At 45.6% G+C, this 143,976-nt stretch overlaps 3 protein-coding genes across 3 annotated transcripts; all 3 read right to left on the bottom strand.

Annotated features, from left to right (window-relative positions):
* Window positions 1-54,331: 54,331 nt before the first annotated feature.
* On the bottom strand, window positions 54,332-88,843 carry LOC146019691 (acetylcholine receptor subunit alpha-1-B-like). The gene is made up of 9 exons (XM_083152170.1): window positions 88,801-88,843; window positions 82,314-82,459; window positions 82,182-82,226; window positions 71,461-71,570; window positions 67,673-67,868; window positions 66,933-67,170; window positions 66,027-66,250; window positions 62,171-62,410; window positions 54,332-54,463 (listed from the first exon to the last, which is right to left on the bottom strand). The coding sequence occupies exons 1-9, from the start codon at window positions 88,841-88,843 to the stop codon at window positions 54,332-54,334; spliced, it is 1,374 nt and encodes a 457-aa protein (XP_083008296.1).
* Window positions 88,844-98,724: 9,881 nt separating this feature from the next.
* Window positions 98,725-120,485, bottom strand: LOC146019690 (acetylcholine receptor subunit alpha-1-B). Its single transcript, XM_083152169.1, has 9 exons — window positions 120,443-120,485; window positions 116,868-117,013; window positions 116,733-116,777; window positions 112,362-112,471; window positions 109,263-109,458; window positions 108,534-108,771; window positions 107,701-107,924; window positions 99,405-99,644; window positions 98,725-98,856 (listed from the first exon to the last, which is right to left on the bottom strand). The coding sequence occupies exons 1-9, from the start codon at window positions 120,483-120,485 to the stop codon at window positions 98,725-98,727; spliced, it is 1,374 nt and encodes a 457-aa protein (XP_083008295.1).
* Window positions 120,486-129,221: 8,736 nt separating this feature from the next.
* On the bottom strand, window positions 129,222-143,672 carry LOC146021326 (acetylcholine receptor subunit alpha-1-A-like). The gene is made up of 8 exons (XM_083155119.1): window positions 143,427-143,672; window positions 141,347-141,391; window positions 139,043-139,152; window positions 137,252-137,447; window positions 136,741-136,978; window positions 134,356-134,579; window positions 131,379-131,618; window positions 129,222-129,563 (listed from the first exon to the last, which is right to left on the bottom strand). The coding sequence occupies exons 1-8, from the start codon at window positions 143,670-143,672 to the stop codon at window positions 129,432-129,434; spliced, it is 1,431 nt and encodes a 476-aa protein (XP_083011245.1). The 3' UTR covers window positions 129,222-129,431.
* Between the last annotated feature and the right edge of the window lie 304 nt (window positions 143,673-143,976).

Here is a 143,976-nt window from a genome sequence, read left to right as displayed (position 1 = left end):
ATACCCCCACTTTCCACGTCAGCGTGGAGTTGATGTTATACAGTGTGGCGAGCGCAGCGAGCCATCGAGCCCAAAGCATGGCGAGCGCAGCGAGCCCCGCAAGGGGACGCGGAATACATGTAAAGTAATACGCGTCCCCTCGCAGGGCTCGCTGCGCTCGCCAGGCTTCGGGCTCGGTGGCTCGCTGCGCTCACCACACTATATAAAATCAGCTCCACACCGACGTGGATAGTGGGGGTATGAAAAGGTCGGAGGACGCGTACCACCGCCCCTCGCGGCCTCGCTGCGCTCGCCACGCTTTGGGTTCACGTTCATACTGGGGGTGGCGTGGAGGTGCATTTAACATTGTAAGCACCCATTAGGGTGCTTAAAAACACCCATTAGGGCAGGCATGTCCAATGTTGGCCCTCCAGATGTTGTGAAACTACACATCCCAGCATGCTTTGTCACAGTTTTGATATTAGAGAATGCTAAAACTATTACAAAGCATGCTGGGATGTGTAGTTTCACAACATCTGGAGGGCCAACGTTGGACATGCCTGCATTAGGGTGCTTATACAATTTAAAATCGTATAGGGGCTTTCATCGCATCGCATCGCTGTGCATCGGGTGTATGGCATGCGATGGCATGCGATGCAATGAAAAATCGTGCTCTGGTATGCAATGGGCGCCGTGATAATACACAAGTACCCAGGGCTATTTTTCAGCAGGCTCCAGCAGGAACTGACACCCTTATTCTAGTTCACTCTTTCTGACAAAATACTTCTTAGATGAACAAAACTATGGGCCTTATTCTGGTCTGTGCGGACGGAGCCGAATATGCGGGCAGGACCGTGCGTCCTAAACCCCGCCTTTCGTAAGGATCGCTCACTCAGTCCGAATGCGGTAAGAAGCTGTCCGAACGGACCGCAAGTGTATTTCTCATGAATACACCTCCTCCATCTCAGGGAACCTCCCCCATCATTCGATGGTCGCAGACCATCGAATGCAGGACCGAGTGGTCAGGCAGCTCCCGCAACCTCAGACCACACGGGCATTTCTCCGTGCAAAAGCAGGGATCTGGGCGGGCAGCTGACATCCGGCAATGTCATATGTCCGCCCCCTGCACGTGCGTCACAACCGCATTACCATACGTACGCCCAGCGTTTTCATGGGAACATCCATGAAACGCGGGGCGTATGCATATGTTAATGAGCCCAAACAGCCCTTCACGCCCCTCTCCACCCCCTGTTCATAGTGTACACATTTCATGCGGAATTTGGACGTGCGTCCCGTTCGCACATGCGCAGAGACGCCTCTGCACATGCGCAGACTCTAAACATCGGCGGACCGACCGCACGCGGACATTACTGCACCAACCAGAATAAGGACCTATGTGCACTGCAGGTGAGGCAGGTGTTACTTGTGCAGAGAGAATTAGATTTGGGTGGGGTTTTACTTCAAAATGAGATCTATATTGCAGTGTAAAAATAAAGCAGCCAGTATTTACCCAGCACAGAAACAAAATGACTAACCCAAATCTAATTCTCTTTGCACAAGTAACACCTGCCTTACCTGCAGTGCACATGGTTTTGTCCATCTAAGAAGTATTTTGTCTGAAAGAGTGAACTAGAACAAGGGCCTCAGTTCCTGCTGGAGCCTGCTGAAAATTAGCCCTGTGTATGTATATATATATATATATATATATATATATATATATATAAATAAATAAATATATATATATATATATATACACACACCACATGAAAATCCTGTGTTTGTCCCTCTGTAGGAGACCTCACAGGCGTTGCCTCTGATTAAAAACCCTCCCATGATGAGGCCGCTGCTGCTGCTGTCTTCCATGGGCCTCAGAACCATGGGGCTTATTTTGGTTTACTCTTTTCGACAAATTCCTTCTTAGACAAAACCATGTGCACTGCAGGTGGGGCAGGTGTTACTTGTGCAGAGAGAATTAGATTTGGGTGGGGTTTGTACTTCAAAGTGAGATATATATTGCAGTGTAAAAGTAAGGCAGACATTATTTACCCTGCACAGAAACAAAATAACTCACCCAAATCTAATTCTCTCTGCACATTTTACACCTGCCCCCCCTGCAGTGCACATGGTTTTGTCCATCTAAGAAGGATTTTGTCAGAAAGAGTGAACTAGAATAAGGCCCCATGTGATGAACTCCATCAATCAGAGCTCAGCACAAGCTTCTCAGCCTCTGACCTCTTGTGCAAAGTCTCATGGGTCAACTCCTAGTAATGCACAGCACACTTGTGCAGTCAGCCTGCCTTGGCTCCCGATGCTCAGCACCATTAATCATTGTCATATTGGCAGAAAGGTGAAGCTGTAGCACAAAACCTTTATCTAAAAAAAAAATCTATATTTTTTTTTAAATACATGCTGACCATAGGGGTACTGACCCCCTGAGGCCCCCGCCCTAATCCGGCCCTGCTCTGATGATTATGATGTAGAAATCTAAACAAACAAAAATAACACATTTCTAAATAAAGTGATCATATATAAATAGTATATAAACCCAATCATACGATACGTAATTCGGCTAGAGTTTTTACCTAGCTTGTACAGAGGTTTCCACAATTATACAGACTTATATGGTTGGCATCATTTCATTTCAGCAGGATCTTATGGACTGTGGCCTGAAACTAATAAGAGCCGTCACCTGTATGTGAACCATCTTGATGCTGTACCCGCATGTGTTTTAGATTCAGATGAACTGACGCGTGCTAATTGACAGCACTAACTTGCCCATAATTAATGCACGCACCTAATTTTATAATCCTTTGTGTAATCATGTATAATAACATTCATTTGTACACAGGAGACAATGAAAACAAACTAAAACCAAAGTGGAATCTGATTCACAGGAGATAATGATTTGTACAGAATGTTTAAATAAGAATATATTATACGATAACATGGTAAAGGATTATGAATGAAAATAGTGTTTAGGTTCAGAAAGGACTATCGGGAAACGAAACAGAGAAACCCTGTGTGCTGTCTTATATCATGGAAAATCCCTCGTCCTAGTCAGCTACTGAGCATTGTGTTCTACTGTGTAATGTAAACTGTGCTGCTGCTGCTGTTGCTGCTATATCAGGATGTTTGACGTGCCGATAGCTGCTCCCTTCCCGGTTGTTCCTACACTACATTTTATTGTAATGATATTTTATATATATATATATATATATATATATATATATATATATATATACATATATATATATATATATATATATATACATATATATATATATATATATATATATATGTATTCTGGGAAGAAAGAGGGAACAGGGGGGCGCCCAATAGTGCAATATCGTTTTATTTAAAAAAAACACAAATATAAAAAAACACAAGTGGTCACTCTATGTACAAAACTCGTACCGAGTTATACGTCTGGAGTGGACTGGTTACCACTAGATTCAACAATATTTCCACTGTCAAGTTCAGCATACACAATGTCACCGCTACAGAGTGGTTGTAACTCACGGGACCTCTGCAAGGCAGAACGGGGATAATTGCCGGCGTCTCCGGCTGCTGCAGGCTGGCGTTGGTTGCTGGAAGCGTGTGCTGGTTGCCAGGGGCTTGGATCACGTCACGTTGGCCACGGCCACGCCCCTACGCGTTTCGTCAGAGACTTCGTCAGTGGGGTGAACCTGATTCTGATAACGGTATACGAACTGACGGTATCACAACTGCCGCTCTGTCATCTGGCATCCAGTTGCATACTAATTGGCAGCATGGATATAACACTTCAGGAAGATTACTGTATACTAGATTATAGTTAGCAGTGATGGGGTTAATAGTGGAAACCAGTTGTTCTCAAACTCTGTCCTCAAGACCCTACACAGGGCCAGATTAACAATGGGATGGATGGAGCTCCAGGCCCCACAAAAAAAAAGTATTACACTTGCATTTCTGTTGTACTCATCTATGCAATGGTTGCACTTTTATATATTTAGGGAGGCACGGGGGGCTTATGGTTTGCGTGTGTTTTACATGCCACCACAACACCTGCACCATAATCATGACATCAGAGGAGATGCCCACAATGGAATTTAAACAGCCACCATCCCAATGGTAAGGATGCTGGGGTGTCATATCATAAAGCCAGGGGTAAAGGTTTGGGCACTGGGGAGACTTATGGTTGAGGGGTGGGAAGGTTAGTTTTAGGCTGAAGATAAGGAGGGTTAGGGTGGTAAGTGGAGAGGGTCAGTACACTTACCTAGCCCTTGTCAGTATTCTGTTGAGCGGAATTATGCTGTTGGTCTTCTGACTGCTGCCATCCCAACCACGGTCACTCTTCCTGGATCCTCCACTACTGTGAGATAATACTGAGTGGAGTTTATACTTAAACATAACTCCCAACTGTCCCCCCCTGCGTGCGTTCGCATTAAGGATGCCCAGCGGGTTTTCTGGGCGCACCCACTGTTTTCATGGGCACGCCCGGGAAATGCTGGGCATCCCCATGTGCCAGTCCCCTGTCTGCCCCTCTGTATGAACGCCTCGGTGACTGATAGTTGCTGAAGGCGTTCGTACAGCGGCCCTGTACATGCATATATATTCGTTTATACACATGCACAGAGCCTCACCATCGGTCCCCGGGGCAAATACGCTGGGAAACTATCCTTACAGAATCAGGGCCTTTAGCTGTTACATAGTAATAATGAATAGGCTGGTGACAATCACTCCAACATCATAAATTTGGAAATTTTCCTCCAGAAATGGTGCGCCCGCCCCTGCCATGATGCTTTGTAAACCTATGTACCTTATTGTAAATCTAGGAATATATGCTCAAAACAAGGCATGTGCCACTGCTAAAAATGTCATTTTGTGCCACACTGATCATTTCACACTTTTGTAAATTTCTCTCCTATGCTCTACTACCCGTACAAACATTTTCACAAGCTCAGTGTCATCTGCGGCTATAGCGGAACAACAGAAAGATAACAGGAAACCAGTCTGCAGAAAAAGGAAATAGTTTTATTGCTACTGTAAGTAAAGTGAAAAGGCAATGTTCTGCCAACATATCTAAGGCTACAAATGTAACAGCTTATAATGGGTTAAACACGTTACTTTATCACATATAAATAATGTATGCTACTGTATAAATGATAGTGATAATAGATTCTGGCACAGTGGCCCTTATTCTGATTGAGTCGGATGGCTCCGAATGCGAATGGACGGCCGATGGTTGGTGTTTGCGCATGTGCGGAGGCGTATCTGCGCATGTGTGAACGCCTCACACGTATGAACACGGTGTGAGATCCGTGCAGAAAATTATCGTACGGAACCATCCGAGCAGGGGGTGGAGAGGGGCGTGGAGAGGGGCGTGACGGGCTGTTTGGGCTCATTACCATATGCGTTCCCATGAAAACGCTGGGGGCGTACATATGGTAATCCGGCCGTGACGCAAGTGGGGGGGGCAGACAGCTGACATAGCCGGATGCCAGCTGCCCGCCCAGATCCCTGCTTTCACACGGAGAAATGTCCGAGTGGTCTGGAGCACTCGGTTCTGCCTGACCACTCGGCCCATCATTCGATGGTCGGCGACCATCGAATGATGGTGGAGGTTCCCACAGATGGAGGAGGTGTTCACATGAAAAATCCACTCGCGGTCCGTTCGCTCGGCATCTTAACGCATTCGGATGGTGTGAGCGATCCGTACGGAAGGCGGGGCTAAGAACATTCAGTTCCTGTCCGAAAATACGCATCCGTCCGATCAACTAGAATAAGGGCCAGTGTGTCAGTGTGAGACAGCTTTAGCTTATTGCTTTATTCAGCACACGGAGTGGAATAAACTGCTGAAGACTGCAGCCAGCATACCATAGAATGGGAACTAGATATAAATACTATCTAATATTACTACAGTGTGTGAACCGCTCCTATAGAGCCAGATGTGCTACGCCTTGGAGAGAGATAAAGTACCAGCCAATCAGCTCCTTTCATTTTTCAAACACAGCCTGTATCATGGCAGCTGATTGGATGGTACTTTATCACTGGCCAATTTATCACTTTGTAAGGCTAAGTACAGCTCTCCCAGAATAATCAGATAGGACTGTTACTGGGGAAGTATGAAATCTTCTGCTGTATTTCCTTCCTTTACAGCAACTCTATTTATCTGTGTGTGTGTGTGTGTGTGTGTGTTTGTGTGCGTAAATGTGTGGTGTGTGTGTGTGTGTGTGTGGTGTGTGTGTGTGTGTGTGTATGTATGTATGTATGTATATGTGTGTGTATATGCCCACACACACACACAATGACACAAATGCACTGTGCATTTTTAATTGTATACAATACAATGAATCATAGTTACCTACCCTCCTGCATTCTGCAGGAGACTCCCTGAAATAGCAGCAATCTCCCTCTCTCCCTCATTACTCTAGCAATCTCCCTCATGTCACCTAGCCCACATTACACTGTTACATTTTTTTGGGAAAAAGGAATGAGAGACAGATACATTTACATTGAATCATCAGCGCCATTTCCCAGCACTTTACCAAGTATAGTAGCTCTTACTAACTGCTTTGCGAGTCATCTACATTTGGATATAAGTCATTTTACTAGATTCCTCTCAGATGTAGCAGTACACACCCACGCTGCTAGGTGCCACGTTCACAATCTCTTTTCACAATCTCTCCATATATGGAACTAGACACGCCCTTTGGGTGGAGCATGACACGCCCCCTCAATGGGGCAATGTGCAAAATTCTGTTACCAACTACAATCTCCCTGAAACTCATTTTCAAAAGTAGGCAAGTATGCAATGAATGTTACTAGGGAAGTTTGAATTGCTGTATCTCCTTCCTCTATCTATCTATCTATCTATCTATCTGTCTGTCTGTCTGTCTGTCTGTCTGTCTGTCTGTCTGTCTGTCTGTCTTGAAATAGGTGTTGCAGAGGTTTGACTCTCCCTTAAACAAATAAATAACTGCAGCCAATGCCCTATGTGTGTGTATACAGATGGCGCCCCTCCCTCTCTTCTTTTCCCGGCGCTCACCAGAACGTTCCCGCTGGCGACTGGTAACACGCCTGGCTACTGGCGGGGGCTGGTGATAGAATCGCCAGCCCCTGCAAAGACAAGAGGGGCTCCATTTGTACATATCATATATACAGCTTAATCACGAAAAAAAGAGATCAAAAATCTCAGAGAGCGCAATCAGATTTAGTTTTTATTATCCAATAAAAATAAAATAATGAACATATGAATACTCTATAAAACTTTAGCAATTAACACAATTCAATATAAAAAATAAAATCAGAGCACTGATTACCACCTTAATAATGCAGAATCAATTTCAATACACCTTAAATGGTTTTGTGTATTGAAATACTTAAGCAGTTTGTGGCAGGTCACGTTCTCGTATCAGGTAGCCGTGAAACCACAGTCCAAAAGCACCAAAATTGTATTATAGTATTAAAATGATAGTATTATAATAGAGATGTGGCTAAAAGGGAACTTCCACTCACGATACAATGGGTGCCGGATGGCTGACAGACAGTCAGGATTCCGACAGTCATTACACAGACGTCGGAATCCCGACTGTTAAAACCCTGACACTCGGGGTCCCGACGGCCACTGGCTATTCTACCTCATGGGGGTCCACGACCCCCATAGAGGGAGAATAGAAAAGGTGGAGAGCGTAGTGAGCCACTGTGCCCGCATCGTGGCTTTGTTGTGCTCCCCCCCCCCGCTGTCTGACTCTGGGCAGTCGGGATCCTGACGTCGGGCTAAGGACTGTTGGGATCCCGACTGTCGAGCTCCTATATCACACAATACAATACAATTGCCCCCTCTGATGCAAAGGCTGGCCAGCACGATCTGTGATCACTGTTGGGGTCAAGTTACCAGACAGAGCCACCGCGTTCACCTCTTAACTGTGGAACCCCGATAATCGCACAGATGGTAAGTGGCATCGGGAAAGATGTCTGTGGCCGTGGCTCAATGTCCTCTCCTGCAAATCTCTGTGCAATGATAAACACGCTTTGTGGTTGGATCAGATGTTTTGCAGACTGGACAATCAATCAACAATCCCAACAGCTGAGTAGGTTGAAAGTTCAGTGGCTCACTGAGAGTTCGTATCGGTTGTACCTGACGCTGCTCCTGGGAATGTTGTGCTTTGGGTTTGAACAAAGGATAAAGGTGCTCGAAGGTTGGATAATTACGTATCAATACCCCAAATAGTCCTTAATGCATTTCTCCGCACTGTAACATGGGCGATTTCGTAAGAAGGTGTTTGTGGGTCAAATGGCTCCTGTTTTTAACAGGTACTACAGCCAATAAGGTATTGACGGTCATTAGTGTACACAGGTGTCATAATCGTTGCACCTGGTCGATTGCGGGAGGTCTTCAGATCGACTGGGAACATTTGTTAAAACTTAAATAAATCACAGAATAAACAAACAGAATATCACCATTCTTATTAACCCCTTCCTGACACAGCCAGTTTTTGCCTTCCTGACAGAGCCCTTTTTTTCAAATCTGACATGTATCACTTAAGTGGGGATAACTTTTTTTTGCTTTTACTTATCCCAGTGATTTTGAGATTGTTTTCTCGTGACACATTGTACTTCAAGTTAGTGGTAAATTTGGGTCGATACAGTCTGTGTTTTTTTGTGAAAAATACCAAAATGTCGTAAAAAAATGGAAAATTTAGCAATTTGCAAAATGTTAAATTTTCTGCTTGTGAGACAAATAATCATACCACTCAAAATAGTTAATAACTAACATAGACCATATGTCTACTTAATGTTTCCATCATTATTTCAACTTCCTTTTAAATTTTTTGGACACTAGGAGGCTTAAAATATGAATAGCAAATTCTCAAATTTTCAAGAAAATTTCAAACACTGATTTTTTTAGGGACCAGTTCAGTTTTGATGAGACTTTGAGGGACTTGTATGTGAGACACCCCCATAAATGATGCCATTTCAAAAACTGCACCCCTCACAGTATTCAAAACAGCATTTTGGAAGTTTGTTAACCCTTTAGGTGTTTCACAGGAATTAAAACAAAGTGTAGGTGAAATTTCAAAATTTCATTTTTTTTGCAGATTTGCAATTTTAATACATTTTTCTAAGGAACACAGTACATTTTACTAGAGAAATGTGACTAAAAATTGATTCCCCCAATTCTTTTGTTTTCATAAATATCCTATATGTGGCCCTAGTGTGCACGTTGACCAAACCACAGGCTTCATAATAGAAGGAGCACCTACTTGATTTTGGAGCCTCCTTTTTATGAGATTATTTTTTAGGCACCATGTAGGTTTCTAGGCACCATAAGATGCTGAAAGTTAGGAACCCCCCCACAAGTGACCCCATTTTGCAAACTACACCCCTCAGGGAATTCATCTAGGGGTATAATGTACATTTCAAACCCCCAGGGGTTTCACCAATTGTGGTACAACTGGGCAGTGAAAATGAAAAATTAAATTTTTTACACAAAAATGCAGTTCTGGCTCAAAATTTTTCATTTTCACAAGGAATGAAGGAGACAACGCACCCCAAAATCTGTGCCCCAATTTCTCCCGAGTACGGCAATGCCTCACATGTGACCAAAAAATACCATTTGGGTGCATGGCAGGACTCAGAAGGGAAGGAGTGATTTTTGTATTTTGCAGCTCAGATTCTGGTGGAATTTTGGTGGGTGCTATGTCGCATTAGCAAGACCCCCAAAGCACCAATACAGTGGAAGCCCCCCACAAGTGACCCCATTTTGCAAACTACACCCCTCAGGGAATTCATCTAGGGGTATAGTGTACATTTCAAACCCCCAGGGGTTTCACCAATTTTGATACAACTGGGCTGTGCAAATGAAAAATTACATTTTTTTACACAAAAATGCAGTTCTGGCTCAAAATTTTTCATTTTCATAAGGTATGAAGGAGAAAAAGCACCCCAAAATCTGTGCCCCAATTTCTCCCGAGTATGGCAATGCCTCACATGTGACCAAAAAATACCATTTGGGTGCATGGCAGGACTCAGAAGGGATGGAGTGATTTTTGGATTTTGCAGCTCAGATTCTGGTGGAATTTTGGTGGGTGCTATGTCGCATTAGCAAGACCCCCAAAGCACCAATACAGTGGAAGCCCCCCACAAGTGACCCCATTTTGCAAACTACACCCCTCAGGGAATTCATCTAGGGGTATAGTGTACATTTCAAACCCCCAGGGGTTTCACCAATTTTGATACAACTGGGCTGTGCAAATGAAAAATTACATTTTTTTACACAAAAATGCAGTTCTGGCTCAAAATTTTTCATTTTCATAAGGTATGAAGGAGAAAAGCACCCCAAAATCTGTGCCGCAATTTCTCCCGAGTATGGCAATGCCTCACATGTGACCAAAAAATACCATTTGGGTGCATGGCAGGACTCAGAAGGGAAGGAGTGATTTTTGGATTTTGCAGCTCAGATTCTGGTGGAATTTTGGTGGGTGCTATGTCGCATTAGCAAGACCCCCGAAGCACCAATACAGTGGAAGCCCCCCACAAGTGACCCCATTTTGCAAACTACACCCCTCAGGGAATTCATCTAGGGGTATAATGTACATTTCAAACCCCCAGGGGTTTCACCAATTGTGGTACAACTGGGCAGTGAAAATGAAAAATTAAATTTTTTACACAAAAATGCAGTTCTGGCTCAAAATTTTTCATTTTCACAAGGAATGAAGGAGACAAAGCACCCCAAAATCTGTGCCCCAATTTGTCCCGAGTACGGCAATGCCTCACATGGGACCAAAAAATACCATTTGGGTGCATGGCAGGACTCAGAAGGGAAGGAGTGATTTTTGTATTTTGCAGCTCAGATTCTGGTGGAATTTTGGTGGGTGCTATGTCGCATTAGCAAGACCCCCAAAGCACCAATACAGTGGAAGCCCCCCACAAGTGACCCCATTTTGCAAACTACACCCCTCAGGGAATTCATCTAGGGGTATAGTGTACATTTCAAACCCCCAGGGGTTTCACCAATTTTGATACAACTGGGCTGTGCAAATGAAAAATTACATTTTTTTACACAAAAATGCAGTTCTGGCTCAAAATTTTTCATTTTCATAAGGTATGAAGGAGAAAAAGCACCCCAAAATCTGTGCCCCAATTTCTCCCGAGTATGGCAATGCCTCACATGTGACCAAAAAATACCATTTGGGTGCATGGCAGGACTCAGAAGGGAAGGAGTGATTTTTGGATTTTGCAGCTCAGATTCTGGTGGAATTTTGGTGGGTGCTATGTCGCATTAGCAAGACCCCCGAAGCACCAATACAGTGGAAGCCCCCCACAAGTGACCCCATTTTGCAAACTACACCCCTCAGGGAATTCATCTAGGGGTATAATGTACATTTCAAACCCCCAGGGGTTTCACCAATTGTGGTACAACTGGGCAGTGAAAATGAAAAATTAAATTTTTTACACAAAAATGCAGTTCTGGCTCAAAATTTTTCATTTTCACAAGGAATGAAGGAGACAAAGCACCCCAAAATCTGTGCCCCAATTTGTCCCGAGTACGGCAATGCTTCATGTGTGACCAAAAAATGGCAGGACTCAGAAGGGAAGGAGTGATATTTGGATTTTGCAGCACAGATTCTGGTGGAATGTTGGTGGGTGCTATGTCGCATTAGCAAGACCCCCAAAGCACCAATACAGTGGAACCCCCCCACAAGTGACCCCATTTTGCAAACTACACCCCTCAGGGAATTCATCTAGGGGTATAGTGTACATTTCAAACCCCCAGGGGTTTCACCAATTTTGATACAACTGGGCTGTGCAAATGAAAAATTACATTTTTTTACACAAAAATGCAGTTCTGGCTCAAAATTTTTCATTTACATAAGGTATGAAGGAGAAAAAGCACCCCAAAATCTGTGCCCCAATTTCTCCCGAGTACGGCAATGCCTCACATGTGACCAAAAAATACCATTTGGGTGCATGGCAGGACTCAGAAGGGAAGGAGTGATTTTTGGATTTTGCGGCTCAGATTCTGGTGGAATGAATGGTGGGTGCTATGTGGCATTAGCAAGACCCCCGAAGCACGGTGAAATGATGAACCTAATAATCCATAGATGTGTGGTATATTTTAAAACACTCCTTTATACATAGGCCGGGTTTGTCGGGGCAAGTGTCACACTGGAAAATAGTTTGCTTTCTTATTCCCTTTTTATAGCAAACTTTGCACCTTTTTTGTGTCCTGCCCTTTTTTCCAGTGGAGGGGATTTCATCAGGAAAATGCTGCCCTGGTACAATACGGGGGCCAGTACTAGAAGTACTGGGGCCCTCTGCCTGCTGGTTCCCAAATATTAGGCCCTTTATGACTTCCTCTTGAAAGTGCATAAATGTCCCCCTCTGGCTGGTAGAACCGAATAGCACGTAAGCGTTATACAGTGCCATCTGGATGATATACACGGCCAGCTTCTTGTACCAGATTTTTGTTTTCCGCAGGGCACTGTACGGCTTCAGTACCTGATCTGAAAGATCCACTCCGCCCATGTACCTATTGTAATCTAGGATACAATTAGGTTTTGAGGTGTGGGTACTGGTACCTCGTACAGGGATGGAGGTGGTACTGTCTCCATGAATTGTTGTCAGTATAAGGACATCCCTCTTGTCCTTATATTTGACCAACAACATATTTTCGGTGCATATTCCCCTGCTTTCACCCCTTCTCATTACTTGGGCAATGTGCGTTTTTGGGAGGCCTCTTTGGTTCTTACGCACAGTACCGCAAGCTGCTGTACCTCTTGAACCAAGGGCCTTAAACAGGGGGATGCTAGTGTAAAAGTTATCCACATAGAGGTGATAACCTTTATCCAGGAAGGGGTGCACTAAATCCCAGACAATTTTTCCACTAACACCTACGAGGGAGGGGGGGCATTCTGGCGGTTCAATTCTTGAATCCTTCCCTTCATATACCCTAAACCTGTGGGTGTACCCTGAGGTGCTTTCACACAGCTTATACATTTTTTATGCCATACCTTGCCCTCTTACTGGGAAGGTACTGGCGGAATTTAACCCTTCCTTTAAAATGTATAAGGGACTCGTCAATACAAATAAATTTTTCAGGGATGTACATCTCTGCAAATTTGGCACTGAAATGATCAATGACCGGCCTGACTTTGAATAGCCGGTCAAAGGTGGGATCATCTCTGGGTGGGCACAGTGTATTATCGGTGTAATGTAAAAATTTAAGGATTATCTCAAAACGAGCCCGAGTCATGGCCATACGGTAAAATGGGGTGCTGTACAGAACATCTGTACTCCAATATTGCCTAATTTCTGGCTTTTTTACTATGCCCATATGTAACACCAGACCCCAAAACGTCATCATCTCTACTGCATCTACAGGGGTCCACCTAGCAAATGATGACGTGGGGTTTTGAGCAATAAACTGCTGGGCATATAAATTAGTTTGGTCCACCATTAAATTTATAAAATCATCAGAGAAAAATAATTTGAAAAAGTCAATTTCTCTGAGACCTGCTGAATCAAATTGGATTCCTGGGATGGCCAAAAACTCAGGAACCTGGGGCTCAAAATTGTCTGGTGGTGGGGTCCATACGGGATCAATCATTTGGGGGGGGGGTCTCAGCTGCTCTACGGGGGCGTCTTTGAGGGGGTCCCTCATCAGCAGAGGAGGAAGAGGAGTTTAAGGCGAATCCTTCAAATTCCCCGCTTGCATCACTGGCTGTGTCAAGGTCAGAGTCAGAGGCAAGCATGGCATATGCCTCCTCCGCTGAATACATTCTTCTGGATGACTGGGATGACATTTGGGATGACATTTGGGATGCCATTTTTATTTTTGTGTTTCTGTAAGTGTAATGTTTCAACACGTGTATAGTGTAGGGGGGGTACAAACTTTATTTCAACACGGGGGGTATGTAGTGTGTAGTGTGTATGTAGTGCAGAAAAATAAAATACTTTATACAGGAATTTGATTCCAATAAAAAAAAAAAAAAAATTGAAGGGGTTAAAAAAAAAAAAAAAAGGTCCTGCGCCAAAAATTGAGCACAGATGTTGGTCAGTAACGTCCGACACTGAACAGCGCTCAAAGGCAACAGGACACCCACAAAAACAACGTGGGTGTAAAAACAAAAAACTGCAGAAAAAAAATGATATCAACCTGTGCCAAAAATGCTGTTCAGTGATTGTACGTCACTGATCAGCGGCCACAGGACACCCACACAAGCAACGTGGGTGTAAAAACAAAACCCCACTGCACTCTCCAAAAAAAAAAAAAACTGCAGATCAGTGATGCAGTGATGCACCACTGATTAGCAGTGAGAGGCAGCAGACACACAACCTGACAGGGTATATATATAAAAAAAAAACCTGGACCCCCAAAAAGTTGCTGATTAATTAATTTAAACTGACCAGCACAAAAGGGGGGGCAGCAGGAGGGGCAGCAGTCAGTTGCACACGCAGCACAACCTTTGCTGCAACTGACAGGTATATATATTAAAAAAAAAACTCTGCACCCCCAAAAAGTTGCTGATCACCTCAGATATAGTGATCAGCACAAAAGGGGGTGCAGCAGACACAAAATATAGCACTCTCTATCACTCTCTATCACTCTCTATCACTCTCTGTCACTATCTGTCCCTATCTCTCACGATCTGTGACTCTATGACACTGCAGCAGCAGCACACACACAGAAGTCACAAGATCACAAGATCCAGGAAGTATCCAGCTGCTGGCAGCACACTACCAGCGGTGATCAGCGGTGATCAGGTAAGTTTCAGGCAAGGATCAGGTATGTATCACGACAGATTGGCACGGTGACCGCTCTGCACGCAATTCCAGACCGGAATGGCGTCTGCAGCGCAGTCACCGTTAGTTGAAATCACGCGCCTTGGCTGTGATTGGTCCGTGGGTCCCACGGACCAATCACAGCCTTGGGGGCAGGTGGGGTGAGGTGTCGTCATCACCGATGACCCCCTCATGCCCCCTGACGCCCGGCGGTGATTGACACCTGTGTTACCGAGCGTCTGATTCGCCGGTAACACAGGAAAACGCTGTGAATGGCTGTTCACACTGAACAGCCAATCACAGCGATCGCCGACGGGGGGGGGGGGGGGGGGGGGGGGGGGCGGCATCGCAGCCCCCCCTGGGCATGCAGGGACATGTCTGCTGTCAGGGACAGCAGACATCGTCCCTCTGTCCCCGCGTCTATAGACGCGGGGACAGTTTAAAGCCATGACGTACATGTACGTCATGTGTCGGGAAGTACATCCCGGCCATGACGTACATGTACGTCAAATGTCGGGAAGGGGTTAAAACAATTAGGGGGAAATTTACTAAGATGAATTCGTAAAAAATTGTTGTATTCGTATGCAGAAATACACCTATTTTTTACACAGTCATATTTTCGGGATTTACTATCCCGAAAATACGGCAATACGTACACCTATGGATGGGACATTCCTATTTGTATTTACAAATACGAAGGTCTACACCATCGATAGGATACGACAGGAATCACCATTCAAAAGAATGGTGACTCCTGATTTACTAAGCGGCCGTATTGAAAATACGGCCGCTAATTGGTGTGAAACTGCCACGAATATACGGCAGGAAAATACACTTTATTTTCCTGTCGTATTTGGCTTTAGCCTGTATGGATCAGTCAGATCAATAAATAAAACAGCGTGGGGTCCCCTCCACAGCCGTAGCCAGCACCAGGCTGACAGAGCAGGGGCCGGTAATTAAAAATCAGGGAACCCGACAAATAGGGGTTTCCCGATTTTTAACAACCAGCCCCAGGCTCCAGGTCCGGGTCTGGTTCCCAAAATACGGGGGACAAAATGAGTAGGGGTCCCCCGTATTTTAAGAACCAGCTCCAGGCCAAACCAGCCAGCAGGGTAATGCCACAGCCGGGGGACACTTATTATATAAGGTCCCGCGGCCAAAACATCACCCTACTGACCAGTCAGCCTGGCCAGGTGCCCTGGGGGAGTCCCGCCCCCTGCTCCAACTGCCACCTGAGATGCTGAGAAGCTGCATGGTGCAGACGGTCAGTGACACTCTCCTGGGATATAACCAAATTCTAGGAGAACCTACTGGAGCTGACAAACAGCTTCCGCTTCAGGCTAACAAGGTACAAAATGTTACATTTCCTATATCTGAGATTGTACATGTCACTTATTTCACAAAATCAGCCGCTATAACTCTGTGTCTCAGTGTACTGCGGTTAGGTAACTTTACTATCATGTTCTCATGAAAGGGATTAACAGAAACATACAAACACCTCAGCATAAATAACTTGATTTTCAAAAAGCAGTAATTGAATGAAACCAATCAGCAATTACAGCCTAATCTCCAGGAAGGTTTGGGAGACTCACTCATGTTGGGGCTCTCTCTCAAAAATCAAACTTCTGGCAATTATCTATAATGTAGTTGGTTTACAATATGATTACCATAGCACCTGCAGCTATAGGACACTTGAACACATAGCCCCGCCCCCTGCCATAACTGCCCCCTGAGATGCTGGGTGCTGGCCTGGTGCAGGCCAATGGTTACACTCTACTGGGAGGAGGTAGAAAATAAAAGGATTTTATATCAGAAAGGTGTTTGTTACTGAGGATATTTCTGCCAATTATTTATAAGTTATGATTGGCTTACAACATGATTACCATGGCAACTGCAGTCCTATGATATTTGAACACATAGTCCCGCCCCCTGCCCCAACTGCCACCTGAGATGCTGAGTAGCTGGATGGTGCAGACAGTCGGTGACACTCTCCTGGGATATAACCAAATTCTAGGAAAACCTACTGGAGAGATGACAAACAGCTTCCGCTTCAGGCTAACAAGGTACAAAATGTTACATTACAGTGCTGCAAATTAAGGATCTGTCAACTCCAAGATTAAACTCTAATATCATCCGCATATCAATAATTTACCTTTATTTAAAACTAGTATGCCCGCTTGAAGCAAAAGCTGCGAAAGCTAGTCTGCTACCTTGTGATTGCCTCTGTGTTTCTGTATGTGTGATTGCCTCTGTGTTTCTGTATGTGTGATTGCCTCTGTGTCTGTATGTGTGATTGCCTATGTGTTTCTGTATGCGTGATTGCCGCTGTTTCTGTATGTGAGAAAAAGATGTAGTTTCACTCACTGCCAGTAGATGGCAGTGTTTCAGTTACACGTAGACACTATGGGGGAAATTTACTAAAGGGAATTTGTAAAAAAATAGGTGTATTTGTATCCAGAAATACACTTATTTTTGACATTTACTATCCCGTAAATACGGCAATTCGTATTCGTATTGATGTGCTATTAATAAGAATATGAATTTTCAGGATAGTAAATGTCAAAAATAAGTGTATTTCTGTATACAAATAACCTATTTTTTACAAATTTCCTTTAGTAAATTTCCCCCTATATACAGTATATATATATATATATAGATAGCAAGAAACAAAGTGCGCCCAAAAGCACAAATAGTGACAATCAAATCACTGTTCAACAGTTTTAATGCAAAACAATTATTTTAAAATTACAATAAAACCCTTTTTTCATCTGTGCGGAGTCATTAATTCAATTTCGGTCAAGTATAAGGAAACCCAACGCGTTTCGTCGTTAAAACGACTTCCTCAGGGGTAACTATCCGTAGGCAACTTAACCTTGGATAAAGGTGTTTATTTCCAGATGTAATAGGACTTTCATTTAGACTCAGTATAAAAAGTGTGGGAGTGGATCCTTTGGAGATCTCAATCCTGATGCATGACTGCATCTAAAACATAGTCATTTTCCATATAGAACCCCTTTTTTTTAGAGAACAGGGGAAAAAAGGGGAATGTCCTGAAGGGATTCAGACAAATTCCTATTATAGCAACAGGTTCCTCAAATAACTGTGCTTAGCAGTCATATATTGGACCAAACTGGAGTTTAGTCCAATATATAACTGCTAAGCACTGCTATTTGTATTTTTTTTACTACCGACCGATTCTTTAATCCATTTTAGATCTCTATATTATCAGGTGACACATCTGGGATCACGTGGAAGATTTGCACAGCCAGAAAACAAATGGTAAGACCAGGGCAGCCGAGAGGAATGCCGGGCCCCGGTAAAATTTCGGGGACGTGGCCTAAGTGTGGGGGTGGGGCACCTCCCACACTTAGGCCACGCCCCCAAAATGTTTAAAGGAGGGTGAAAAATCCTCTAAAATCTGTAATCTCAGTAGCAGCACACACCTATAGCATGTGCTGTGGTGACAGCAGGCTCAGTATGACCTCTCACGCTGTCAGTGAGACACTCATGCTGAGCCTGCTGTCAGCACAGCACATGCTGTAGAAGTCTGTGCTGCTGTTGCTACCCGGGAGGGACGGAGGGGGAAGGGAGGGGTCAGACCAGGGCCCCTCCAGCAAGCCTGGGCCCGGGTAATTAGTACCCGCTCCCCCCCCCTCTCGACTGCCCTGGGTAAGACTGCAGTTAACATGCGACCTATTGCAAAAGAATTCAGATTTGCTGATAGGAAGCCCCAAAAGACGGTAAGTGCATTTTGGCTAATTACATTTTTTTGGTATTCTTCCTGTGCTTCCTTTAACCCCTTCCCGACATTTGACGTACATTTACGTCATGGTCGGGAAGCACTTCCCGACACATGGCGTAAATGTACGTCATGGATTTAAACTGTCACCGCGTCTATAGACGCGGTGACAGTTTCAACATGTCTGCTGTCCCTGACAGCAGACATGTCCGTGCATGCCCAGGGGGGGCTGCGATGCCGCCCCCCCGTCGGCGATCGCTGTGATTGGCTGTTCAGTGTGAACAGCCATTCACAGCGTTTTCCTGTGTCACCGGCGAATAACGTTCGCCGGTGACACGGGATCGGAGGTGATTGGTGCTGTAAAGTACAGCACCAATCACCGCGGGGTGTAAGGGTGACGGACCAATCACAGCCATGGAGGGGGGTTTAAACTAACGGTGACTGCACTGCAGACGCCATTCCGGTCTGGAATAGCGTGCAGTGCGGTCACCGTGCCCACCTGCCGCCATATACTGACCAGAACCTTGCTCCATACTTACCTGATCACTGCTTCATCACTGCTTGATCACTGCTTGATCTGTGCTTGTAGTGTGCTGGATGCTTCCTGGATCCTGTTGCTACTTGTGCCTTCCTGTGCTGTGAAATTGTGCTGCTGCAGTGTAATAGCTAGATAGAGAGATAGATAGAGAGAGATAGAGAGATAGAGAGAGATAGAGAGAGATAGAGAGAGAGATAGTGTCAGAGAGTGCTATATTTTGTGCTGCTGCAGTGTGATATAGTTATAGATAGAGAGAGAGAGATAGAGAGATAGAGAGAGATAGAGAAAGAGATAGATAGAGAGGCCTAGTGACAGAGTGCTATATTTTGTGCTGCTGCAGTGTGATAGTTATAGAGAGATAGAGAGAGATAGAGAGAGAGAGAGATAGAGAGAGATAGTGACAGATTGTGCTATATATTTTTTTATATAACTGACTGCTGCCCCCTCCTTTTGTGCTGATCAGTATAAATTAACTGATCAGCAACTTTTTGGGGGCGCAGGTTTTTTTTTATATATAGATATACCTGTCAGTGCTGCTGCTGCAGTGTCATAGAGTGATAGATAGTGAGAGATAGAGAGATAGAGAGAGATAGTGACAGAGAGTGATAGAGAGTGCTAAATTTTGTGTCTGCTGCCCCCGCCTTTTGTGCTGATCACTATATCTGAGGTGATCAGCAACTTTTTTGGGGGTACAGAGGTTTTTTTTTTTTTATATATACCTGTCAGTTGCACTGTCAGTTGCACCAAAGGTTGTGCACCTGCTGCACCTCACTGGTAATCAGTGTCGCATCACTGATCACCTTTTTTTTTTTTGTGAGTGCTGTGGGGTCTTTTTTTAATTTTTTTTTTACACACACTGTGATTTTGTGGGTGTCCTGTGGCCACTGTGCACTGATCAGTGACGTACATCACTGATCAGCTTTTTCGGCACAGGGTTGATCTATTTTTTTTTTTTTTTTGATCAAATTCCTGTTGCCTTTGAGCGCTGTTCAGTGACAGACGTTACTGACCAACATCTGTGCTCAATTTTTGGCGCAGGACCTTTTTTTTTTTTTTTTTTTAACCCCTTCAATTTTTTATTTTTAACCCCTTCATTTTTTTTTTTTTTTATTGGTATAAAGTATTTTTTTTTTTTCTGCACTACATACACACTACACACTACATACCCCCCGGGTTGAAATAAAGTTTGTACCCCCCCCTACACTCTACACGTGTTGAAACATTTCACTACCAGTAACACAAAAATAAAAATGGCATCCCAAATGTCCTCCCAAATGTCCTCCCAAATGTCCTCCCAGTCATCCAGGAGAATGTATTCAGTGGAGGAGGCATATGCCATGCTTGCCTCTGACTCTGACACAGCCAGTGATGCAAGCGGGGAATTTGAAGGATTCGTCTTAAGCTCCTCTTCCTCCTCTGGTGATGAGGGACCCCCTCAAAGACGCCCCCGTAGAGCAGCTGAGACCCCCCCCCCAACAATTGATCTCGTATGGACCCCACCACCAGACAATTTTGAGCCCCAGGTTCCTGAGTTTTTGGCCATGCCAGGAATCCAATTTGATTCCACAGGTCTCAGAGAAATTGACTTTTTCAAATTATTTTTCTCTGATGATTTTATAAATTTAATGGTGGACCAAACTAATTTATATGCCCAGCAGTTTATTGCTCAAAACCCCACGTCATCATTTGCTAGGTGGACCCCTGTAGATGCAGTAGAGATGATGACGTTTTGGGGTCTGGTGTTTCATATGGGCATAGTAAAAAAGCCAGAAATTAGGCAATATTGGAGTACAGATGTTCTGTACAGTACTCCATTTTACCGTATGGCCATGACCCGGACTCGATTTGAGACAATTCTTAAATTTATACATTACACCGATAATGCACAGTGCCCACCCAGAGATGATCCCACCTTTGACCGGCTATTCAAAGTCAGGCCGGTCATTGATCATTTCAGTGCCAAATTTGAAGAGGTGTACATCCCTGAAAAATTTATTTGTATCGACGAGTCCCTTATACATTTTAAAGGAAGGGTTAAATTCCGCCAGTACCTTCCCAGTAAGAGGGCAAGGTATGGCATAAAAATGTATAAACTGTGTGAAAGCACCTCAGGGTACACCCACAGGTTTAGGGTTTATGAAGGGAAGGATTCAAGAATTGAACCGCCAGAATGCCCCCCCTCCCTCGTAGGTGTTAGTGGGAAAATTGTCTGGGATTTAGTGCACCCCTTCCTGGATAAAGGTTATCACCTCTATGTGGATAACTTTTACACTAGCATCCCCCTGTTTAAGGCCCTTGGTTCAAGAGGTACAGCAGCTTGCGGTACTGTGCGCAAGAACCAAAGAGGCCTCCCAAAAACGCACATTGCCCAAGTAATGAGAAGGGGTGAAAGCAGGGGAATATGCAACGAAAATATGTTGTTGGTCAAATATAAGGACAAGAGGGATGTCCTTATACTGACAACAATTCACGGAGACAGTACCACCTCCGTCCCTGTACGAGGTACCAGTACCCACACCTCAAAACCTAATTGTATCCTGGATTACAATAGGTACATGGGCGGAGTGGATCTTTCAGATCAGGTACTGAAGCCGTACAGTGCCCTGCGGAAAACAAAAATCTGGTACAAGAAGGTGGCCGTGTATATCATCCAGATGGCACTGTATAACGCTTACGTGCTATTCCGTTCTACCGGCCAGAGGGGGACATTTATGCACTTTCAAGAGGAAGTCATAAAGGGCCTAATATTTGGGAACCAGCAGGCAGAGGGCCCCAGTACTTCTAGTACTGGCCCCCGTATTGTACCAGGGCAGCATTTTCCTGATGAAATCCCCTCCACTGGAAAAAAGGGCAGGACACAAAAAAGGTGCAAAGTTTGCTATAAAAAGGGAATAAGAAAGCAAACTATTTTCCAGTGTGACACTTGCCCCGACAAACCCGGCCTATGTATAAAGGAGTGTTTTAAAATATACCACACATCTATGGAATATTAGGTTCATAATTTCACCGTGCTTCGGGGGTCTTGCTAATGCCACATAGCACCCACCATTCATTCCACCAGAATCTGAGCCGCAAAATCCAAAAATCACTCCTTCCCTTCTGAGTCCTGCCATGCACCCAACTGGTATTTTTTGGTCACATGTGAGGCATTGCCGTACTCGGGAGAAATTGGGGCACAGATTTTGGGGTGCTTTTTCTCCTTCATACCTTCTGAAAATGAAAATTTTTGAGCCAGAACTGCATTTTTGTGTAAAAAAATGTAATTTTTCATGTTCACTGCCCAGTTTTATCAAAATTGGTGAAACCCCTGGGGGTTTGAAATGTACACTATACCCCTAGATGAATTCCCTGAGGGGTGTAGTTTGCAAAATGGGGTCACTTGTGGGGGGGTTCCACTGTATTGGTGCTTTGGGGGTCTTGCTAATGCGACATAGCACCCACCATCATTCCACCAGAATTTGTGCTGCAAACTCCAAATATCACTCCTTCCCTTCTGAGTCCTGCCACTTTTTGGTCACACATGAGGCATTGCCGTACTCGGGAGAAATTGGGGCACAGATTTTGGGGTGCTTTGTCTCCTTCATTCCTTCTGAAAATGAAAAATTTTGAGCCAGAACTGCATTTTTGTGTAAAAAAATGTAATTTTTCATTTTCACTGCCCACTTGTATCAAAATTGGTGAAACCCCTGGGGGTTTGAAATGTACACTATACCCCTATATGAATTCCCTGAGGGGTGTACTTCGCAAAATGGGGTGACTTGTGGGGGGGTTCCACTGTATTGGTGCAACATAGCACCCACCATTCATTCCACCAAAATCTGTGCTGCAAAATCCAAAAATCACTCCTTCCCTTCTGAGTCCTGCCATGCACCCAACTGGTATTTTTTGGTCACATGTGAGGCATTGCCGTACTCGGGAGAAATTGGGGCACAGATTTTGGGGTGCTTTTTCTCCTTCATACCTTCTGAAAATGAAAAATTTTGAGCCAGAACTGCATTTTCGTGTAAAAAAATGTAATTTTTCATGTTCACTGCCCAGTTTTATCAAAATTGGTGAAACCCCTGGGGGTTTGAAATGTACACTATACCCCTAGATGAATTCCCTGAGGGGTGTAGTTTGCAAAATGGGGTCACTTGTGGGGGGGTTCCACTGTATTGGTGCTTTGGGGGTCTTGCTAATGCGACATAGCACCCACCATCATTCCACCAGAATTTGTGCTGCAAACTCCAAATATCACTCCTTCCCTTCTGAGTCCTGCCACTTTTTGGTCACACATGAGGCATTTCCGTACTCGGGAGAAATTGGGGCACAGATTTTGGGGTGCTTTGTCTCCTTCATTCCTTCTGAAAATGAAAAATTTTGAGCCAGAACTGCATTTTTGTGTAAAAAAATGTAATTTTTCATTTTCACTGCCCACTTGTATCAAAATTGGTGAAACCCCTGGAGGTTTGAAATGTACACTATACCCCTAGATGAATTCCCTGAGGGGTGTACTTCGCAAAATGGGGTGACTTGTGGGGGGGTTCCACTGTATTGGTGCAACATAGCACCCACCATTCATTCCACCAAAATCTGTGCTGCAAAATCCAAAAATCACTCCTTCCCTTCTGAGTCCTGCCATGCACCCAACTGGTATTTTTTGGTCACATGTGAGGCATTGCCGTACTCGGGAGAAATTGGGGCACAGATTTTGGGGTGCTTTTTCTCCTTCATACCTTCTGAAAATGAAAAATTTTGAGCCAGAACTGCATTTTTGTGTAAAAAATGTAATTTTTCATGTTCACTGCCCACTTGTATCAAAATTGGTGAAACCCCTGGGGGTTTGAAATGTACACTATACCCCTAGATGAATTCCCTGAGGGGTGTAGTTTGCAAAATGGGGTCACTTGTGGGGGGGTTCCACTGTCTTGGTGCTTGGGGGGTCTTGCTAATGCGACATAGCACCCACCAAAATTCCACCAGAATCTGAGCTGCAAAATCCAAAAATCACTCCTTCCCTTCTGAGTCCTGCCATGCACCCAACTGGTATTTTTTGGTCACATGTGAGGCATTGCCGTACTCGGGAGAAATTGGGGCACAGATTTTGGGGTGCTTTTTCTCCTTCATACCTTCTGAAAATGAAAAATTTTGAGCCAGAACTGCATTTTTGTGTAAAAAAATGTAATTTTTCATGTTCACTGCCCACTTGTATCAAAATTGGTGAAACCCCTGGGGGTTTGAAATGTACACTATACCCCTAGATGAATTCCCTGAGGGGTGTAGTTTGCAAAATGGGGTCACTTGTGGGGGGGTTCCACTGTCTTGGTGCTTGGGGGGTCTTGCTAATGCGACATAGCACCCACCAAAATTCCACCAGAATCTGAGCTGCAAAATCCAAAAATCACTCCTTCCCTTCTGAGTCCTGCCATGCACCCAACTGGTATTTTTTGGTCACATGTGAGGCATTGCCGTACTCGGGAGAAATTGGGGCACAGATTTTGGGGTGCTTTTTCTCCTTCATACCTTCTGAAAATGAAAAATTTTGAGCCAGAACTGCATTTTTGTGTAAAAAAATGTAATTTTTCATGTTCACTGCCCACTTGTATCAAAATTGGTGAAACCCCTGGGGGTTTGAAATGTACACTATACCCCTAGATGAATTCCCTGAGGGGTGTAGTTTGCAAAATGGGGTCACTTGTGGGGGGGTTCCACTGTCTTGGTGCTTGGGGGGTCTTGCTAATGCGACATAGCACCCACCAAAATTCCACCAGAATCTGAGCTGCAAAATCCAAAAATCACTCCTTCCCTTCTGAGTCCTGCCATGCACCCAACTGGTATTTTTTGTTCACATGTGAGGCATTGCCGTACTCGGGAGAAATTGGGGCACAGATTTTGGGGTGCTTTTTCTCCTTCATACCTTCTGAAAATGAAAAATTTTGAGCCAGAACTGCATTTTTGTGTAAAAAAATGTAATTTTTCATGTTCACTGCCCACTTGTATCAAAATTGGTGAAACCCCTGGGGGTTTGAAATGTACACTATACCCCTAGATGAATTCCCTGAGGGGTGTAGTTTGCAAAATGGGGTCACTTGTGGGGGGGTTCCACTGTATTGGTGCTTTGGGGGTCTTGCTAATGCGACATAGCACCCACCAAAATTCCACCAGAATCTGAGCTGCAAAATCCAAAAATCACTCCTTCCCTTCTGAGTCCTGCCATGCACCCAACTGGTATTTTTTGGTCACATGTGAGGCATTGCCGTACTCGGGAGAAATTGGGGCACAGATTTTGGGGTGCTTTTTCTCCTTCATACCTTCTGAAAATGAAATATTTTGAGCCAGAACTGCATTTTTGTGTAAAAAAATTTAATTTTTAATTTTCACTGCCCACTTGTATCAAAATTGGTGAAACCCCTGGGGGTTTGAAATGTACACTATACCCCTAGATGAATTCCCTGAGGGGTGTACTTTGCAAAATGGGGTGACTTGTGGGGGGGTTCCACTGTATTGGTGCAACATAGCACCCACCATTCATTCCACCAAAATCTGTGCTGCAAAATCCAAAAATCACTCCTTCCCTTCTGAGTCCTGCCATGCACCCAACTGGTATTTTTTGTTCACATGTGAGGCATTGCCGTACTCGGGAGAAATTGGGGCACAGATTTTGGGGTGCCTTTTCTCCTTCATACCTTCTGAAAATGAAAAATTTTGAGCCAGAACTGCATTTTTGTGTAAAAAAATGTAATTTTTCATTTTCACTGCCCACTTGTATCAAAATTGGTGAAACCCCTGGGGGTTTGAAATGTACACTATACCCCTAGATGAATTCCCTGAGGGGTGTAGTTTGCAAAATGGGGTCACTTGTGGGGGGGTTCCACTGTCTTGGTGCTTGGGGGGTCTTGCTAATGCGACATAGCACCCACCAAAATTCCACCAGAATCTGAGCTGCAAAATCCAAAAATCACTCCTTCCCTTCTGAGTCCTGCCATGCACCCAACTGGTATTTTTTGGTCACATGTGAGGCATTGCCGTACTCGGGAGAAATTGGGGCACAGATTTTGGGGTGCTTTTTCTCCCTCATACCTTCTGAAAATGAAAAATTTTGAGCCAGAACTGCATTTTTGTGTAAAAAAATGTAATTTTTCATGTTCACTGCCCACTTGTATCAAAATTGGTGAAACCCCTGGGGGTTTGAAATGTACACTATACCCCTAGATGAATTCCCTGAGGGGTGTAGTTTGCAAAATGGGGTCACTTGTGGGGGGGTTCCACTGTCTTGGTGCTTGGGGGGTCTTGCTAATGCGACATAGCACCCACCAAAATTCCACCAGAATCTGAGCTGCAAAATCCAAAAATCACTCCTTCCCTTCTGAGTCCTGCCATGCACCCAACTGGTATTTTTTGTTCACATGTGAGGCATTGCCGTACTCGGGAGAAATTGGGGCACAGATTTTGGGGTGCTTTTTCTCCTTCATACCTTCTGAAAATGAAAAATTTTGAGCCAGAACTGCATTTTTGTGTAAAAAAATGTAATTTTTCATGTTCACTGCCCACTTGTATCAAAATTGGTGAAACCCCTGGGGGTTTGAAATGTACACTATACCCCTAGATGAATTCCCTGAGGGGTGTAGTTTGCAAAATGGGGTCACTTGTGGGGGGGTTCCACTGTATTGGTGCTTTGGGGGTCTTGCTAATGCGACATAGCACCCACCAAAATTCCACCAGAATCTGAGCTGCAAAATCCAAAAATCACTCCTTCCCTTCTGAGTCCTGCCATGCACCCAACTGGTATTTTTTGGTCACATGTGAGGCATTGCCGTACTCGGGAGAAATTGGGGCACAGATTTTGGGGTGCTTTTTCTCCTTCATACCTTCTGAAAATGAAAAATTTTGAGCCAGAACTGCATTTTTGTGTAAAAAAATGTAATTTTTCATTTTCACTGCCCACTTGTATCAAAATTGGTGAAACCCCTGGGGGTTTGAAATGTACACTATACCCCTAGATGAATTCCCTGAGGGGTGTACTTTGCAAAATGGGGTGACTTGTGGGGGGGTTCCACTGTATTGGTGCAACATAGCACCCACCATTCATTCCACCAAAATCTGTGCTGCAAAATCCAAAAATCACTCCTTCCCTTCTGAGTCCTGCCATGCACCCAACTGGTATTTTTTGTTCACATGTGAGGCATTGCCGTACTCGGGAGAAATTGGGGCACAGATTTTGGGGTGCCTTTTCTCCTTCATACCTTCTGAAAATGAAAAATTTTGAGCCAGAACTGCATTTTTGTGTAAAAAAATGTAATTTTTCATTTTCACTGCCCACTTGTATCAAAATTGGTGAAACCCCTGGGGGTTTGAAATGTACACTATACCCCTAGATGAATTCCCTGAGGGGTGTAGTTTGCAAAATGGGGTCACTTGTGGGGGGGTTCCACTGTATTGGTGCTTGGGGGGTCTTGCTAATGCGACATAGCACCCACCAAAATTCCACCAGAATCTGAGCTGCAAAATCCAAAAATCACTCCTTCCCTTCTGAGTCCTGCCATGCACCCAACTGGTATTTTTTGGTCACATGTGAGGCATTGCGGTACTCGGGAGAAATTGGGGCACAGATTTTGGGGTGCTTTGTCTCCTTCATTCCTTGTGAAAATGAAAAATTTTGAGCCAGAACTGCATTTTTGTGTAAAAAATGTAATTTTTCATTTTCACTGCCCAGTTGTATCAAAATTGGTGAAACCCCTGGGGGTTTGAAATGTACACTATACCCCTAGATGAATTCCCTGAGGGGTGTAGTTTGCAAAATGGGGTAACTTGTGGGGGGGTTCCTAAATTTTAGCATCTTATGGTGCCTAGAAACCTACATGGTGCCTAAAAAATAATCTCATAAAAAGGAGGCTCCAAAATCAAGTAGGTGCTCCTTCTATTATGAAGCCTGTGGTTTGGTCAACGTGCACACTAGGGCCACATATAGGATATTTTTGAAAACAAAAGAATTGGGGGAATCAATTTTTAGTCACATTTCTCTAGTAAAATGTACTGTGTTCCTTAGAAAAATGTATTAAAATTGCAAATCTGCAAAAAAAATGAAATTTTGAAATTTCACCTACACTTTGTTTTAATTCCTGTGAAACACCTAAAGGGTTAACAAACTTCCAAAATGCTGTTTTGAATACTGTGAGGGGTGCAGTTTTTGAAATGGCATCATTTATGGGGGTGTCTCACATACAAGTCCCTCAAAGTCATATCAGAACTGAACTGGTCCCTAAAAAAATCAGTGTTTGAAATTTTCTTGAAAATTTGAGAATTTGCTATTCATATTGTAAGCCTCCTAGTGTCCAAAAAAATTAAAAGGAAGTTGAAATAATGATGGAAACATAAAGTAGACATATGGTCTATGTTAGTTATTAACTATTTTGAGTGGTATGATTATTTGTCTCACAAGCAGAAAATTTAACATTTTGCAAATCGCTAAATTTTCCATTTTTTCACGACATTTTGGTATTTTTCACAAAAAAACACAGACTGTATCGACCCAAATTTACCACTAATTTGAAGTACAATGTGTCACGAAAAAACAATCTCAAAATCACTGGGATAAGTAAAAGCAAAAAAAAGTTATCCCCACTTAAGTGAGACATGTCAGATTTGAAAAAAATGGCTCTGTCAGGAACGCAAAAACTAGCTCTGTCAGGAAGGGGTTAAAAATGTATTCCACTCACTTAAGTATTCACTTTTCTTCTTAACGAATAGGTAACCGGAGAGCTGCTGTACCCCCGATAGAAGATGAAACGTGCCTGTGAAGCCGCGATCTCCTTTCTGGCCTGGTAGAAAATGGTGACCAGCTGGTGAGAGGTACATTTGCAAATTTTATAATCAAAACACTGTTATAACCCAGAAAAGAGAGTGCAGCTGGGACCATTGGGGTTATATAGGGGGTAACTATTTGTTATTTTCTATAAATGTGTCTGTACTAAAAGTATCATAAAAATGCTAAAACCTATCCTATACGGCGGTAACAACATATAATTTTGCACACACAAGTTATAATTTTTTTGCATAAACACAAACTTAAAAGCACACAATATGGTCATCGATTAATACTTCAACATCAGTGGAACATCCGTCGCCAGTTAATAACAAACTTATCGTTGGGGCATGAAGCCTACGGTCATCTCCGTCTGATATTTCAACCTGGCGTTGACCACCCACAAATAGTACGTTCTTTCCCGGAGGCGTATTTGTTTGTGTTCTGGTCAGCGCACGTTTTAAAATGTACACTCACACCTCTAAAACGACTCATTCTGCCCTAGTACGCCCTCCGTCCTCCTATCCCGGTAAAATTAGATCAAAGGAAACAAATTGCATGCGCCCGCTTTTCTGGCCATGCACAGGCAGAGTGACGTTCCGCAGCTTACACTATGTAAAGTAGTGTAGCAACTCACTCTGGACTGCCCTAAATCGCCTGTACAGTACAAGCAGAAGAGCTTTGGGAACGTCTTGCAAGAGCGGACACCATCTCCCAAACTACACAATACGCAGCTATATTTTTTCTAACGCATTCACCATACCCTATGATATTTAAATGAACATGATTGGATCCGTATTTCAGGGTGAAAATGTATCAGACAGGCTCGCAGAAGGCCCCTGATTCTGAGACCAAGGACTAAGTCTTGAACTCATGCAGGGGATAAAGGTGCCCATACACTGCTGCGACGTCTCGCAGCAGTGTGCGGACACCCGATAACCTGCCGGGACCTTCCTGGCGGCAGGGACGCATGCGATTCGTTGTGATAGATCGCATGCGTCCCTGCTTCCCGCCCGCATCGCCGTCTGGAGGGAGGTCCCAGAACGGGTGGTCGGACGGCCGGCTGGTCCGACCACCTGGTCGGGTCCGATGCGCACGGGACCGCGCATCGGACCCGACTCCATGTCAGGAAGAGGCAATTTGGTCCAATTTTAACAGGCCGATTGGTCGCAATCGGCCGTAATCAGACCAAATCGCCTCAGTGTATGGGCAACTTAAGTGTTCACCAGCAAGGCCGGAGATTGCGTCTCCCACATGTTCAAAACTATTCTAGTCCTTTTGAAATTAGAACATCAAAATGTAAAAAGATAAAGCCTTGTGAATAGTGCCAGCATATTACAGGTCTCCCCCAGGGCACTCAGAGGCTGTACATAACTTTTTATGTCATTCAATTTTTTCATGTTAGAATTTACCACCCAGTTGGGTGAGCTTGATATGACCATATATTTCCCTGTAATATTTTAAGTTTATATTAATGTACAAACTATATTTAGGTATTTTTAGATCTCAATGAAGCAATCTTATAAAATTGTACTTCTTTTTACTTTTACTAAAACTTCATCAAATTCATTAGGCCACAATAAATTGTTATCTCCCCTGATGTCCTCTCTAGGGCCCTTATTCAGATCTGATAACAGTACAAATTTGTTTTCAAAATGGGCAAAACCATGTGCACTGCAGGTGGGGCAGATGTAACATGTGCAGAGAGAGTTTAATTTGGGCGGGTGTGTTTAAACTAAAATATAAGTTGCAGTGTAAAAATAATGCAGTCAGTATTTACCCTGCACAGAAACAAAATAACTCCCCCAAATCGAATTCTTTCTATACATGTTACATCTGCCATACCTGCAGTGCACATGGTTTTGCCCATTTTGAGAACAAATTTGTACTGCGATCAGATCTGAATAAGGGCCTCTGTGACAAGAGTTGCAAGGAGCGATATTCAATTTATTTATTTTTATTGCCCTAATTAGTGTCCGCTTTAGCCACAACAAGCAGCTAAACCAGTGTAACAAATTGGCAATATGAGAAATATGAGAAATGTCGCCTTTGACCACTAACTTGGGCAACTTTTTGCACGTTATAGTTTGCCATCCCGGGGTATGCCAGATCATATGCCAGAAGGAGAAAATCCTGACGGGTCCGGAAAGAATGCTTACAATTCCCCCTGCCCCCCTAACCCTTCCACCCCTACCCCCTCCCCTCATAACTCTTACATCACACCGCAATCGATTAGTGTCCAGTTCCAGCCATCACACACCCACTAGATGGGAGCCATGTAATTATTATTATTAACAGTTTGTTATATAGCGCACACATATTCCGCAGCGCTGTACAGAGAATATTTGAACATTCACATCAGTCGCTGCCCCAGTGGAGCTTACAACCTATATTTCCTACCACATGTACACGCACACAGACATTCTAGGGTCAATTTTGTTGGAAGCCAATTAACCTACCAGTATATTTTTGGATTGTGGGAGGAAACTGGAGTACCCGGAGTAAACCCATGCAAGCACGGGGAGAATATACAAACCCCACACAGTTTTTGTGTCATGGTGGGGTTGAACCCATGACCTCAGCCCTGTGAGGCAGTAATGCTAACCATTACACCGTCTGTAATCTCCTATATATTTGGCTACATCTGTCACTCAAAGTGGGTGTCTGTGTCTATAACGCTCTGTTCCTGGACTTTCCTCTTAATGTGTGATTGCCTTCATCTGTGCTGAACACCTTTCTGAGAAATTAACCTGTTTAAAACAGGTGATGGCAATCATACATTAAGGGGAAGTCTAGAAGCAGAGCATTGTGTCCCTCCTGGAGAGGGTCATGTTGGGAGGTATGTGACAGAGAACCAGCCCAGTGAGCCCACAGACAGTGCCAGACACCCACTGCCTTCCCATGTTGCCCAGCACTGCTACTCCACAGCCACCAGGTGAGCGCCCCCCTCCCGCGATTTGCGGCAAAACCTCCCCCCCGCGCGCCCCCCCTCCCGCGATTCGCGGCAAAAACACCCGCTCCCCCGCGACCCCCCCTACCGCGATTCGCAGCAAAAACACCCCGCGACCCCCCCTCCCGCGAATCGCTGCAAAAAGAACCCCCCCACGACCCCTCCCGCAATTCGCGGCATAACCACCACCCCGCGACCCCCCCCTCCCGCGAATCGCGGCAAACCCTCCCCGTGACACCCCCCCCCGATTCGCGGAAAAAACACCCCCCCCGCGACCTCCCTCCCGCGATTCGCGGCAAAAAGAACCCCCCCCGCGACCCCCCCTTGCACGATTGGCGGCACCCCCCCTGCGACCCCCCTCCTGCGATTCGCGGCACCCCCCCCCCCCGCAATTCGCAGCAGCCCCAGGATTAAATGGCACATGCAAAACACTGACATGGCTATGGTCGACAATGAAAAAGGTTGACATGAGTTTTTGAAGATTTATTTTTAATTTTTTACATTTTTTCATATTCATTGTCATGTGTCGACATGGACACCAATGAAGTGGCACACTTATGTCAACATTTACATGTGTTGACCTTTCTGTGTTGATTTTTTCTTGTGGCGATTCGCGTCACACCCCCCCGCAACCCCCCCTCCCGCGATTCGCGGCACCCCCCGTGACCCCCCACCTCCCGCAATTCGCGGCAACCCCCCACCGGAACCCCTGTGAACCCCGCCCTCCCGCGATTCGCGGCACCCACCCCCGCGACCCACCTTCCCGCAATTCGCGGCACCCCCCCGTGATTTGCGGCAGCTCCAGAATTAAATTGCACATGGAAAACACTGACATGGCTATGGTCGACAATGAAAAAGGTTGACATGAGTTTTTGAAGTTTTTTTTGTCATTTTTTGAATATTTTCATATTCATTCTCATGTGTCGACATAGACACCAATGAAGTGCCACACTTATGTCAACATTTACATGTGTTGACCTTTCTGTGTTGATTTTTTTCTTGTGGCGATTCGCGTCACACCCCCCGCACCCCCCCCCACAACCCCCACTCCCGCGATTCACGGCACACACACACACACCTCCCCCGCGATTCTCGGCACCCCACCCCGTGACCCCCCCCTCCCGTGATTCACGGCACACCCCCGCGACCCCCCCTCCCATGATTCGCCGCAACCCCCGCCCCGTAACCCCCCCTCCCGCGATTCGCGGCACCCACCCCCGCGACCCCCCCTCCCGCAATTCGCGGCACCCCCCAGCGATTCGCGGCAGCTCCAGAATTAAATTGCACATGGAAAACACTGACATGGCTATGGTCGACAATGAAAAAGGTTGACATGAGTTTTTGAAGGTTTTTTTTTCATTTTTTGAATGTTTTCATATTCATTCTCATGTGTCGACATGGACACCAATGAAGTGCCACACTTATGTCAACATTTACATGTGTTGACCTTTCTGTGTTGATTTTTTCTTGTGGCGATTCGCGTCACACCCCCCCCCGCAACCCCCACTCCCGCGATTCACGGCACACACACACCCCCCCGCGATTCTCGGCACCCCACCCCGTGACCCCCCCTCCCGTGATTCACGGCACACCCCCCGCGACCCCCCCTACCATGATTCGCCGCAACCCCCGCCCCCGTAACCCCCCTCCCGCGATTTGCGGCAACCCACCCCGCGACCCCCCTCCCGCGATTCTCTGCAATCCCTCCCCTCCCGCGATTCGCAGCATCCAACCCCCCACAACCCCACCTCCTGCAATTCGCGGCACCCCCCGCGACCCCCCCTCCTGCAATTCGCGGCACCCTCCGCGACCCCCCCTCCCGCGATTCGCGGACACCTAAGTTGCAATACAGGGCATCTTTCATACAATTCTAACCATATTTCTCATATACAAACGTTCACAAATTAAGGGGGCGCAGCCCCTTACGACGGTGTGAAGAGCGCCCGTAGGGCGCGATGAATCACCTAGTCTATACATAAGCAAAAGCCCCATTCACACTAGATAAAGTTTTTAAGGCTATCACTCATTTTCGCCCTTCTGTGTCACCCTCCCCCCATTGTCTCTCTGTCATGCTCGATGTTGACTATATCGCCAACAATATCGATCATTGTGTACACATAATATTGTTTTCCCAGGAGACTAAAGTATAACACTGCACATATCGTTCATGGAGCATATCGGTTTTGTGTACGGGCTTAAGGTATTATTTCTTTTTAAATGGTAGCTGTTGTTTCAGACCCCACATACAATGCAGGCATGTCATATAATTCCCTAGTAACAATGCTGCCGTCAACACCCTACTGCAGCCATCGGGATGCACTCATTAGGGATGGCCATCGACTATCGATGATACAAATTCATTGATGGTTCATGGCCGATGTTGAATACTTTTGCCATCGATGAGGGAGATTCTGGAATGGGGTTTAGGTGATATTATTTGCGCACTATTTTAGCTGTGGGAAACCCTGCTGCCCTCTGCTGACCAAAAGAAAGAGCAACACTTACTCTTGTAAATTGGACCAAATGTTTTTTTCAGGTCTGCAGAGGTGGTGCAAGGATATCACAGCTGATATGTATTAAAGAATCTGGACCCGTGAAGGGAATTTAATTACCCAGAAGTTAATTTTATTGTACGTAAAACAACAATTTAAAAGTGCAAGTGCAGATTGTAAGAAAAGTGCAAATGCAATAACAATTCATACAGTATGAACAATGTATGACAATTTTTACCATACAACACAGTGAATTCATATGAACATAATAAAAAGAACAGTTTTTATACCATAAAAGACGACGGGGTGGATATCAAAATATTGGTCTCACCATATGAGGTGGGTGCGGTGGGCTTGGTGCTTATTGCAGATGGTAAGTCCCGGGGAAGCAACGGAGTGCACCACCACAGAACCAGATGGTTTCCCGCCATGGAACAGCAAAAAGATGTTTTGCTGTTGTTTTTTTCAAAGTGCGAAGCCCCGCCCCCGTGTTTTGATTGGCTCACAGGCCAATCAATAAAACACAATGGATGACCATCGATATGTAAAAATAGGATTTTAATATACCTACCGGTAAATCCTTTTCTCGTAGTCCATATGGAATACTGGGGTTCAATACTATGGGGATAGAGATCCTCCGCAGGAGAGACAGGCACATAAGATCTTTCAGTGTGGGTGCACTGGCTCCTCCCCTCTATCCTCCCTCCACTAGTCAGTTAATGAAAAACTGTGCCGAAGGAGAGCAAAGTATATGGAGTAAGCGAGTAAATGTGGTGAGATTCATACCAGCACACCGTCACAAAAATAACAAAATAGGTGAAGAAACCTATAATAATAACCTATGGTGAACACCATAACTGAAATATTTAATAAATATATATCTGTATATATATATATATATATATATATATGCATATATGGCAACAAGCCAATATTAGAACGTCACTCCTTCAAATAGGCAACCAGCCAATACAAGAACGTTAACCGTTCAACAAGGCAACAAGCCCGAGAAAACAAGGTATTACCTGCAGCAGAAAATTCCGCACTGAGGCGGGCGCCCAGTATTCCATATGGACTACGAGAAAAGGATTTACCGGTAGGTATATTAAAATCCTATTTTCTCTAACGTCCATTATGGAATACTGGGGTTCAATACTATGGGGAGGTCCCAAAGCCATCAGAACGGGCGGGAACGTGCAGAGACTGCTGTAACACCGCTTGCCCGAACTGGGAATCCTCCCTGGCCAGGGCATCAAATTTGTAGAACTTTACAAACGTATGCTGCCCCGACCAAGTAGCAGCTCTGCAAAGCTGTAAAGCCGAGACTCCTCGAGCAGCCGCCCAGGAAGTCCCTACAGACCTTGTCGAATGAGCCTTCAATGAGGATGGAATAGTCAATCCAGCCATCCCATAGGCTTGTTGGATCGTGGTACGTATCCAACGGGCAATAGTCTGCTTTGATGCAGGAGCACCCTTCTTCTGTGCATCGTAAAGCACAAACAGACCATCCTTTTTCCTGAACCTAGAGGTTCGCCTCACATAGACCCTCAGGGCCTGAACAACATCCAGGGATGCCGGAATCTCTGGATGAGCCAAACTGGACGGGACCACAATCGGTTGGTTTAGATGGAAAGCCGACACAACCTTACGCAAGAATTGCGGCCTAGTCCTCAGTTCCGCCCTGTCGCCGTGAAAAATCAAGTAAGGGCTCTTGCAAGAAAGGGCCCCAAGTTCGGACACCCTCCTGGCCGAAGCCAAGGCCAGCAGGACCACAGTCTTCCATGTCAGAAACCGCAAATCTGCCTGATCTACCAATGATCGAACCAGGATGACTGCAAAAAAGATAAGACTACATCCAAGTCCCATGGCGCAGTGGGCGGCAAAAGAGGGGGTTGAATTCTAAACACCCCCTGAAGAAAAGTCTGGACCTCAGGTAAAGATGCCAGTTTTCTCTGAAAAAACACCGAACGGGCTGATACCTCGACCTTTAAGGACCTTTAAGGACCCCATCCGGAGCCCCAAGTCCAAACCTGCTTGCAGGAACCGCAAGAAGTTACCCAGTTTAAAATCCGCAGGTGGTAGGGCATTTCCCTCACACCAGGCCACATATCTCCTCCAAATGTGGTGAATGGAAGGCCGTTACCGGTTTTCTGGCTTGGGTCATGGTTGTTATGACCGAGGAATCCAAAAACCTTGCGCCTCAGGATCTGCCGCTCAACCTCCAGGCCGTTAAACGAAGCCGAGGTAAGTCCTGGTAACCGAACGGCCCTTGAAGAAGGTCTTCTCTGAGGGGCAGACACCAAGGGTCTTCCACCAGCATGGTCTGAAGATCCCCGAACCAGGCTCGCCGAGGCCAATCTGGTGCCACCAGGATTGCCTCTGCTCCTTGGTGTCTTATTCTTTTTAACACTTTCGCCAGTAGTGGTAACGGGGGAAAGAGATATACCAGCCGGTATTCCCAAGGCCAAGTTAGTGTATCCACTGCCTCCGCACAAGGATCCCTTGTCCGAGAACAGTACCTGGTTACCTTGTGGTTTCTTCGAGAGGTCATGAGGTCTATCTGTGGAGTCCCCCACAGATCCGCAATGGCAGTGAACACCTCCTGGTGTAATTCCCATTCCCCGGGATGGAGGTCTTGGCGGCTGAGAAAATCCGCCTCCCAGTTGTCCACTCCCGGTATGAATATGGCGGACAATGCCAGAATGTTTTGTTCCGCCCAAGAGATGATCCTGGCAGCTTCTCTCATGCACGGCATGCTCCTCGTTCCACCCTGCTTGTTTATGTAGGCAACCGTGGTCGCATTGTCGGACTGCACCTGCACAGCCCTGCCCTGGAGCAGAGGAGCAGCCTTCAACAGGTCGTAGTAAACCGCCTTCAATTACAGCCTGTTGATATGGAGCTTGGCTTCCAACAGGGACCATCTGCCCTGAAGATGGACACCCTGAACCACGGCCCCCCATCCTCTCAGACTGGCATCCGTGGTCAACAGAAGCCAATCCTGGATTTGAAAGGAACGGCCGGCCAGTAGATTTGTCGACTCCAACCACCATTGGAGCGACACTAGGAAACAAAGAAAAAAGAGGGGGTGGTGTGTATTGCGCTGCTGAATATATGTATAAGTTTTAGGGATATACTCCAAACAGAAGACCAATGTGCAGAGATGGAGTGACACGGACACACTGCTTAATACAGTATAAATTTTTATATATTAAATAACATCAAGCAATACATAAAATACAATACATAAGAAAAACAAAAAAGATATATAAAAACTATATATATAAGAAAAATAATAATAAAAACCAATTAAGGTAAAAATAGATACAGTATAACTGTACTTGATAGATTGATTCAAATAGTCAGGATAAAAAAGGGGGAATTATAGGCTGTTGTTGTGGAGCCTAATAATGAGCAGTCCTTAATAGGACTAGGATTGGGCGATTGCTGGGGGTGCTCCGCTGTTAGTAAGCCACACAAATGGTTAAGAGCCAGATGGTTAATAAGCGTCTCACATAAATGCTGTTATCCTGATATTGATTAGTATTGGTTAGTGGATTAAGAGTCCAATGAAAAGTTATTGTTGGTAGAATGAAATGATATGAGGTCAACAGTCATTTAGCATGTGAGTATCATGCAATAACGGTGGAATGTGTCTGGGCTCCACACGGATAGTAATAGGTATGCAGCAGTTACATGCAGGGTTTCTAGGTTTTATCTCACCCTGTTTATGCAGTGATCGGTAACACTCACCAGGTCTGTTGGTTGCTCCGTTCACGGAGGGAGGAGGGCGGCCGGTAGTTGTCCTCTGTGGGTCACCTCTCTTAGGTGCCGGCAGCTGGTGGTTCCTTCCCAGGGGGACGGAGCTTCCCGTATATACAGGCGGCAGTGTTATTAGGTGTGCGCTTGTCCGTCTTGAGAAAGTCTCCACGTTACTAAGGAGACGAAACGCGTTGACGTCATCATACCGGGACGTTGGGGCTGTCCGCTGCCGCCTGCAAACACGCTGTACACACGGCTCTCTGGCGCTCCATTAGGACAAGCGCTGGAACAGACTGGAATTGAAGGCGGTTTACTATACCTGTACCTGCGGGAGGTCCGCCGCTACTGCCACCGCCATCTTGCCGCACATAAAGTACTCAACACTTGAAATCTTCAGACCCTGCCAGGGGTGTGCGGCAGCTGGGAGGTCTGCTCGCCCCAGCGCAATGCTGTGCGGTGACAGAAACCTCTCTCAGGACAAAGTCCTGCAGCAGGGCAGCTCTGCGCCTGAAGAGGCCGGTGACTGACCCTTCCCCTGGCACCTCGCCATCACAAAACTAGGCACGAAACAGCTCACTTACCCCGCAGTACATGGTACACCGCACACTGCCACTCAGCTCACCTTGCGTACTGCCGGGGTCCCGTCTCCTCGGATAAGCCCATGGGACAGAGGTTCCTGTGGCCCCTTTTTATTTCTTCTCTGTCTGCAGTCTCATCGGGGCGCTATGGAAAATAGAGAACGGGCCCCCATTGCTCTGCCTCGCAATCCACCCCTTTCTCACACCCGCAACACTAATTAAAGCAATTGAATTGCAACTGTTCTCCGATGCCCATTCTGTCACAGGCATGATAGCTGCGAAATTAAAAGACAGGATCACTAGATGCCCATTACTAAACAATTGAATTCCTCCCCCATAGATTTCGGGATAACTAAAGTATTTCAAGCAAGACTTGTGGAACTTTTGGGGAGCATGTGGGAGACCTCCCCACCTTTCCGGGAGGTGGACCCAATTTTTGGGAGTCTCTCGGCCATTTCGGGAGGGTAGGCAAGTATGGGATATGTGTATAAGGCATGTATGGGGGATGTATGTATGTATAGGGGGTGTATAGGAGAGGGAGGAGTAGATGGGTGTATAGGGGTGGGGGGTAGATGGGGATGTCTGTATAAAGCATGTATGGTGGAGGGGGTGTATAGGGGAGGGGGTAGATGAGGTTGATGAGGGGTAGATGAGGTTGTATAGGGGAGAGTGAAGATGGGGATGTTTGTATAGGGCAGCGTTTTTCAACCACTGTGCCGTGGCACACCAGTCTCAGGTGTGCCCCCAGATTTAGAGATTTCCACACCAGTTTACAACCACCATCACCAGTTCAATTGTTATTCATTTTTTTTATTTGGTGGCGAGTGCGCTGGGTCTGAGTGCACCGTAGTCAACTTTTCAACGACGGCATTGGGAGTGCGGAAGGGGAGGCGAACGTGGGCCGGCATGGGGGCAGCAGCATCACAGAGGTCCTTCCGCTCTCCGACTCCAGGGCCTGCTGACAGCCCACCACGTGATTTGGGAGTTTACTTCTGGCAGAGCATGTTAACCCCTGGCAGAGCATGTAACTCTGGGCAGAGCATGTAACCCCTGGCAGAGAATGTAACCCCTGGCAGAGCAGGTTAATCCCATGGCAAAGAGCATGTTAACCCCTGGCAGAGCATGTAACTCCGGGCAGAGTATGTAACCCATGGCAGAGCATGTAACCCCTGGCAGAGCAGGTTAATCCCATGGCAAAGAGTATGTAACTCCGGGCAGAGCATGTTAACCCCTGGCAGAGCATGTAACTCCGGGCAGAGCATGTAACCCATGTCAGAACATGTAACCCCTGGCAGAGCAGGTTAATCCCATGGCAAAGAGCATGTTAACCCCTGGTAGAGAATGTTAACCCCTGGCAGAGCATGTTACTCCGAGCAGAGCATGTAAACCCATGGCAACGAGCATGTTAACCCCTGGTAGAGCATGTTAACCCCTAGTAGAGAATTTTAACCCCTGGCATCAAGCATGAAGCCCATAGCAATGAGCATTTAGGTAAGTGGAACTTACAAGGGTCAACAGAGTGTGTGGGGGCCCCAGGAAGTTGTACCGGGGCCCAGGATTTCTCTTGGCGGCCCTGGGGACGAAGTAGATGGGAGGAATGGGGGAGGGAGGATGTATGTATAGGGGAGGTAAATGGGGATGTGTGTGTAGGGGAGGAGGTAGATGGGAATGTGTGTGCAAGGAATATATGGGGGATGGGTGTGTGTGTGAGATGTATAGGGGAGTTGATAGATAGGGATGTGTGTATAGGGGCAGGGGTGCCGATTTACATTTTTTCTGTTGGGTGCTACCACAGACCCCCCCCTCACTTTCCGTGGGTGCTCGGGCCCCGGAGCACCCACGGTTTCGGCGCCTATGTATAGGGGAGTATGTAGATGGGGATTTGTTTAGGTGAGGGGTAGTTGGGAATGTGTGTATCGGGGAGGGGGTAGATGGGGGTACATAGGGGAGTAGATAAGGATGAGTGTATAGGGGATGTATGCATACCTCCCAACCTGACCCTCCCCGTGAGGGACAGAATGCTCTGTTCCTGGACTTCCCTCTTAATTTTTGATGACTATCCCCTGTTTTGAACAGGTGAATTGATAAGACAGGTGTTTCACCACAGGGGTGATGGCAATCAGAAATTAAGAGGGAAGTCCAGGAACAAAGCATTGTGTCCCTCCTGGAGAAGGTCATGTTGGGAGGTATGTGTATGTATGCACAATATAAGGAAATAATGTGTTCCCTGTACAGGGCACACATTTACCAGTTGTGTGTGGCCGCTGTACAATGACCCAGCTAGGGGTAACAGTGCATAGTACCCCCAGCTGGTCGGTCGGCCGGCGCCCTGCAGCACTCTGGATCCGATCTCTCCTCTCGATGGTATAATCTCCTCAGCCCCGCCATGATCCCCGTGTGGTGCTGCTGCTCTCTGTAGCCCGGACTACTTCTTCTTGCGCGCCGCGGTGACAACAACTCCGCCCCTGTAATACCCGCCACCCGCTATGTCCTCCTCCGTAAGCGGTAAGAAGGCGACCTGCCTCTCCCACTCCGCGGCCCGCGGTTCACTTCCCGCTTACTGCGTCCGCCGTCAGGCGTCTCAGCGCTGTGTGTGTGCCATTGCCTATGGGGGGGGGGGGCAGTATGGCAGTATGCCACACTCTGAGGATGGGCATAGCATGGCATATACTGCTTATACTGAATATAATGTGCCCATGTTCCCTCATGTACAGTGTAGGGCCCGCTGCCCTGCCAGCATACTGTCCGGGGGCTGGCTTGCAACTTTCAGCCCAGGTGGCAGCACAAAGAAGTGGCCCACCGCCCACCCCACCCAGCAGCATCTCTAAGGTGTACCTTCTACCCAGAGCCAGATTAAGGTCTAAATGGGCCTGGAGCTGAAAATGATCAAGGGCCTATTATGCGCAATAATAGGGGTTGCGGCCAGCACCTAATAATGTGGGTGGCGTGACCAGTGTTCTGTTTGGGTGGTCTGCTCATGGGTGTGCCTCTATTTGTGTAAATACTTTCAACTAATTATATATGCCTGGAAAAGTCAGGGGGCTGGCATAAGAAAAATGCAGGGAGATATAATGGCGGGTGCCCTCCAAAGGTGCACCCCAGGACGCCGATGTCCTAAGATACTTGCGGGGTGAGACGGCACTCCAGTCATAAAAAAATACTGAAAACCGAAACTTGGTAGACAATACAGTATGTCAGCACCTTTTATGTGGTAACCTAAGTTTACCACACCATATACCCCTTATACAAATCATGCAACACAATAGTAACCCCTTATACTGTACTTGCCTCTTACACATTGTGCCACATGGAATGAGCCAAAATTCACACCGATTGAGCAAAAATTCAGACAATGGCACACAGATTGAGTCAATATTCACGTTATGCCACACAGATTAAGGCAAAATTCACATTTTGCCACATGGATTGAGCCAAAATACACACTATACCAGGCATGTCCAAACAGTGGCCCTCCGGCTGTTGTGAAACTACACGTCTCAGAAAGCCTTGACATAGTTTTAGCCTTCCCTAATTGCAAAACTGTGGCAATGCATGATGGGACTTGTAATTTCACAGCTGGAGGGCCATAGTTTGGACATGCCTGCACTATACCAAACAGATTGAGCAATAATGCACAATATGCTTCATAAATAGGGGCATTGCGCGCCAAAGGCGCACATTAAAAATTTACACCATAATGCCCATTACATGTTAAGCCTCACACCATAATCTCCATTACGTATTATGCCAAACACCATAATGCCTATTAAAAATGATGCTACATAAGTGTTGCTTACCTACATGTTCATTGCCAGGGGTTCCATGTTCATTGCCAGGGGTTCCATGCTCATTGCCAGGGGTTCCATGCTCATTGCCATGTGGGATTACATGCTCATTGCCAAGGGGGAATACATGCTCGCGGTAACTGGGGGACAGTCGCCGCCGTGCAGAAATGACAGCCATTAACAGCCAGGCAGAGAGCAGTGGGCTGCCCAGCTGTATGCAGAGCACTGCATGTCCCGGCTATTTGAAATAATACCCCTTTCATACCAGAAAATGCAGGGAATATGGTCCCAGGATCATGCAGAGACATTCTCGGACTGGCCCCTTTTACACCAGCCTAGTCCCTGCATTTTCTGGTGTGAGGGCAGGGGCAAACGCAGGATTTTCAAAAGGGGGTTTCCAGAGGGGCGGAGCAAAGCACGGAGATGGACACTTAGGTGACCCAGTATATGCCGGGTCAGTTAAAGTATTATAGATAGACCAAATGTATATAAGTAATAATATATATATATATATATATATATATATATATATATATATATATATATATCTCCTATATATTTGGCTACATCTGTCACTCAAAGTGGGTGTCTGTGTCTATAACGCTCTGTTCCTGGACTTTCCTCTTAATGTGTGATTGCCTTCATCTGTGCTGAACACCTTTCTGAGAAATTAACCTGTTTAAAACAGGTGATGGCAATCATACATTAAGGGGAAGTCTAGAAGCAGAGCATTGTGTCCCTCCTGGAGAGGGTCATGTTGGGAGGTATGTGACAGAGAACCAGCCCAGTGAGCCCACAGACAGTGCCAGACACCCACTGCCTTCCCATGTTGCCCAGCACTGCTACTCCACAGCCACCAGGTGAGCGCCCCCCTCCCGCGATTTGCGGCAAAACCTCCCCCCCGCGCGCCCCCCCTCCCGCGATTCGCGGCAAAAACACCCGCTCCCCCGCGACCCCCCCTACCGCGATTCGCAGCAAAAACACCCCCGCGACCCCCCCTCCCGCGAATCGCTGCAAAAAGAACCCCCCCACGACCCCTCCCGCAATTCGCGGCATAACCACCACCCCGCGACCCCCCCTCCCGCGAATCGCGGCAAACCCTCCCCGTGACACCCCCCCCCGATTCGCGGAAAAAACACCCCCCCCGCGACCTCCCTCCCGCGATTCGCGGCAAAAAGAACCCCCCCGCGACCCCCCCTTGCACGATTGGCGGCACCCCCCCTGCGACCCCCCTCCTGCGATTCGCGGCACCCCCCCCCCCCCGCAATTCGCAGCAGCCCCAGGATTAAATGGTCATGTTGGGAGGTATGTGTATGTATGCACAATATAAGGAAATAATGTGTTCCCTGTACAGGGCACACATTTACCAGTTGTGTGTGGCCGCTGTACAATGACCCAGCTAGGGGTAACAGTGCATAGTACCCCCAGCTGGTCGGTCGGCCGGCGCCCTGCAGCACTCTGGATCCGATCTCTCCTCTCGATGGTATAATCTCCTCAGCCCCGCCATGATCCCCGTGTGGTGCTGCTGCTCTCTGTAGCCCGGACTACTTCTTCTTGCGCGCCGCGGTGACAACAACTCCGCCCCTGTAATACCCGCCACCCGCTATGTCCTCCTCCGTAAGCGGTAAGAAGGCGACCTGCCTCTCCCACTCCGCGGCCCGCGGTTCACTTCCCGCTTACTGCGTCCGCCGTCAGGCGTCTCAGCGCTGTGTGTGTGCCATTGCCTATGGGGGGGGGGGGCAGTATGGCAGTATGCCACACTCTGAGGATGGGCATAGCATGGCATATACTGCTTATACTGAATATAATGTGCCCATGTTCCCTCATGTACAGTGTAGGGCCCGCTGCCCTGCCAGCATACTGTCCGGGGGCTGGCTTGCAACTTTCAGCCCAGGTGGCAGCACAAAGAAGTGGCCCACCGCCCACCCCACCCAGCAGCATCTCTAAGGTGTACCTTCTACCCAGAGCCAGATTAAGGTCTAAATGGGCCTGGAGCTGAAAATGATCAAGGGCCTATTATGCGCAATAATAGGGGTTGCGGCCAGCACCTAATAATGTGGGGGGCGTGACCAGTGTTCTGTTTGGGTGGTCTGCTCATGGGTGTGCCTCTATTTGTGTAAATACTTTCAACTAATTATATATGCCTGGAAAAGTCAGGGGGCTGGCATAAGAAAAATGCAGGGAGATATATTGGCGGGTGCAATCCAAAGGTGCACCCGCAGGACGCCGATGTCCTAAGATACTTGCGGGGTGAGGCGGCACTCCAGTCATAAAAAAATACTGAAAACCGAAACTTGGTAGACAATACAGTATGTCAGCACCTTTTATGTGGTAACCTAAGTTTACCACACCATATACCCCTTATACAAATCATGCAACACAATAGTAACCCCTTATACTGTACTTGCCTCTTACACATTGTGCCACATGGAATGAGCCAAAATTCACACCGATTGAGCAAAAATTCAGACAATGGCACACAGATTGAGTCAATATTCACGTTATGCCACACAGATTAAGGCAAAATTCACATTTTGCCACATGGATTGAGCCAAAATACACACTATACCAGGCATGTCCAAACAGTGGCCCTCCGGCTGTTGTGAAACTACACGTCTCAGAAAGCCTTGACATAGTTTTAGCCTTCCCTAATTGCAAAACTGTGGCAATGCATGATGGGACTTGTAATTTCACAGCTGGAGGGCCATAGTTTGGACATGCCTGCACTATACCAAACAGATTGAGCAATAATGCACAATATGCTTCATAAATAGGGGCATTGCGCGCCAAAGGCGCACATTAAAAATTTACACCATAATGCCCATTACATGTTAAGCCTCACACCATAATCTCCATTACGTATTATGCCAAACACCATAATGCCTATTAAAAATGATGCTACATAAGTGTTGCTTACCTACATGTTCATTGCCAGGGGTTCCATGTTCATTGCCAGGGGTTCCATGCTCATTGCCAGGGGTTCCATGCTCATTGCCATGTGGGATTACATGCTCATTGCCAAGGGGGAATACATGCTCGCGGTAACTGGGGGACAGTCGCCGCCGGGCAGAAATGACAGCCATTAACAGCCAGGCAGAGAGCAGTGGGCTGCCCAGCTGTATGCAGAGCACTGCATGTCCCGGCTATTTGAAATAATACCCCTTTCATACCAGAAAATGCAGGGAATATGGTCCCAGGATCATGCAGAGACATTCTCGGACTGGCCCCTTTTACACCAGCCTAGTCCCTGCATTTTCTGGTGTGAGGGCAGGGGCAAACGCAGGATTTTCAAAAGGGGGTTTCCAGAGGGGCGGAGCAAAGCACGGAGATGGACACTTAGGTGACCCAGTATATGCCGGGTCAGTTAAAGTATTATAGATAGACCAAATGTATATAAGTAATAATATATATATATATATATATATATATATATATATATATATATATATCTCCTATATATTTGGCTACATCTGTCACTCAAAGTGGGTGTCTGTGTCTATAACGCTCTGTTCCTGGACTTTCCTCTTAATGTGTGATTGCCTTCATCTGTGCTGAACACCTTTCTGAGAAATTAACCTGTTTAAAACAGGTGATGGCAATCATACATTAAGGGGAAGTCTAGAAGCAGAGCATTGTGTCCCTCCTGGAGAGGGTCATGTTGGGAGGTATGTGACAGAGAACCAGCCCAGTGAGCCCACAGACAGTGCCAGACACCCACTGCCTTCCCATGTTGCCCAGCACTGCTACTCCACAGCCACCAGGTGAGCGCCCCCCTCCCGCGATTTGCGGCAAAACCTCCCCCCCGCGCGCCCCCCCTCCCGCGATTCGCGGCAAAAACACCCGCTCCCCCGCGACCCCCCCTACCGCGATTCGCAGCAAAAACACCCCCGCGACCCCCCCTCCCGCGAATCGCTGCAAAAAGAACCCCCCCACGACCCCTCCCGCAATTCGCGGCATAACCACCACCCCGCGACCCCCCCTCCCGCGAATCGCGGCAAACCCTCCCCGTGACACCCCCCCCCCGATTCGCGGAAAAAACACCCCCCCCGCGACCTCCCTCCCGCGATTCGCGGCAAAAAGAACCCCCCCGCGACCCCCCCTTGCACGATTGGCGGCACCCCCCCCTGCGACCCCCCTCCTGCGATTCGCGGCACCCCCCCCCCCGCAATTCGCAGCAGCCCCAGGATTAAATGGCACATGCAAAACACTGACATGGCTATGGTCGACAATGAAAAAGGTTGACATGAGTTTTTGAAGATTTATTTTTAATTTTTTAAATTTTTTCATATTCATTGTCATGTGTCGACATGGACACCAATGAAGTGGCACACTTATGTCAACATTTACATGTGTTGACCTTTCTGTGTTGATTTTTTCTTGTGGCGATTCGCGTCACACCCCCCCGCAACCCCCCCTCCCGCGATTCGCGGCACCCCCCACCGGAACCCCTGTGAACCCCGCCCTCCCGCGATTCGCGGCACCCACCCCCGCGACCCACCTTCCCGCAATTCGCGGCACCCCCCGTGATTTGCGGCAGCTCCAGAATTAAATTGCACATGGAAAACACTGACATGGCTATGGTCGACAATGAAAAAGGTTGACATGAGTTTTTGAAGTTTTTTTTGTCATTTTTTGAATATTTTCATATTCATTCTCATGTGTCGACATAGACACCAATGAAGTGCCACACTTATGTCAACATTTACATGTGTTGACCTTTCTGTGTTGATTTTTTTCTTGTGGCGATTCGCGTCACACCCCCCGCACCCCCCCCCCACAACCCCCACTCCCGCGATTCACGGCACACACACACCTCCCCCGCGATTCTCGGCACCCCACCCCGTGACCCCCCCCTCCCGTGATTCACGGCACACCCCCGCGACCCCCCCTCCCATGATTCGCCGCAACCCCCGCCCCGTAACCCCCCCTCCCGCGATTCGCGGCACCCACCCCCGCGACCCCCCCTCCCGCAATTCGCGGCACCCCCCAGCGATTCGCGGCAGCTCCAGAATTAAATTGCACATGGAAAACACTGACATGGCTATGGTCGACAATGAAAAAGGTTGACATGAGTTTTTGAAGGTTTTTTTTCATTTTTTGAATGTTTTCATATTCATTCTCATGTGTCGACATGGACACCAATGAAGTGCCACACTTATGTCAACATTTACATGTGTTGACCTTTCTGTGTTGATTTTTTCTTGTGGCGATTCGCGTCACACCCCCCCCCGCAACCCCCACTCCCGCGATTCACGGCACACACACACCCCCCCGCGATTCTCGGCACCCCACCCCGTGACCCCCCCTCCCGTGATTCACGGCACACCCCCCGCGACCCCCCCTACCATGATTCGCCGCAACCCCCGCCCCCGTAACCCCCCTCCCGCGATTTGCGGCAACCCACCCCGCGACCCCCCTCCCGCGATTCTCTGCAATCCCTCCCCTCCCGCGATTCGCAGCATCCAACCCCCCACAACCCCACCTCCTGCAATTCGCGGCACCCCCCGCGACCCCCCCTCCTGCAATTCGCGGCACCCTCCGCGACCCCCCCTCCCACGATTCGCGGACACCTAAGTTGCAATACAGGGCATCTTTCATACAATTCTAACCATATTTCTCATATACAAACGTTCACAAATTAAGGGGGCGCAGCCCCTTACGACGGTGTGAAGAGCGCCCGTAGGGCGCGATGAATCACCTAGTATATATATATATATATATACAGGGCTATTTTTGTGTAGGCTCCAGCAGGAACTGTGGCCCTTATTCTAGCTCACTCTTTCTGACAAAATATTTCTTAGATGGACAAAACCATGAGCACTGCAGGTGAGGCAGGTGTTACTTGTGCAGAGATAATTAGGGTACTTATGTAATATCTGGACTCCCATTTTTCTTATGAGACCACGTCCCCTCACGGGGTTCGCTGCGCTCACCACGCTTCGGGCATGGTGGCTCGCTGCGCTCGCCACACTATATAAAATCAACTCCATGCGTAGTTGGATAGTAGGGGTATGAAAAAATGGGGTGCATTTAACATGGGAGTCCAGATAATACATAAGTACCATAATTAGATTTGGGTGGGGTTTTACATCTGCCTCACCTGCAGTGCACATGGTTTTGTCCATCTAAGAAATATTTTGTCAGAAAGAGTGAGCTAGAATAAGGTGCCACAGTTCCTGCTAGAGCCTGCACAAAAATAGCCCTGTGTATATATATATATATATATATATACACATATATATATATATACACACACACACACACACACATATATGCATACATATATATACATACAGGGGCGTCAACAGCAGTGTAGATCCTGGGCATAGCAATGTATTCGGGCCCCTACCGATCCTCCAGCGGTAGAGGTAGGGGAAGCTTTGATGTCCCGCGGGTGATAGGGGGTATTATATCAACCGCTCAACATGTAGGGCCTGGATCAGTAATTTCCACTAATTACCCCTTTACTGCACAGATGGTGGGAGATGGGGTGGGAGAAGAGGCATTGGGCTGAATGAAGGGGCCCTGATACATAACTTCCAAGGTGGAAGGGTGCAGAGGAGGGGTGTATAGTGGAGTGGGCTTATTATTCATAATTTTCTGGTGGGAAGACAGCTTGCTTGACTGCAGATATCTCCAGTTCCTGGAAATAGATTTCTTAGTTTTTAATGGAATTAAAAACTAGATAAACTCACCTACCAAATGGTATTGGGGACTAGGGGATCAGAGTTCAGAAGGCAGAGCAATCTACCAACAAGAATATAAAACTACATACCAGGTGTGTGGAGCTGGAGCAGTAACCAGCTGCTGGAAGGCTGATATCTCTGGTTCTGGGAAGAGTGGAGACATGCTACTACTGTCCTTTAAAGCTTTTGGAATATATCCTCAGAAAAACTCTAAGTCAGACAGAACCTGAAATATGTGACTGGGAAGAGCAATTAACAGGCTTGGATGGGGACCACTGCTTTAAAGTCAGATATCTCCGGTTCCCAAGGGCTGATTTTTTAAATTCTTATACTCTTGGAAAGAGGGGACCCTCAGCTTTCAGGCTAGGGCCCTTAGACTTCTAGGGGGGTTTCTGGGTACTCAGAAACCCCCCCTGCGTGCGCTACTGGAGGGGGAGAGAAAACCACCACCGCCCCCCTTTAAACAACCAGCTATATCTTCAGAACCAACTGACCCATTTACATGTAGCCTTCAAATGATTTTGGTCCCGTGAAACTGGGCCGTTTGGTTCAAGAGAAATCTGTCCTCAAACAACATGAACAGCCATGAAATTAAATTTCAGAAATGAAAAAAAAAAAAAGTTTTCCCTGCAATATCTCTAGAAGCAATTAACCCATATGGACCAGGTATCAGATTGAAGGCCCAGCGATTTGGGTTCGACTGAGATCAACCTCGAGTTCCTGTGATGCTGTAGGGGGAACTGGCAGCCGTTGGAACCGGGTGGAGGTCGGAATTAGCGGGTCCCATGTTATCCTATGGGGAAAACATTCCAGGTTTGCCTGGCGGTGTCTCCGGTTCCCGGGGGGCTAGCAACGCGGGGCTGGTCTCGTTAAAAAGCCCTGACCCTCAGCTACAAAATTGGCCTATTTGGAGAGTGGGCCTGGAGCTATAGCTCCATCAGGCCCATTATTAATCCGGCTCTGCTTCTACCCAGGGCCGACCCAAGCCTTATTTGTTTGGTAAGCGAATAAATATTTTGGCGCCCCTCACTGTTTATATTGTGGGTGGAGCTACAATGTGGGCCAGGCAACAATTGGTGTATAAACCTAACACACAGGATGAGCCAAAACACACTTTGCCACATGGAATGAGCCAAAATTCAGGGACAGTGCTGGCGGAGACCTGGGGGTACAGTGACAGCTGGGGCACAGGGACAGGATTCGATTCTATTCTAGATCATAGTGTAGCCGAATCCGTGATCAGATTGGATTATTAAAATCTACACGTTATTTGATTTGAGCATATAGGGCCTGATTCATATTTGTACATAAACCCGATGGCGTATCTACAAATCAGATGTTTGGAGATCTGCACAGATGCAAGAACTGTTCTTCACATTTGCATAACAGGTCTTGCAATTTTGCCTCTGTCAGCTGCAGCATGAATAACATTCTGCAGTGTTTGGGGGTAGGGCAACCAAATTCATTCTTTAAAATGGTGGAGCCTCGCCCTGTTTTGTTAACAGCAGTGTTGCAAGTAAGGGGGTACGGCGTGGTACGGAGTACCTGTAAGAAATGTGTTGCAGGTACGCAGTACCACTTACCCCCTGTCAATTCTATTTTTATTTTAAGTATAAATATAATGCATCCGCAGCCCGCCCACCCAGCGTTATGATTGGTGCTGTATGCAGCTACCGGCTACTGCTGATTGAGCTTGTCACACTGACAGGCATCAGCAGCGCCGACAGCATGAAGAGCAGGCTCCACAATTGTAAGCACAAGCTGCCCGGCTCTCCCCCAAGCAAGAGCCAACCCACCCCCAGTCATTCCCTGTTTCTCATTCCCTGTCTCCTGTGTCCACGCCTCTATTGTCATTTAGTCACTCCTCTAGCTTTGTGTAACCACGTCCCCTCATGACACATGAACATGCCCATTTTTGGTGGAGGCTATCAATACCACCAAGAAAAAAATTCTACTTGCACCACTGGTTAACAGGCCAGGCCCAGCTTACACTATGTAGTCATTCATACCAGTGGCGTAACAATTAGGCCGCAGCCCCCGCGGTGGCGGGGAGGCGCCGGGGGGCTGCGGGCGCTGGTGGATCTCCGCCAGCTCCCCACTGCATGTGGGTGCAGCGGGAGCTGGCAGGGGGGTCTGTGCGGCGCGGAGGTACCTGTTTAAGGGAGAGCCTGGAGGTCCCTGCGCCTGCGGCGCTGAGTATGATGCTGCCGGAGTCATACTCAGCGCCGTAGGCGCAGGGACCCCGGCAGCATCATACTAGGCGGCGCAGGGACCTCCAGGCTCTCCTTTAATACAGGTACCTCCGCGCCGCACGGACCCCCCTGCCAGCTCCCGGGGGGGTCCTTTAACGGGGGGGGGGGGGGGGCAGCTGCAAAATTGTCCGGGGGGGGGGGGGGGGGGGGGGCGGTGAAATTGTCCCGGCGGGGGGGGCGCAAAAGTTTTAGTTACGCCACTGATTCATACCAATTAGTGTATATATTACGACTCACAGGTAACCACCACATTCTGGGTGAGGCAATTCATCAATGTCTGCATTCATCCTGCATATAGATAAAGAGACCACAAATGGCTCCATTATGTTGGTGATTCTTTTCAAGGCAAACATTATTGCATTGCAGGACTTTTACCTTGATATCCAGTGTATTGTCATCTTGGCATTCTTGAGGCCCATACACACTGGGGGACTTTGAGTTGAAAGCAGCTTAGTTTGTCGCATATGCAGTGCGAAGGCGGGAGCCTTGCACCAAAAGGCACTAGCCTTTGCTTACTACTCACAGGGAGATTGACACTTCGGGGGAGTGCCCTGGCAAACGTTAGTAGCGTCCTCCTTCGCAATGCCGAGTGAGGCAAGACCTTACTCAACACCGCCAGCAGGGGAAAATCATTACATCAGGGTTGCCGACTTTTAAATGCTCCTCTCCGGGAGAAGCCTGGAGAGGAGACTTTCCTTACCCGATTGGGGGCGGGGCTTGACTGTGACGTCATTAATCGTGTCATTTTAGCTCCGCCCCCTCCTCTGAGACCCGCGGATTGCGGCATTTACATGCCGCGATTCGGGGGGCTCAGGTGGGTCCCCCAGATTCCGGGAGGGTTGCTCACCCTTCTGGGGGGCCGGGAGGGGGACCCGATTTTCGGGAGACTCCCGGGAATTCTGGGAGGGTCGGCAACCCTGCATTACATGGTGAATTATTTACCCCCTGTGTGTTAATGGCTGTGAACGTATTTGCACCCGTGCACGGGGGGGGATATACTGTAGATTGTAAGCTCCACAGGGCAGGGACTGATGATGTATGACAAAATATTATCTGTACAGTGCTGTGTACTATAAATATGCACTATAAATAATAATAGACAATAATGCTTCCATGGGAACTGAATGTATTATTATTATATCACAAATGGTATCATTCTGATAAGGATGGTAATTATACTTTGTCATCTAGGTGGAAGATGAAGGAAGTACACAGGCTAGGTACACTCCTGGGTGACTGGCTGTTGTGCTGACTGAACGACCAATTCAAGTAAGCATATACACTTAGTGATCAGTCTGCTTGATGTGTTATCTTCAGGAAAAGGCTCAGGGGCTGCAGCACAGTTCATAATTCAAATAGGGAAGCCAGACCCACTGCCACAACTGCCATTCCAAATTGGCTCACTTGCAGTGGGGGGTGGCTCCCCTATTTGAATTTTGGACTGTACTGCCGCCCCACCCCTGGATCCACCACTGCTTATCTTGTGTGTGCATTTTAATTTTCCTGGCAAAGTTGTGATGTCAGTCTCAAGTGTACGAGGGACCAGCGGCCTGCCCGCTCAAAGTGTATGGGCAATGGCTGTGCTGTACAACCGATACAATATATCTGTCTGACGTTCACTCACATATCAGGTGTACAAGCCCACTGACCAGTTGCAATATATAACCCAGAATCTATCCAGCGTAGAAAGATTTGTAAGAAGTCATTCATTGGTCGATGTTTCTCTTTGAGGAATCTTCTACCATTTTCCTAAATATCATTAAGAAGACTTTGGCGTTTTCTCCAATCCTGACAACTAATTCTGTAACTGACCAGATATGTTCTGTCATAATTTACGAAAGAACAATTTAACCATTTAAATTAAGGAAACATGGCACACTGCTTTGGATGGATTAAGGTTTCATGGGCTTGTGGCTGAAAATGTTTAAGGACCTATACTGTGAAGGGGAGGAGCTATGAGACCAGTGTTGTGTGGGTGTGGCCAGTGCTTTGTGGGATTGTACACATCCTACACTATCAGCCCCACTGTCTCCCTAAATACATAAAGATAGAAAAAAATGCATCATTATTTTGAGAGAGAACAAGCATAACCATTTTAATAGGAAGATTTGTGGCTGAGGGGTAGATTTATTACGCTCGGTGAAGTGATTAACTGTCTGATTTTTATCGCCGGCCAATCAGCTCCTACCTGTGATTTTTTAAACCAAGCCTGTACCTTCACAAGTAGGAGCTGATTGGTCGGTGATAAAAACCAGACACTTTGGGTGAGATTTAATGGGATGAGAGATTCAGAAAGTGAGAGATTTGGTGAGAAATCTCCAGTTTTTTTAAAGTGGCAATCATTTACACTTCAAAATCAAACTGGTTTTGCAGTGTAAATGATTGCCGCTTTAAAAAAACAGGAGATTTCTCACCAAATCTCTCACTTTCTGAATCTCTCATCCTATTAAATCTCACCCTATATCACTTCACCGAGCTTAATAAATCTGCCCCTGAGTCTGTTGCCGGCTGGGCAGCCAGTTTTCACCATGTTGTATGATGGTGGCCCAATTGGAAGCCTTGAGCTGTAGTTCCATCTGCCCCATTTTTAATCTGCCCCCCAAACAGTGGTCTGCGCAGCTTCATCAATGCTGGGGCAATGGGCACTATCTACATACAGTAGGTTTTCTGTATTTCAGCATGATTACTTCAGTGTTCCCTGGAAAGTGCTGCATTATATGAAGACGCAAACTGTATTAAACAAATCAAAAACGTGTTATACATTATATGTACAGTAATATAACAATATAATTGTCTATTCCATTATCACAAGGGAGAGGTACGGTTAGAGCACAGTATTCCATGATTTCCATCGCCACTGACTGGTACAGCTATTCCATCCTCTGCGTCATCATTAAATGGCCCTGTAATCCGTTATCGATGAGTAGAACCGGCATGGTACATTATTACATCATCAATGAATGACATTTGTGATGTTCTTCAGTCTTTTTTGTCCTGTCAGTAATGGAGTAAAATCCCAATTCAATTCATTCCTGGGAGTTAAGCTCAATAAGACGACCAGCAAACACAGCTGATGTCCCAATGACACAAACGATCATGAAGCCCCCGAGGAGGACGTGGTCCAGGACCATTGCTACAAATTTCCATTCTTCTGAAGCCTGCAGAAATGAAATGATGAACTGTACATTAGATCAGCAATATCTATCCAGGATGATTAGAAATAATACTGTATACTGCTACCGTGTTTCCCCGATAATAAGACATTGTCTTATTTTTTTTTCTTGAACAAAAAACACCATATGGCTTATTTTAGGGTAGGGCTTATTTTAATGAACATTGACAGCAAATGTCAAGAAACATGCCCCCAGTCCTCCTTAATAAACATGCCCCCAGTCCTTCTTGATACAGGTAAACACACCCCAGTACTCCTTAACCCCTTCCTGCCGCAGCCTGTTTTTGCCTTCCTGACAGAGCCCTTTTTTTCAAATCTGACATGTATCACTTAAGTGGGGATAACTTTTTTTTGCTTTTACTTATCCCAGTGATTTTGAGATTGTTTTCTCGTGACACATTGTACTTCAAGTTAGTGGTAAATTTGGGTCGATACAGTCTGTGTTTTTTTGTGAAAAATACCAAAATGTCGTAAAAAAATTGAAAATTTAGCAATTTTAAAAATGTTAAATTTTCTGCTTGTGAGACAAATAATCATACCACTCAAAATAGTTAATAACTAACATAGACCATATGTATACTTTATGTTTCCATCATTATTTCAACCTCCTTTTAATTTTTTTGGACACTAGGAGGCTTAAAATATGAATAGCAAATTCTCAAATTTTCAAGAAAATTTCAAACACTGATTTTTTTAGGGACCAGTTCAGTTCTGATGTGACTTTGAGGGACTTGTATGTGAGACACCCCCATAAATGATGCCATTTCAAAAACTGCACCCCTCACAGTATTCAAAACAGCATTTTGGAAGTTTGTTAACCCTTTAGGTGTTTCACAGGAATTAAAACAAAGTGTAGGTGAAATTTCAAAATTTCATTTTTTTTGCAGATTTTCAATTTTAATACATTTTTCTAAGGAACACAGTAGATTTTACTAGAGAAATGTGACTAAAAATTGATTCCCCCAATTCTTTTGTTTTCATAAATATCCTATATGTGGCCCTAGTGTGACCAAACCACAGGCTTCATAATAGAAGGAGCACCTACTTGATTTTGGAGCCTCCTTTTTATGAGATTATTTTTTAGGCACCATGTAGGTTTCTAGGCACCATAAGATGCTAAAAGTTAGGAACCCCCCCACAAGTGACCCCATTTTGCAAACTACACCCCTCAGGGAATTCATCTAGGGGTATAGTGTACATTTCAAACCCCCAGGGGTTTCACCAATTGTGGTACAACTGGGCTGTGAAAATGAAAAATTACATTTTCTACACAAAAATGCAGTTCTGGCTCAAAATTTTTCATTTTCACAAGGAATGAAGGAGGCAAAGCACCCCAAAATCTGTGCCCCAATTTCTCCCGAGTACGGCAATGCCTCACATGTGACCAAAAAATACCATTTGGGTGCATGGCAGGACTCAGAAGGGAAGAAGTGATATTTGTATTTTGCAGCACAGATTCTGGTGGAATGTTGGTGGGTGCTATGTCGCATTAGCAAGACCCCCGAAGCACCAATACAGTGGAACCCCCCCACAAGTGACCCCATTTTGCAAACTACACCCCTCAGGGAATTCAACTAGGGGTATAGTGTACACTTCAAACCCCCAGGGGTTTCACCAATTGTGGTACAACTGGGCAGTGAAAATGAAAAATTAAATTTTTTACACAAAAATGCAGTTCTGGCTCAAAATTTTTCATTTTCACAAGGAATGAAGGAGACAAAGCACCCCAAAATCTGTGCTCCAATTTCTCCCGAGTACGGCAATGCCTCACATGTGACCAAAAAATACCATTTGGGTGCATGGCAGGACTCAGAAGGGAATGAGTGATATTTGGATTTTGCAGCACAGATTCTGGTGGAATGTTGGTGGGTGCTATGTCGCATTAGCAAGACCCCCGAAGCACCAATACAGTGGAACCCCCCCACAAGTGACCCCATTTTGCAAACTACACCCCTCAGGGAATTCAACTAGGGGTATAGTGTACATTTCAAACCCCCAAGGGTTTCACCAATTGTGGTACAACTGGGCAGTGAAAATGAAAAATTAAATTTTTTACACAAAAATGCAGTTCTGGCTCAAAATTTTTCATTTTCACAAGGAATGAAGGAGACAAAGCACCCCAAAATCTGTGCCCCAATTTCTCCCGAGTACGGCAATGCCTCACATGTGACCAAAAAATACCATTTGGGTGCATGGCAGGACTCAGAAGGGAAGGAGTGATATTTGGATTTTGCAGCACAGATTCTGGTGGAATGTTGGTGGGTGCTATGTCGCATTAGCAAGACCCCCGAAGCACCAATACAGTGGAACCCCCCACAAGTGACCCCATTTTGCAAACTACACCCCTCAGGGAATTCAACTAGGGGTATAGTGTACATTTCAAACCCCCAGGGGTTTCACCAATTGTGGTACAACTGGGCAGTGAAAATGAAAAATTAAATTTTTTACACAAAAATGCAGTTCTGGCTCAAAATTTTTCATTTTCACAAGGAATGAAGGAGACAAAGCACCCCAAAATCTGTGCCCCAATTTCTCCCGAGTACGGCAATGCCTCACATGTGACCAAAAAATACCATTTGGGTGCATGGCAGGACTCAGAAGGGAAGGAGTGATATTTGGATTTTGCAGCACAGATTCTGGTGGAATGTTGGTGGGTGCTATGTCGCATTAGCAAGACCCCCAAAGCACCAATACAGTGGAACCCCCCCACAAGTGACCCCATTTTGCAAACTACACCCCTCAGGGAATTCATCTAGGGGTATAGTGTACATTTCAAACCCCCAGGGGTTTCACCAATTTTGATACAACTGGGCTGTGCAAATGAAAAATTACATTTTTTTACACAAAAATGCAGTTCTGGCTCAAAATTTTTCATTTTCATAAGGTATGAAAGAGAAAAAGCACCCCAAAATCTGTGCCCCAATTTCTCCCGAGTATGGCAATGCCTCATATGTGACCAAAAAATACCAGTTGGGTGCATGGCAGGACTCAGAAGGGAAGGAGTGATTTTTGGATTTTGCAGCTCAGATTCTGGTGGAATGAATGGTGGGTGCTATGTGGCATTAGCAAGACCCCCGAAGCACGGTGAAATGATGAACCTAATAATCCATAGATGTGTGGTATATTTTAAAACACTCCTTTATACATAGGCCGCGTTTGTCGGGGCAAGTTTCACAGTGGAAAATAGTATCCTTTCTTATTCCCTTTTTATAGCAAACTTTGCACCTTTTTTGTGTCCTGCCCTTTTTTGCAGTGGAGGGGATTTCGTTAGGAAAATGCTGCCCTGGTACAATACGGGGGCCAGTACTAGAAGTACTGGGGCCCTCTGCCTGCTGGTTCCCAAATATTAGGCCCTTTATGACTTCCTCTTGAAAGTGCATAAATGTCCCCCTCTGGCTGGTAGAACGGAATAGCACGTAAGCGTTATACAGTGCCATCTGGATGATATACACGGCCAGCTTCTTGTACCAGATTTTTGTTTTCCGCAGGGCACTGTACGGCTTCAGTACCTGATCTGAAAGATCCACTCCGCCCATGTACTTATTGTAATCTAGGATACAATTAGGTTTTGAGGTGTGGGTACTGGTACCTCGTACAGGGACGGAGGTGGTACTGTCTCCATGAATTGTTGTCAGTATCAGGACATCCCTCTTGTCCTTATATTTGACCAACAACATATTTTCGGTGGATTGTGCCCTGCTTTCACCCCTTCTCAGTACTTGGGCAATGTGCGTTTTTGGGAGGCCTCTTTGGTTCTTGCGCACAGTACCGCAAGCTGCTGTACCTCTTGAACCAAGGGCCTTAAACAGGGGGATGCTAGTGTAAAAGTTATCCACATAGAGGTGATAACCTTTATCCAGGAAGGGGTGCACTAAATCCCAGACAATTTTTCCACTAACACCTACGAGGGAGGGGGGGCATTCTGGCGGTTCAATTCTTGAATCCTTCCCTTCATATACCCTAAACCTGTGGGTGTACCCTGAGGTGCTTTCACACAGTTTATACATTTTTATGCCATACCTTGCCCTCTTACTGGGAAGGTACTGGTGGAATTTAACCCTTCCTTTAAAATGTATAAGGGACTCGTCGATACAAATAAATTTTTCAGGGATGTACATCTCTGCAAATTTGGCACTGAAATGATCAATGACCGGCCTGACTTTGAATAGCCGGTCAAAGGTGGGATCATCTCTGGGTGGGCACTGTGCATTATCGGTGTAATGTAAAAATTTAAGGATTGTCTCAAAACGAGTCCAAATCATGGCCATACGGTAAAGTGGGGTGCTGTACAGAACATCTGTACTCCAATATTGCCTAATTTCTGGCTTTTTTACTATGCCCATATGTAACACCAGACCCCAAAACGTCATCATCTCTACTGCATCTACAGGGGTCCACCTAGCAAATGATGACGTGGGGTTTTGAGCAATAAACTGCTGGGCATATAAATTACTTTGGTCCACCATTAAATTTATAAAATCATCAGAGAAAAATAATTTGAAAAAGTCAATTTCTCTGAGACCTATTGAATCAAATTGGATTCTTGGGATGGCCAAAAACTCAGGAACCTGGGGCTCAAAATTGTCTGGTGGTGGGGTCCATACGGGATCAATCATTTGGGGGGGGGTCTCAGCTGCTCTACGGGAGCATCTTTGAGGGGGTCCCTCATCACTAGAGGAGGAAGATGAGGTTAAGACGAATCCTTCAAATTCCCCGCTTGCATCACTGGCTGTGTCAGAGTCAGAGGCAAGCATGGCATATGCCTCCTCCGCTGAATACATTCTTCTGGATGACTGGGATGACATTTGGGATGACATTTGGGATGCCATTTTTATTTTTGTGTTTCTGTAAGTGTAATGTTTCAACACGTGTATAGTGTAGGGGGGGTACAAACTTTATTTCAACATGGGGGGTATGTAGTGTGTAGTGTGTATGTAGTGCAGAAAAAAAAATACTTTATACAGGAATTTGATCCCAATAAAAAAAAAAAATCAAGATCAACCCTGTGGCAAAAATGCTGATCTGTGATGTACGTCACTCAGCAACTTCAAGGCAGCTTTGGTACAACCTTGAAGGGGTTAAACAAAAAAAAAAAAAAAAGGTCCTGCGCCAAAAATTGAGCACAGATGTTGGTCAGTAACGTCCGTCACTGAACAGCGCTCAAAGGCAACAGGAATTTGATCCAAAAAAAAAAAAAATAGATCAACCCTGTGCCGAAAATGCTGATCAGTGATGTACGTCACTGATCAGCGCTCAGCGGCCACAGGACACCCACAAAAGCAACGTGGGTGTAAAAACAATTTAAAAAAAATAAACCACAGCACTCTCCAAAAAAAAACAATTTAAAAAAACTGCAGAAAAAAAATTATATCAACCCTGTGCCAAAAATGCTGTTCAGTGATGTACGTCACTGATCAGCGCTCAGCGGCCACAGGACACCCACAAAAGCAACGTGGGTGTAAAAACAAAACCCCACTGCACTCTCCAAAAAAAAAAACCTGCAGATCAGTGATGCAGTGATGCAACACTGATTAGCAGTGAGGGGCAGCAGGCACACAACTGTGGGTGCAACCTGACAGGGTATATATAAAAAAAAAACCCTGCACCCCCAAAAAGTTGCTGATCAGTTAATTTATACTGATCAGCACAAAAGGGGGGGCAGCAGTCAGTTGCACAGGCAGCACAACCTTTGGTGCAACTGACAGGTATATATATATAAAAAAAAAAACCTGCACCCCCAAAAAGTTGCTGATCAGCACAGATATACTGATCAGCACAAAAGGGGGGGCAGCAGACACAAAATATAGCACTCTCTATCACTCTCTGTCACTATCTCTCACTATCTGTCACTCTATGACACTGCAGCAGCAGCACACAGGAAGTCACAAGATCCAGGAAGCATCCAGCTGCTGGCAGCACGCTACCAGCGGTGATCAGGTAAGTATCAGGCAAGGATCAGGTCAGTATATCACGACAGATTGACACGGTGACCGCTCTGCACGCAATTCCAGACCGGAATGGCGTCTGCAGCGCAGTCACCGTTAGTTTAAATCACGCGCCATGGCTGTGATTGGTCCGTCGGTCCGACGGACCAATCACAGCCTTGGGGGCAGGTGGGGTGAGGTGTGGTCATCACCGGTGACCACCGGTGACCCCCTCACGCCCCCTCACACCCGGCGGTGATTGATCCCTGTGTTACCGAGCGTCTGATTCGCCGGTAACACAGGAAAACGATGCGATTGGCTGTTCACATTGAACAGCCAATCGCAGCGATCGCCGACGGGGGGGAGGCATCGCCGCCCCCCCTGGGCATGCTGGGACATGTCTGCTGTCAGGGACAGCAGACATGTTTAAACTTTCACCGCGTCTATAGACGCGGTGACAGTTTAAAGTCATGACGTATATATACGTCATGTGTCGGGAAGTACATCCCGGCCATGACGTATATATACGTCAAATGTCGGGAAGGGGTTAATAAACATGCCCCCAGTCCTCCATTATATCGGCAACCATGCCCCCAGTCCTCCATTATACCGGTAAACATGCCCCCAGTCCTCCTTACAGTAATAAACATGTCCCCAGTCCTCCGTGATAAAGGTAAACATACCCCAGTACTCCTTTAAGTCTCAATAATGTCCAGCTCTTCTTTGCTGTGACACAGCTCCGTTCTGCAACCGCGTTATGTGCGCGGTGACGTACCGCACCGCAATGCATCCATGGGAATAGAAGCGGCTTCAGAAGAAGCCTGTGCTTTTACCTACACAACAGAGGTGAGGGGGGTAAGGCAGAGCCGAATTTCCCATTAGGCACGTGAGGCACCGGCCTAGGGGCGGCACATGTTTGGGGGCGGCACTTGGATGCCTGTGATAGTAATATCAGCCCAAAATGTACCAATAACTGCAAAATATCCACTGTACTGTACTATATTCCATATTAAATAGAGTGTAAATGGATAGGACATGCAGATACTGCCCCTATAAACTGTCCTACTTAGTAAACATTATTGTTGTGCCTAGGGGCGCCCTCATCCCTAAATCCACCCCTGGGGTAAGGGGTGGTGAGTGGGGGATCAGGGGGGTTTAGCAGGTGTAGAATCTATTGTCTGAACGCCAGATAATGAAATTTTACTAGGGCTTATTTTCGGGGTAGGGCTTATTTAGGACCAGTGTCCAAAATCAAGGGTAGGGCTTATTTTCGGGGTAGGTCTTATTATCGGGGAACACGGTATCTAGCTGGGCAAATAACAGCGTTGTTTATAGAAAGTGCTATTTTATAGTCTGGTTTAAATGTTTAAATTAATTGTATTTTTTTAAATTCAAAAATGGTCTACATCGAATGTTGAACGCTGTCAATGTTCTTATTTTAAAGTGGCTCATCGTTGGAACTGCTACTAGCGCTAGGGCTATTGAGCAGTCCCCTGGTAGACTAGAATGATTTATAGTTTATTTCACCTGTGTAACAATTCCAGGTGGAGCTGGAAAAGATACCCCAGGTAATGTATTACTGTAGTTGTTACTGTGTAACATACAGCTCTTTTTGTTGAGTATAGATCTATATAACTCTAGTGCCTCTATTACATATTGGTACATACTAGTAGTGGCTGTAGTCTCCCGCCACCTTACAAATAAGTTGTTTTTCATATTTATCATACAATAATAATGTAGCTGTAAATCTGGGATATATGCTATTTTACCTTTTTGGATTCCTGGTCAGATTTCATGGTCTCTGCAATATACTTGACTCCTTCTATAGCACTCTTCACATCAGGATTCTTTAAGATCGGGGACTGGTAGGTTACGGCGGCAGGACCTAATTTCCCAGAAATCTCTGATATATCGATGTCTTCTGCAAAAATCTTCTGCCCTTGTTTCTCTTGCGAGGGGCGTTTCATTGTAGAGAAGAACATCAAGTTTGGGATGGTGTCAATAAATATCTATATAAATGAAATTCAAATATTATTTCGGCATCAGTATGTAAAAACCAACATGGCGTAATAGAGAAAGATATTTGGCCAGCGGGCACCTGCCCTTGTTTTCAGTAATTGATTTTTCAACCTACTAATTACAGAGACTTAGGGGTGTATTCAATCCCAGCCGCTATTTGCAATGGGGGAAATAGCAGGGACTGCCTATTCAATGCTGTCTTTCCCGACATCATTGAAGAGTCAGATCGGCATAACGGGCCTTATTTTAAAAGCAGTCGGCCCTGTTTTGTCAATTTCGCCTATGAATTGTTGCGATCGTGGGCGAATCTTGACAATTCACGGCCGTTTACGTGGACACACCCCCTTTTCATCCAGTTGGCAGACAGGACATTGAATCACACCTGGCTATCTTCGGTCGAACAAAATGAAAACGGGCCCGGGTCACGTCTGGCAGGCCGGATTGACAGTCGTGACCCGTAATTGAATACCCCCTTAGGGATAAATTTTCTAATATGAGAGTTCTATTAATGATGGGATGTTGCCCATAGCAACCAGTCAGATCCTACTTACTTAGCATCTTCTAGAAGATAATAGATAGAATCTGATAGGTTGGTATGGGCAACATCCCATCTTCAATAGAAATCCCATTTTAGTAACATTACACTTTAGAGCAAAACTGTGATGATTTGCCAAGGTATGCGGTCAGTGGCCTAACAATAGCCGCGCAGTAAAGTGTGGGTGCCGGGGGTCTGCGGGGCTATTGCTTCACCGCTGCCTGCCTTACCCCTGTTGCAGCTTGCCGCCGCCTCTGTAAATAAGACACGCAGATCTCTGCGGTCCCGGCGCTTCTCCTGGCTCGGCTCCTGTCCTGCTGCTATTAAAATCTCCCTCACAAAATGTCCGCCCCCTTACAGCAGACCGTTTTTTTTGGATGCTAGCGGATGCGGTCACAAGTCTACAAGCATTAGGTGGACAGTCACTGATCGATATGGCCATTATGTCGACATAAGCATTAAATCGGCATGGAAAGATCGACATGGCTTTTTCATGTTTTTTTTTTTTTTTTTAAATGTGTTTTTTCCTAATTTACTATCCAGCCTCAAAAGCTGCAAAGATTCGCCTATCTGTATTCAATCACAGACATTGTTTTCCCCCCATTTTTTAGTACATTTTCGCCCATGCCATTTAACTTTTTTTTTTTTGAGGGGGGAGGGGTGCATTGGCAAAAATGGCCGCACATTCGCCAAAATCATGTGGATTTGTGTCAAATTCGACAATCCATATTTTTTTCACCAATGCTGGATTTTTCGCCCAGGTGAAAAATTGGCATGAGGATTAAATTGGGTGAGTTAAATTCACCCTAAAACGATCAAAAAATTGCAGATTTTTCTCCGGGCCAAAATATTGAATTGAACAAGTGGGTTATGGAATTAATAAACATAACTTTACAAAATCTGCATATGAACACATGTAAATGATTTATTTAATGCATTCACTGTATGGAAATGTATACTGTATTGTAATAAATCAATACAATAATGGACAGGAAGGGTCGAGAGGTGGCTTATTTTGCCTAGTTGTTCTCACTGTGTGCCTGACAATAAAAGTCAGAAGGTACTGAAGTCGCATATTAAAGCTAAACATTGGTTGAAGAAGGTGACAGAAAAGTCTTAAGCAGCCCATACACGCTGCACCTCATCGCACAGTACAAAAAGTATGTGCTTGCACATACGTTTTGTACCTAGTTCTCATCAAATCGCATCGCATTGCATGCACAACGTGTGCACATGCAATGCAATGCGATTTGATCCGTGCTAGTACAGCACGGAAAGCACGCCCATAAAGCAGCGTGTATGGGCTGCTTAAGGGACAGATGTATCAAGCTTCAAAAAGTGATAAAGTGGAGAGTGATAAACAACCAGACAATCAGCTCCTACCTGTCATTTTTTTTAATCCAGCCTGTAACATGACAGATGGGAGCTGATTGGCTGGTTGCTTATCACTCTCCACTTTATCACTCTTTGAAGCTTAATACATCTGGTCCTTAATAGTGGGAAGAGAAGTGCTGCAGAGAGAGAAGAGTGTGGAATAAAGACAATCGGACATGTGTTAATGGTACAGTGAGATCCAGTGGCGCACGCAGGGGGGGTTCTGAGTACCCAGAAACCACCCTCCCAGGAGTCTAAGGACCCTAGGCTGAAAGCTGAGGGTCCCCTCTTTTCATAGGTACAATAATTTTAAAAATCGACCCTTGGGAACCGGAGATATCTGACTTCAAAGCAGTGGTCCCCATCCAAGCCTGTTAATTGCTCTTCCCAGTCAGATATTTCAGGTTCTGTCTTACTTAGGGCAGTATTCAATGAGAAAAATTCTCTGTGCATGGCGAGAGATTTTTTCTCTCGCCATGCAGTCGCCCTGTTCCGGAGGGCTCGCTGCCATTCCTGCTCCCACTATTCAATGTGGTTAAGACTCGCCGCCACTCACGGCGAGTCTTAACCCCTGCAGCGGACGAGCTGGCAGGCAGCCGGATGACAGTGGCAGCCAGGGAGATTAAAGTCTTCCTGGCTGCCCCAGAACATATGTGGAGGGGAGGAGGGCTCCCCGGGACCCAGGCAGCACAAGCTGCCCCCCCCTATAGCCAGCGGGGGACCCAGTATTCACTGCACCCGATCGTGCATATGTAATGATCGGGTGCAGTGAATATATGAATATCTAATGAGCGGCTCGAGAGCTCCGGCCCCCTGCTGGCTGCTCTGTGTAAAAAAATAATAATAATAATTAAAAAAATATATATTTTTTAATTAAATATATATTCATGTGCTATAAGCACATGAATAAAAATAACATGCCCCTTCACAGAAAAAAAATCCTGATTTTTTTACGCCAAAATTAAAAAAAAAAACTTTTAGTTTAAAAGTTCACATTCCAGTTCCATTAGGTCGACATGGTTCTAGGTCGACATGGGTCAAGGTCGACACATCATTAGGTCGACACAAGCATTAGGTTGACAGTGTCTAGGTTAAAAGATGGACAGGGTTTTTCACTGTTTTTTTGAGCCGACATGTGCCGACAAGCAGTATTTCATGCCCTACCATCCACTAGTGCGTGGTAGGAGAATAAAACCGTGCCTGAAGAATCGCGAACGATGTGAGGGGATGCGGTGCACTGGAAACTGTGTCCATGTCGACTGTGTCAACATTCAGGTTAAAAAAAAACAACAGTGAAAAACCTCACTGACCTGTCAACCTAGACCCATGTCGACCTAGACCCATGTCGACCTTGTCCCATGTTGACCTAGACCCATGTCGACCTTGTCCCATGTCGACCTAGAACGGTGTCGACCAACTTGCTGTAGACCCAACGATCCCAACCCATGAAAACCTTTGTAGTGCAGGAAATCTGCAGAACTGCATGATATCCTCCAAAGATGATCACCAGATCCAAAGCATCTTTGTAGGTTTCATGTTTGTTTCCCAAAGCTGCAGAGGGTGACAGGAGAGCGTGAAGGCGTGGTTGGGGTATTTGGTGTATGGTGAATGCAAGTATCTGTATGGTTTCGGTGTAGAGTCACAAGTTGGGACAGGTGGAAACAATAAATGACTGCTCTGCAGATCGCTGAACTCACCTTCCTCACCCAGGGCGGCATTGTGTGAGTACTTGGGGATCGATGATGAGTGTTAATTACTATGACTGTAATAATGATAGATGCTATGACTAACACCATTGTAAATAACATGTATTTTCCAATCAGCGGCACGGCACTGGAAGTCGAAGGGATCAACTCCACAATAACCAGAAGAAACACAGTCAGGGACAGCAGGACAGAGATACTTAGCGTCATTTTCTCTCCTACAGGATATGGGAAGAAGACAAGAGGAAAAGCAATGTCATAATATGTGAGAATTGCAGGGTTGCCGACTTTATTATTCTCCTTTCCGGGAGAAGCCCGGAGAGGAGAGTATCAGCAGCCGCTCAGGGGGTGGGGCTTAAGCGTGACATCACTAAGCCCCACCCCATGATGTTAAACCAGCGAATTCACGGATCTCCGTGAAGGGGGCAGGGCTAAAATGACGCGATTGTTTCATTTTAGCTCCGCCACCTCCTCTGAGACCCGAGGATTGCGGCATTTTAATGCCGCGATCCGGGAGACAGCGGGGGTCCCCCCTGAATCCGGGAGGGTTGCCCACCCTTCCGGGGGGCCGGGAGGGGGACCCGATTTTCGGGAGACTCCCGGGAGTATTGTTGATATTTGTGTTATCAATTATGAAATATCTGTTTTAAAAAGAGACATCAGGTTGGACATAGCTCTCATCTATACTATAAATATAATGCATCAGTGAGCTTAATACATGTACAAACAGCATGGACACAAGTGGGAGCATAACTACAGAGTGGCCCTTATTCTGGTTCACTCGCAAAGGCAAATTCCTTCTCAAATGGACATAACCATGTGCACTGCTTGTGGGGCAGATGTAACATGTGCAGAGAGAGTTAGAAAATCCTAAAATCCTAAACCTGAGGTACATGATACCTGAATCAGTGGGCAGATAGAACACTAAACCGGTCAGGAAGGAGAAGAGCAGACAGGGAATTATGACGTTCACAATGAAGTAAAGGGAGAGGCGCTGTAAGACAAAGTGATAGGTGATGTCTAAGTATGGGACGTCAGGACAGCATGTGTAGGTAACCCAGTGCTTCCAGCAGCGATAGTCCTTCATCAACCACTCTCCACTCTCCATGAAGTTACTGAGATCTGGACGTTCGCTCTCCTGAAATAAATCAACGTGTTTAGGTTACAATAAACTCTTTAGGAAATGCATTCCCAATTTTAGTACCTTCATAAATAGCCCCTTTATTCCTGGACATTTACATGGCAACTTTTTCATCCACTTTTTAAGTATTTAACCTGGGTACACATTACACGATGTGTGTCCAGTCCAACATCACTGCCAATGGGACCTGGCATTAAAAACTTGCCAATGGCTGGTCTGATGGGGGCGAGTCACGTGACATGCTGTCATCGCTAGTCACTTTCCTCATTGGCCCTGCTGCAGTATTTTTTGGTTCTTCGTTCCACTGCCAAAGAACATTTCCTCCAGGAGAAAGGATAGAATCGCCCAGCCATGTTGGATGTAGGGGCCCAACTGGTAAGTATTTTGAATATGATTTAACTATGGAACTCCGCATACAATGGAGATTATTTTTTCATTTTGGACCCGCAAAATACTTCTATTGTTTTTACCGTTTATAATTTTAAAAAATATGTCTTACGGGGTTTATAACTACTAACTTGCCGTGATACGTCCAAGTGCCGAGCTTCATGCTGCAATTCTGCTGATCGAATGGAAAATACGTGACTATGATTTCGCAGTAGCTTTTAAATATAGCTGGAGGCATCCATAAAATTTTCCCTGTGTAATCCAGAAGTACTTTAGTATCCTTGACAATGGTGAAGTCACCATCTGCACTATAATGAAATAAATATATTAAAGAAACTGAGTAGTTAAGATCATCTCATTATGCAAACATTTAAGGGGTTCATTCACAATCACTTGTGGGCTCATTACACACGAGCAAACACTAATTTCCTCATGTATTAAATAATGGGCCTGTTCATTACTTCTCAATGATCTGCTCCTTACTATAAGCAGGGCCGGCGCCACCACTAGGCAAATCTAGGCATTTGCCTAGGGCGCCGGCCACTGGAGGGCGGCATTTTGTGCCGCCCGGGTACCTGTCCTACGGCGCTGTCTATTTAAATCTGGCGGCGGAGGCAGCGGGGGTCCCTGCAGTCCATTAAAAATCACGAGCGCTATCCGCGGGCTATGCGGAAGCGCTTCTAGTGTAAAAACTCTGGCAGCACGGCGCACGCTGATTGCTGCCAGTGTTTTCACACTAGAAGCGCTTCCGCATAGCCCGGCGGATAGCGCTCGTGATTTTTAATGGACTGCAGGGACCCCCGCTGCCTCCGCCGCCAGATTTAAATAGACAGCGCCGAACGACAGGTACCCCCCCGGCACCGGGGCGCCCCCAGCCCGACTCGCCTGGGGCGCTCCGGTGCCTTGCACCGGCCCTGACTATAAGAGGAGTAAATACAAGTCCAGCTGGCCCACTGGTGTATCGGGGAAATCCCTGATAGGTTCCATTCAGTGGCGTAACTATAGCACGGCAGCCCCCGCCACCGCGGGGGGGGCGCTGTGCATATGGGGGCGCCGGGGGCTGCGGTGCTATAGTTACACCTGCCCCAAATCCCCCGCAGGCTTACCTATTTCGCTGGTCCCGGCGACTCCGTTCTTCTGCTGAGGACCACCACAAAATGGCCGCCCCCATATAGCACACTGTTCTCTGAAATTGTCTGCTGTATGGGGGCGGCCATTTTGTGGTGGTCCTCAGCAGAAGAACGGAGCCGCCGGGACCAGCGCGAAAGGTAAGGCTGCGGGGGATTGGGGGGGTTTGAATGGGCGGCGGGGGGCACCCCGCCTAACGGCGCGGGGGGGCGCCCAAATCGTAGCTACGCCGCTGGTTCCATTGCCTGAGGGCCCCGCCTCCTCATCTAAGGGTCAGTAATGCTGCTTTCACACCGCAAAACCTGCTTAGACCAGGTATTTGAAACGTTTTTTAAAATGGGTCTGAGCAAGTGTAACCCCTTTCACACCGCATGTAAATACTTGGTCTAAAGCAGGTTTGCGGTGTGAGAGCTATACAGTGAAACCGGTACTTCTGGGCAGCTCCCTCCCCCCAAGTACCTCTTGTTCCTGTCGGGCAGGCCGGAGTAGCATGGCAGGGCCACCTCCGACTGGGGTGACAGGGAACTGGGGTCCCATGGAGTGCAGGTGATGGTGAGTGGGGGCTCCCCCTGTCAGGCATTGTCTGTAGCCTGGCTTAGGTGGCGCAGGAGGGGGCAGCTTGGAGCTCTTGAACCCCAGGTGCTCCTTGATCCATTTGGCCATGCTGCCGGCGCATTGCTGCCCCGTGCTGGACGCTGGCGGGGGGCTCTCCCTGTTACTGAGGCTGCTGAGAGGGGGATCTGTCTGTGCACTTCTCGCAGAGTCCGTTGGCTACTGCTGGGCACCGCAGGCTGGAGCCAATGAGTGTCCGCTCAGCAGCATGAGAGACACAGGGCAGAGCCGGGGAGAAGCAGCCAAATACTCAGGAACTAGAGGAAGCGTGGTGAGCAGCTGATACCATCTGTATGAATGAGCACGCACGGGAGGGGGAAGAGCAGCAGCCAGCCTGTCCGGAAGATAGAAGGCTATGTGCCCGAACCCCACAGCCCGGATCCTACCTGGGCAGTGCAGCGCAGGGAATAATCGTGCTGGGGGCAGGGGGTACTAGTACTACTAGTTCCCATCAGCTGTAGGGACCCCGCCACTGATCTAACATACACTGCAGGGACCCCCTGCCCCCAGCGCAATCATTCCCTTCCTGCATTGGGGGGGGGGGGGGGGAAGCCAATAGTGGTCTGCTCATTAGATATGCACAGAGCGGACCACTATTGGCTGGGTCCTAAATACCGTTTTAGACCCGATTTTGGTGCCAAAATACCGGGTCTAAAACAGGTAGGACCCTCCATTTTAACCGTTTTGCAAAAACTGCTTTTTTAAAAACGGTAAAGTGGTTGTGCACCTTTCAGACCGCACAGATTACCATTTTAAAACGGTTAAAAATTGGCAAAATAACGTTTTTTAAGTGCGTTCTGAAAGGGGCATAACTATTGTAGGAGGAGCAGAATCAAAGATTAACTTGGGTGCTTGGTTTGTTTCTATGGAATCTACATTCAAATGAACTCTTCTGCCTATGAAAGTTGGTGGTGGTGGTGGGTGGTGCTGATACAGTGCTACTGCCTTCATTATAAATGGGTTATACTCCTACTCCTCACTAAAGGTTGTCCAAGTCCCTCTGTGGTAACTGGGTACACTGGAGGTTGGCCTTCCCCTTAAGCTTGGGACCCTACCAGTGCATTCCCTGGTGGGTCCTTCATGCAACAGTCCAACATTGGATGCATCTAGCATTTATGTCAAGTAAAGCCCTCGGTAACTGATCAAATATATTTTAAAAGGAAGGCAATAAATAATTCTGAAGTCTGTCCAGCACATACAGATGAGCTCACCAGAATGTCCCTGCTGGCGGCGAGGGACTCCATTAGACAGTCAGACCCTGCCCGTCTCCGCTTCAGGCATCGCCAGTCCCCGCAAGCATTAGAGGGACTCCATCTGTACTTGCCTAATCTTCTGGTATGTCCAGGAGGGTCCTAAACATCGGGTGGCGCCTTCGAACCCCCGGAAAGTTGGGTAAGTATCCCACTTTTCCCCAGAGGTCCTCACCTCCACCCTCCCCCAGTTGCTTTTTTCGCCACTGTATAGTGGGGAGGGGGGGGGGGGGTGGGGGCCCGATGATACAATAATGATGCAAGGCCCATCAGTCCACCGGCCATGTGGTACAAGCTCTCTCTCTGAAATCCAGCTGTGGCCATGGGCATAACTACCATATGTGCAGGGCAATGTTCCCTCTAATTTTACGAAGGCTGTGTGCGGCAAAAGATTTCGGCTGTGCAACTTTGGAAGGAAATTAAAAATTTTGTGCGTCACATATATAACTGGAAAATGACGTTCAGCATTTGTGTTAACATTACTTCAAAATTATATTAATCATTTAAACATTAAAAACACAGCACACAATGTAGTTAATGGGTGAAATTGAGTCCACAACTGCAAAAAGGGACCACTGCTGCTTTGTGTGCTCTGTTGTAATGTCTGTGCGCATGCTCGGCGAGTTGTGTGCACGCGCACATGCGCACAGCTTAGAGGGAACACTGGTGCAGGGCCCACTGCTGAAAGGGGCCCACCTTCCCCTTTCCACATGAGCTATATACATTTTTCACCATAGAGTGGTACATAGGGGCCTGCACAAACCTTTGCTGTGGGGTCCACAAATATCTAGTTACACCACTGGTTGTGGCCGATAAACAACAAATCAATCATATTCTTCATATTATTAGAATAATGTAGGACAAGTACAATTCGCATAATATCACATTGATATATTAAGGGCTAACATACTTGTTGTAAAGAACAAAATCCGGGCGCCAAATATCGCTGGAAGGAATGCGAATTTTCTGTATTCCACCATAATTTGCTGGGTCCCATTTTAGGTTCACATCCACCCATTGCTAAACAAGTGACAGATAATAAGAACAAAATACAGTCAAAGTTACTTATTTCAATCAATTTTAATTGAAAAGGATAAACTAATATGCACACATTACTGTATATCTCATTTCTTTGGATATTTAATAACAAGACCCAGTGGTAGATTTATAAATGCTTCTAAAACAGACAAGTGATGCTGTTGCCCATAGCAACAATCATATTTTGTCTCATTTACTAGAATGCAATATATAAATGATATACACAATCTGTTTGGTTGCTTTAGGCAACACCCCTAGTTCCCTCTAGTTCAGTGGTTCCCAAACTATGGGGGGTGATTCTGGTGGTTTGCAAAAGCAAACTCCTTCTTTAATGGACAGAACAATGCTGCACTGCAGGTGGGGCAGATGTAACATGTAGAGAGAGAGAGTTACTTTTGGGTGGGGTGTGTTCAAACGGAAATCTATATTGCAGTGTAAGAATAAAGCAGCCAGAATTTACTCTGCACATAAACAAAATACCTCACCCAAAGGTAACTCTCTGCACATGTTACATCAGCCCCACCTGCAAATATAGATATTTGGCTATTTTTGAAGCATCTGTCTAGATCGCTGAGAAATTAAGCACATATTGCGCAGCGTATACACCCCATGGCGATGCATGGTCTCCCAGACCCCCCTCTTTCCTGTATGTCTCCCCCCCCCCCCCGTCTCCTCTTTTTCACTCCCTTCTCTCTCTTGCCACCTTACCTCCCTCCCTTTCTCTCTCTTTCTCTCCTCCTCCTCTCTCTCGCTCTCTCTCTCCCTCCTCCTGGAGGTTATTCTGGTTGGTGCGTAAATTTCCAAATTCTTTGGGAGCAGACCGCATGCCACGCTGTGCGGACATCGTATGAAGAAACGCCCACCGGTCCTCCGCATTCGGAGGGACTCACTCTTTAAGAAGAGGGCGTGTTTACGGACGACATCCAAACCTTGCGTGTGCGGTGGACACACACATATTCTGCACGGTCTTACAGCGTCAGAACGGACGGGAACCTGCCCGTACGCCCCGATGTGGTGTATTTCCGCAAAACATACTACTATCATCGGAACTCATACATCACACACATCACATACTTATGCAATTAGGCTACCTCATTAAAAAGGGATTGTTTTTAATGGTCATCTATTATTTTTCGAATTGATCATTAAACACATTACTACCACTTTAGATTAACCCTTACATCATGCAAAGTTCCAAACATTCTTTCTTGCCCCTTTACGCCCATGTGTTATGTATGCATGTATCATAAATTATTTTTCAAATGCAAACACACACATACACACCAACACACTATCTTCATCTTTACATTACCCTTCACCCAGCCGTGCTTTCAGCATATATTTGTGTGTTTAGTAATGGTCCATTTAGGCTGCAATGGGGCGTGACCACGGCGGTGCGTGAGCTCAGGTAAGCTCAGGTGAGCGGGAGCCTCCGGCACACGAATGATTTCTCCACGCTAAACCCCCTATCTAGGCGGGCAACCAGTACCAGAACCCAGCAACCAAGCTCCAGAGGCTGTACATTTCTGCGATACCTGTCGCGATACCTGCCCGCCGACGTAGCCCTCACCTGAGCGGAGGTCTGGTTGGCTCTCTTCGTTGTGCTTCTGGCGTTCCGGACGGAGTTGTGAGTGGGAGGTGGCCGGAGCTCACAGCAGAGGGCACCGGTGCTCTGCATCACTAGGAGGACCTGCTGCTGCAAACGTGTGAGCTTACAGCCCGGCGGCTTTGGAGCGCTGCTGCTCCGTTGGTGCCGTGATTGCGCCTACAGATTTGGGGTGCATCAGCCGGCAATCCCCTGTGTCTGACAGCCGGTCTTACAGATCTACATAGACCGCATCTATAGGACGCACGGCTACGGACCTCTGCCCCCGCCACCCCAGCTGATTACTGCCGGCGTCCGTATAGCCGGCTCCAGCTGATATTAACCCCTGGAACGGAAAGCACCCAAGCCCTGTCACTGTAGACAAAGACCATCCTGGCTGCTGACACCCTTTGAGCTGAGACCCCATCGGTGCCCAGATCCCGTTGGTGCCGACATATAGATCTGTAGCCCTACAGCCTTATAGGACTGTTGCCTGGGGTTCTGTAGGAGCCGACCTGTGTAATCTGCAGCCCCATATGTCTGTGGCCTGAGGACGCCAGACCCCTGCCGTGTGAGACGGCGAGCTGCGTCTCCCCGCAGAGAAGGGGGAGAGTGAGGGCAGTTGCCTGGAAGTGAGACTGCGCCGTGTGAGAGACGGCGAGGTGCATCCATCCAGCTGAGGAGGGAGAGAACCAGGGCGGCTGCCTCGAGACAAGAGCGGGTGACATCAGTATTGACAGCGGGAGCCAGAGTCACACTACCTTTCTTTGGACTGAACCCACAGCGTCTATGCGGGTAGCAGGAGTCAATTGGGAGACCAGACGTACATCCAGCAGCAAACCGCAACCATCCTCCACTCTGTCTGGTCCGAGACAGTGAGGTACCTTAACATTACTTCTAAATTGTGGCGTGTTTAAGCTTCTGAAAACTAGGTTGATCAGGACATTAAGGTGCTTTAATAACATTGTTAAAAAACAGTGCTGTGTCCCCGGCCTGCCCTTTGAAACTCAGTCTGATTGAGATACCAAGGTACTTTATCAACATCTCTAATAGCACAAACGCTGTGCTGTGCCCTAAATCCGTCACTCCATTTTCTATTTATTTGCTGTTTTTTTTTTTTTTGGAGTGTGAGTGAGACACTAAAGGTGCTTCAACAGTATTTGAAAGCACCTCTAAAAAGAACTGGTCTGTGTTCCAGGGCCGACTACTATTATTCTGAGATTCAGTCTGATTGAGACATTAAGGAACTCGGACAGCACTTCTAAAGAAACTGGGGTGTGCCCAGGTCTGCCCACTCCCTGGTCTATCTACTACAGTAAGAAGAGTAAAAAAAAAAAAAAAAGGGGAGATACCCTGTGCAGACAGAGAATAACCCCTACGGAGGGAGCAGGCGATCTGGAGTACTGACTGAGGTGCTGCTTATCCTTGAGTGGTATACCTAGAGGGTTTTCCGGCCAAGCAAAAATGGTGAAAGGTAACCAGAATACGGCTGCGGCCCGTTTGGAATAATTTGCCCGCTCACAAACACAAGCAGCAGCAAATAACTCCCAACCTGCTACATTGCAAACAACACCCTCTAAAACACCCTCCAAACAAACCAGTCAAACTCCGGCCCCAGAAGTTACATTACAGCAGGTACTGGAGGCAGTGAATAACTGCGAAGTACGACTCTCGGAACAGATCAATAAACTACAAGCAGATATTATGCTGATCAGAGACGATGCTCAAAAAACCAGAGACAGGGTTACCGAGCTGGAGAAGAGAGTGTCAACAACTGAGGACACAATGGGTCCCCTACAGGCCCAAGTCACTGTAATATCTAGCCAACTGACGGACTTGCGCTCAAAGTTCACAGATATGGAAGGACGGTTGCGGCGGAACAACGTCAGATTCGTAGGATTAGAGGAAAGGGCAGAGGGAAGAGAGCCTGAAAAATTTCTTGAAGAGCTGCTAAAAAAAGAGTTTGGGCAGGAGAACTTCTCTGCCCAATTTTCCATTGAAAGGGCCCACCGTATACCTGCCCGTCCACCCATCCCAGGAGCATATCCCCGTACCTTCATTGCAAAGTTCTTGCACTTCAAAGATCGTGATAAAGTGCTAAAGTTAACCCGGGACAAAACTGACTTTGGGTATAATGGTACGAAGATATCTACCTTCCCGGATCTCCCTCAAGAGGTCCAGAGAGATAGAGCTAAATTCCGCAATATAAAAACCAGGATGAGAGAACTTGACCTCAAATACTCAATGTTGTATCCCTCGAAACTCAGAGTGATTGCAAATGGGGAATCAAAATTCTTCACAGTAGCATCAGAAGCTGCTTTGTGGCTGGATAAAACATATCCTGCTAGAAAGCAAATAGCAACTGAATAGATAGTAATTGTCGGCAAACTGGTATATGAATATTGTTGTAGTACCTAAAGCTTACGGAGGAGGTAGCGGGGGAAAAGATCGCAAGTATGGAATAGGGTTGCCAGTCCTAGGAAAGGGGGGGGGGGGGGGGGGGAAAGGGAAAAATTATATGTGAAAAGAAAGTGGAGTAAATGTAATTGAAGAATAACGAGTTTTTTACTGCCGGGGGCATCTGCCGTGCTAGACGTGGTCACTAAGTAAAGAGCCCCCAATTGAAAGAGTAATTGTGGGGGTATAGATGGGGGGTAAGGATAAAGGTATGCCTCAATGGGTAGGTTATACAGGGAGGGGGGAGGAGGGGGGGTACATGTTAAATGTTGTTCGTTATTATTTTTTGTATGTCTGCAGTACTAAGGCCCCGCCCCGCTATCCCCACACCGAGATGGTGACATCGTGGGAAAATGTTAAACATAACCCTAAAATATACCCTCGGAGAAGTGAATTTCCAGATCTCCTAATGAATATTCCGTTCAAATATGAATGTATAGATGTCTTTTAGTATAAAACCAAAGTTTTTTATGAAGTCAGAAGAATTGATGCTTAAGGGGGTACGAGAGTGTGGAACATCCTGTAAACAGTTAAAAAAAAAAGGTGGAAAATGGTTAAAATTATGACCTGGAATGTTCGCGGTCTGAACAACAAGATTAAGAGATCATTAGTCCTTCGGCAATGTAAGGCCCTAGAGGCCGATATAATATGTTTGCAAGAGACCCATCTGAGGGGAGAAAAATCGCTGTCCTTAAAACGACCCTGGATAGCACGAGCCTTTCACGCACCATTTACCACATCCTCACGGGGGGTATCTATTTTGATTAAAAAAACAGTGATGTATGAGCATATTTCAGTCCAGATCGATCAGAATGGCCAATATGTGTTCTTGGATGGACTGGTTAACACAGTTAGGCTAAGCCTACTCTCAGTGTACGTCCCCCCTCCGTTTCGATTCGATGTATTAAGAGCTGCATTTGAATTTATTGCGGCCAGGCCTGATAACCCATGTATTTGCTTAGGTGATTTTAATAATGTGATGAATTACGGGTTGGATATATGGAGCCCCAGAAGGGGAAACCCAGTGGGGAGAAGTAATTTTGCCAAATTTATTGATGAAATGGGCTTGTACGAGGTCTGGAGAGAAAGGTTCCCAGAGAGGCGTCAATTTTCGTGTTACTCACCTACATTTAATAATTTTTCAAGAATCGATATGATCTTTTCCTCTAGAGATCTACTTAATAAAATAACACAAATTGAATATCAACCTCGTGGCATATCGGACCATTCTCCACTAGTATTACAAATGGACCCAGAACCTTCCCGAGGTCACCAGTACTGGAGGTTTCAGCCAGTATGGCTGCCTCAGCTTGGTGACTTAGGTGATGTGAGGACGGAAATTGACGGCTTCTTTGGAACAAATATTAACTCTGCTAAACCAGCAATTGTCTGGGAGTCCTTTAAAGCCTTTTTCCGGGGTATAATGATAAAAAAAATCGCACAGGTTAAGGGTATACTCCATAAAACAGCATTGTCACTAGAAGCAAAAATGATTAACCTAGAGCAAAACTATTTGTTAAAACAAACCGAACCTAGTAAACAAGAATGGCTGTTGGCACAACGTGCCTGGGTGACACACTTGCAAGAAATGGCAAAATGTAGGCTTTTAAAGGACTCCCATCAAATCTATCTGAATTCAGATAGAGCAGGGAAACTTATGGCCCACATAGTTAGAGGAGACAAACCCCCAAACGCTATCCCCAAAATATGTACAAATACAGGTGAAATAGTCACTGAGACATCAAAAGTGGTAGACGTTTTTGTGACCCATCTAGCAGAAATATATAAATCCAAAAACACACTGGGGAATGCCGACTGTAATAAATATTTAAACAACTTAGAACTCCCTAGGTTATCTCCCGAAGCTAGTGAATTATTGGAACAACCCATCAGGCTTGAAGAGATCATAGGTGCAATAAGGGGACTTTCGGCCGGCAAGGCCTCAGGGATAGACGGTCTGCCAGTGGAGATATATAAGATATTTGAGGGTACCCTGGCATCAAGGCTATTATATTTCTTTCAAGAAATGGAAAACGAGAACACCCTATCTAAATCTATGACAGAGGCCGTTATAACGGTAATACTCAAAAAAGGGAAAGATCCACTAAGGGCCGAATCATACAGGCCAATATCTTTGTTAACAGTGGATGCAAAGATATTTGCAATGGTTCTAGCAAATAGGCTAAATAATGTAATTGACGAAATTATACATCCAGATCAGACCGGATTTAGGAGGGGTAAGTCCACTGCTATAAACTTGCGCAGGGTATTTACCTACCTACAAACTGGGAAGATCACTAGAACAGAGATAGCCGTGGCCTCATTCGATGCGAATAAGGCCTTTGATTCACTGGAATGGCCATATCTGAAAAATACACTAAAAGCATTCGGCTTCGGCCCTCGATTCATAAATAGGGTTTTTTCCATGTATCAGAGTCCTGCTGCCAGAGTATCTATCAATGGGTTTGTTTCAGAAGCGTTTCCCTTATATCGGGGCACGAGACAGGGTTGCCCACTCTCCCCTACCCTATTTGCAGTGGCTATTGAGCCACTGGCATGCAACCTCAGGAAAAAACTTTTAGACGCACAACTGGGGACTGGGGGGGCGATGGGCAACCTTGTCTCTTTGTATGCCGACGACCTATTGGTGGGTATGTCCAACTATAAGGAAGATCTTCCCCAGGTAATGGCAACCCTTAAGGAATTCGGATCTTATTCGGGTCTGATAATAAACAGGGACAAATCCCACATGATAGTGGATGAAGTGATTGGTATATCGGAGGATATACCTAACGGAGATGGGAACATCCCTAGGGTAGATAAGTTTAATTATCTGGGTGTTGTGATCTCTAAGGACCCGAAAGAGTATGTTACAAGTAATATCGCCCCACTGATTGATGAAATCAAAACAAAATGTAAAAATTGGCTGAAGTTGCCTTTGACAGTTATGGGAAGGGTTAACCTAATAAAGATGATAATTTTACCGAAACTTCTCTATGTACTACAACATTCCCCCATACATATTAGTAACACTGTGTTCAGGAGACTTAACGGTGTGTTAATATCATTCATATGGAGAAATAAACCCCCCAGGATTAAGCTTGCCACACTTATGAGGCCGAGGGAACAGGGAGGACTTGCCTTTCCAGATTTTAAATCATATTATATTGCAGCCCAGCTGGCACATTTGCAGGAATGGCTTAAGGAGTCAGGCCATTCAACCGAATTAAAGATAATGGTCAATGTGACCATTCCAGGTCTTACTCCACTACAGGCCATCCTTGCAAATAAATGTAGTAAAACCTATCCCCAGATCCTAAATCAGGCTATAAAATATGGAGATGGATTAGTAAGGAACAAAACTATAAAGGACTAGATCCAGAAACGACCATTTTCTCACTAACCCCGTTTAAAAAACTAGAAAAACAGCAGGGTAGCCTAACATGGGTTGGGGCCGGTATAAAAACAATTGGCCAAGTTATGGATCAAAACAGAATGAAATCATTTACGCAACTCCAGGAAGAATATGGTTTGTCAAAATCCATGTTCTTCAGGTACCTTCAGATAAGGAGCGCCTTTGAGGATTATAGCAAAAACTCCCCAATTGAAGTGAAGGACAACCCTACAAAATGCCTCATCAGAAAAATGGGTACAAGTAAAACCATCTCGAAATTGTATAAACATATAATATCCATAACACAGATAGATCAGTTAGATTGCCTTTTGATGAAATGGGTTGGAGATATCCCGGAATTATCAAAGGGGGACTGGGAGAAGGCGCTCTCTAATATTAAACTATCAACAAACTCTTTAAGAGTCCAACAAATTCAGTATAATATTATTCACCGAATTTATTTAACTCCGGTTAAAATAAGTAGGTTTTCGGGTAAAGAGGCAGACAGATGCCCAAAATGTGGAGAGGGAGGATGTAATTTTTGGCATCTCATCTGGCAATGTAATCCGGTGCAAAAATTTTGGTATGACATCAGGGCCACAATGATTAGATTGGGAATTCCCCAACAAGAAATCAATCCTACTGCCCTGATATTGGGAGTCTGGTCCAGCACGGGAATGCCCACAGAAATGAAACAGCTGGCCATTAATTTAAGTTCAATAGCTAAGGTCTGCATTGCACGTACTTGGATGGCAAAAAATACACCGGGGATTTTAGAATGGACCAATATGGTTAATAATACTTTTGAACATGAGAAAGAAGTACACATCACAAGAAACAATATAAATACATTCTATAAAACGTGGGGTGAATGGTATCACTCAAAGTACCTTAAAGGAGCACAAAGCACATAAATAAACACAGATTGTCAAATAGTATATATTATCACAAAGGAAATATAACACTAAAATAAAGAATAATAATAATTAAAAAAAATATTATAAAAAAAAAAAAAAAAAAATCCACAAAATCTTAATAGAAAAGGATATAAGTATAAACTTATTGGAATATCACAAGTAAAAGTAAAAATATCACATAAAGGTTCACATAAATAAATTAAAATTTTCATAAATTAAAAAATCACAACACGAAGATACGGTAGTATCAGCCACGATGGGAGAGAATTAGATTGTAATTAAATACAGATCTCATACTAACTTAACCAGGCAGGAATAATACTTGAATAAAGATAAATAATCCCTTATGTCGGTGAAACAAAATAAAACCAAGGGAGACGATTCGGGGTACTGAAGATCGATGAGGGATGGGTAGGGGGGAGGGGGGGCACGTGAAATAATTATAAAGATGCAGAATTTGTTGTTTGTCTTTGTATTTTTGTATTTTTTTTTTCCTCTCTTTTTTTTGTCTTGTTATTCTGTATAAGTGTTGTTTGTATAAAGTCAATATTAAATGTAATGTAAGTAATAAGTAAGTGGAGTAAATGTTGTAGATAAATGTTAAATGGGATGTGATGATGTTATTAAAAGAAAATGTCAAATAAAGATAAATTAAAACCATTTAGGCTGCAATGGTTCCAATTGAAGCAATGAAAAGAGTGTAATTAATGAGTAATGAGTAGAGGAGTGGATTGTATTGTTTTCAGCTGACAGTGGTTCAGGTGCGGAAATACTAATTGGGCGATCTGAATGCCTAGCGCATGACCGAGTGGTGTCCACAAAGTGAAACTTGCTTATGAAGACCGCATATTTCCTGGCTGTTGGTTCGTTTGCAGTCGGTGTTCTATCCGAATGCACGCCTACCAGAATTAGTGCACTCCCTCGTGTACGCCCATGTTTACGCCCAGTTTAGCCCACTTTGAAACTACGCCCCTGTGTACTTTCGAATGACGCCCATATTACGCCCATATTTCACGAGTGAATGCGGTGCACATTTCTGTACGGTATTAGTGAGAATGAGTACGGAGACCGTGCGTGGCACATGCGCATAGCGTTGCCCACGCATGCGCAGACGGCTAAAAAACGCCATCCGAAAGAATTAGGAAATTAACGCATCGACCAGAATAAGGCCCCCTGTTATGTTCATATGTTTGTAAATCCAGTCATAAGGACACAGAGACATGTGAGTTCACCGCTGTGCTGTTTTATTCCATCCAACTCCAGACACACTGCCTCAGGACCACCCACTTCCCAGCATTTCCCTGGTCCTAGGGACTATCAACGAAGATTCAGGCTTACACATATTAGTAAGGGAGTGTCTACAAATATTAGGCATTCTAATACACTAACATCACACCTCCCTCTCTTTCTTCTCCCCCTCTCTCTCTCCTCCCCCTCTCTCTCCTCCTCTCTCTCCCCCCCCTCTCTCTCCTCCACCCTCTCTTTCTCCTCCCTTTCCCCCTCTCCCTTTGTCTCCCACCTGGAGTTGTCTCTCCCAGACTCTCTCCCTCCCTGACATTCTCTCTCACTCTTGCTCATACCCCTCCCTTTCTCTCTTGCTCCTCCCCCTATCTCTCTCTCATCTTTCTCCTCTCTCTTTCTCACATTCCTTCTTTTCCCTGATGACCCTCTCTCAGTGCTCTTAACATGGGGGGGGGGGGTTGCCAATAAGTTCTAGTTACGCCCCTGGCTCCTATCTGTCATTCGTCTAACCCAGCCTGTAACATGACTGACTGGCTGATTGGTTGGCTGTTTATCACTCTCCATTTTAACACTTTTTGAAGCTTGATATATCTGGCCTCTGCCACCTCTGACAGGAGGCTGTTCCACTTATCTACTACTCTTTCTGTGAAGTCATTTTTTTCTTAAATTTCTCCTGAACCTGCCTCTCTCCAGTGTCAGCATGTCCTCGTGTTCTAATACTTCTCTACCTGTGATTCAGATACCTGCAAGCTGCTGCAGGCTGTTTCTGTAGGATAATTCTGTTTTCACAGACTGCAGGCAGACTCAGCCATCAATAGTTAAAGCGCAGAAGCCAGCAGAACGGGTCATGTGCTTAAATGAACAGGTCCTGTGCTTAACTGAATCTACCACACTCTCATTTCTTTAAAAATAAAATAAAAAGATATAGTAGGAAAATGTTAGTTGCATTTTCTATTTTGGGACATAAATCCAAAACGTAAAAAAGATTAAAAACAAACCTGTTTCAGACGAACATTTGTTGATACAATCTGATTTACTTCATCCTTTAAAAACATTAAAAAAACAATATTATATAATGAAAAGCCAATAGGTCACCTTGTTTAGTAAATGATTAGATTAATTAGCCATACCACATTAATAAGCTGAATTAGCTGCAGTCCGACTGTTACCACAACTTTATCACTGAATGTCTCAACCGGACGAACAACTTTGTTGTAGTTTTCAAACAGGTCTCTAATCAGACGCGTTTCATCCTCATAGGAGAGCACATTTCCAGCTGCAGGGATAGAAAATATTTAGAAACAGTATATTTATTACCAGTTTATATATATATATATATATATATATATATATATATATATATATATATATATATATAGCGCATACATATTCTGCAGCGCTTTACGGAGAATATTTGAACATTCACATCAATCCCTGCACCAGCTGAGCTTACAATCTATATTCCCTACCACATGTACACGCACACAGACATTCTAGGGTTAATTTTGTGGGGAGCCAATTAACTTAACAGTATATTTTTGGATTGTGGGAGGAAACCGGAGTACCCAGAGGAAACCCACGCAAGCACAGGGAGAATATACAAACTCTGCCATTTGTTGGTAGGGGGGTATGATAGGGGTGGGAACATGTCATCTGCAGTTTTAAGGAATATTTGAATAGCCCAATTTGTCCTCCACAGTTAAGGATTTAAAAATTTTAGAAACATGCCACATCGGAGGGTACTTTCACCTGTTTTTGGGTAAGTACAAGTATATAAGAAGACTAAGGAACTTTTATTGCCCTTCTCCATCTATTATTATTTATAATGTCCATGTCGACCTTTTGACTGTCGATCTAGACACTGTCGACCTAATGCTTGTGTCAACCTAATTACCTGTCGACCTTGCCTCATGTCGACCTAGAACCATGTTGACCTTTCCCCATGTCGACCCAGTGGTGTCGACCTAATGCTTGTCAACCAGCATGCTGTAGACAAAACGATCCCAACCCTTCCATGGACTGCCATCAATTACTGCTGTGTATGTGACTATTATTCTAATCATTGGGATCAGCATCTTCCAAACAAGCATGTGTCCAACTCTGTAGGTGCAGGGATGGTCACCAACGCCCACATAATAAAAAAAAAAAAAAATCCCTTAATCTTTTATTATAAGTTATTGACAGATAGCTCCTATAGAGAAATGATCTTAAACATCTACCATCATGGTTTCTTGTCCTCTAATCTCCATTATGGGACTCTCAGATATTGTGGATAGTCACTTTCACAGAGAAGATCAATAAAATGATAAATGATAGAATATGTGAATTAAAAAAAAGTTTGATTAAACACTTTTCTTTGCATTCACATATTCTATATAATGTTTTTTCAAAGTAATGTTCTCTATTTTTTTTTATAATAAATTAAATAAAAGTTAAGTATTGCTGAAATATTTACATAGAGTGCATTATAAAAATCTCATCTTCTTTGTTTTTTGGATAACTTGCTTTACCCGTATACTGTAGCTGCTAACTGTGTGCCTAGGCACCCTGGGGTACCTTGTGACTCTTGCATGGGTGCCACAGGGGGATGCGGTCATTTGGTCTACAGCATGATGGTCGACAGTCATTAGGTCGACACCATTAGGTCAACATTGAAACAGGTCAACATGGGTCTAGGTCGACATGGGAAAAGGTCGACAGTGTCCAGGTCAAAAGGTAATTAGTTCGACAGATCATTAGTGGACAGTGTCTAGGTTGACAGTCAAAATGTCGACATGGGGGTTTTCGCTGTTTTTTGAGCTGACATGTGCCGACAGGTGGTATTTCATGCCCTACCATCCACTAGGCCCTAGTCGGCACATGACGGGCGTGGTGGGAGAATAAAATAGTGTGTCAAGCATAGCAAGGCACCGTGCTCGACGCATGGCGAGTGCAGCGAGCCAGGCGAGGGGATGCGGTGCACTTTAAACTGTGTCCATGTCGACTGTGTTGACATTCAGGTAAAAAAAACAGTGAAAAACCCCATGTCGACCTTTTGATTGTTGACCTAGACATTGTCGAACTAATGACCTGTCGAACTAACGACCTTTCGACCTATAACTATGTCGACATTTTCCCATGTCGATCTAGACCCATGCCGACCTAATGGTGTCGACCTAATGACTATCGACCATCATGCTGTAGACCAAATGATCCCAACCCGCCACAGGTTGGTGGTCCAGAACCAAATTAAATTATTTGTGGTCATAGAGATAGGTAATACCAATGCTAGTAGCTGCCAATAAAATAACACATAACTGACACTAAGGGGGGAATTTACTAAGCTACAATCGTAAAAAAATAGGTGTTTCGTATACAAAAATACACCTATTTTTTAAGAATTCATATTATCGGGATTTACTATCCCGAAAATACGTAAATTCGTATAGGAATGTATACACCATCGACAGAATAGGAATCACCAATTAAAAAGAATGGGGATTCATAATTTATTAAACCGCTAAATAGCGGTAAATGGCCGCTAATTGCCAGCCAAATATGCCAGGAAAATACACATTTTCCAGGCGTATTTTTTAGAAGCCTGCTCCTGAGTGGCCGCTAGGCACCACTAGCCGGCCAATAGCGGCATTCGTGAGGAGGAGCCGCACAATGTAAACAAAGACAGTGTGCAGTCCCTTCCTCAAGTTCAGCTTGGATCGGGGTACGGTTTGTTATTTTGCCAAGACGCGGGGATGCCTACATGGACAGAAGCAGACTGATCTACACCGGAGGACCCTTATAAGTATAATTTCCTTCCACAGGTACCCCTATGGATTTCTTCAGGACGGATGGACGGCTGACCGGTCAGGGGGATAATGTTTTGGCCGCGAGACCTTATATAATAAGTATCCCCCAGCTGTGACATTACCCTGCTGGCTGTTTTTCTTATTTATTTAAATTTCTTTTTTACACTGCAGCCTGCACGATCACACTGATCCATGCAGGCTGCCTATATGAATTTGTATTTAGCGGGCGTATATACGGCCGCTAAATACGAATGCATACGCCATCGGAAAATACAAAGCAGTCGTATTTGACTGCTTTGTAAATTCCCCTCCGGAATACCAATTTGCATACGGCTATAACAGTCGTATGTATTCATATTTATTCGTAATAATTCGAAAAATCGTATTCTTAGTAAATTTCCCCCTAAGAATGATAGGAGGCATAATTTACTTAATTCAATATTTTTGTCCAAATTTCTCAATAAAAACTTTTGTCCTTGGGATTAAAAAGATGCTGATCCTCTAGGGCGCCGTGATCCAAGAAAGTTTGGGAAGCACTTGGTTAAAGAGATGTCAGCGCCACCTACTGATATAGTCTGGTACTTTAGTAGCATTACTGTGCTCTGTGCTCTGCATCTCCAAGTTTGTATTACTTACAAGATAGAATTATTTATTAATAGTTTGTTATATAGCACAGCAAATTCCGCTGCGCCTTACAAAGGGAAGCAGTGATAAAACAAACTGTAGTTTCAGACAGTCAAAAAGGTCGGAGGGCCCTGCTCGCAAACCTATGTCACTCACTTGGCACACACAGAAGATTAAAACAACTACCATTAAAGAGTGGACAAAACCTTGTACCTGACTATAACCGCATTGTACCTGACTATATGAAGCATTGGGGTGATTCAGACCAGCTCGGAGCGGGACCAATTTGGTCCTGCAGCTGATGGTGGGCGTCTGTGCATGTTCAAAACCCCTGTGCGAATACCTTTGCACTCACAGGGCTGGAGCAGAGGAACGACCAATGTTCGGCCGAGCTGCGGGCAGCGTTTACCTGTTCGCTAGGCTGTGAACCTACGCAGCCTAGCGAACAGGTCTTAATCGCCCCCATGTTCATTATCATATCTCAACAGTCTGCTGCAGTGAGCACTTAGCACCTTGGCCCTGATTCAGGATCGCTCGCTAAGCAGCGGTTGATCGCTCGCTAAGCAGCGGTTGATCGCTCGCTAAGCAGCGGTTGATCGCTCGCTAAGCAGCGGTTGATCGCTGCTTAGCAAGCGGCTTAATGCTGCCTGGCAGAACACACCTCCGAATCCCCTCGGTACCATGTGAGGGGATGTACACAAACACATCCCGGCGCATGCGGCCGGAGACAGAAATCATTTGATGGTCGCCAACCACTAAATAATTTCTCTCCCCTTTGGAAATAAACGTCTGTCTAAACTCACTTTTATTTCCATCAGAATCTGCTGAAGAGTCATGGGACATCAGCCAGTAGGCATCGGCCCACCTGCGTTGTCATGGTAACGGCCATAAAACGCTGGGAGTTTCCCTGCTCCAGCCCCTGCCCACCTCCCTCCCCTACACGTGCGGACGCCTCAGCGACTGTGATAGTCGCCGAATGCGTTCATACAGGGGCCCTGCACATGAGCAGAGATGCCCCACCAGTCCCCCGCGCGAATACGCTGGGGAACGATCACTTATGAATCAGACCCTTTATACATTTCCAATGTATGTATGTTTCTGAGTACTAATGCTTCCGGTTCTGAATACCGCAGACAATTTGTGAACCGTGTACAGGTCTGTACTTTTTGGGTTGTGTCCCTCCAGATAAAGAGACCACCTGATGAGCCTCATATTATACATCCGTCCAGTAAAAGTCCTCACCCTATACTATATTTGAAGATGTTACATTACATTGTTTATTGGTAATTGGATTTTATGATTGAGTAAAAGGAACATTAAATGAGACCGTCTATCTTTCTATAGGTTATAACATATGGAGGCCTTTAAAAGGCAAAGAAAAAGAAGGGAATTAATGTTTTTAACCCTTTGTGTGTTTCACCCCTAACCACCTGCACACAGTCCCTATTCTCACCATTGCAATACACACAGGGGGTTATTCTGGTTGATTCGCTCGGATGCGAATTTGCATCCTTGCGAGTCAACCGGATCAAGCCTTGCGAATGGTGGTACGCCGGCCCACTATTCGCACGGAGCGTACGTTCGCACGGCATAACATAAACATCCATTCGCAGCCTGCGGAGAAACACCCACATCATTCGATGGTCGCTGACCATCGAATGATGTGGAACGTGCACGCAGATCCTAGGTTGCTCAGAGCAATATTAGATCTGCGTGCACATTCTGCGGGCACCTGCATCATCGGCCCATTAGCATGGGAACGCCCATGAAACGCTGGGCGTTCTCTTATTCTAATGGGCCGCCCTCCCCTGGCAAGGATGGGAGCGTGCACCTGCCGGGCAGTTTGTTCGCCATGGCCGCATTCGCATGAAACAAAGACAAAACATTGGCCCCACGTGAACGCAGGTGACCGTGTGAACGGACCTAACTATGGTCCAATATCTGTACAGGTCCATTTCCCTACAATCATTTAAAGACTATCACATCAACATATTTTAAAGGTTTTAGTAACTCATTGTACAGATGTAGCCCTCTTCATTCTTGCAGGGGCTGGCGATTCTGGCGCGGGTCCCTGCTGCCTCCCCCGCCGTCGCCGCCGGTCCCCCTCGCCGGCCCAATCCCCCCTTAACCCTGCCCGTCTCCCTGAAGCGGAGACGGGCAGGGACCCTATGCACCGCCGTCGCCAGACTGGGACGCGCATGCATGTGAGATGCACGCGCGTCCCAGCCCCTATTGCCGGAGCTCGCCAGAGAAGGGGATCTGGCGGGCGCCCGGCAAGGATGAAGAAGGCTACATCTGTAAATGCATAAATAAAAGGCAGGTACATAAAAGACCATATAGAAATATAAGCACCTACATGTAAGTTTTGCAGTGTCCACATTAGTTTGGCAAAATAAATAGACACCTAGAAAATGGTGCTGAAAACATTCCAATTGCATATTTTATCTGACAATTTTACACATCGTTGTAGCTGCCAATGGTCCAACATTTCCGGGAGCAGTCCCAGTTGTTAATATGTCTTAACGGAAATTTCTGCCATGAAAATGACGTTTTATTTCGCAATTTGGGTCAACTGTTCCTTTTATCCTGTATTGCATATTAAATTCCATTTCCCCTGTATGTTGTTATTCTTTGGGCTTTGTCGGTTACAATTTTCTTTAAAGATGAACATTTAAAATGTGACCATGTGATAATGTATATTATAGTACACAAAGACCTGGCGTATATAATGTGTATGAAATACATACGCCAGCCGGCAGCGCATTTTCACTGGGAATTTTTTAGAAGTATCGGAAATGATAAATTTAATCCACTGTCCGGCTGCCAAGGGACAAGTATACCAAATAAATACCCACAATAGCACAACATGTAAAGTATTTCCCAATATGACACTGACTATTGTCTGACACAGATGCTATAATGGAGATTGTCAGCCTGAGATCAGTATATATAAACTATACTTACATTAGTTTCTAGTTGTAACCTATGCAATATACTGTATGAATCAATCAACATATTACACATTAGAATTGATTGATTGTATCTAAAAAACAACAAAAACAATCAACAGAACAGACATATACAGTACATTATAATGGATCGATTGTATCTAAAAGAACAAACAACAGAACAGACGTATTATACATTATAATAGTGTAATCAGGTATCTCAGATAAATAGTGTATAAAATAGAAAATAATCAATGTACCTGACTGTAAGAGGAAAATAAGGCATGGAATAATCAAATCCATTTCCTTCCTCTTCTCCCAGCTCTGTTACGCTTTGGTTTGAAGCCGGGAATGATGAAATTTCAGACTCTTGAAACTTGTCTGGAGTGTGGTGGGACTGACCAGCTTCCGGTCCCAGAGGTTGGAATCTAGTGGGCTATTATTGCTCTGCACCTGTTCACTGGGACAGCTGAGCTTCTCGGAGCTCGTACACATCATTCAGCAGTCATTTCTCTTGCAAATCATGGCTTCAAGTACTGTTGCAAGAGTTTAAAGCTCACTCATACAGTATATACTATACCTGCTCTGGAACAGAAGCATTGGAATGCATTCTATTGTATTACAGGTTGAGTATCCCTTATCTGGAATGCTCGGGACCACAAGCATTTTGGGTAAGGGATTTTTTCGGATTTTGGAATATATTTTTTTTTTACAAACTCACCTCGTCCCCTGGTGGTCCCCCGATGTCCTGTCCACTGTGTTCCACAGTGGTCTTCAGGATCCTCTTCAGCGGCATCTCCGGTCCCAAGGGTGCATTGCGCTGGTGCGCCCACGCAATGCACCCCTGGGACCGGAGATGCAGCTGAAGAGGATCCCGGAGGCTGCCGTGGACATAGGGAGAAGGTAAGTATGAAAAAAGGGCCGGAGGGGGGCAAACAAAAAAACTCAGAAATATTTTGAAAAACCACGGTTTTCGGAATATTTCGGGTTTTGGAATACATGGATAAGGGAGACACAACCTCTACTATCGTCTTTTTTTATATGGTGCTACAACATTTCTGCAGCACCTCACAAAGTACATAAACAACTGCGCAATACAAGAAAACTGCGTCCTACACTTCAAGACAATATATGACAAGTACATGGTATGTAACCAATGCTGCAATGCCGAGATAAGCATCAGGGTGGCAAAAACCAAAGGTTAGGTGCACTATCATAGGGAATATGGAGTAGGAGAAAGTCTAGGAAAAGCACACAAGGAGAGAGCTCACATTCCAAAGGGGAGGAGCAGACAGGAGTGACACAGATGGGGTAGAAATTAGCATAAACAGAGGATCAGAGATGCCTGGATTTGGTAAAGAAGTGAGTCTTCGGAGCCCATTTAAAGTTTTCTAGAGAGGTGAAGAGTCTGATATGGAGAGCTAGAGAATTCCAGAGGTAGGGAGCACAACAGCCAAAATCTTGGAGGCAGCATTGGGAGGAAGTAACGAGCTGGAGTGAAGAGGGCGGGAGGGAGTATAAAGCTTGAGGGGCCCTTTTACTATTGGGATCCTACTGACCAGGAGTGCATTGCAATATGTGATCCTATGGTCTGGAGGGATCACATGTATCTGTATGTAGGATTCCCTCCTACATACATTCATGGTTATCTAATATTTGCGTCTAGTCCCCGAATCGTGTGTTTCTGCGGAATTGGCCGCAAACATGCAATAGTAAATGGGCTCCTGAAAGAGAGGAGATGTGAATATAGTACGTTTGGAGAGTAAGATGAGCGGGGCAGCAACACTGTGGATAGTTTGGAGATTACAGTAGGCCAATCTGGAGATGACCAGTGAGTGGATGAGGGTCTTGGTAGCATCATGAGTGAGAAAGGGTCTGATCCTGGAAAGATGTCTGAGATAGAAACAGTGGGACTCAGAGAGTTGCTTAATGTGTTATTGAAACAGTCTACTCCCCACCACACCATAGTCCCCCACATCAGGGCCATAGTTAAGGTGGTGCCTTGCAAACAGCATGAGAAGAGCCTGCTTGCAGGCATAGACGTATATGTAGTAAGCTTTGGAGAGTAATGAAGCAGAGAGGGATAAAGTACCCACCAATCAGCTCCCAGCTGCCATGTTACAGGCTGTGTTTGAATAAGGACAGTTTGGTAGTTCCCCCCTCTCCACTTTATCACTCTCCAAGGCTTATTTCATCGACACCATCATAACAAATCTTGCCATCCCTTGATCCCTATGTCAGTGTTTGGATTGAGAGGATCTCTACACCACCCAACGGCTATTGCCACCATTCAATAAAGAATTAGTAAGTTGTACCAGGTTGTCTCCAGACTTGTATGCAATAGGGGGGTAGGGGAAGGGGAATTAGGAGTCCGCACACACTTAAATTTGAGAATATCCCCTGAATCTTATTTAGGGGCTGGCCTTTAAATGTTGTTTATTAGGCAGCGGGTGCTATCCGGGCAATAGGTTTGGAGTACAGGTTCAAAAAGAGAAAGAATTGCACTGTGGATGCACACCTTAAGAGAAGAATATTTCAAAAAGGAATAGAAATATTCTATTTTTTAAAACTTTAAACTTTATTAATTTTGTTCAGGGTAAAAAAGGGAGATGAACAACCTGTCAGGATTTTTTAACATATAGAATCCGTGTGGTGGTCTCCCCTAGTTGCTTGTGAAATTTTCAAAAAGAGTTTAAAATGCACATACAAACATACAACATATAGGGCCTTATTCTGGTTGGTGCGGCCGGGCCGTACGCGTACGTTCCGGGATTTTTTATGATCTGCGCATGCGTACATTCGCTAATGCGCAGGCGCGAACACAACACAACGCTTACGGACGGGTCTCTACGTGCGAAAAAACCTGTACGGGCATTGGGGGCGGCATAGGGGCGTGATAAGGGGAGCGGCCGAAATAATGAGGGAAAATGGGCGTAAATATGGGCGTACACGGGGGTGTGCACCAAAAATGAGCGGTGCTACTACCGCACGATCGCCTAAAGCACCGTTCATTTCGGACACAAAACAGGCGGCTGCCAACCGCCAGCTCAGACCACCCCTACAGATACCGCATGCCAGCGTGCGCCTGGGTTTGCTAATTAACGCTGATTACTACTCAAACACATACACCTGAATGTAATAAGCAATGCTGCAGTCTATTAAGTCCAAACCATGATTTCACTACCTGCAAGCCACACACAGCACTCAAACACATTGGAAGCTTATCTTTCTATACTTCTCTACATTTAAAGGTTTGTTTAATTTAAGGTAAGAATCTTTTTAAGACCTGCTTATATATGCTAAGGTAGGTATTTGCTAAACAGTTATACACATTCACTACGTGCTTTCATAGACTTTACACAGTAGCACACTCAATCTACACAAGTCGACATGTGTCAACGTGTTCACTCTAATACAAACATAGGTTTTGTATTTATGATACAATAACATAAACCACATCTAACACCTACAAAGGATGTTTCAGCAATGTTTTAAGCCCATGCCCACTATTTTGCACACAATCTTTGTATAGTACCCAAAATACAGAACTGTACCACTATCTGATCTGCTATGAATTGGATTTGACTACACTCTGGATGTAAGATGCCACCAATCACATTATTGCACTCACATCTCTCTAACAAATGATTCCTACATCTGCTTATGACACTGTAAAATCATATATATTTAAAAAGTTATACATGTTTGTTCACAAGCAATTTTCTCATGTTTGGCCGATTCACACATCTTTTTTAAAGGAGGACACATATGCATTCCTACACAAATGTACCTTTTGACCCTTGTTTGTCTGCCTCACCCACTCCATGAGGAAAGCATTGTTCTGGACCTGCTTTTACCTACTACTGTAGGAGCTACCTCACCTGCACACAAACTGCTTTTCTCGCCTTGGACGGAGACTTTTGCTCTCAAAAAGCGAGCAACCCTATTCAATGTGCACTTCTCGACGTCTTTCTGAGTGATTTTCGCCGTGTCTCTCCGTGTAGCAATTCTCCATCATTTCATGGAGAAGTGGAATGAGAACTTTTTAAATAAAAGGTTTTTTTTGTTTTAATTTTGGTGTAAAAAAATCAACAATTTTAATCTGAGAAGGGGCATGCTATTTTTATTCATGTGCTTATAGCACATGAATATATATTTAATAAAAAAAATATATATATATATATTTTTTTTTTACACAGAGCAGCCAGCAGGGGGCCGGGAGCCGAGCCGCTCATTAGATATTCATATATTCACTGCACCCGATCATTACATATGCACGATCGGGTGCAGTGAATACCCGACCTCCTGTTGGCTCTCCGGGGGGGGGGGGCAGCCTGTGCTGCCTGGCTCCCGGGGAGCCCACCTCCCCCCCACAAACGTTCTGGGGCAGGCAGGGAGACTTCCATCTCCCTGCCTGCTGCCGTCCTCAGGCTCCCTGCGGAGTCACCTCATACGCCGGATTGGCTGATACTATCTAAAGTGCCGTGGCAGAGAATCTCCAAACATGGAGAATCTCCGCAAAAACACGGCGAGTGCATGGCGAGCGAAAAAAAAACGCTCGCCATGCACGGAGAATATTTTCATTGAATACGGCCCATAGTCTGTGACATGCCAGGTAGGAGCTGATTGGCTGGTGGTTTATCACGCACCATTTTATAACTTTTGAAGCTTAGTGCATCTGGCCCGGTGTGTGTTACTGTTTGTATCTGTGTTTTTAAGTTATCTATGAATATAAAACAAGGAGTGAGCTGGCTGCTGAAAGTAGTGAGAGCACCACACAGTGACACACACAAAAAATAAAACATTGGAAAATTGAGAAAAACATCGAGGGAGAAATCTAGTGATGTTGAGGAAACATTGGTTCCTTAACATTGCAGGGTTAAACATCGAACATTGAAAGCATAAATCCGATGTTACCGATTAAACATCATATGATTACCAATCCCTACTCTGGGGACGGGTATAGCATGGCATATACTGCTTATACTGAATATAATTTGCCCATGTTCCCTCATGTACAGTGTAGGGCCCGCTGCCCTGCCAGCATACTGTCCAGGGGCTGGCTTGCAACTTTCAGCCCAGGTGGCAGCACAAAGTAGTGGCCCACCGCCCGCCCCACCCAGCAGCATCTCTAAGGTGTACCTTCTACCCAGGGCCGACTCAAGCCTTATTTGTTAGGTAAGCGAATAAATATTTTGGCGCCCCTCACTGTTTATATTGTGGGTGGAGCTACAATGTGGGCCAGGCAACAATTGGTGCATAAACCTAACACACAGGATGAGCCAAAACACACTTTGCCACAAGGAATGAGCCAAAATTCAGGGACAGTGACGGCGGAGACCTGGGGGTACAGTGACAGCTGGGGCACAGGGACAGGATTCGATTCTAGATCATAGTGTAGCCGAATCCGTGATCAGATTGGATTATTAAAATGTACACGTTATTTGATTTGAGCATATAGGGCCTGATTCATATTTGTACATAAACCGATGGCGTATCTACAAATCAGATGTTTGGAGATCTGCACAGATGCAAGAACTGTTCTTCACATTTGCATAACAGGTCTTGCAATTTTGCCTCTGTCAGCTGCAGCATGAATAACATTCTGCAGTGTTTGGGGGTAGGGCAACCAAATTCATTCTTTAAAATGGTGGAGCCTCGCCCTGTTTTGTTAAACAGGCCAGGCCCAGCTTACACTATGTAGTCATTCATACCAATTAGTGTATATATTACGACTCACAGGTAACCACCACATTCTGGGTGAGGCAATTCATCAATGTCTGCATTCATCCTGCATATAGATAAAGAGACCACAAATGGCTCCATTATGTTGGTGATTCTTTTCAAGGCAAACATTATTGCATTGCAGGACTTTTACCTTGATATCCAGTGTATTGTCATCTTGGCATTCTTGAGGCCCATACACACTGGGGGACTTTGAGTTGAAAGCAGCTTAGTTTGTCGCATATGCAGTGCGAAGGCGGGAGCCTTGCACCAAACGGCACTAGCCTTCGCTCACTACTCACAGGGAGAGTGACACTTCGGGGGAGTGCCCTGGAAAACGTTAGTAACGGCCTCCTTCGCAATGCCGAGTGAGGCAAGACCTTACTCAACACCGCCAGCAGGGGAAAATCATTACATCAGGGTTGCCGACTTTTAAATGCTCCTTTCCGGGAGAAGCCCGGAGAGGAGACTTTCCTTACCCGATTGGGGGCGGGGCTTGACTGTGACGTCATTAAGCCCCGACCAGTTACCGGAAATAGGATACATGACTGATCTCCATGGAGGGGGCGGGGCACAATCGTGTCATTTTAGCTCCGCCCCCTCCTCTGAGACCCGCGGATTGCGGCATTTACATGCTCAGGTGGGTCCCAGGGGGCTCAGGTGGGTCCCTCAGATTCCGGGAGGGTTGACCACCCTTCCGGGGGGCCGGGAGGGGGACCCGATTTTCGGGAGACTCCCGGGAAATCCAGGAGGGTCGGCAATTATTTACCCCCTGTGTGTTAATGGCTGTGAACGTATTTGCACCCGTGCTGTGTACTATATATATGCAGGGGCTTATTTAGGGATGATGGCGCCCCTAGGCACAACAATAATGTTTACTAAGTAGGACAGTTTATAGGGGCAATATCTGCATGTCCTATCCATTTACACTCTATTTAAGATGGAATATAGTACAGTACAATGGATATTTTGCAGTGATTGGTACATTTTGGACTGACAGTACCATCACAGGCATCCAAGTGCCGCCCCCAAACATGTGCCGCCCCTAGGCACGTGCCTCACGTGCCTAATGGGAAATTCTGCTCTGTATATATGCACTATAAATAATAATAGACAATAATGCTTCCATGGGAACTGAATGTATTATTATTATATCACAAATGGTATCATTCTGATAAGGATGTAATTATACTTTGTCATCTAGGTGGAAGATGAAGGAAGTACACAGGCTAGGTACACTCCTGGGTGACTGGCTGTTGTGCTGACTGAACGACCAATTCAAGTAAGCATATACACTTAGTGATCAGTCTGCTTGATGTGTTATCTTCAGGAAAAGGCTCAGGGGCTGCAGCACAGTTCAAAATTCAAATAGGGAAGCCAGACCCACTGCCACAACTGCCATTCCAAATTGGCTCACTTGCAGTGGGGGTGGCTCCCCTATTTGAATTTTGGACTGTACTGCCGCCCCACCCCTGGATCCACCACTGCTTATCTTGTGCGTGCATTTTAATTTTCCTGGCAAAGTTGTGATGGCAGTCTCAAGTGTACGGGGGACCAGCGGCTTGCCCGCTCAAGGTGTATGGGCAATGGCTGTGCTGTACAACCGATACAATATATCTGTCTGACGTTCACTCACATATCAGGTGTACAAACCCACTGACCAGTTGGCAATATATAACCCATAATCTATCCAGCGTAAGAAGGATTTGTTCGATGTTTCTCTTTGAGGAATCTTCTACCATTTTCCTAAATATCATTAAGAAGACTTTGGCGTTTTCTCCAATCCTGACAACTAATAGTTACGGACCTTACCCAAATTCTGTAACTGACCAGATATTTCTTATATATTTAGCCAGATCCGTCAGTCAAAGCAGTGTAGCAAACGGTGGGCGGGGTTCCACGGGTGATTGACAGGCCCGTCCACCGTTAGCCACACTGCAAAACCTGGCCACTTCCGTTCTACACACCACCCCCCTTGGCCTCAGTTCTCCACACCAGCTCACACACAATCCGCCCCCTCCTCGGCCAACAACCCCGCCCCACGGCTACACACCGCGCCCCCCCCCACACACACACACACATCATCCGGCCGGCACACAACCTCCCACACTACCCACCCCCTCCAAGCCCAACACCCCCCCTATGGCCGCCCATACACGAGCAGCCCCAAGGCTACACACCGTGCTCCCCCCGACCATACACTGCCACCCCCCCCGGCTACACACCGCGCGCCCCCCCCCTCACTCTCATAACAGATGTAGTTGCTAACGATCAAGGGAAAGTGGGCGGGATCTGGGCGGAGTGCGGACTCCTGCGCCCGGAGCAAGGGGGGAGAGAGGCAGCTGGAGGGTAAAAGATGTCAGCAGCACGGGGTGCAGGTGGGCAGCAGCACGGGGGCGCAGGTGGGAGAGACCTGCTCTCCGCACAGCGCCGTTCCCCGCCAGCAGCAGCAGCAGCACGGGGGCGCAGGTGGGAGAGACCAGCTCTCCTCTCCGCACAGCGCCGGTCCCCGCCAGTAGCAGCAGCAGCACGGGGGCGCAGGTGGGAGAGACCTGCTCTCCTCTCCGCACAGCGCCGGTCCCCGCCAGCAGCAGCACGAAGACTGCCATGTGCTGGCCACCCTAACCTGCGCTCTCACTGCTGCCAGGGAGAGGAGGGAGCAGCACCAGCAGCAGCGCATAAGGAGGACGCTGTAACAGCACAGCACAGCAAAGGGGGCCTTATACACAGCCCTCACCCAGCTCCAGCACATAACTGCCCCCCAAACAACACTTCCACCCCCTCAGCAAGCACCACTCCCCCTCTCAGCGCAAACACCGCCATACCCCCCGCCCCACCGAAGCACAGCACGGCCACACCCGCACCCCCTTCACCACTAAGCCTGCATCTCCCTCGGCCCGTCCTCACCACCCCTTCCAGCACTACACGCCCTGATACTAGCTGCCCCCCCCTGCCCTCACTGTCGGAGATCCCGTCCCCCACACCCGCCAGCATCACTCACAGACGCACAGCATTGCCGTGCGCCCGCCGCTGGCACCTTCTTTACCCAGCCAGCCAACCAGTGCCTTCGCTCCGTCGGAGGAGCCGCCCCCCCCACACCCGCCCGCATCTGTCACAGACACACAGCTCATTGCCGTGCGCACGCCACAAGACCCGCCCCTGGCCACCCACTGCCGTCTCCACATACCCGGCAAATCAAGACATTGCCATGCGCCAGCCGCTGCCCGCACACTGCCATGCTCCAGAGGAAGACCCGTCCCCCCACACCCACCAGGATCTACAGAGCCGCACACTACATTGCCGTGCGCCCGCCACTGCCACCTTAATTACACCGCAAGCCGCCCATAGATGACGCAGAGCAGCACTTTCCCGGACCCACGGACTGCTGCTGACCACCACTGCACAAGACTGTAAGTACTATGCCATCCACCCCATACCACTACACACTTCAGGGTGCCTATTTGGCCTCTGTGGGCCATTTAACATTGTTTCCTATGGAAAAATCGGGTCAATTGAGCCATTGAACAGGGAAATCGGGTCAATTGAGACATTTAACATTGTTCCCTATGGGAAATCGCACCCGATTTTTTATTGCATGCGATGCCCGCGATTTTTTACTAACGATGCCCACGATCAAAATCGTGGGCGCCGTTCTAAGTAAAGAGTACCCCAGACACTTTGGGTGAGATTTAATGGGATGAGAGATTCAGAAAGTGAGAGATTTGGTGAGAAATCTCCAGGGTTTTTTTAAAGCGTCAATCATTTACAATTCAAAATCCAACTGGTTTTGCAGTGTAAAGGATTGCCGCTTTAAAAAAAACTGGAGATTTCTCACCAAATCTCTCACTTTCTGAATCTCTCATCCTATTAAATCTCACCCTATATCACTTCACCGAGCTTAATAAATCTGCCCCTGAGTCTGTTGCCGGCTGGGCAGCCAGTTATCACCATGTTGTATGATGGTGGCCCAGTTGGAAGCCTTGAGCTGTAGTTCCATCTGCCCCATTTTTAATCTGACCCCCAAACAGTGGTCTGCACAGCTTCATCAATGCTGGGGCAATGGGCACTATCTACATACAGTAGGTTTTCTGTATTTCAGCATGATTACTTCAGTGTTCCCTGGAAAGTGCTGCATTATATGAAGAGGCAAACTGTATTAAACAAATCAAAAACGTGTTATACATTATATGTACAGTAATATAACAATATAATTGTCTATTCCATTATCACAAGAGAGAGGTACGTTTATAGCACAGTATTCCATGATTTCCATCGCCACTGACTGGTACAGCTATTCCATCCTCTGCGTCATCATTAAATGGCCCTGTAATCCGTTATCGATGAGTAGAACCGGCATGGTACATTATTACATCGTCAATGAATGATAGCGCTTTGCACTATCTGTGATGTTCTTCAGTCTTTTTTGTCCTGTCAGTAATGGAGTAAAATCCCAATTCAATTCATTCCTGTGAGTTAAGCTCAATAAGACGACCAGCAAACACAGCTGATGTCCCAATGACACAAACGATCATGAAGCCCCCGAGGAGGACGTGGTCCAGCACCATTGCTACAAATTTCCATTCTTCTGAAGCCTGCAGAAATGAAATGATGTACTGTACATTAGATCAGTAATATCTATCCAGGATGATTAGAAATAATACTGTATACTGTTATCTAGCTGGGCAAATAACAGCGTTGTTTATAGAAAGTGCTATTTTATAGTCTGGTTTAAATGTTTAAATTAATTGTATTTTTTTAAATTCAAAAATGGTCTACATCGAATGTTGAACGCTGTCAATGTACTTATTTGAAAGTGGCTCATCGTTGGAACTGCTACTAGCGCTAGGGCTATTGAGCAGTCCCCTGGTAGACTAGAATGATTTATAGTTTATTTCCCCTGTGTAACAATTCCAGGTGGAGCTGGAAAAGATACCCCAGGTAATGTATTACTGTAGTTGTTATTGTGTAACATACAGCTCTTTTTGTTGAGTATAGATCTATATAACTCTAGTGCCTCTATTACATATTGGTACATACTAGTAGTGGCTGTAGTCTCCCGCCACCTTACAAATAAGGTGTTTTTTCATATTTATCATACAATAATAATGTAGCTGTAAATCTGGGATATATGCTATTTTACCTTATTGGATTCCTGGTCGGATTTCATGGTCTCTGCAATATACTTGACTCCTTCTATAGCACTCTTCACATCAGGATTCTTTAAGATCGGGGACTGGTAGGTTACGGCGGCAGGACCTAATTTCCCAGAAATCTCTGATATATCGATGTCTTCTGCAAAAATCTTCTGCCCTTGTTTCTCTTGCGAGGGGCGTTTCATTGTAGAGAAGAACATCAAGTTTGGGATGGTGTCAATAAATATCTATATAAATGAAATTCAAATATTATTTCGGCATCAGTATGTGAAAACCAACATGGCGCAATGTAATGGAAACTTACAAGAGAATGAGATTTGGCCAGCGGGCACCTGCCCTTGTTTTCAGTAATTGAATTTTCAACATACTAATTATAGAGATTTAGGGGTGTATTCAATCCCAGCCGCTATTTGCAATGGGGGAAATAGCAGGGACTGCCTATTCAATGCTGTCTTTCCCGACATCATTGAAGAGTCAGATTGGCATAACGGGCCTGATTTTAAAAGCAGTCGGCCCTGTTTTGTCAATTTTGGCTATGAATTGTTGTGATCGTGGGCGAATCTTTACAATTCACGGCCGTTTACGTGGACACGCCCCCTTTTCATCCAATTGGCAGACAGGACATTGAATCACACCTGGCTATCTTCGGTCGAACAAAATGAAAACGGGCCTGAGTCACGGCTGGCAGGCCGGATTGACAGTCGTGACCCGTAATTGAATACCCCCTTAGGGATAAATTTTCTAATATGAGAGTTCTATTAACGATGGGATGTTGCCCATAGCAACTAGTCAGATTCTACTTACTTAGTATCTTCTAGAAGATAATAGATAGAATCTGATAGGTTGGTATGGGCAACATCCCATGTGATGATTTGCCAAGGGATGCGGTCAGTGGCCTAACAATAGCCCCACAGACCCCGCAGCGGCGGGGAGGTGCTGAGTAAAGTGTGGGTGCCGGGGGTCTGCGGGGCTATTGCTTCACCGCTGCCTGCCTTACCCCTGTTGCAGCTTGCCGCCGCCTCTGTAAATAAGACACGCAGATCTCTGCGGTCCCAGCGCTTCTCCTGGCTCGGCTCCTGTCCTGCTGCTATTAAAATCTCCCTCATAAAATGTCCGCCCCCTTATAGCAGACCGTTTTTTTGGATGCTAGAGAATGCGGTCACAAGTCTACAAGCATTAGGTGGACAGTCACTATGTCATGGCCATTATGTCGACATAAGCATTAAATCAGCATGAAAGATCGAAATGGCTTTTTCATGGGTTTTTTTATTTTTTTTTAAATGTGGTTTTTCCTAATTTACTATCCAGCCTCAAAAACTGCAAAGATTCGCCTATCTGTATTCAATCACAGACATTGTTTTCCCCCCATTTTTTAGTACATTTTCGCCCATGCCATTTAACTTTTTTTTTTTTGAGGGGGGAGGGGTGCATTGGCAAAAATGGCCGCACATTCGCCAAAATCATGTGGATTTGTGTCAAATTCGACAATCCATATTTTTTTTACCAATGCTGGATTTTTCGCCCAGGTGAAAAATTGGCATGAGGATTAAATTGGGTGAGTTGAATTCACCCTAAAACGATCAAAAAATTGCAGATTTTTCTCCGGGCCAAAATATTGAATTGAACAAGTGGGTTATGGAATTAATAAACATAACTTTACAAAATCTGCATATGAACAAATGTAAATGATTTATTTAATGCATTCACTGTATGGAAATGTATACTGTATTGAAATAAATCAATACAATAATGGACAGGAAGGGTCGAGAGGTGGCTTATTTGGTACTCTTTACTTAGAAGGGCGCCCATCATGGCCATCTCGGGCATTGAATGCACTAAAAAATCGGGTGAGATGCGACCGACGAGATGCCCGTGATTTCCCATAGGGAACAATGTTAAATGTCTCAATTGACCAGATTTTCCTGTTCAATGCCTCAATTGACCAGATTTTTCCATAGGAAACAATGTTAAATGGGCCACAGAGGCCAAATAGGCACCCTAAAGTGTGAAATGGCCCCCACAATTGTTAACGCCACCCCACGATCAACGTGAACCCGAAGCGTGGCGAGCGCAGCGAGCCCGCGAGGGGCGGCGGTACGCATCCTACGACCTTTTCATACCCCCACTATCCACGTCGGCGTGGAGTTGAGAATAGAAAGTGTGGCGAGCACAGCGAGCCACCGAGCCCGAAGCGTGGCGAGCGCAGCGAGCCCCGCGAGGGGACGCGGATACCTTCACAGGTATCCGCGTCCCCTCGCGGGCTTCACAGCTGTCCGCGTCCCCTCACGGGGCTCGCTAAGCTCGCCACGCTTCGGGCTCGGTGGCTCGCCACACTTTCTATTCTCAACTCCACGCCGACATGGATAGTGGGGGTATGAAAAGGTCGTAAGACGCGTACCGCCGCCCCTCGCGGGCTCGCTGCGCTCGCCACGCTTCGGGTTCACGTTAATCGTGGGGTGGCGTTAACAATTGTGGGGGCCATTTCACACTTCAGGGTGCCTATTTGGCCTCTGTGGGCCATTTAACATTGTTTCCTATGGAAAAATCGGGTCAATTGAGGCATTGAACAGGAAAATCTGGTCAATTGAGACATTTAACATTGTTCCCTATGGGAAATCACGGGCATCTCGTCGGTCGCATCTCACCCGATTTTTTAGTGCATTCAATGCCCGAGATTTTTTACTAACGATGCCCACGATCAAAATCGTGGGCGCCGTTCTAAGTAAAGAGTACCGCTTATTTTGCCTAGTTGTTCTCACTTGCGAGTCTGACAATAAAAGTCAGAAGGTACTGAAGTCGCATATTAAAGCTGAATATTGGTTGAAGAAGGTGACAGAAAAGTCTTAGAGCCAGATGTATGAAGCTTCAAAAAGTGATAAAGTGAAGAGTGATAAACAATCAGCCAATCAGCTCCTACCTGTCATTGTTTTAATCCAGCCTGTAATAACATGACAGATGGGAGCTGATTGGCTGGTTGCTTATCACTCTCCACTTTATCACTCTTTGAAGCTTAATGCATCTGGTCCTTAATAGTGGGAAGAGAAGTGCTGCAGAGAGAGAAGATTGTGGAATAAAGACAATCGGACATGTGTTAATGGTACAGTGAGATCCAGTGGCGCACGCAGGGGGGGGGGTTCTGAGTACCCAGAAACCACCCTCCCAGGAGTCTAAGGACCCTAGGCTGAAAGCTGAGGGTCCCCTCTTTTCATAGGTACAATAATTTTAAAAATTGACCCTTGGGAACCGGAGATATCTGACTTCAAATCAGTGGTCCCCATCCAAGCCTGTTAATTGCTATTCCAAGTCAGATATTTCAGGTTCTGTCTTACTTAGAACAAAGAATTTTGTGTGTACCCAGCGCTGGACTGAGTGAGCTGCTGGTCTATTGCAATGGGTTAACGCCCAAACCCAAATACATACAGAGCAAACAGAAAAAATTTAGCAATAGACTAGCGCTGTATAGAAACCAAATAAAGTGTATCTGGGATATGATGTATAAGAGTCCCCGCTTCAGAAATCTTCCTGGTGCTATAAGAGCTTTGACTTACAATTTAATTCTAGCAGGTGTTCACATAAGAGTTTCTTTATAAGACTTCAAGGTAGCGGAGAAGTGGCAGGAAATATCAGCATGAAATCGACTTACATTTAGGTTCTGTCTCGCGTGCATAAAAAGGTTTCTTTACCAGCAGACTCCAGGTGACAGGTAAAACGCAGGTTTATTCATACAAAGACATCCATATAAATCCAAACGATAAGACAAGGTTAAAAAAGTTCATGGAAGCAGGTAGTGGCGAGAGTAGACGATCGGCGGCGGCTGTTCCCTCAGTGACTGGCGTGCTGCAGACTGCGCCGGCAGAGTGGCTCCGTGTGTTGCCGCTTGAGAGGTCAGACTCGCTAATGCTGCTGGACGCTGGCGGCTAGATCATCAACGCGTTTCGGATATTGTATATCCTTTTTCAAGATGTGCCGCTGTCGGGGCCGGGAGGTGCTTTTAAGGAGGTCCTGTCCAATCACGTAATTTCAGGAAAAACCTCACGTATTTGACCTAGCCCGGCTTTAGACATTTAAAATACGTTTCTATCTAAAAATCTTTGCAGTATGCTTAAAATACATTTTTGAAAGACTTTTAAAATACATTTAAATAATCTTCAATAAAAAGTTTACACAATAAAAAATAAAAATGACATGATTATAACAAAAACATGATTATAAAAAACGGGAAGATAAACAATTAGCACAATAAAATGGCATATACATAGCAGCACTTATAATTGCACATATAATTGTAATCTGACTGGTATTTAACTCATATGAAGCCGGACATTTGTGAGGGGAAGAGAACACAAAAAGGAACATGGTTAATATTATACAAAATAACACCATATCCCACCTCATTGTAATTCATGTGAGCCATTTATATTCATAATCTGCATTTTGAACACCATGATCCCTAATATGAATTACAATGAGGTGGGAGGTGGGATATGGTGTTATTTTGTATAATATTAACCATGTTCCTTTTTGTGTTCTCTTCCCCTCACAAATGTCCGGCTTCATATGAGTTAAATACCAGTCAGATTACAATTATATGTGCAATTATAAGTGCTGCTATGTATATGCCATTTTATTGTGCTAATTGTTTATCTTCCCGTTTTTTATAATCATGTTTTTGTTATAATCATGTCATTTTTATTTTTTATTGTGTAAACTTTTTATTGAAGATTATTTAAATGTATTTTAAAAGTCTTTCAAAAATGTATTTTAAGCATACTGCAAAGCATTTTAGATAGAAACGTATTTTAAATGTCTAAAGCCGGGCTAGGTCAAATACGTGAGGTTTTTCCTGAAATTACGTGATTGGACAGGACCTCCTTAAAAGCACCTCCCGGCCCCGACAGCGGCACATCTTGAAAAAGGATATACAATATCCGAAACGCGTTGATGATCTAGCCGCCAGCGTCCAGCAGCATTAGCGAGTCTGACCTCTCAAGCGGCAACACACGGAGCCCCTCTGCCGGCGCAGTCTGCAGCACGCCAGTCACTGAGGGAACAGCCGCCGCCGATCGTCCACTCTCGCCACTACCTGCTTCCATGAACTTTTTTAACCTTGTCTTATCGTTTGGATTTATATGGATGTCTTTGTATGAATAAACCTGCGTTTTACCTGTCACCTGGAGTCTGCTGGTAAAGAAACCTTTTTATGCACGCGAGACAGAACCTAAATGTAAGTCGATTTCATGCTGATATTTCCTGCCACTTCTCCGCTACCTTGAAGTCTTATAAAGAAACTCTTATGTGAACACCTGCTAGAATTAAATTGTAAGTCAAAGCTCTTATAGCACCAGGAAGATTTCTGAAGCGGGGACTCTTATACATCATATACCAGATACACTTTATTTGGTTTCTATACAGCGCTAGTCTATTGCTAAATTTTTTCTGTTTGCTCTGTCTTACTTAGAGTTTTTCTGAGGATATGTTCCAAAAGCTGAGACTCTCCCCCTTTGATGGATACTAGCAGCTTGTCTCTACTGTTCCCAGAACCAGAGAAATCAGCCTTCAAGCAGCTGGTTACTGCTCCAGCTCCACACACCTGGTATGTAGTTTTATATGCTCATTCGCAGATTGCTCTGCCTCCTGAACTCTGATCCCTTAGTCCCCAATACTATTTGGTAGGTGGGATTCTCTAGTTTTTGATTCCATTAAAATTTAAGAAATCTATTTCTGGGAACTGGAGATATCTGCAGTAAAACAAGCTGTCCTCCCATGAGAAAATTATGAATAATAACCCCACTCCACTATACACCCCTCCTCTGCATATTAAACAATCCTCTACCACCCTGGAAGTTATGTATCAGGGCCCCTTCATTCAGCCCAATGCCCCCTTCTCTCACCCCATCTCCCACCATCTGTGCAGTAAAGGGGTAATCAGTGGAAATTACTGATCCAGGCCCTACATGCTGAGCGGTTGATATAATACCCCCTACCACCCGCGGGACATCAAAGCTTCCCCCACCCCTACCGCTGGAGGATCGGTAGGGGCCCCAATACACTGCTATGCCCAGAGGTCTACACGGTACTTGTGTATTTTGGCGGCGCCCATCGCATGCCATAAGGCATACGATGGTATACGATGCAACGCGATATCGCGCGATGCTGTACAATGTCATACAATTTTTAAATTGTATGACATTGTACATGGCATACAATGCCATACAATGCGATGCAACGCGATTAAGCATTGTATAAGCACCCTAATAGGTGCTTACAATGTGAAATGTACCCCCACGCCACCCCCCCACTATAAACGTGAACCCGAAGCGTGGCGAGGGGCGGCGGTACGCGTCCTCCGACCTTTTCATACCCCCACTATCCACGTCGGCGTGGAGTTGAGAATAGAAAGTGTGGCGAGCGCAGCGAGCCCCGCGAGGGGACGCGGATACCTGTGAAGCCCGCGAGGGGACTCCGATACCTGTGAAGGTATCCGCGTCCCCTCGTGGGGCTCGCTGGACTCGCCACGCTTCGGGCTCGGTGGCTCGCTGCGCTCGCCACACTTTCTATTCTCAACTCCACGCCGACGTGGATAGTAGGGGTATAAAAAGGTCGGAGGACGCGCACCGCCGCCCCTCGCGGGCTCACTGCGCTCGCCACGCTTCGGGTTCACGTTTATAGTGGGGGGGTGGCGTGGGGGTGCATTTCACATTGTAAGCACCCATTAGGGTGCTTAAAAGCACCCTTTATGGTGCTTATACGATCTTTCATCGCATAGGGGGCAAAAATCGTGTCGCATCGCATCGCATGCCATCCGATGCATGCCATGCGATGCAACGCGATATAAACATTGCGCGATGCACATCGGGGGCGCCGCTATAATACAGAAGTACCGTCTACACTGCTGTTGACGCCCCTGTATGTATATATATATATATATGTGTGTGTGTGTATATATATATATATATATATATATATATATATATACATATGTAAATATATATATTTTTATTATTATTTATATACATTTGGTCTATCTATAATACTTTATCTGACCCGGCATATACTGGGTCACCTAAGTGTCCATCTCCATGCTTTGCTCCGCCCCTCTGGAAACCCCCTTCTGAAAATCCTGCGTTTGCCCCTGAGATCGGTGATGGATAGATCTGCACCCCTGTTGTGAAACTACAAGTCCCATAATTCCTTTCCACAGTTTTTCTATTAGTGAATGCTAAAACTATGGCAGGGCATCATGCTGGGATGTGTAGTTGGAGGGCCACAGTTTGGACATGCCTAAACTAAGGGCAGTAAGAGATGATAGTGATTAGAGAACATAGGAACAGATTTACAAAGCCTGGTGAAATGATAAAAAAGAAGGTGGGTACGCACCAGCCAATCAGCTCCTTACTGTAAAGTTCATGCCGGGTTTATGAAAATGACAGTTAGGGGCTGATTAGCATCACCTTCCACTTTATCGCTTCACCATACTTATAATAATAACATTGCCCCTCACTGTAAACGAGATAAGAGAAGCCGGATTGTTTAGCTAAGGCAAGGGTAGCAATTGGTGTGCAGTGAAAACCAGGATACGGTCATCGGGTCTACAGCAAGTTGGTCGACAATCATTAGGTCGACACCATTAGGTCGACATGGTTCTAGGTCGACATGGGTCAAGGTCGACACAAGCATTAGGTTGACAGTGTCTAGGTTAAAAGGTGGACTGGGTTTTTCACTGTTTTTTTGAGCCGACATGTGTCGACAAGCGATATTTCATGCCCTACCATCCACTAGTGCGTGGTGGGAGAATAAAACCGTGCCTGAAGAATCGCGAACGATGTGAGGGGATGCGGTGCACTGGAAACTGTGTCCATGTCGACTGTGTCAACAATCAGGTTAAAAAAAAACAGTGAAAAACCTCACTGACCTGTCAACCTAGACCCATGTCGACCTTGTCCCATGTTGACCTAGACCCATGTCGACCTTGTCCCATGTCGACCTAGAACGGTGTCGACCAACTTGCTGTAGACCCAACGATCCCAACCCATGAAAACCTTTGTAGTGCAGGAAATCTGCAGAACTGCATGATATCCTCCAAAGATGATCACCAGATCCAAAGCATCTTTGTAGGTTTCATGTTTGTTTCCCAAAGCTGCAGAGGGTGACAGGAGAGCGTGAAGGCGTGGTTGGGGTATTTGGTGTATGGTGAATGCAAGTATCTGTATGGTTTCGGTGTAGAGTCACAAGTTGGGACAGGTGGAAACAATAAATGACTGCTCTGCAGATCGCTGAACTCACCTTCCTCACCCAGGGCGGCATTGTGTGAGTACTTGGGGATCGATGATGAGTGTTAATTACTATGACTGTAATAATGATAGATGCTATGACTAACACCATTGTAAATAACATGTATTTTCCAATCAGCGGCACGGCACTGGAAGTCGAAGGGATCAACTCCACAATAACCAGAAGAAACACAGTCAGGGACAGCAGGACAGAGATACTTAGCGTCATTTTCTCTCCTACAGGATATGGGAAGAAGACAAGAGGAAAAGCAATGTCATAATATGTGAGAATTGCAGGGTTGCCGACTTTATTATTTATCAGCAGCCGCTCAGGGGGTGGGGCTTAAGCGTGACATCACAAAGCCCCGCCCCATGATGTTAAACCAGCGAATTCACGGATCTCCGTGAAGGGGGCGGGGCTAAAATGACACGATTGTTTCATTTTAGCTCCGCCCCCTCCTCTGAGACCCGAGGATTGCGGCATTTTAATGCCGCGATCCGGGAGACTCCCGGAGACTCCCGGAAATTCCGGGAGGGTCGGCAACCCTGGAGTATTGTTGATACTTGTGTTATCAATTATGAAATATCTGTTTTAAAAAGAGACATCAGGTTGGACAAAGCTCTCATCTATACTAATAATATAATGCATCAGTGAGCTGAATACATGTACAAACAGCATGGACACAAGTGGGAGCATAACTACACAGTGGCCCTTATTCTGGTTCACTCGCAAAGGCAAATTCCTTCTCAAATGGACATAACCATGTGCACTGCTTGTGGGGCAGATGTAACATGTGCAGAGAGAGTTAGACAATCCTAAAATCCTAAACCTGAGGTACATGATACCTGAATCAGTGGGCAGATAGAACACTAAACCGGTCAGGAAGGAGAAGAGCAGACAGGGAATTATGACGTTCACAATGAAGTAAAGGGAGAGGCGCTGTAAGACAAAGTGATAGGTGATGTCTAAGTATGGGACGTCAGGACAGCATGTGTAGGTAACCCAGTGCTTCCAGCAGCGATAGTCCTTCATCAACCACTCTCCACTCTCCATGAAGTTACTGAGATCTGGACGTTCGCTCTCCTGAAATAAATCAACGTGTTTAGGTTACAATGAACTCTTTAGGAAATGCATTCCCAATTTTACTACCTTCATAAATAGCCCCTTTATTCCTGGACATGGCAACTTTTTCATCCACTTTTTAAGTATTTAACCTGGGTACACATTAGACGATGTGTGTCCAGTCCAACATCACTGCCAATGGGACCTGGCATTAAAAACCAATGGCTGGTCTGATGGGGGTGAGTCACGTGACATGCTGTCATCGCTAGTGACTTTCCCATTGGCCCTGCTGCAGTATTTTTTGGTTCTTCGTTCCACTGCCAAAGAACATTTCCTCCAGGAGAAAGGATAGAATCGCCCAGCCATGTTGGATGTAGGGGCCCAACTGGTAAGTATTTTGAATATGATTTAACTATGGAACTCCGCATACAATGGAGATTATTTTTTCATTTTGGACCCGCTAAATACTTCTATTGTTTTTACCGTTTATAATTTTAAAAAATATGTCTTACGGGGTTTATAACTACTAAATTGCCGTCATAGGTCCAAGTGCCGAGCTTCATGCTGCAGTTCTGCTGATCGAATGGAAAATACGTGACTATGATTTCGCAGTAGCTTTTAAATATAGCTGGAGGCATCCATAAAATTTTCCCGGTGTAATCCAGAAGTACTTTAGTATCCTTGACAATGGTGAAGTCACCATCTGCACTATAACGAAATAAATATATTAAAGAAACTGAGTAGTTAAGATCATCTCATTATGCAAACATTTAAGGGGTTCATTCACAATCACTTGTGGGCTCATTACACACGTGCAAACACTAATTTCCTCATGTATTAAATAATGGGCCTGTTCATTACTTCTCAATGATCTGCTCCTTACTATTAGAGGAGTAAATACAAGTTCAGCTGGCCCACTGGTGTATCGAGGAAATCCCTGATAGTTTCCATTGCCTGAGGGCCCCACCTCCTCATCTAAGGGTCAGTAATGCTGCTTTCACACCGCAAAACCTGCTTAGACCAGGTATTTAAAAAGTTTTTTAAAACGGGTATGAGCAAGTGTAACCCCTTTCACACCGCATGTAAATACCTGGTCTAAAGCAGGTTTGCGGTGTGAGAGCTATACAGTGAAACTGGTACTTCTGGGCAGCTCCCTCCCCCCAAGTACCTCTTGTTCCTGTCGGGCAGGCCGGAGTAGCAGGGCAGGGCCACCTCCGACTGGGGTGACAGGGAACTGGGGTCCCATGGAGTGCAGGTGATGGGGAGTGGGGGCTCCCCCTGTCAGGCATTGTCTGTAGCCTGGCTTAGGTGGGGCAGGAGGGGGCAACTTGGAGCTCTTGAACCCCTGGTGCTCCTTGATCCATTTGGCCATGCTGCCGGCGCATTGTTGCCCCGTGCTGGACGCTGGCGGGGGTCTCTCCCTGTTACTGAGGCTGCTGCGAGGGGGATCTGTCTGTGCACTTCTCGCAGAGTCCATTGGCTGCTGCTGGGCACCGCAAGCTGGAGCCGATGAGTGTCCGCTCAGCAGCATGAGAGACACAGGGCAGAGCCGGGGAGAAGCAGCCAAACACTCAGGAACTAGAGGAAGCGTGATGAGCAGCTGATGCCATCTGTATGAATGAGCACGCACGGGAGGGGGAAGAGCAGCAGCCAGCCTGTCCGGAAGATAGAAGGCTATGTGCCCGAACCCCACAGCCCGGATCCTACCTGGGCAGTGCAGCGCAGGGAATAATCGTGCTGGGGGTACTAGTACTACTAGTTCCCATCAGCTGTAGGGACCCCGCCACTGATCTAACATACACTGCAGGGACCCCCTGCCCCCAGCGCAATCATTCCCTTCCTGCGCTGGGGGGGAAGCCAATAGTGGTCTGCTCATTAGATATGCACAGAGCGGACCACTATTGGCTGGGTCCTAAATACCGTTTTAGACCAGATTTTGGTGCCAAAATACCAGGTCTGAAACGGGTAGGACCCTCCATTTTAACCATTTTGCAAAAACTGCTTTTTTAAAAATGGTAAAGTGGTTCTGCACCTTTCAGACCGCACAGATTACCATTTTAAAACGGTTAAAAATTGGCAAAATAACGTTTTTTAAGTGTGTTCTGAAAGGGGCATAACTATTGTAGGCAGGGCCGGCGCCACCACTAGGCAGCTCTAGGCATTTGCCTAGGGTGCCGGCACGTGGAGGGCGGCAGTTCGCCCCTCACCCCCAGCGAACTGTGTAAAAAACTTGCAGCCCCGGCGTCCCTGCAGTGCTGGGGCGGTCAGGGGTGTCCGTGCCGTAGGTGTACCTGCGGCGCCGTCATGTGTATAAAGCTGGATAGAAAATAACTAGCGATATGCGCGCGGCGGCGCGGGAAGCGCTAGTTATTTTCTATTCACTGCAGGGACCCCGCCGGCCGCAGCCAGCTTTATACACATGACGGCGCCGCAGGTACCCCTACGGCACGGACACCCCTGACCGCCCCAGCACTGCAGGGACGCCGGGGCCGCAAGTTTTTTCCACAGGTACCCCCCCCTCCCTCCGGCACCGGGGCGCCCCCACCTCGACTCGCCTGGGGCGCTCCGGTGTCTTGCACCGGCCCTGATTGTAGGAGGAGCAGAATCAAAGATTAACTTGGGTGCTTGGTTTATTTCTATGGAATCTACATTCAAATTAACTCTTCTGCCTATGAAAGTGGGTGGTGGTGGTGGGTGGTGCTGATACAGTGCTACTGCCTTCATTATAAATGGGTTATACTCCTACTCCTCACTAAAGGTTGTCCAAGTCCCTCTGTGGTAACTGGGTACACTGGAGGTTGGCCTTCCCCTTAAGCTTGGGCCCCTACCAGTGCATTCCTTGGTGGGCCCTTCATGCAACAGTCCAACATTGGATGCATCTAGCATTTATGTCAAGTAAAGCCCTCGGTAACTGATCAAATATATTTTAAAAGGAAGGCAATAAATAATTCTGAAGTCTGTCCAGCAGATACAGATGAGCTCACCAGAATGTCCCTGCTGGCGGCGAGGGACTCCATTAGACAGTCAGACCCTGCCCGTCTCCGCTTCAGGCATCGCCAGTCCCCGCAAGCATTAGAGGGACTCCATCTGTACTTGCCTAATCTTCTGGTATGTCCAGGAGGGTCCTAAAAATCGGGTGGCGCCTTCGAACCCCCGGAAAGTTGGGTAAGTATCCCACTTTTCCCCAGAGGTCCTCACCTCCACCCTCCCCCAGTTGCTTTTTTCGCCACTGTATAGTGGGGGGGGCCACGATGATACAATAATGATGCCAGGCCCATCTTCCCACCGGCCATGTGGTACAAGCTCTCTCTGAAATCCAGCTGTGGCCATGGGCATAACTACCACATGTGCAGGGAGTGCAGCTCTATTGGGCCCACTGCTGAAAGGGGCCCACCTTCCCCTTTCCACATGAGCTATATATATTATTTTTCACCATAGAGTGGTACATAGGGGCCTCCACAAACCTTTGCTGTGTGGTCCACAAATATCTAGTTACACCACTGGTTGTGGCCTATAAACAACATATCAATCATATTCTTCATAATATTAGAATAATGTAGGACAAGTACAATTCGCATAATTTCACATTGATATATTATGGGCTAACATACTTGTTGTAAAGAACAAAATCCGGGCGCCAAATATCGCTGGAAGGAATGCGAATTTTCTGTATTCCACCATAATTTGCTGGGTCCCATTTTAGGTTCACATCCACCCATTGCTAAACAAGTGACAGATAATAAGAACAAAATACAGTCAAAGTTACTTATTTCAATCAATTTTAATTGAAAAGGATAAACTAATATGTGCACAGTACTATATATCTCATTTCTTTGGATATTTAATAACAAGACCCAGTGGTAGATTTATGAATGCTTCTAAAACAGACAAGTGATGCTGTTGCCCATAGCAACAATCATATTTTGTCTCTCATATACTAGAATGCAATATATAAATGATATACACAATCTGTTTGGTTGCTTTAGGCAACACCACCAGTTAATGTGCAGCAGCAACACCCCTAGTTCCCTCTAGTTCAGTAGTTCCCAAACTATGGGGGGTGATTCTGGTGGTTTGCAAAAGCAAACTCCTTCTTTAATGGACAGAACCATGCTGCACTGCAGGTGGGGCAGATGTAACATGTAGAGAGAGAGAGAGTTACTTTTGGGTGGGGTGTGTTCAAACTGAAATCTATATTGCAGTGTAAGAATAAAGCAGCCAGAATTTACTCTGCACATAAACAAAATACCTCACCCAAAGGTAACTCTCTGCACATGTTACATCAGCCCCACCTGCAAATATAGATATTTGGCTATTTTTGAAGCATCTGTCTAGATCGCTGAGAAATTAAGCACATATTGCGCAGCGTATACACCCCATGGCGATGCGTGGTCTCCCAGACCCCCCTCTTTCCTGTATGTCTCCCCCTCCCCCCCCCCCCCGTCTCCTCTTTTTCACTCCCTTCTCTCTCTTGCCACCTTACCTCCCTCCCTTTCTCTCTCTTTCTCTCCTCTTTCTCTCCTCCTCCTCTCTCTCGCTCTCTCTCTCCCTCCTCCTGGAGGTTTTTCTGGTTGGTGCGTAAATTTCCGAATTCTTTCGGAGCGGACCGCACGCCACGCTGTGCAGACATCGTACGAAGAAACGCCCACCGGTCCTCCGCATTCGGACGGACTCACTCTTTAAGAAGAGGGCGTGTTTACGGACGACATCCAAACCTTGCGTGTGCGGTGGACACACACATATTCTGCACGGTCTTACAGCGTCAGAACGGACGGGAACCTGACCGTACGCACCGATGCGGTGTATTTCCGCAAAACATACTACTATCATCGGAACTGATACATCACACACATCACATACTTATGCAATTAGGCTACCTCATTAAAAAGGGATTGTTTTTAATGGTTATCTATTATTGTTCGAATTGATCATTAAACACATTACTACCACTTTAGATTAACCCTTACATCATGCAAAGTTCCAAACATTCTTTCTTGCCCCTTTACGCCCATGTGTTATGTATGCATGTATCATAAATTATTCTTTAAATGCAAACACACACATACACACCAACACACTATCTACATCTTTACATTACCCTTCACCCAGCCGTGCTTTCAGCATATATTTCTGTGTTTAGTAATGGTCCATTTAGGCTGCAATGGTTCCAATTGAAGCAATGAAAAGAGTGTAATTAATGAGTAATGAGTAGAGGAGTGGATTGTATTGTGTTCAGCTGACTGTGGTTCAGGTGCGGTCGTACTAATTGGGCGATCCGAATGCCTAGCGCATGACCGAGTGGTGTCCACAAAGTGAAACTTGCTTATGAAGACCGCATATTTCCTGGCTGTTGGTTCGTTTGCAGTCAGTGTTCTATCCGAATGCACGCCTACCAGAATTAGTGCACTCCCTCGTGTACGCCCATGTTTACGCCCAGTTTAGCCCACTATGAAACTACACCCCTGTGTACTTCCGAATGATGCCCATATTATGCCCATATTTCACAAGTGAATGCGGTGCACATTTCTGTACGGTATTAGTGAGAACGAGTACGGAGACCGTGCGTGGCACATGCGCATAGCGTTGCCCACGCATGCGCAGACGGCTAAAAAACGCCATCCGAAAGAATTCGGAAATTAACGCATCGACCAGAATAAGGCCCCCTGTTATGTTCATATGTTTGTAAATCCAGTCATAAGGACACAGAGACATGTGAGTTCACCGCTGTGCTGTTTTATTCCATCCAACTCCAGACACAATGGGGGAAATTTACTAAAGGAAATTTGTAAAAAAAATAGGTGTATTTGTATCCAGAAATACACTTATTTTTGACATGTACTATCTTGAAAATACGGCAATTCGTAGTCGTATTGATGTGCTATCAATACGAATACGAATTGCCGTATTTTCGGTATTAGTAAATGTCAAAAATAAGTGTATTTCTGGATACAAATACACCTATTTCTTACAAATTTCCTTTAGTAAATTTTCCCCAATGCCTCAGGACCACCCACTTCCCAGCATTTCCCTGGTCCTAGGGACCATCAACGAAGATTCGGGCTTACACATATTAGTAAGGGAGTGTCTACAAATATTAGGCATTCTAATACACTAACATCACACCTCCCTCTCTTTCTTCTCCCCCTCTCTCTCTCCTCCCCCTCTTCTCATCTCTCTCTCTCCTCCCCCCTCTCTCTCTCTCCTCCCCTCCTCTCTCTCCTCCACCCTCTCTTTCTCCTCCCTTTGTCTCCCTCCTGGAGTTGTCTCTCCCAGACTCTCTCCCTCCCTAACATTCTCTCTCACTCTTGCTCAGTGGCGGATTCAGGGGGGGGGGGGGGCACCGGAGCACGTGCCCCCCCTGTAATTTCATTTTGTAGCTGAGGGCCAGGGCTTTCCAATGAGCCAAGCCTCGTGTCTCTAGCCCCCCGGGAACCAGAGATATCGCCTGGCAAAGCTGTAACGTTTTTTCCCCATAGGATAATATGGGACCCGTCAATTCCGACCCCCACCCAGTTCCGATGGCTGCCAGTTTCCCCCCTGGCATCATAGAAGCTTGTGATTGATCTCATTCAATTCCAAATCGCTGGGCCTTCAATATGATATCAGGCTGGTCCATATCGGTCAATCGGTTCCAGAGATATTGCATGTAAACCTGTATTTTTTTTTTTTGAAATGTAATTTCATGGCTGTTCATGTTTTTGGAGGGCAGATTACTCTGAAACCAAACGTCCCAGTTTCACTGGACCAAAATCATTCAAAGCCCACTCAAAAGTTCTTCAATATGATACTTGTCTCATGTAAATGGGTCAGTTGGTTCCGAAAATATAGCCAATTAAATTAGATAACTGGTTAAAGGGGGGGAGGGGTGGTTTTCTCTCCCCCTCACACCAGAAAATACAGGGACTAGGCTGGTGTAAAAGGGGTCTTAATGGGAATGCATTTTCTGGTGTGAAAGGGGTATTATTTCAAATAGCCGGGACCTGCAGTGCTCTGAATACAGCCAGGCTCTGCCACGTTCAGTGGCTATCACTTCTCCCCTGCAGCGGCTGTCCCCCATTTACTGCGAGCATGTATTCCCTCTTGGCAATGAGCATGTAATCCCACATGGCAACGAGCATGGAACCTCTGGCAATGAGCATGGAACCCTTGGCAATGAGCATGTAGATAAGCAGCACTTATGTAGCATAATTTTTAATAGGAATGGACATAATGGCGTGTAACTTAATGTGTCATGGACATTATGGTGTAAATGTTTAATGCGCGCCTTTGGTGGACAATGTCCCTGTTTATGAAGCGTATTGTGAATTTTGGCTTAATCTGTGTGGCATTATGTGAATTTTGTCTTAATCCCTGTGGCATTATGTGAATTTTGTCTCAATCCGTGTGGCATTATGTGAATTTTGGCTCAATCCATTTGGCATCATGTGTAAGGGGCAGGTATAATGCCAATAAGTTCTAGTTACGCCCCTGGCTCCTATCTGTCATTCGTCTAATCCAGCCTGTAACATGACTGACTGGCTGATTGGTTGGCTGTTTATCACTCTCCATTTTAACACTTTTTGAAGCTTGATATATCTGGCCTCTGCCACCTCTGACAGGAGGCTGTTCCACTTATCTACTACTCTTTCTGTGAAGTCATTTTTTTCTTAAATTTCTCCTGAACCTGCCTCTCTCCAGTGTCAGCATGTCCTTGTGTTCTAATACTTCTCTACCTGTGATTCAGATACCTGCAAGCTGCTGCGGGCTGTTTCTGTAGGATAATTCTGTTTTCACAGACTGCAGGCAGACTCAGCCATCAATAGTTAAAGCGCAGAAGCCAGCAGAACGGGTCATGTGCTTAAATGAACGGGTCCTGTGCTTAACTGAATCTACCCCACTCTCATTTCTTTAAAAATAAAATAAAAAGATATAGTAGGAAAATGTTAGTTGCATTTTCTATTTTGGGACATAAATCCAAAACGTAAAAAAGATTAAAAACAAACCTGTTTTAGACGAACATTTGTTGATACAATCTGATTTACTTCATCCTTTAAAAACATTTAAAAAAAAACAATATTATATAATGAAAAGCCAATAGGTCACCTTGTTTAGTAAATGATTGGATTAATTAGCCATACCACATTAATAAGCTGAATTAGCTGCAGTCCGACTGTTACCACAACTTTATCACTGAATGTCTCAACCGGACGAACAACTTTGTTGTAGTTTTCAAACAGGTCTCTAATCAGACGCGTTTCATCCTCATAGGAGAGCACATTTCCAGCTGCAGGGATAGAAAATATTTAGAAACAGTATATTTATTACCAGTTTTATATATATAGCGCACACATATTCTGCAGCGCTTTACAGAGAATATTTGAACATTCGCATCAATCCCTGCCCCAGCGGAGCTTACAATCTATATTCCCTACCACATGTACACGATTACAGACATTCTAGGGTTAATTTTGTGGGGAGCCAATTAACTTAACAGTATATTTTTGGATTGTGGGAGGAAACCGGAGTACCCGGAGGAAACCCACGCAAGCACAGGGAGAATATACAAACTCTGCACAGTTAGGGCCATGGTGTTGGTATAATAGGGGTGGGAACATGTCAACATGCAGTTTTAAGGAATATTTGAATAGCCCAATTTGTCCTCCACAGTTAAGGATTTAAAAAATTTATAAAACATGCCACATCAGAGGGTACTTTCACCTGTTTTTGGGTAAGTACAAGTATATAAGAAGACTAAGGAACTTTTATTGCCCTTCTCCATCTATTATTATTTATAATGTCCATGTCGACCTTTTGACTGTCGACCTAGACACTGTCGACCTAATGCTTGTGTCAACCTAATTACCTGTCGACCTTGCCCCATGTCGACCTAGAACCATGTTGACCTTTCCCCATGTCGACCCAGTGGTGTCGACCTAATGCTTGTCAACCAACATGCTGTAGACCAGGCATGTCCAACGTTGGCCCTCCAGATGTTTTGAAACTACACATCCCAGCATGCTTTGCAATAGTTTTAGCATTCTCTAATAGCAAAACTGTGGCAAAGCATGCTGGGATGTGTAGTTTCACAACATCTGGAGGGCCAACGTTGGACATGCCTGCTGTAGACAAAACGATCCCAACCCTTCCATGGACTGCCATCAATTACTGCTGTGTATGTGACTATTTTTCTAATCATCAAATAGTTTCATTGGGATCACCATCTTCCAAACAAGCATGTGTCCAACTCTGTAGGTGCAGGGATGGTCACCAACCCCCCACATAAAAAAAAAATCCCTTAATCTTTTATTATAAGTTATTGACAGATAGCTCCTATAGAGAAATGATCTTAAACATCTACCATCATGGTTTCTTGTCCTCTAATCTCCATTATGGGACTCTCAGATATTGTGGATATTGTGGATATTGTGGACTTTCACAGAGAAGATCAATAAAATTATAAATTATAGAATATGTGAATTAAAAAAAAGTGTGATTAAACACTTTTCTTTGCATTCACATATTCTATATAATGTTTTTTCAAAGTAATCTTCTCTATTTTTTTTTATAATAAATTAAATAAAAGTTACGTTTCAAAATTGCTGAAATATTTACATTAGAGTGCATTATAAAAATCTCATCTTCTTTGTTTTTTGGATAACTGTTGCTTTACCCGTATACTGTAGCTGCTAACTGTGTGCCTAGGCACCCTGGGGTACCTTGTGACTCTTGCATGGGTGCCACAGGGGGATGCGGTCATTTGGTCTACAGCATGATGGTCGACAGTCATTAGGTCGACACCATTAGGTCAACATTGAAACAGGTCAACATGGGTCTAGGTCGACATGGGAAAAGGTGGACAGTGTCTAGGTCAAAAGGTAATTAGTTCGACAGATCATTAGTGGACAGTGTCTAGGTCGACAGTCAAAATGTCGACATGGGGGTTTTCGCTGTTTTTGGAGCTGACATGTGCTGACAGGCGGTATTTCATGCCCTACCATCCACTAGGCGAGGTGGGAGAATAAAATAGTGTGCCGAGCATAAAAAGGCACCGTACCCGACGCATGGCGAGTGCAGCGAGCCATGCGAGGGGATGCGGTGCACTTTAAACTGTGTCCATGTCGACTGTGTTGACATTCAGGTAAAAAAAACAGTGAAAAACCCCATGTCGACCTTTTTATTGTTGACCTAGACATTGTCGAACGAATGACCTGTCGAACTAACGACCTTTCGACCTATAACTATGTCGACATTTTCCCATGTCGATCTAGACCCATGCCGACCTAATGGTGTCGACCTAATGACTGTCGACCATCATGCTGTAGACCAAATGATCCCAACCCGCCACAGGTTGGTGGTCCAGAACCAAATTATTTGTGGTCATAGAGATAGGTAATACCAATGCTAGTAGCTGCCAATAAAATAACACATAACTGACACTGAGGGGGAAATTTACTAAGCTACAATCCTAAAAAATAGGTGTTTCGTATACAAAAATACACCTATTTTTTAAGAATTCATATAATGGGGTTTACTATCCCGAAAATACGTAAATTCGTATAGGAATGTATACACCATCGACAGAATACGAATAGGAATCACCAATTAAAAAGAATGAGGATTCATAATTTATTAAACCGCTAAATAGCGGTAAATGGCCGCTAATTGCCAGCCAAATATGCCAGGAAAATACACATTTTCCAGGCATGTGAGATGCACGCGCATCCCAGTCCCTATTGCCGGCGCTCGCCAGAGAAGGGGATCTGGCGGGCGCCCGGCAAGGATGAAGAGGGCTACATCTGTAAATGCATAAATAAAAGGCAGGTACATAAAACCTTATTGAAATAGAAGCACCTACATGTAAGTTTTGCAGTGTCCACATTAGTTTGGCAAAATAAATAGACACCTAGAAAATGGTGCTGAAAACATTCCAATTGCATCTCTTATCTGACAATTGTACACATCGTTGTAGCTGGAAATAGTCCGACATTTCCGGGAGCAGTCCCAGTTGTTAATATGTCTTAACGGAAATTTCTGCCATGAAAATGACTTTTTATTTTGCAATTTGGGTCAACTGTTCCTTTTATCCTGTATTGCATATTAAATTCCATTTCCCCTGTATGTTCTTATTCTTTGGGCTTTGTCGGTTACAATTTTCTTTAAAGATGAACATTTAAAATGTTACCATGTGATAATGTATATTATAGTACACAAAGACCTGCCGTATATAATGTGGATAAAATACATACGCCAGCCGGCAGCGCATTTTCACTGGGAATTTTTTAGAAATCGTAAATTATAAATTTGATCCACTGTCCGGCTGCCAAGGGAGAATATTCTAAGTATAATAAATAAATACCCACAATAGCACAACATGTAAAGTATTTCCCAATGTGACACTGACTATTGTCTGACACACAAGCTATAATGGAGATTGTCAGCCTGAGATCAGTATATATAAACTATACTTACATTAGTTTCTAGTTGTAACCTATGCAATATACTGTATGAAGTCAATCAACATATTACACATTATAATTGATCGATTGTAAAAAAAAAAAAAAGAACAGACATACAGTATACAGTCCATTATAATGGATGATCAATTGTTTCTAAAAGAACAAACAACAGAACAGGCGTACAGTATTATACATTATAATGGTGTAATCAGGTATCTCAGATAAATAGTGTATAAAATAGAAAATAATCAATGTACCTGACTGTAAGAGGAAAATAAGGCATGGAATAATCAAATCCATTTCCTTCCTCTTCTCCCAGCTCTGTTACGCTTTGGTTTGAAGCCGGGAATGATGAAATTTCAGACTCTTGAAACTTGTCTGGAGTGTGGTGGGACTGACCAGCTTCCGGTCCCAGAGGTTGGAATCTAGTGGGCTATTATTGCTCCGCACCTGTTCACTGGGACAGCTGAGCTTCTCGGAGCTCGTACACATCATTCAGCAGTCATTTCTCTTGCAAATCATGGCTTCAAGTACTGTTGCAAGAGTTTAAAGCTCACTCATATATACTATACCTGCTCTGGAACAGCAGCATTGGAATGCATTCTATTGTATTACAGGTTGAGTAACTCTTATCCGAAATGCTCGGTACCACAAAGATTTTGGATAAGGGATTTTTTCGGATTTTGGAATATATTTTTTTTTCATACTCACCTCATCCCCTGGTGGTCCCCCGATGTCCTATACACTGTGTTCCACAGTGGCCTTCAGGATCTTTTTCAGCGGGATCTCCGGCCCCAACGGTGCATTGCGCGAGTGCGCTGGTGACAACACTGGCGCGCCCGCGCAATGCACCCCTGGGACCGAAGATGCCGCTGAAGAGGATCTCGAAGGCCGCCGTGGACATCGGGACAAGGTAAGTATATAAAAATTGCGGGGGGGGGGGGGGGGGGTTGGCGGATAACAAAAAAACTCGGAAATATCTAGAAAATCCACGGTTTTCTGAATATTTCAGTTTTTGGAATACATGGATAAGGGAGACCCGACCTCTACTATTGTCTTTTTTTATATGGTGCTACATGATTTCTGCAGCACCTCACAAAGTACATAAACAACTGCGCAATACACTTCAAGACAATATATGATAAGTACATGGTATGTAACCCATGCTGCATCAGCGGATAGGGCACTGAGATAAGCATCAGGGTGGCAAAAGCCAAAGGTTAGGTGCACTATCGTAGGGAATATTGAGTAGAAGAAAGTCTAGGAAAAGCGCTCAAGGAGAGAGCTCACATTCCAAAGGGGAGGAGCAGACAGACAGGAGTGACACAGATGGGGTAGAAATTAGCATAAACAGATTCTTGGGAGCCCATTTAAAGTTTTCGAGAGAGGTGAAGAGTCTGATAGGGAGAGCTAGAGAATTCCAGAGGTAGGGAGCACAACAGCCAAAATCTTGGAGGCAGCATTGGGAGGAAGTAACGAGGTGGAGTGAAGAGGGCGGGAAGGGAGTATAAAGCTTGAGGGGCCCTTTTACTATTGGGATCTACTGACCAGGAGTGCATTGCAATATGTGATCCTATGGTCTGGAGGGATCACATGTATCTGTATGTAGGATTCCCTCCTACATACATTCATGGTTATCTAATATTTGCGTCTAGTCCCCGAATCGTGTGTTTCTGCGGAATTGGCCGCAAACATACAATAGTAAATGGGCTCCTGAAAGAGAGGAGATGTGAATATAGTGCGTTTGGAGAGTAAGATGAGCGGGGCAGCAACACTGTGGATAGTTTGGAGATTACAGTAGGCCAATCTGGAGATGACCAGTGAGTGGATGAGGGTCTTGGTGGCATCATGAGTGAGAAAGGGTCTGATCCTGGAAAGATGTCTGAGATAGAAACAGTGGGACTCAGAGTTGCTTAATGTGTTATTGAAACACTCTACTCCCCACCACACCATAGTCCCCCACATCAGGGCCATAGTTAAGGTGGTGCCTTGCAAACAGCATGAGAAGAGCCTGCTTGCAGGCATAGACGTATATGTAGTAAGCTTTGGAGAGTAATGAAGCAGAGAGGGATAAAGTACCCACCAATCAGCTCCCAGCTGCCATGTTACAGGCTGTGTTTGAATAAGGACAGTTTGGTAGTTCCCCCCCTCTCCACTTTATCACTCTCCAAGGCTTAGTTCATCGTCACCATCATAACAAATCTTGCCATCCCTTGATCCCTATGTCAGTGTTTGGATTGAGAGGATCTCTACACCACCCAACGGCTATTGCCACCATTCAATAAGAATTAGTAAGTTGTACCAGGTTGTCTCCAGACTTGGCCAACATAAGATCCTGAAATAATTGCCATTTGTCTATACAGAACAAGAACCCAAGGAAGACATCTGACACATTATATTATACTGCAGCCTTTAAGTGTTCTGATTTTGATCATTGATCATTATTGGGAAGCCCAGTGTGCACCTCATTTCCATGCTTTGGTTTCTGTAACATTTACTCTGTAAGATTTTATTGTCCATTGCTTTAATTAGCTGCAGCAAATATTCTGGCGGGGGGGGATCAAGCATTACAGAGAGTTAAAGTGGTGAAAGATAAAGTACCAACCAATCAGCTTCTGTTATTTTACAGGCTGCATTTGATACATTACAGAATTTGATTGGCTGGTGCTTATCCCTGCTTTAGGGGGGTACTCAATTCCCCGCCGCTATTCCCGATGGGGGAACTAGCATCGGGGGCCTATTCAATGCTGTCTTTCCCAACAGCATTCAACAGGGATCTCGGCAGAGCCGACCCGATCTGCCTAGAACGGCTGTGGATTGTCGAGCTCCCGGCCATAGCTCTCTGATCCACGGCCATATCTCGCAGCCACGCCCCCTTGTCGGCGATCGGCGGACAGGACATTGAATCCCGTCTGCCGATTCTGAAGGTGCCCATACATGTTACAATTATTGTATACAATATCACATCTCATCGCATCTCGGTTTTGCGATGAGATCTAGTACAAAAAGTATGTGCAGCACATACTTCTTGTACTAGATCTCATCTAATTGCAAAACCGAGATGCGATGAGATGCGATATTGTATACAATAATTGTACTGTGTATGGGCACCTTAAGTTGAGCCGGCCTAGAACAGGACAGGGTCACGGCTGTCGGGGCAGCCCGCAGTCGTGACCCGGGATTGAATATTCCCCTAAATGTTCTCCAAGGGTTGATCCATCTTCCCCCACATATAATTTTATTACCATGCATTATTTCTTAGATTGCTGTGTAATCAGTATTCTAAGTATCCTCACCTGTTAATGGAGGTTATTCAGCTTTCACACATACCCAGGTTTGTTGGAACTGGGTGATGCCAGCAGCAACCACAGAGAAGCCATGTAGAAGAATTGACCTGAGATAATGAAAGGCGATGCCACAGGGGGGGGGGGGGGGTACACAGGGAAACCGGTCAGAGTAATATTGTACACAGGGAAACTGGTCAGAGTAATATTGCATTACCCCCTTGGATACCTTTCCAGGATCCAAATTGATTCAGCATTTGCTACTTATACGGCTTAAAGGGAGACCAAGTAAGTCACAGCCACTGCCGTTTCACTATTGTCTCCACTTACGGAACACAGCCAGCCCCAAAGGCCTAACAAGTGAGGAGTTCTAACCCAGGAGAGGTAACACCTCCCCCCCCTAGCCGGCCTGAATGCTCAAAAGTTATACTGCATATAAGCGTCTGTGTTACAGTATTGATCTGGACAAATTTGCTTATATGGTCATCTAGACCAGCGGTTCTCAAACTGTGGGTCCTGACCCCAAAGTGGGTCCCAACCACCTCAGCATGGGGTCACAACTCCATGTTTCTGGCCATCAGACTAATGTGTTTGTTGAGGGCGGACAGGGGATAACTCCTTAAATAAAAACCCTCTGCTTCCCTCTTCTATCCCCCTGTCGCCCTTTTCCATCTCCTCATTAACCACTGCCTCCCTGTCACAATAGCGGTCACTTCATTTCACTGACCACACATTTGTAGCGGCCATTCTGTGGTAACTTAAGGGGTCCTGTAATAATATTTATTGTCTGACGGGGTCCTGGAGCAAATAGTTTGAGAACCCCTGATCTAGACCGAAGATTACTACCTTAAAGGGGAAGTGTCCATTTGCCGACTTGGTAAATGTATGATGCATTGATGCTAATGAATTTTTGAATATTTTTAAAAGATCCACCTCTATTTTTTTATACATTTGTGTTTTTTTATGGGTGTACAAGTCTAGAATATATTAGTGCAGATATTGTATTGAACATTTTATATTCTCTATTAAGAGCAATGGTGGGAACCAAGAAAGTGGTCTAACGGGGCATGCCCACCGGGCGATTTTAGCCCTATTTCTAAGCAATCTGACTAGATTGCTTCAAAATTAAGCATGGATCGCTCCATATGTGTACCTCCTTGCGTTGCTATCACCTTACTAGAACTTGACTGCATGCAGTATAAATCTAGTCAAATCGCCAGCAGAGAACTCTGGTCCGCAAAGATTGCTCAGCACACATCGCTGATGCATGGCATGTGCATCAGCGACCGGTGCTGAGCAGGGCTGGATTAAGCCTTCGGAGGGCCCCTCCCACTTGTTATTACTGAGTAAAAGCAGTATAAACTTGGTCAATGGGTAACTGCAGGGGGGGGGGGGTTAATATAAATATATATATAGATATATATATATCTATATATATAAAATACCACATGAAAAGCCTGTGTTTGTCTGTCTGTACCTTACTCTGGCGGAGCCCTGACAGGCTTAGCGCTGCCTCTGATTAAAAATCCTCCCATGACAAGCCGCTGCTGATGTACTCCATGGGCCTGAGAAGCATATGATGAGCTCCACCAAGCAGAGCTCAGCACAAGCCTCTCAGCCTCTGACCTCTTGTACAAAGTCTCATGGGATTTAGTCAACTCCCAGTAATGCATTGCACACTTGTGCAGTCAGTGTATCTTGGCACCCGATGCTCAGCACCATTAATCATTGTCACATTGGCAGATAGGTGACGCTGCAGCACTACCCCACTCCCATGCACAAAACCTTTAGCTAAAAATAAAATAAAAAATATATTTGATACTTGTGTATTATAGCGGGGCCCACGATGTTTTTATCGCATCGCATGCCATACAACCAATGGCATGCGATGCGACGCGATTTTACACCAGTATTCGATAAAAAATTGTACAAGTACCCTAATGGGTGATTTTAAGCACCCTAATGGGTGCTTACAATGTAAAATGCACCCCCACGGCACCCCCCACTATAAACGTGAACCCGAAGTGTGGCGAGAGCAGCGAGCCCGCGAGGGGCGGCGGTACGCGTCCTACGACCTTTTCATACCCCCACTATCCATGTCGGCGTGGAGTTGATTTTATATAGTGTGGCGAGCGCCGCAAGCCACCGAGCCCGAAGCGTGGCGAGCGCAGCGAGCCCCACGAGGGGACGCATATACCTGTGAAGTTATGCACGTCCCCTCGCGGGGCTCGGTGGCTCGCTGCGCTCGCCACACTTTATAAAATCAACTCCACGCCAACGTGGATAGTGGGGGTATGAAAAGGTCGTAGGGCGCGTACCGCCGCACCTCGCGGGCTCGCTGCGCTCGCCACGCTTCGGGTTCATGTTTATAGTGGGGGGTGGCGTGGCGGTGCATTTAACATTGTAAGCACCCATTAGGGTGCTTATACAATTTATAATCGCATCCCATCGCATTGTATGGCATTGTATGCCATATACAATGTCATACAATTTTAAAATTGTATGTCATTGTACAACATCGCGCGATATCGCATCGCATACCATCGTATGCCTTATGGTATGCGATGCGATGGGCGCCGCTATAATACACAAGTACCATATTTTTTTTTTAAAAATACATGCCAACCACGGGGCCCCTAGATAGACCCCCTGGTTAGACCCCCTGGTTAGACCCCCTGAACTCCCCTTAATCCAGCCCTGGTGCTGAGCAATGTGTTCTAAACTACATCACTCAGCACAGAGGCTTCATCGCTCCATGTTTGCAGGGCTTAACAGGGTGCAGAAGCCAATAAAGATGAGATACCAAGTCCACCCTTTAAACACTCTAGATCTACCCATTATTTTGAGCACCACAGGGAGTGCCAGGTGACTAGTTGGCTGAGCTGAGAGAATGGTACAGGAGGTTGCATCGTATGTTCTCTTTTATAGTTTAGATGCCATCCTTCTGATCCCTTAGACGACCGTACACACTGAGCTATTTCTAGTTCAGTATGTACTGAGGTCACATGGGGTCAACTTGGGTTCCCACGGCTCTGTGGAGTGTTCGCAAAGAGGGAAAGGCTCTGTTTAGCTATTGGTACTGGTAACTACCGTAGAACAATCAGGAACATGATATCTATATTTGGATAACAGAAGATTCTTCACTTAGGGTAATATTTTAATATAGCACTGAAATATTCGGTCATTTTAACTATTTTCTTACTGCGTGCTCTACCGATTGAAGCGCTATTTACAGTAATTGGAAAAATATCAGTTGCAAAAGTTTTTTGCCCAAAATTGTAAATTTTTTATGTAGAACATCCTGTACCGGAAAAAAAATATATTGGTTAACAGTAATGATGTTTATTTTTGTCCCAAAGACCTACTTTCATATTTTAAAAATGCTTTGTCCTTTTTTTTTCTTAAAAAAAAAATTATAGAAAGTAAATTTTTATTAAATACAAATGAAACAGGAAAAAAGTGAAAATAAAGTAGAAAAATGTGATTTTGTTATAAGAAAGAACACTTCTTAAAAAAATATATATTTATTTATTTTATATACTTTAAATGCTGCAATTAAAATTGAAATCTAATGAAAAATATTATCTTGAAATAATTTGGAGCCATTTTTTTACCCAATAATGACATGCAGTTATTGGACCAATTAAGCTAACTGAAAAATGCCAATTGCCTAATTAGCTAAAGGGTTCTCAATAAAGTCTCCACATTCCTACCTTAAAGCTATAAAAAAAAAATCTATGCTTAACAATGTTGCAAACAAGTAGTGAGAATTTAAGGTAATTGTACAATAGGTATGTTTTATTATGTCGACATGAAAAAGGTCAACATGAGTTTTTCGGGATACGGTCATTTGGTCTACAACAACTAGGTCGACAAGCATTGGATAGACAACACTAGGTTGACAAGCAGGAAGGTTGACATGGGTCTAGGTCGACATGGGTTTCGGTCGACAGGTCATTGGGTAAACAAGCATTAGGTCGACATGGACAAGGTTGACAGTCAAAAGGTCAACATGGGGTTTTTCAGTTTTTTGAGTCGACATGTGCCGACATCCGGTATTTCATGCCCTACCATCCACTAGGGTGTGGTGAGAGAATAAAATAGTGTGCCGAGCGTAGCGAGGCACCGTTCCCGAAGCATGGCGAGGGGATGCGGTGCACTTTAAAATGTGTCCATGTTGACAGTGTCGACATTCGTGTAAAAAAAAACAGTGAAAATTCCCATGTTGAACTTTTGACTATCGACCTTGCCCATGTCAACCTAATGCTTGCATCGATCTAATGACCCTATCGACCTGTCCCATGTCGACCTTGTCCCATTTCGACCTTGCTGCATGTCAACCTAGTGGTGTCGACCCAATGCTTGTCGACCTAGTTGTTGTACACCCGGTTTTTCCATGTTTTTTGTTTTGTTTGTGGTTTTTCATACTTTAGTAGCAAAGTGGGCATAGAGCGTCACACCTCAGTCGACATAGACACCGAAAAAAATGGGAAAAATTCATGTCGACCTTTTCCATGTCGACCTTATATATATATATATATATAGATAGATAGGAAGGATATTATAAAACCATGCACTTAGTATAGTCCTTAGCCACCAGTAGACAGGAAATCCTTTCACGGGATCCAAGCACCAAAAACCAGGATCGGAGTCAGCGGTGTAGCTTTGTTTGGGGCGACCCCCCGCCGTTAATGGGGGGGGCGCCCCCCCCTCCTCGCCCGCCTGACCATCAGTCCGTCCGGGGTGCCCCCTCCCCCCATTGCCGCATGCTTACCTGTCCGCGCGTCCTGGCTCCCCTCCTGGCTTCAATAAATTCTATGCAGACGGACCACGATAAAATGGCCGCCCCCATACCGCAGACAGTTTCAGAGAACAGTCTGCTTTATGGGGCGGCCATTTTATCGTGGTCCGTCTCCATAGCATTGATTGAAGCCAGGAGGGGAGCCGGGACGCGCGGACAGGTAAGCATGCGGGGGATGGGGGGGCGGGGGGATTACTATAGCACCGCAGCCCCCCCCGGCGCCCCCATATGCACAGCGCCCCCCCCGCGACCGCGGGGGCTGCGGTGCTATAGTTACGCCACTGATCGGAGTGCAGCACTTTTTCTCAATCGGAAACCTCTCAAACCCACAGAGGGAGAAGTCCTGGAAATGGCCCCGCCCCCCTGCCTGACGAGCTGGCTGCCCTCTCCCGGAGAGGGCAGCTCAAAAGTCGGCAACTATGATCTAGAAGGAAGTGTAGAAAAATGCGCTTTATGGTGCATTAAACGAGAATCATTTAATAAGAGCAAACTGTCTCCAAGGTATAAAAGAGTCAGAGACTCGTACCATAAAATACAGCACTGTGGACTGGGTACCACACGATATTTAATGCACCATGAAGCGAATTTTTCTACACTTTCCTTTTAGTCGCTGACTAAACTGACTTTTATTTCCGCTGCTGATCGACGAAAAGGCCATAGACACCATTTAAATGTACCGCATCCCTCACATAGGGCATGAAATACCATCTATCGGCACATATCGGCTCCGAAAAAAAAAAATTCCTAATTTTGATGGTCGACCTAATCCTTGTGTCAACCTTCCAACCCTGTCAACCTTAGCCGTGTCGACATATTTCACATTGACCTTCGGCGGTCCACCCAATGCATGTCGACCAAAATTGGGTCCACCTAGTGACCGTGTCCCAGTAGTGGGACTGTTCCACTGGTATTCCAATGAATAAACACAGACACCCGTTATTACCTGTGGTATTTATATTTTATGCCTTTCAAATGCAAAATATTGCCTGAATTTCCATTGGCCTCCAAAAGCATCGGTGATTAGCTATTTACAAGAAGCTGGATCAATGATTACTACAGGGAAAGCTGGGACTTGTCTGAAGGTCGTCTAAGAAAACAGTCCGACTTTATCTAGATCTAGAGCATAAATACTCCATACTGCAAATGGCCGTTCCTTCCAGCTCATCCCTGCATATGTAACTCGATGAGGCGTCCGGCAAACACAGCTGTCGTCCCAATCATACACACTATCATAAACACTGCGAGCAGGATGTGATCTAAGACCATGGCAGAGAACTTCCATTCTTCTGACGCCTGCAAAACAAATCACACATATAGTAAGTGATGCTTCATAATGTGCATAGAAAGAACAGAAGAAAGTCACTTCCATGGCAAGGAGGTGAGAGGTGTACAAGAAAATTGTGCACATACGGGGGGGTTATTCATGTTAATTCGGCCCTCCGTGCATTGGACTGATGCTGTGCATTTGCGCTGGCGCGTTTCTGCGCATGTGAAGACGTAGGGTGCACCCACGGCAAATTTTCGGAGGGGGGGGGGGGGGGCTGGGCAGCCCCATTACCATATGGGAACACCCAGATATTCATGGGCGTTGGTAATGAGGCCCTGACATGGGTGAGGGGGGCAGGCAGCTGACATACCATATGCCCACCCATATCCGTCACAGCGTGCACGCATATGGAGGTGACTTGAAAGTCACTTTTATATGCCTGTACCTACCACATCTTTCGACCATCGATAGTTATGGGTGTTCCCCACAGCATGTGAATGGATGTTTATGCTAAACATCCATTCACAGCCTATGCGGGCGAACCCGTGCTGTGAGGGTGGCCGGGTGGCTGGACATTCGCCGGGTGGGGTTTGGGGGACTCGCAAGGATGCGAATTTGCAGCCTTGCGAATCAACCAGAATACTGTACGTATGGCCGTACAAACAGTGTAATGGTTAGTAATACTGCCTCGCAGTACTGTATGCAAATGATTTCCAGGCTTTGGCCCTTATTCTGGTTGACTTGCAAAGCTGTGAAATTCGCAGCCTTGCGAGTCCCCCTCGATGCCACCTGCATGGCCGCCTGACCCCCCTCGCATGCAGAGATCCCTCACACGGTTGAGAATGGATCATCCATTGGCAGCCTTGGAAGCAGGGGAGAAATCATTCAGTGGTCGGCGACCATCAAATTATTTCTCCAGCGCGGCCCGCACCCACGTCACCGGGCAATTTGCATGGGCATTCCCATGGGCTGTGCTGCCCGCATTGCTAGGTGCCAGTGGCAGCGGCGTAACTATAGCACCGCAGCCCCCGCCACCGCGGGGGGGGGGCGCTGTGCATGTGGGGGCGCCGGGGGCTGCGGTGCTATAGTTACACCCCCCCAAATCCCCCGCAGACTTACCTATCTCGCTGGTCCCGACGGCTCCGTTCTTCTGCTGAGGACCACCACAAAATGGCCGCCCTCATATAGCACACAGTTCTCTGAAACTGTCTGCTGTATGGGGGCGGCCATTTTGTGGTGGTCCTCAGCAGAAGAAGAACGGAGCCGCCGGGACCAGCGCGATAGGTAAGGGTGCAGGGGATTGGCGGGGGGGGGGGGGTTTGCATGGGCGGCAGGGGATTGGGGGTGCTTGGCGGGGCGGCGGCGGGGGGGAGCACCCCCCCCCCTAACGGCGGGGGAGGGGCGCCCCAAACTTAGTTACGCCACTGGCCAGTGGGGCGGCAAACATGTAATTCGCTGTGCCCGCTGGCACTCAGCGTCTATAGAAATGTGCCTGCGCATGCGCAGATTCAAAACATCGGCCCACTGTGTGAACGATTACATTAGAATACATTTCTTTGGGTAGACATGCATTAGGTCATTATTGGTAATGTGATCACCTGATTGGAACAAAATTCAAACTACCGGGGAAATTTATTAAAGCTTGGGGAGATTTAATGTACAGAATAATCATCTTCTGTCACTTTACAGGCTCTGTTTGACTGATTGGTTGATCATTTATTTCTAACCACTTTATCTCTCACCAATCTTTGATAAATATCCCCCTGTAGGTTTCAATGTCAAAACTCAGGAACCTCAGAAAAGCCAGGAGAGCTGTTTAATCAATATGACCAATATTTTACCTTATTGGATTCCTGGTCTGAATTCATGGACTCTGCAATATACTTGACTCCTTCTATAGCGCTCTTGACATCAGAGTTCTTTAAAATCGGGGACTGATAAGTCACAGCTGCAGGTCCCAGTTTTCCGGAGATGTCAGATATGTCCATGTCTTCTGTAAAGATCTTCTTTCCTTTTTTTTCTTGTGCTGGACGTTTCATTGTAGAGAAGAACATCATATTTGGGATGGTCTCTATAAAAATCTGATTAAAGAAACATGGCAGAGTTTATTAATTATACTGGGGATTATGAACTGTTGGTGTATGGCAGACCTTCCTCCAGTAGCAGTGTACGTAAGGGAGTCATACTCAATTGCAACCAGCTTGAAAACTTTTGTTCCCAGTTATAATTAGAGGTTTATAACATGAAAGGGAACATAATGCTGTGACTGTTCTTTTGTATTGATGTTTAACTTTTTATTGCAAGTCACAGGAAGTCTGCAACATGGAAACATTTAAAGTACCTATAACATGTTATCCGAATGCCACCTTCCTAAAATACATTTCCTGCACATATAGGCTTCACATCATTTACTGGAACCGCAACTGCAGTTTGCTGGAAGGGGAACTTTCCGTGCTGTCTGCCTGCTGCTGTGACTCAGATATGCCAAGTGTGCTACTCCTGTGCATGCCCTGTGTCTCCACTGTCTTATCTGTCTGTCCTCTGGAAGAGGTGCGGCCCTTAAGGGGGTGCTGTACAGGAGACTGTGCTATACAGTACACCAGAGACTGTGCTGCACAGAAGAGGCACTACAAACCACACTGTGTTACCACCAATTGCCACCACTAAATGTATACACTAGCAGGGGTGGCCAAACCAGTCCTCGAGATCTACCAATGGTCCATGTTTTCCAAATCACCAATCTGGTGCACAGCTGTAGTCATTACTAACTGTCACATTTCCCAGACTCCCTAGCTGGTGCACAGCTGTAGTCATTACTGTCACATTTCCCAGACACCCTAGCTGGTGCACAGCTGTAGTCATTACTAACTGTCACATTTTCAAACCTGCTGCATTCATTCCTACTACAGATCCACAGGTTGCCTGACATACATGAACGGTTGGTAGATCTTGAGGACAGGTTTGGCCACTCCTGCACTAAGGTATGTGCTACTTCACACCAACTACACTAACCCCGAAAGCTCCTGGTTGTATCTATCACTTACTACTGTATGTATATTCCTGCCCTAACCCTGAGTTACCCTCATTCCTGTTATCTGGCCATTCATAAACCATAAAGCCTGGTTAAATGATCTGCCTGGAGAACAGACCATCACTGCACACTGCTGACAGCTATCAACACCATAAAAACAATTAGGTGCATAAGCATAGACATTTGCGGGCAAGGTAATGGTGTTTGTGAAAGTACAAACAGGAATGTTTTTAGTGACAAGCTTTGAGATTGCACTGGGTGCCTGAGACCACTCTCTATAGCAGTATTTCATGTGAACTGGCCATCCAAGGGGAATACTGAAAGTGTCCCTGCCAAAATGGCCAACGCCTGAAAGGAGACATGCTAGAGGTCCATCTAGTAACATAAATAATACAGGGGCTCACAGCCGGGAGAAGGGGAGGAGACATGGGCACCAACCCCTGACAATGAGCAGTTACTTTAAATGTAGGTTGCTTCACTGTTGGCCAGATGCACTAATCTTCAAAAAGTGATAAAGTAGAGAGTGATAAACAACCAGCCAATTGACTCTTAACTGTCTTTTTCCAGCCCGTAACATGGCAGTTAGGAGCTGATTGGCTGGTACTATGGGGGTGATTCTGATTGAATCGGTCCCCCACGCGTTCGCACGGGGATCGATTTTTGGCGATTGCACCTGCACATAGTTATATATGCACATGTGCAGCTGCTGTGTGCAAGGGGCCACAGCGCTCGCACACAGAAGTCCGGACTTGGGGCGGCGGGCTGGGGGATTCACCCATGCGCACACCCAGTGCAAAGTGGGGAGGGCAGCCATGCAGGCAACGTCTGGGGGTTGTACTAAGCTTCAACGTCTGGGGGTTGTACTAAGCTTCAAAAAGTTATAAACTGGGGAGTGATAAAGGACCTTATTCTGGTTGACTCGCAAGGCTGCAAATTTTGCAGCCTTGCGAGTCAACCAGAATAAGGTCCTTTATCACTCCCCAGTTTATAACTTTTTGAAGCTTAGTACATCTGGCCTTCTATGTGACAATTTGCAAGGGGCATTACTAACAGTAGTAAGACCTTGGTAATGAAAAGTGTGATAAAAATGCCAGTGATTACATTTGTTATATAAATGCAAATAAAACAAGACTATATTTCCTATATAAGGTAAACATTACAGGCCATTATGACAAATAAAAAATGTTTGCTACAGCTATTTTGGCACACAAAGGGTTAAGAAAAAACCTTTAGAAAATGCTTGTTTAGGTTCTGCAAAGCCGCACCAACCTGCACCGGGTGTGTGTGTGTGTGTGTGTGTGGGGGGGGGGGGGGGGCGCAATAAGGGGCTGAGGATAAAGGCAGCTGTCAAGCTAAGAGGTTATGGGAGGAGGAGCATGCAGAACCGGTGCCCCACCATGACCCTCCAAGAAGCCAGAGTACTTAGTACCCAATCGCTGCATTTCTGTGCCACTACGGTAGGTACACCATACACATGTGCACTGGCAGATGAGAGGAGCAGGGTAATTCCTGTTTTTCAGCTTCTTGTGCATAGAAAGTAATCAAAAGCACTTGAAAGTTGAAGCACACAAAAAGACGAGTGATCTCCTACACCCTGAAGTTTCAGGAACTGCAGATTTGGGTGTTTTCTTAAATGAGCCTTGCTATCTTGCAGGATATCAAATCTAATTACATATTCATTGTCGCGATACGGTGGAAAAAGTAAATCATAATGCAATTCAAATGGGCACTATTGTTAATTTTCTCTATTTTATTTCATTGTTGCTTTAAAGAATATTGTCACTCACCTTTCTCACCCACTGAGGCATGATGTGAGTACTCGGGGTACGGAAATGGGTGTTGATTACAATGACTGTAATTACAATGGAAGCTATGACAAACATCATTGTGAATAACATGTATTTTCCAATCAGCGGCACGGCACTTGATGTCGAAGGGATCAATTCAACAATAACCAGTAGAAACACAGTCAGGGACAGCAGGACAGAAACACTCAGAGTTATTTTCTCACCTTTAAAAATGAAGGAAAGAGTTAAGATTGATTAATAGACTTTATAGACGTATAGTTGTTTTGTTTTAGAGGCCCACACACATTGCAGTTGAATACGGTCATTACGTCAACACTTTTATGGTCGACATGCATTGGGTTGACCACTGGGTTGACTATCAATTTTGTCATTGTCCAATCAATGCTTGTGTCAACCTTCCAACCCTGTTGACCTTAGCCATGTTGGACTTTTCAGGTGTAAACCTAAGATCTATTGACCTTCAGTGGTTGCATGTCGACCTAAATTGGGTCAACTCAATGACCCATACCGCATTGCAGCCACTCCCAAACTCTGCTTCATTGTTGATCTGTGACCATCCAAATAATACTAGGATCTACTGAGTCCTTGAATACTTCCCAGCATGCACTACAGTGATATATGCACTCATGACTCGCTCCCACTTTCATTTGCAGGATTTTTCTCGGGCAGCACCCTCCCTATGGAATGCCCTTCCACGCACACTAAGACTCTCCTCTAGCCTCCAAACTTTCAAGCGTTCCCTGAAAACTCACCTCTTGAGGCAAGCCTATCATATCCCGGAACCCCCACACAACCTCCAGTAGCATTTATATCTAACTGCATCCCATCAGGACTGTCTTGTAATCTGGTGGGACTGCCGTGCTATGGAATCCTATCCTTATGTATCCCTCCGATTATCCCTATAGATTGTAAGCTTGCGAGCAGGGCCCTCCTACCTCCATGTCGGTTTGTTTCTACCCAGTTTGTTTAATCACTGTTGTTTCCAATTGTAAAACGCTATGGAATATGCTGCCGCTATATAAGAAACTGTCGATAAATAAAATAAATAACTTTGCATTCTAGGTTTGTCAAACATTTAAACTTTTTTTTACTGACAACTTTATGACATTTTGGGAGGAACAATAACTTTTACTCACACGGTAAATCAATATATTTTCAAAAGTGAAAGTGCTAGTAGCATCTAGAACACCTATATAGCACCTTTATGTTCTGTATAGCAGTATTAAGACGACAGAAGATCTATATGGGCCTCTTCTAATTCTCGACATCAGGTATAAACATGAACACGCTCTTAATTGGCTGTAAGTAAATTTGCTGTAGCTGCCAAACTGGACTGCTGTCTGTACTGATCGTTATGCATCCTGTGCACAGCACATAGAGTCATGTTACTACTATGGACCTCACTGTAGTTGGGTTATGTACAGTATGTGATTGTAGCTGTGGCTAAAGTTCTTTAGGAAATAAATAAGATCCTAAGTTACATGGAAAAAAAACTATTACTTACATAGATCAAGTAGGACTTTAATAGCCTTCAACCCAAAGAACTAGGAAAACCATGTAACATTAAATTCAAAAGCATACCAGCCAACAGTCCTGCATACCAGCCAACAGTCCTGCATACCAGCCAACAGTCCTGCATACCAGCCAACAGTCCTGCATACCAGCCAACAGTCCTGCATACCGGCCAACAGTCCTGCATACCGGCCAACAGTCCTGCATACCGGCCAACAGTCCTGCATACCGGCCAACAGTCCTGCATACCAGCCAACAGTCCTGATTTCTACAGGTCAAAATAAACTGCCAAATCCTCTAATGGGGAAAGAGCTTTTAAATTAGAGATTAGAATATATAAATGTGGAGAATCTGGTCCAGGCTATAGAGCAGCAGCAGCAGGGAAACTGATGAGATCAGGGTTGGGCTGACTAGCAGCACATGTGCTCTCCTGATGTAAGTGTTTCCAGGGCAAAGGGTCATTGCTCTTGGTGGTGGAATAGCTGCCCAAGTGATAGACCAGCGTGTGGGCTCTATGGTAGGGACCACTGGAGCTTCCTGAAGAGTTTTTACTATGCTGTGACACCTTCATGCTGTAACCATACTTGCTTATGCTGATTACCTGGTATGCTGTTTTGCCTGCTACAAAATAAAGACTAAGGGCGAGATTTAATGCCGCCCGAGTTCAGCGGCAGTGCGAGATGTCCACCGAACTTGGACTTTTTTTTTAAGGGGAATTAACTTACAATAAAACCGTCTGAGTTCGGCGGACATCTCACACTGCCGCTGAACTCGGGCGCCATTAAATCTTGCCCCAAGACTCATCCTATCCAGTGTATGTGATTCCTTGTCATATATAGGAGGACTACGTACATGAATCTGTGGGAAGATAGAATACCAGGCCGGTCAGAAAGGAGAACAGAAGACAGGGGATGATGACGTTGACAATGAAGTAAAGCGGAAGACGCTGCATAAGGAAATGGAAGGTGATGTCCAAGTATGGTTTATCAGGACAGCAGTCATAAATGACAAAGTGTTTCCAGCATTGATAATCCTTCATTAACCATTCTCCACTCTCCATGAAGCTGCTCATGTCAGGACGGTCACTCTCCTAGAAGGAGATTGGAAATGTTAGGTGTAAAGACAACAATACTCAGGAAAGTAGAAGAGATTAGAAGTGAGAGCTCCCCCCCCCCCCCCCCCCATCTATCTGCAGAGCATTAGGGCGGCTGGGGAGAAATTCTGCGTACCCAGCTACAGCATGGCACACCTGTGCGCCATTCACAACACATTGGCTGAAAACTGCGGTTATAGAGGTTGTCAGGCAGATACTGTACAAAGTCTTGGGACACATACAGTATCGCTTTTCATATTTAATCCTTACCGGATTTATAACGACTAAGCTTCCATCGTAGCTCCATGTGCCAAGCTTCATGCTGCAGTTCTGCTGGTCGAACGGAAAATGTGTGACAATCATTTCACAGTAACTTTTGAAAATGGCTGGCGGAGTCCACACAATTTTCCCAGTGTAATCCAGAAGTGCCTTAGTCTCTTGGACGATTGCAAAGTCTCCATCTGCACTGTAAAACAAGGAACAATGTCCAATAAGTTACATATATTTCTATAACTAACTACATATAATAAAATAATAATAATACATATATTGTGACGAGGAATCACATACACCGGATAAGATTAAGGCCCTTATTCTGATCGGTGCGGATATTCCCGCATTCTTACGGTGCGGTGGGTACGCCACGGTGTTTTGCCGCATGCGGCCATCGTCCGTAGAAACGCCCACGTGTCCTCCGCATTCGGACGGACTCACTCTTTAAGAACAGGGCGTGTTTACGGACGACATACAAAGCATGCGTGTGCGGGAGAAACACTCCGATTCGGCACGGTATTACAGAGTATTACAGTGTATGCTCGGGAATACCGCATCCGAACGGGAGCCAAGCGGTGCTACCGCACGTAAGCGGAGTATTTACGCCAAACAACCCACTATGAAGTATCATTGCATCACACTGGCATTGACTGTGACATGAATATAAATAAATGTGTTTGCTTTACCCAAAATGTGTGGTTTCATGAGTACATGTCAAATACACATGTGTATTGCTAGTATTAATATTCTGTCATGTCCATTGTTAGCAGTTTGAAAGTGTCTGACAAGTACAGCATATGTGGGTGTTTAGTACGGGTTCCTTGAAGCAGCAATGGTTTCAATTAAAGCACTGACAAGCGTCCTATTAGTGAGTAATGAGTAAAGGAGTAGATTCTATTGGGTTCAGGTGTTAATGGTTGTAGTCATTAGGCGTACGTTCGCCTACCGCATGAACGAGTGGTGTCCGCAAAGCAATAGTACACTTGTGGACACCGCACATTTCTGGCCTTTTTGATCGCGTGCATTCGGAGTGGTTTCCGAATGTACGCCCCCCAACATAAGTGTACTCCCCCGTGTCCGCCCATGTTTCCGCCCCGTTTTGCCCACTTTGAAACTACGCCCATGTGTCATTCCGCATGACGCCCATAATACGCCCCTATTTCCCGAATGATAGCGGTGATCAGTTCTGGACGGGATCTGGCCGAACTGGTACCGAGTCAAGGCGTGGCACATGCGCGGTGCGTTCGCCACGCATGCGCAGACGCCGTAAACACGCGATCCGAAAGTATGCGGTAAAGTCCGCGTCAATCAGAATAAGGGCCTAAGTCTTGCTCTTTATTTTTTAGCAGGTAACAGCATACCAGGTAAACAGCATAGGCAAGCATAGAAACAGCAATGCAGCATACAGGTATCACAGCATAGTTCAAACTTCTCACACTATTCCAGTGGTCCCTACCATAGCCCACAACCCCGGCCTATCACCTGGGCACTTACATCACAAAAGCAGAGGTGCTGCTAATCAGCCCAACCCTGATCCCATATCTTTTTTTGTAGAGCCCCTGTTTGTAGGTAAAAGTTAAGTGAACCTCAAGTGTTTTCTGTTGTATAATTAGAACAGATGTTTTGACTGGTGGACAGTTGTTTCCACCGCAGTCACCGTAGATGTTTGCTGCTGCCAGAGATAATGCAACTCCTGCCAGTACTCCTTATCCGTTGTGTCCACGCCTACGAAGCAGTTATTCTATTGGACCATTAATGTTATCATGCAGCATGAAATAAACATCTTACTTGTTGTACAGGACTAGATCCGGGCGCCAGATATCACCAGAAAGGATTCGAACTTTCTCTATCCCACCATACAATTTGGGATCCCATTTTAGATTAACATCAACCCATTGCTAAAAAGTAAACAAAAATGAAAATACCATTAGGTTATCAGGTTATCAGGTCCTGTAAAACTATGTACTGGAACAATTTTACTGCGCCTAGTAATTTGGCATTAACACTTTATCCTGCCTACTACAATTAACGGGCTGATTCTGGCAGCAGAGTGTGGGTGTCCAGCATACCTCCCAACATTTCACTGTAGTTTGGAGGGACAGTTTGCGCGCAACAATTTATTTGGGGTGTGTCCTAGTGGGACGGGGGTATGGCCTGTACTCGCGGCACTGTCGTGAGGCCACGCCCCCATTTCCAGCACTGTGAGGGCATGCTCAGCAGCTCTGTGAACTTCTTGCTATGCCCCCAACCACTCTGGCTGCAGGAATAGATGCATGCCCACAGCATCTATTCACAGATGAAAGGGGAAATTTCCAACTGCCATGCCCCCCTCCCACCGCCGCGGGACACTGCCGCCCCTGGGAGGGACGTGGTAACGTCCCAAAAAACAATGACGTAGGGAGAGAGCAGAGACTGGGTTGACAAGTTTGTGGGAGGGAGACACAACGCTGTAGGTGGAATGTACTGAAACCTGAGTTCCGCGACCCTGTAGGATACCGGCCGAACTTGGATTTTTTTTTTTAAAGGGGCATTTACAAGGCAAAACCATGCCCTGTTATATAAAAAAAAAGAAAAGACAGCTGAACACAGATTTCATTACATCCCGCCCTGTGTGTCAGTTGCCCCAGCTAGATCAGCAGGTAATTGGAAAGTACTGTAAGAGGCGTGGCTAATTGGTATTACAGTGTGCAGAGACCCTAAAAGTGGTGTCACAGTCTTTGCAAGGTTCGGCAGCACCGATGTATGGAAAGAGACTTGCATACATGTGCAGGTTGGCAACCACCAATAGGTGCTGCTGTGTTCGCTTTTGTGTACAAAGCAGGACCTTAGTGTGCCCAGTTCACAGTACAAAATCATTTGTACAGTTTAATGGATTCTCATATGTCCGGTCAACATAAGAAAGAATGAAGAAAGGTCGGTACTTATATGTTAGTTGGGCGCCCACTAAGCTATTTGCTTAGTTTGTACCGAAAGGTCATACTGTATGTTTTGCTTATTAATTTTGTTATTTATTTTGTCATCTTGTTTTTATTAGTTGGTAAAGTTATATATGAGAATTAGGATGTGATTTATACCAATGGGCAAAATCAATAAACAATTTAGCAAGTTTAATATAACAAGAGCAATAAAAATAACTTATTGAACCCGGACTGTTGATCTGATCCAGTTACAAAACTGTAAACACCCAATTGCCAGTAACAAAAACCTGAGGGGATGTAGGGTGGGAAGTCTGGAAACAGAGTGGGTTTGTCCAAAACAGCAAGTCCTTATATAAAGTCCAGCGCAGAATACTCCCTGCCACATCAAAGGCAGGCTCATACCACTTTCAGACCACAAATGCAGGGTCGCACCGGGACTTTGAAATGGTTCAGTCCTGGTGCGATTCTACATTTGTGGTCTGTTCACATCGCATCAGCGAACCGGCAATATTACCGGTTGCTGACATAATCCGGGGGTGCGGCAGAGCGTCTTTGAAGGCGGGGGAAGAGGCAGTGCTTAGAGCTGGTGCTGCTCCAAGCACTGCCTCCTCCATAGTGTTAACAGGAAACAGGTCGTTTGACCTGATTAACCCATTCTTACCACAAAGCAACATGGCAGCGAACCGGTAAGGACCCATCTTATGTTGCTAACTGTTTGCTGTAACCGGTAGCCCCTTTCATATCACACCAATTGCTGGGTCAAACCGGCAAGAAACCGGCATGGACCCGGTAATTAGGTGTGATGTGAAAGGGGTATAAGTCACATGATGTCCCTGCTACACCATTGGTAGGCTAAGTCATGTGATGTTCCTTCAAGCCAACCCCCATCCTAGATGTTTAAACTACTTAATTTCATACAGAAATGATTCGGGGCCAGATGCACTAAGCTTCAAAAGTGATCAAATGGAGAGTGATAAACAACCAGCCAATCAGCTTCTGTCTGACATTTTTCAAACATAGTCTGGGACATTGAAGGTAGGAGCTGATTGGCTGGTTGTTTATCACTCTCCATTTGATCACTTTTGAAGCTTATTGCATCTGGCCCTCAGTTTCTCTTGTGTTCTACTGTATGTATAGAGGCTACCAAATTTTAGTAGTAAAAAAAGTTACAAACCTGTTTGAGTCGAACATTTGTTGTCACAATTTGATTGACTTCATCCTTAAGAAATGAGAACACAATGCAATTTAAGGCAGTTTACAGTTAAATACTAGCACTGCACCAGTGACACAGCCTACAGTATGAGGTGGATAGGCAAAGAGAAGCAAAGGAGTTAGGACAGCATACAGTAGTTAATGATCAACTGGAAGGGGGCGGGGGGTTTACAGATGGAGATCAGTAGGCAGTGTGGTGAGATTTCGGTAGTCCAAGTAGGAGATAAGAAAGGCATGAATGAGGGTTTAAGTCTGTTTCTTTCAAGATGCCACCCAGTAAGCCCACCCAGCTGCAAAAATAAAAAATCTATCTCTAAATGAGCATTTTTCTCTTTGAATAGTCTAGTGCAGTCCTGTCCAACCTGTGGCTCTCCAGATGTTGTGAAACTACAAATCCCATCATGCCTTGCCACAGTTTTGCTATAAGGGAGTGTTAAAACTGTGACAAGGCATGCTGGGATTTGTAGTTTCACAACATCTGGAGAGCCACAGGTTGTCGTGTCCTGGTCTAGTGTGTAATCCTGCTTTATACCCATAACCTGCACATTGTATTTGTGTTTGTGGAGAGATCAGCTTTGTACATTAAGTGCACCACCCGTACTGAAGGGAGGTTTTGACTGGCATACTCCAGACCTACACTTGCTCTGCTACTCTAGAAACTTCCAGGGTGAGAAACAGACCAATAAAAATGGGAGAAATTGTAGTATTATGAGAGAAACCAGGGCCTGGATTATAATGGGGGCAAAAGGGGTCAGTACCCCTGGGCCCTCCTCTAGCTCTGTGGTTGGCACATATTTTTTTATTTTTTTAGTTAAAGGTGCATGGGAGTGGGGTAGTGCTGCAGCTTCACCTATCTACCAATGTGACAATGATTAATGGTGCTGAGCATCAGGAGCCAAGGCACACTGATTGCACAAGTGTGCAGTGCATTACTGGGAGTTGACTAAGTCCCATGACACTTTGCACCAGAGAGCAGAAGCTGAGACGTTTGTGCTGAGCTCTGATTGGTGGAGCTCATTACATGCTTCTCAGGCCCATGGAGAAAAGCTGCAGCAGCAGCCTAGTCATGGGAGGGTTTTTAATCAGAGGCAGCACTGGGACTGTGAGGTCCCCTACAGAATAAGGTGCAGAGGGACAAACACACGCTTTTCATGTGGTATGTATGTATGTATGTATGTATGTGTATGTGTGTGTGTGTGTATATATATATATATATCTATATCCCCTGCAGTTACCCATTGACCAAGTTTATACTGCCTTTACTCTGTGTTTTGACAGTGTAATATTCTCCCATGCAGTTTGTGGACAGTAATGAGCGTGCAAGGGGGCCCCCCTGTCTAAAGTGCCCCGGGCCCCCCGAAGGCTTAATCTGGCACTGAGAGGAACATAATGACAGTGAAGTACTGGACAGCAGAACCAAGTCTAACACCTAGATGACAAACCTGAGGAACAGAGAAGACGAGGGAGGCAAAGAAGATGTTGAATCAGAAAGCACTGGTAAAATTTGGGTATCATAAGTGTAGAGTATCATTGGAGGCCAAAGAGCTAATAAGCGCACCAAGGAAAATGTATGGAGTTAGAAGAGCAGGGGCAGGGATAATGTACTGGTGTTGATGGGAAAGGGAAGTCTAGAATAGGTGGTGGCAGTTGTAAATACAAATCAGGAGTGTTTCATCAAGTAAGCGGTGAACCATTAAAGTGTTTTGTCACCGGAGGTCAACACAGAGCAGAGGATTTGTCGGAGGAGTGGGTGGTCCATTGTGTCAAATGAAGCTGTAAGGTCAAGAATGATCAGTGTAAAGATACTTAGTTTTAGTAATTGCCAATATTGCTGGATTACAATGGGTAAAGGAGGCCGTGGTATAGTCATGTACATCCCATTAAAGAGTTGTAAACTTTTCCTAACCAAGGAAGAAAACGCATTCTCATTAAGAATGGGTGGATTATGCCTCCGCTAACCTCGCTAAAACCTCTCTAAACCGCTGTTGCTCCAACTACAGATTAGTTGGACCCGATTACTGTATTTATCATTATTTTCATACCACATCAATTAGTTGAATTAGCTGGAGTCCAACTGTTACCACAACGGCGTCTTTAAATTTATGAACTGGACGGATAACTTTGTTGTAGCTTGAAAACAGATCTTTAATGAGACGGCTTTCATCTTCCGAGGAGAAGACCGTTCCAGCTGCAGAGAGGCACAGAAGAAGAAAGAGATGTTTTACCGAATTGTTGTCATCAGTTAGCAACATTTTAAAACTGTTATCTTTCCAGATAATCCAATGCATCTCATCATCTCACACATGATACTTTCTTATTGTATTTTGGTGTCTTTCATCCTTACCATGACATTTTTATTGAATGTAGTTATATTGTACTTTGTTTCATTGAGAAAACTCATTCATTGTAATATAAATTATTATGTATTTATCCCATGGCATAAAAAGTACTTAATTACATATATAAACAACATTGTGTCAGCTGCATAGATCACAGAAATATCCTTTTTACACCACCGCAAAAACCCGGATCAGTGGCGGTTCAGACAGGGGTCAGCGGCGGTGTAAATGGGTCCACCCATGTCCCTTTACA

Source organism: Crinia signifera, chromosome 7 (genome assembly GCF_055691185.1).
Source record: "Crinia signifera chromosome 7, ASM5569118v1, whole genome shotgun sequence".
NCBI classification, from domain to species: Eukaryota; Metazoa; Chordata; class Amphibia; order Anura; family Myobatrachidae; genus Crinia; species Crinia signifera.
The sequence above is the reverse complement of the archived record's forward strand: the minus strand, read 5'-3'. Positions and strand labels throughout refer to the sequence as shown.

What these genes read in the sequence shown, in the direction of transcription:
- LOC146019691 (XM_083152170.1), bottom strand. Translation starts at nt 88,843, where the DNA reads ATGGATTTGATTATTCCATGCCTTATTTTCCTCTTACAGTCAG. An exon ending in TGCCGCCCTGGGTGAGGAAG is followed by an intron (nt 62,411 to 66,026) that starts GTGAGTTCAGCG and finishes TCATTTATATAG; the next exon opens with ATATTTATTGACACCATCCC. An exon ending in CTGACCAGGAATCCAAAAAG is followed by an intron (nt 54,464 to 62,170) that starts GTAAAATAGCAT and finishes TCATTTCTGCAG; the next exon opens with GCTTCAGAAGAATGGAAATT.
- LOC146019690 (XM_083152169.1), bottom strand. Translation starts at nt 120,485, where the DNA reads ATGGATTTGATTATTCCATGCCTTATTTTCCTCTTACAGTCAG. An exon ending in CAAATGTTCGTCTAAAACAG is followed by an intron (nt 112,472 to 116,732) that starts GTTTGTTTTTAA and finishes TCACTTGTTTAG; the next exon opens with CAATGGGTGGATGTGAACCT. An exon ending in CTATCTGCCCACTGATTCAG is followed by an intron (nt 107,925 to 108,533) that starts GTATCATGTACC and finishes CATATCCTGTAG; the next exon opens with GAGAGAAAATGACGCTAAGT.
- LOC146021326 (XM_083155119.1), bottom strand. Translation starts at nt 143,672, where the DNA reads ATGCATTGGATTATCTGGAAAGATAACAGTTTTAAAATGTTGCTAACT. An exon ending in GATCTAGTCCTGTACAACAA is followed by an intron (nt 137,448 to 139,042) that starts GTAAGATGTTTA and finishes CTTGTTTTACAG; the next exon opens with TGCAGATGGAGACTTTGCAA. An exon ending in CAGACCAGGAATCCAATAAG is followed by an intron (nt 129,564 to 131,378) that starts GTAAAATATTGG and finishes TTTGTTTTGCAG; the next exon opens with GCGTCAGAAGAATGGAAGTT.